Source organism: Crassostrea angulata, chromosome 2 (genome assembly GCF_025612915.1).
Source record: "Crassostrea angulata isolate pt1a10 chromosome 2, ASM2561291v2, whole genome shotgun sequence".
NCBI classification, from domain to species: Eukaryota; Metazoa; Mollusca; class Bivalvia; order Ostreida; family Ostreidae; genus Magallana; species Magallana angulata.
Window position 1 is genome coordinate 43125647 of NC_069112.1, and position 104652 is coordinate 43230298.

A 104652-nucleotide genomic window follows, 5' to 3' on the forward strand; every position below is an offset into this window, starting at 1 on the left:
CCGCACTTTCTAAAGAAAGTTCGAGTATATTGTTGTTACCCTGTTCCGTCCGTCCGTCCGTCTGTCCGTCTGTCACGTTTTATTTTCTCAAACTGCTCTTACATCTTATAAACCAGCAAACTGAACTCTTGGACTTTGATTTGGGGTATCATGTTGTTTTGTAAAAAGGTTTCAAAAATTCTCTGATAGTCCTGGGGGTCAAATAATTGGTAAAAAATGACGTTTTTTCACAAAAAACCTTCTTCCTCGAACTCCTCCTTCATTTTCAACAGTAGACAAATCATCTCTTGGAATATGTTTTAGTGTATCCTATATATGCGCAATAAGGTTTCGGAATTTTCAAATTTGTCCTGGGGTCATTTAATGGCTGAAAATGACGTGTTTTTTTTTTTACAAAAAAACTGGTTTCAAAACGTCATTTTTTTTTATCAGTAGCCAAATGATCTTCTAGAATATGATTGGGGGTGTCATATTGAAGTGTGATCAGGTTCCAGAATTTTTTTTTATTAAGGGAATCAGTGTGCAACAGGAAATGACGTTTTTTTTTGCAAAAAAAGTATGGTTCCCAGAACTCCTTTTACAACTTTTGGAGTAGCTTCGTCATCTCTTCGGATATAATTGAGGCTGTCCTATAGATGTGCAGTAAGGTTTTAAAAATTTGAATTTCATCCAGGGGGTCAAATAGAAGCAGAAAATTGACGTTTATCACTAAAAAAAACATAGATCCTAGAACTTCTCTTATGATTTAATGGATAGACACATCATATCTTGGGATATGATAGGGACTGTCCTATAGATGTGCAGTAAGGTTTTAAAAATTTAAATTTCATCCAGGGAGTCATATAGTAGCAGAAAATTGACGTGTAAATTACGTAAAATAATATCCCATATTATTTGACACGTTTTGAGATCAACATTTTCTAATTCTTTTTATGTATAAAATGGTTTACTTGCTCATTTTGAATGATTTACCAAAATTTGAATGTTAGAAGCCAAGTTATAGAAGAGATCCATAGGTGAGAAATCATTGTTATGTAAACAAAGCTCGAGTCTTATATTTGTTTACAAATAATGTAAAGTATGGAATAACCATTTCTTTGATCAAATGACTCGTGGCAAACAAGGTAAATTGACTCAATGTGTTCATAGATAATATGATAAACAGAAAAAGCAACATTTGATTGAGACTTATACCAATAAAAATAAATGTAAACCATCACAAAGCTCGAGCTATGTTAACAAAACAAAGAATTTAAAACTCTGTATCTTGCTTATAACTTATTATTTGACTTTCAATTTTTGACAAAGCTCTAAAAGTACCCATATTTACCATTTTAAACATTACCATTGGAAAAATAAAATTTTAAATTTTGAGCTCAAATTGTGTCCAAGTCCCTTTAAACTCATTATCCTATTAACTAATTTAATGATTATCTTGAATGAATTCATACATTTCATTCTGAATCAGATCTTCATTATTCGTGAAATCAGAATAAATGTCAGTATCATTAACCTGAAGAGTGTGTGCAACTATTGAAACTACATGTGGTACATGTATGAAAACCTATTATAGTGTGAATGATATATGCTCGAGAATTAAAGTATGATCACATGTATTACTTTAAATGATCTAAACGTTTTTATAGTTGATTTTTTTTTTTCACAGAAAACGTCGCCCTTCACAAACCTGCTTACCAAACAAACCCATATAGGAAAGATAATGATTCCTTTGACGCTAGCAATGCAGTCGATGGTCTTAAATCAAACCTAGCTTGGAGCGGAGGTCAATGTGCTGTATCAGCCCTTGAAAAAGAAACTGCCACCTTGTGGGTTGACCTTGGCAGTATTTACAGCATCCACCACATCACACTTTATTACAGGACGGATAACACAGATTGGGGTAAAATAAATCTATCCAAAGTCCTTTTGTGTATTTTTCTCACTGTTAATCAGTAAAACTTAAGAAAATGCAGGAAAAATGATTTAAAAAAAAAAATAATTTCATTAACAATATATTAGTTGTAAACATTGTTAATAACTAAATCCATAAAAACACATGTTTCAAGTTCATTGTTCAAAATATTATTTTTGAATTCAAAGCTACCTGATATAAGAAACTACAAAAAGAATTAACTTGCAGAAGCTCTTTGAAACTGAAACAAAAGAGATGTAATGGCAGTACTATTGATTTTAGAATATAGCAGTTACAATATAATTGTTGACAAAATAGCCCTTTTCAATTTAGTATCGTAAGTTCAAACTTAGGATTTCGTCGTTTTTCACAAAAGATCTTATGAAATTCTTACGTGTAAGTTGATAAAGGTGTATTTTAACCCCCGTTGTTTACTTGAACATCTATACTTCTATATTAAAATAATATACTTGAATGTCTGGGCTGTACCGAGAAATCGGAAGAGTACAGTCTCTTGTTTTATATATTTTAAACATCATTGGTATTTGGAGATTACCAATTTGTTTTTATCTGTTCTCAATCAAGCTCCACTAATTAATAATCAACGAAAATTTCTTTTAAAAAATCCGAAAATCATCTGAATTGTTTTTTTGCTTTACAAATCTTGCGCATGCGCATTACATTCACGTTAAATCACGGGAGGCTCTTTAGTTTATGCTTCCACAATATCACAAAATACGTGTAAATTTTCATTAAAATTTTTTCATTTGTTCTGTTCATCAAAGGAAATACGGTAGATAACTCTTACTTAGTTTGCATTTAATATAAAAAATCCCGAAAGTTCCGAATGTCAACATGGTGTGTAATTCGAAGTGAGTGAAAAAGTGTTGAATTCTTCATTAATATAAATGAGATTTTTTGATGAAAGGAACGGAACAGCCTCAAAATGGTTTGTTTTGAATAATTATTTTCAATGCAGCTTTATCAATTTTCTCCAAAATCGTTTTGGAGCGATTCTGCAGTTGTTTGCTTCATTACGGGTATATGGGAGGCATTTTAACTGTGGTAAAGGCCTGTCCCGATACATTTAGATTATTCTAACTAAGCAGAGTGTTGTGAAATTAATAGCATTATTGTAGGCTTAAAGCTTGGTTATGTAAATGTCAACAATACGGTGTGTCGATGTATCTATTTCGTAAATGTCCGGTATCATATGCAATGTCAACCAGTTCACGCACGGGTCAAAGTCTAGTGTTTTTATTTAGAATAAATGCTATGTCATCCATTAATTATTTTTTTTACCTCATCTTGAAAACAACATAGTAAATTGTCACTTGTCAATATTAAATTGATGTGTGTTCTATTTTAAGGAAACTACTTTACTTTCAAATACGTCCTTCGTGCTTAACAATTTTACATTTTTAACTTCTCCTGTTATTACTATTGGTTTAAAGCATCTATATGGTAAGAGAAATATAATTTGTGAAATTTATAGCTCTACCAACCCCAAGGCGCCACAGGTTCGGCCAAATATGCAAGAAAAGGCCAAATTTTCAAAAATCTTCTTCACTTCTCTACTTCTATTGATGTGAGGAAAAAATTGATCGCAAGGTTATTAGGTCCATTAAGTTTTCTATCAAAATTGAGAAATTCATGGTCCTGGGTCAGGGGCTCAGGCTCTAGGTTGGGGCCAATATGCCCATATAGTAAATTGTATTAAATCTCATAAAATATTCTTCTCTACTCCCATTTAAATTTGTTAAAAACTAAAGGTGTATTCATTTGCTACCTCCAGAATTGTACCTGAATATCTCCAGCACATCTCCATTGTCTTCCTGCTTTTTTTTGGGAAAGTAGACAATGTAGATCTTCCGGAGATCTCCATACTGCAAACGAGCAAATTAGGATTACGCTTGCGGCTCTCCAATTGAACAAACGAATACACTCTAAATACATGGGTATTATGTCCATGAAGCCCTCTACTAAATTAATTGCCCCTGGGAGGGTGTTGCTAAAACGCGGAACGGAAAACGGAACGGAAAGCGGAACGGAACGGAAAACGGAAAATATCATATTACGTTTATCGCTTTTAAAGGGTATAGACTGGCCAGAAACAATTTACTTCGTATCATTTATTCAAATCTAATGAATGATTATCAACATGTGGCTATCTTATTGATATTTTTATGAATGTCTATCAAATATAGCATTGTGTTCAAAGCTTTAGTTGAGTACAAAACGGAAAAAATCAAATGTAATATACGAATTGTGAAATATTAACAGGATTAAGCGAGTAAATTAGCTATAAATTGTTTACTTTTTTTTCTTGTATGGTAATGCTGGCATTTCAGCGTAACGTACGCTGTAAGTGAAAGTGTTTCATGTGATTATAAATTGGGATTATAGTCTGTTGATCCCAAAATATTCATGCAGCACAGTAGGACGATTAAAAAAAATATACACATACCTGTAAAAGATGCAATTGAAATAGATGATACTAGAAAATACCCAACAAAACTTCATTGACACATCATCATTTTTTATCGGAAAAATTCACAGGATCGAAAACAGATTTCTTACGGAGAATTATAAAGGAAAACGTTGACGTCTATTCTCTTTTTGGAAGTCACTATGAAGACCTTGCACAATTTTTCAACGTTATCATCTGGGTCTGTTGGAATGCAATACCCCGTAGACTTCTTTATTTTTAGACGTGTATTGAAACCAGCTGATGAGCTAGAGAGGATGTTCTAAACAGGGAATAATGAGAATATTTCATGCTTGTAAAAGAAAATCGCTTGAACCCTGAGGTATATATAAATATCGAGTAATTCAGCAAAATGTGAATCGAGGATATATCGGAACAGAATATAGTGGTCAATGCATGTACTGTTAAAGAGACAGTACAGCGCATCTTATATAAAAAGCGACTTGAAAAAAATTTCCGATAGGGTTCGGTATTTTTGTACTACTCATGAATGTATAAACTTTTAGAAAATTACAAAGTTCTTGAAATAAATCTAATTATTTCATTAAAATTAATAATTACGTATAACCTATCACGTATTTACATCGCGACGTGTTATGGGGTCAGCCTTACTATACTATTACGCAAGCGTATTTACTGTAAACAAAACACGTGCAGGGCTTGCGAAGATTCTCCTGTACATGTTTGTTGATAAAAATATGTCTTTTCTACTTCTCACAGGTAATAATTGTTCAAAGTTTTTAAGATAACCACAATTATTATTTTGTAAGCATGTAATTTGCGTGCTTATCATAGGAGTTGACTACAACCTTAATTCATTTTTGGGAGTTGATTTTAATCAACTCTCCTATGCAGTTACTCAGACAAACCGAAAGTGAAATAGTGTTTGGACCTCAGCACAAATCATTGCTGCTGACAAGACTTAGTTCTTGAAAATAATTGATAAATTCGATGTAATGTATGCTAAAGCATTGTTTTTCAAGGAAACTTATTTATAAATACCTTGAAAATAGTCAGTTTTTCAATGGTACGAACAATTTAAATATTTGTTGTAGTCGTATGTATTCCTACGCCAGAGTTCAATATAGTCTCGTTCAACTCGACGCTCGGCTGTCTCCGTAGATCCTTGTCGGAGATTTACGGTGTCAGCCGAGCGTTTGGTTGAACGAAGCTAGAGTTCAATATTGCTTGGATCCAAACAATTTTCGAGAAATATTTCTATTACTGATACATAGTTTGATTGAATTAATTTTATCTTTAAATATTATTTAACATGATTCATATGGGAGTTTCTCGACATTCTTGTCGAAAAAGTCCAAAAATTCATGTTATAAAAATGTGCGTAATTCAAATTAAAAACTACATGTACTTGTCATGCAAAATAATATATCATTGATTTTAAAATAAACAAAATCAACTCCCGTCAGTTCTTCAGTACTTTGATTGTTAGTGAGGCCCCTTGAGGGGTTATTTGACATACTTATGTCTGTTCATTTTAAAATGAACCGAAATTGGGAAACCATTAATAGATTTTCGAGAAAGTGATGATGTGTTCCTTTTATAGAGTCTTTTTTACCTCGTATACCATGATGATCGTAGTCGGGCGAGGATCTTGTAATGTTCAGCTCGTGTTAATTACTGTCGATCAAAATCCAAGTGGTACAAATAAACGATATAAGATTGTTCCGGTTTGTACGACTCTTAAATTTCCGGAAGCTCTTAACTACATTAATTAGGTACGTGAAAGGGGTTTTCATCTATTTCAACTGTTACAATCAACGTTATTTCTTATTTCCCAACAAAACAATAGGTGAATCTGAAGTTATTCACACGTGTTTTCAGCTGTACCGTCTCTTTAATTTTGAGGAAATAATCATTCTTAAATAAATAATCAAATATTGCTAATCTTAAAAAAAGAATTAAAAATTACATACAGTATATCATTTTCAGCATGATTAACAAATCTATCAAGTACATTGTAAATAACATTAGATAAGATTTTCCGTTTTCCGTTCCGTTCCGCTTTCCGTTCCGTTTTCCGTTCCGCGTTTTAGCAACACCCCCCCTGGGACAGGGCTTTGCTCTATAATGGGGCCTATATGACCATATAGTAAAATGTTTTAAATCTTATAAAATTGTATTCTCTACTCCCATATATATCTATTAAAAACTAAATGCATGGTTAGGGTATCCATGAAGCCTTCTACCAGGGCTCTGGATTAGGGCCAATATAGCCATATAGTGAACATTGTTAGGTTTTATGTGTTTATTCAAAACTCAACAACTAATGACGTAAGCACTACTTGTGCACAATATACAGGGTGGCACTAAATACATTATCTAACATCCCCCTTTCTTTAAAACGAAAGAAAAAAAAATGCACATTTCAATTAAAAGTTCATACTGTTTGTATGTATCTTAATTCATAATGAAGTCCTTGAATTTTGATGGTAATCTGGCAATTCTTGAGCTGCCACGCAATTTAGTTGAAGCATTCACTGCACAATTATTGTCACTTGCGGGAGATGTGATAGTCTCTCTAGAAGATCCCAATGCGGTTTGTGGTTCTGGAGCAATAGGCTGCTTCACACTCTCGTACTGGGGAGGTTCATTTGTAATCATGAGTGGATCATCCTCCGGCTTGTAGGGTAAAGGATCTGTTCTTTCTGCATCATGAGCCTCCTTGGTTGGGCGCATCTCTCTTCTGTTTCTACGGTATGACTTTCCATTTAAGTCGATGAGGTATGACCTGTTCCCGAGAGACTGGGTACATGTTCCAAACTGCCAGTATTTATCATTTGGGTGTTTCTTCATTCGAACGTTTTGTCCAATCTGTAGTTCTGGAAGGTCCTTAGTGTGTTTGTCATACTGCTGTTTTGAAAGTTGTCTCTTACGCATGATCTTTTCATGGGTATTTGTGCTGATATTTGGTTCAAGTAGAGCAGCAGCTGTTGGTAAGGAATGTCTTGTCCTCCTAGACATCAGTCTTTTGGCGGGACTACAATTCATATCCTTTGTAGGAGTGTTTCGCCAATCTAGAATTGCTTTCCAGATATCAGTCTTGCTAGAAATACACTTCTTCACTAATTTCTTCGCAATTTTTACAGCAGATTCCGCCTTGCCATTAGATTGGCTGTGATACGGTGATGAAGTAGAATGTTCAAATTCCCAATCACAAGCAAAGGTGTGAAAGTCTGCAGATTTAAACTGAGGTCCATTATCAGAAATAACGGTATCCGGAATCCCATGGCGAGCAAACTGTTGCTTGAGACAATCTATTACGGTCATTGCTGATGTGTCTGTTAGGATATCTAGCTCAAAGAAATCACTAAAATAGTCCACAGTAACTAGATAGTCTTGATTTTGGTAAGTGAAGATATCAACTCCTAACTTTGTCCATGGTATTTTTGGTACATCATGTGTGATAAGAGGCTGCTTTGATTGTTGGTCCTGCATTTTGTTGCAAGTGCTGCACTTTGATATGAAGTTGCGTAGCTCAGCTGACATATTAGGCCAAAAAACTGCATCTCTTGCCTTCCTTAAACATGCTTCAGTTCCAAGGTGACTTGAATGAATTCTACTGAGCATCTCAGGGCGAAGAACTTTTGGTATCACGACTCTGTTGCTCTTATAGATCAATCCATCCTGAGCCGATAACTCATCACGTATGTTCCAATAGTCTCTGACTGCTACTGGGACATCTTCTTGACGGTCATTCCAGCCGGTAAGTATGACAGTCTTGAGTGTTTGTAGTACTGGATCACTGTTAGTCATCTCTCTGATCTGCTGAAATCTTGCATGGCTGATCTTTGGAATCCGTTCACTTTGATTAATCTGTGAGATTTCTTGCGAAAATGCGTTGAAAATGTATTCAGTATCTGTCACAAAGGCTCTTGACAGAGTGTCTGCTATGTAAAGTTCGCTTCCCTTGGTGTATGTTACTCGTAGATTGTACTTCTGGAGACGAAGTAGCATCCTTTGAAGACGTTTTGGAGCTGCTAATAAGGATTTCTTGAAAATTGTCTCCAAGGGCTTGTGATCAGACTGGACTGTCACAAGGTCTCTGCCATAGATGTACTGATCGAAATGCTCACATGCAAACACTATTGCCAAACATTCTTTCTCAATTTGGGCATAGCGTTGTTCAGTCTGAGATAACGCTCTGGACGCATACGCAACTGGTTGCCCTTGCTGCATTAGAGTTGCTCCTAAACCAACTTCAGATGCATCACATTGAATAGTCACTTCCTCATTCACGTCATAGTACTTTAACACTGGTTCGGTGCTGACTAGTTGCTTTATTGCTTTAAATGCATTTTCTTGTTGTGACTCCCAGTGCCATAAGGTATATTTAACGGTAAGTCTGCGTAGAGGTTCACAAGTTTCAGATAAGTGTGGTAAGTATTTGGATAGGTAAGTCACAAGTCCAATAAGTCTCTGAACATCTTTAACATTCTTGGGTCGTGGCATCTCGACAACAGCTTTCACCTTATCTGGATCAGGGCACATTCCTTCAGAGGTAAGTATCTGACCCATATACTTGACAGAAGTGAGTCGCAGCTTTAACTTCTCCTTGTTGAGTTTCAGACCTACTTCACGTGCTCTTTGAAGAAGCGCTTGTAGGTGAAAATCATGATCCCTAATTGCATCTTCCATAGTCTCACCAGATCCATAGACCAAGATATCATCCATAATGACCTCTGTATGTTGAAGGCCCTCTAATACTTCATGCTGCTTTCGTTGGAACTCCTCTGGTGCTGATGAGAGTCCAAATGGTAAACGTGTCCAGCGTTATCTTCCAAATGGAGTCCAGAATGTGGTGAGTAGACTGGATTCCTTGTCCAGCTTCACGTGCCAGAAACCTTCTTTTGCATCCATCACAGTGAACACTTTGGCCTTTGATATCTTAGGTAGAATATCATCTACAGTTGGCATTTGGTAATGTGGTCTTTTAATAGCAGAGTTTAAGTCTTTGGGGTCGATGCACAGTCTCAGTTTACCAGGCTTTTTGACAGCAACCATGTTACTAATCCAATCTGTGGGTGATGACACTTTCTTGAGAACACCTCTTTTGACTAGAGATTCAATTTTTTCCTTAATTTCTCCCTTAAGAGCTTGTGGTACCCTTCTTGGCTGTCTCTGTACTGGCTTCACTGTTGGGTCAAGTTCAATGTGGTACTCGCCTTCAAACTCACCAAGTCCTTCAAATACATCCTTGAACTCATCAAGAATTTGTTCCTTGGACATTGGCTTAAATTGTGATGACGTAGCTGTCAGCTTGTGAACTACATTGACAGTCAGTAATCCAAGTTTTTCACAAGCTTCTGCCGAATGGATAGGTGTCTGGTCCATCTCGACTACATAAAAGTCAAGATTTTCTGTTTTTCCAGACTGGATCACCCGGCATTTCAAGGTTGCAATGCCAAGTGGAATGAGTTTCGATTTCCCTCCGTAGAGCTTTAGTGTCTTCTCGGTAGGTTTCAGTGGGGGGTCGCCTGTTTGCATGATTTGAGCGTACTGCCTAAAGTTTATTACGTTGCAGGTAGACCCACTATCCAATTGACAGGTAACATTAGAACTGTTTCCACTAGCACTCATGTGGATTTTTACGAACCACTGTTTTCCAGACGAAGAATTCACAGCATATAGAGAATCAGAGTCTGAGTCACTTGTGTCTTCATCTTGGATACTGTTCACAGTAGTCTGTTTACAAACTTTTGGAAAGTGATTCTTCTTCTTACATTTCCAGCATGTATGTCCGAAAGCTGGGCATTTGTCTCTGTCTCGTGGATGTGTGCCTCCACAGTACTTGCACTTAATAACCATTGCACTGTTCTTTGGCTGTACAGTCTTCTGCTGTTTCTTCCCTTGACCTTTGAATGGATGTTTTCCTCTGGGTTTATAGGCTTTGTCTCCTTTTGAACTGACGTATTTCACTTCTGCTTGTTCTGAATTGGCTGTATGACTGGTGTTGTGTTCTAACTTCTGCAGCTGTGATGAAGTTCTTTCGCTTGTCAAACACATTGTTATAGCTTTGTCCAGTGTTAAGTCGGCTTCTCTTAACATTCTGCCTCTTGATGCTGTGTCTTTGGTCCCTAACACTAGACGATCACGTATCATATCATCAGTCATGTTTCGAAATTCGCACGACTTCGCGAGTTCTCTCAGCCTGCAGATGTAGTCATTTAGTGTTTCATTGGGCAGTTGATCACTTGTATTGAAGATATATCTTTCATAGATAACATTTAAAGTGTTTTTGAAGTGCTTCTATAACTGCTGCTATATCCTGTCTCTCTTCTTCCGTGAGGTTTAAGTTCTCATAAATATGATAACAATCTTTGCCAATGACCGTTAATAATGTTGCTATCCTGATTGCATCATGTTTCTTGTCCAGGCCTGTGGCTATTTCATAATTCATCCATTGTGATTTAAAGAATTTCCAGTTCCCTTTGAGGTCTCCCTTCACATTCATAGGTAAAGGAATCGGTAATTCACTTCGCACTACAGACATTTTGAAATGTCACCAACTGCACACCGTAGTTTTTTCCCAGAATCGATCGTTCGGTATAAAAATGCAAATACTGCTATCAATACACTATTATGCAGTTGATATTGTATGTCTGATGCACACTAACATAAAATGTTGTCAAACTCTCAGACTTTTCTGATAAATAAATAAGTTCAAATCTGATTGCAAATGGCCGCCGTAGAAAACGTGCTCACCAGCGTGACAAACTTTAAAGCGAAATTTCAGTGTCGTTGGGTAAATATGCAACGTTACCACTTGAGCCTGAGGTAGATATGAAGCTCTTTCGACGAAATAATCACTCGATTGGTGTTGTCTTGCTTCTGTTTGTGGAAATTGTGGCTTCGAATACGCCAGCTTCTGACACCATGTTAGGTTTTATGTGTTTATTCAAAACTCAACAACTAATGACGTAAGCACTACTTGTGCACAATATACAGGGTGGCACTAAATACATTATCTAACAAACATGAATTAAATCTTAGAAATGTTCTTTTCACCCATCTTTGTGGGGAAAAACTGAATGCATGGTTATAATATCCACGAACTCCTCTACCTATATTTTTGTCCCCCGCCGCAACGCGGAGCGGGGACATAGAAATGCCGGGCGTCCGTCCGTCCGTGGGTCCGTATGTCCGTGGGTCCGTGCGTCCGTGTGTCGTGCGTCCGTCCGTCACACTATTTTGTAAGCGCTCTCATGCCTACAAATTTTGACGGATTTTCATTAAATTTATACCAAATGTTTATACCACTATTACCTTGGTCAAGTTCGAAAATCAGCATTGGTCGATACTTTTTGTTGGAGTTATGGGACTTTGGCCACAATAATGACTCCATTTTTTCCCAAAAATTGACCTTGTAAGCGCGCTCATGCCTACAAATTTTGACGGATTTTCATTAAATTTGTACCAAATGTTTATACCACTAATACCTTGGTCAAGTTCCTAAATCAGCCTTGGTCGATAGACTCGATACTAGTATACTGCTTGACCGGCGGGGGACCCTGGAATTCTATTCTTGTGAAAATTTGGCCCCTGGGTCAGGGGTTAGGACCTAAGGAGGAAGGGCAAAATTGCCATATAGTGTTAATGCATATAATGTTTAAAAATCTTCTCTACTTTCGAACATCTGTTATAAAAACTGACATCATTAATTATCTTTTACTAGAAAATCCTCTAAAATTTTGAATTTCATATACCCTGGAGTATGGGTTTCGACTCTAGGGAGGGGCCAAAATGGTATTATAGTGTTAATGCATACAATGTTTAAAAATTATTTTTCTACTCCCTAACACCTATAACGATAATGTATTTAATGTTCTTCACTTTAGCTGATACTGAATAAAACTGACTGCATATAAAAAAAGACAATAATGCCGTCTATTAAAATTTTAAATTGCATGTCTCCTAATGGGTGTTGCTTAAACGCGGAACCGAACGGAAAATATCATATAACGTTTATTGCTTTAAAAGGGTATAGACTGGCCAGAAACGATTTACCTTGTATCATTTATTCATATCTAATGAATAATTATCAACATGTGGCTGTCTTATTAATATTCTTGGGAATGTATATCAAAAAAGGCATTGTATTCAATTGGCTTTAGTTGAGTACAAAACGGGAAAAAATCAAATGTATACGAATTGTGAAATATTAACATGATTAAATGAGTAAATTAGCTTTAAATTTTTTACTTATTTTTCTTATATGGTTTTGCTGGCATATCAGCGTAACGTACGCAGTTAGTGAAATCGTTTAATGTGTTTTTTGAGTATCTTTATATTTCAAATATGATGTATATACTTACATCGACACTGAATTTTCGGTGTTCTATACGATCTTAAATCATACCGAAGATACAGTATCATTGCGATGGGAAAAAACCGTACGACATACGATATTCAAAATTAAAATACATTGAACATTAAAATATCCGGTACTCCTTCAATTAAGGTTGAATATTCAAAAGCTGGAACAGGAGAATTGAGTAAACTATGATGGCTTTTATTAACCTGTATATTTGTTTTTGTCTAAATACCCACAGTTTCAGTCTGCCCATGGACATGTAGGATAGGAAGGTTGTTTTAATGAAACTTGTTTATTGGCCATGTTGTTTTAGATTAACCATGAAAACGTATAAACATATTGGCCTCTTGTTTCATACTGATATATGTTTGTATTAAATATTGTGTATTGCCGCTATAAAGCCATCATTTGCGCCCTTAGTATGAAACATACACATATCAGCCATATTAACATGTTATTTAGTTAGCTTCTGCGACAAAAATATAGTGCCAGAAAGTTTGTGAAGAAAAATCTTTTTCTTTTATTGTAAGGAGAAGATATATACTTCTATATATAGATATAAAGACTTTTTTTTTTCAAAAGTACATATCAAATTGGTTATGTAAGATTGAAAATTTCATTTAGTCTTACAAAATAAATATACTCAAAACACGTGAAGACGTTTGTATTTGTAGTCAAAGCGTATTCATAGAAAATTTAACGTCACAAATTTCCAATGCAAACATAAGCTTTAATTGCTTGATTAATTGCTTGATGGATTGCTTCTTTAAAGATTACAGAAACGACGCAACGTCCAGTTTTCTTGGATTTTCGTTGTATGTGTCCAATACAACAAACAGATTACAAGGGACATTGTGTTTTAAGGATGATCATTTCAATAAAAGCACCATACCTGCAGTATTTAATACTACGTGTCCGGTACAAGGACAACATGTCATCTACTACAACGAGAGACTAAAAGGGGTTACATATCCTAGCGATTATAACAAAAATGCCGAAAATGATTTATGTGAAGTCGAGGTGTATGGTAAGGACCATTCACGTAAACCATTCTCTTATCAATACAATGATTGCACTTAAATGTATAGATAAATATTTCCAAGTTATAAATTTTAATTTTATCCATGCAATGTATTGAATCAATCATAATGACAAAGCGATAGAATAAGATATTAAATGATGAGTTTAATATGTAAACAGTTACTCAATCAAAATGTAAATTTTGTAATATTTTTCAAGTTGCAACAGGAGTTATAAATCATGATACCCATGTTTAAATTTTTCAAAGGATGTCAAATCCAACAATCCCACTTAGATCAGTGTGCTGTGTCAGATAAAATGACGTGTACATGTCCGGAATGTCAGCCTGGATTCCATGGTCATCTATGCAAAACTAGTAAATAACGTTTTTATCAATGTTCATTGTGCGTTATCTATATCATGATCATGTAGTTGATTGAAAAGTGAAAAAAACTCAAATAAAATAAAAACAAACAAAACGTAAATATATCTATAAGGTTATATTTTCAAATATATATATATATATTTTTAAGTACCATCATTTTTCTCACAGAATGTGACATTGGTCATTATGGATACAACTGTAATGATACATGTGGTCATTGTAAGGATCCGATACAGTGCTCTACTGTCAGTGGAACCTGTCTTACAGGATGTGCAGCCGGATATATTGGGCCACTGTGTAAAGAAGGTGGGTGTTTTGTTCTTTTGTATTGTTTGTTTGTTTGGTTGTTTTTTTAATGTTTTCTTTTTGTAAATCTGAAGTCGGTGTATGTAGGCATATAAGTAAATTGTTTATTGTAAATGTATATTTGATCATGAGAAAATCCTACATTTATTTTCAATAGAACAGAACAAATTTGATAATTCATTTAAGATTAATGGAAACAATAACACTGTTTTTGAACTGATCGCATGTGTTTAAAAGACATTTACTCACAAACAAGTTTTAGGTTAATGAATCAGCATCATCAGTGCCTAAATGAATACGTTTTTTTTAATCTAATATGATATCTTATTTGGTCGATAAATTTATTGTTCTGCAATGCTATAAATGTGTATATTTTGCTTTTAATGGGTAATTCATTTTAAAAACTTTTAGTGAACTCAAAGGATTCTCTTTTTTTTCCAGAATGTGACATTAGTCATTATGGATACCTGTGTAACGAGACCTGTGGGCACTGTTTGGATCCAGCTCATTGTTCTCCTGTGTATGGAACTTGCCTCACTGGATGTAGAACAGGATATTTTGGAAGTTTATGCAAAGAAGGTGAGTAGGTTTTTTGTTAAAATAACCATGTTGACATTTGAAAATATATCAATTTCTTTCACAGGTGAGTGATGTGACCCTTGGGCCTCTTGTTCTTTATGCGTTTGCGGAATAATATAACATTTCCTGAACAGCTTCAAAATTTCAAACTACAGATCAAGTTTACACTTTTGTAGCGTCTTGTTGACATATTGTCGAGAAAACTAATTTATTTTTTAATATTCTAATTTTTTTATTTTCGGGTTCAGGAGATCAGGAGCTCATTTAAATCCGCTTTTGGAGAAACTTTAGGCATTCTAAACATATCTTATTTGTCAAAAAATGGGCAAAACTCTAAATATCAATTGGAAGTATAATTCGCCTACTAAGAGTAAAGCTTCTACATGGATTGCAATTTCGAAAATAAACGAATTAGTTCTGTATATCTTATTTATCACGTTAAATGCATGTACCGTAATGCTTTCGCATTACATTAACATAGCTGACCAATGATATAACATGCCGATCATTCCTTTAAAAGGAATACTTGTTTTTCAGAATGTGACACGAGTCATTATGGATATAACTGTAATGAGACTTGTGGTCATTGTAAGGATCCAGCTCATTGTTCTCCTGTGTATGGAACCTGCCTCACTGGATGTAGAGCCGGCTTTTTTGGACGTTTATGCAAAGAGAGTAATTAGTTGTGTTATTTTTTTTTCTTTGAATAACCATGTTGACGTTTGATGTATCAATTTCTTTAAAAAAAAACTACGAAAAATGTGTATTGTCATATCTTGCATTTTGAAGAAAAAAGTTCCACTTCTTTTCTAAATATGTTTTTCTTTCCTTAACTTGTCTATCCTTTTTAATCTCATTTATCTAAATAACACGTGAACATCAATAAACTGAATTGCATGTTTATTTTACTTTCGATAGAACTAAGTGTTTTGAAATGTGGACAATTAAAAATTTAAATAGAGAATATTTCTTTTAGACACACTATAGATGTACACTGCATGTTTCACCCTTTTTACATTGTACAAACGTCCTAAATTATTGACCTAACAAAATGGTTCTTGCGATGGTGGGACAATTACAGTCGTGCATGTGATCGATTTTAAAATTATGAGAATGTTTAAGCCAATAATGAAAAATATAGGACTTTGTGATGACCATGATGAAAAATACTTTAAATGGTTATCATTAAACATATTTGCTAATAATACTTTTTATTAGGTCTTTCCACATTTCAGGTGAGAGACCTTTCGTATTTCTTATGTTTTTATTATGTTTTTTCTTCTCTTTTTTTTCCAGGGACAGCTTTTTTATTTCTAGAGATATTGAAACAATTTTTATTAACGTTATTGAGCATTTAAAGTTATGGTACCAAATGTCCCTTTCCTTGATAACTCCCGGAACTTACAAAGTTATTGCCCTTGTGTACTTAAAGCATGTTATCGCTACTCTTCTGAAACCAAAAGAGATAGACACTTGAAACTTTTACCAATGTCTTCAGTACACTTAGAGGGTTCTTCATTCTATTCATACCTAAAGGATCTGAGGCCCCATTTTGGTAGTTATTGCCCCTGAAAGTATTTCAATTTCTATAAAATCACTTTCAACTTTTTTATTATTTGGTAGAGAGACTTTGGACCACTTTGAATTGAAGCGTCTACCTTGGCCGAACAAAATGACATAAAGGTCAAGGTCATTTGAAAATCTGTTAATGAGCTTTTAGATCTCTTTTGTGAAGGATGGTACAGAAAAACTTTTCAGGGATGTAGTACATCTGTAGGACTTCTTGAGAGTTATTGCCCCTATTGAACAAAAAGCCTGTTATCTGTACAAAAAGCCTGTTATCGCTAATTCTCATAAACCTGTTATCTGTACAAAAAGCCTGTTATCGCTAATTCTCATAAACCGTTAGAGATAGAGACTTGAAACTGTTACATATGTATTAGTACTAGTTTAAAAAAACCGAAAAGGCCTAAGTACCTCTTTTAGCAGTTATCGCCCATGAAAGTTTCTTAAGTTTGTTAAAAACACTTACCACTTTTCAATCAAGAAATACGAAGACAATGGGGCTGTCTATCATATATACTAGCGGAAAAAAGAAGCTGTGCATTATAAAATTTAGTATAATTTTTCAATATCTATTGTTTGTATTTATAAAATTTAAACAATCGATAATGGTAATGTTTTTGACAATATCGGATAGTAACCGTCCGGGTGCACGGTGTGTTTCATGGTTCGTGAGGACCTGTTGTTTATTGAAGAATTTGTACGCACGAGATTTACGGGCCAATGCTGTTTGGAATAAGAACTGTAAAGAACTTGGTTAAACTTTTTTTTGTTAAGGAAATCACTTAAGTTTCAACAAAATGTACACCTATACATGTATCATGCCACGACTCAACATAAACCAACGTAATCGTGCTGTTGGGATGCTGCAAGCTGGAATGCACAAAATACTGTAGCAAGAAACGTTGGAGTACATCGGAACACCATCCAGTCATTATGGAGACGTTTTACAATCTGGCAACACTCGGGATTGACCGCGCTCTGGGCGACCTCGTGTGACGTCACGTCAACAGGACAGTCACATTAGACTTGTGCATCTGAGAAATTGTTTCCAAACAGCAAGTTTGACTGCCCGTAGCATTCCAGGGCTTCAACCAGTTACTCCAAGAACTGTGCATAATCGTCTGTGCGATTCTGTCCATTACTGAATCCAGATTTCATTTGGATAGCAGTGACGGCCGTTGTAGGGTGTATCATCGCGTTTGGGGGCGTTACCAGGACGCTTATGTTGTGCAACGTCGACAATTTGGTGGAGGTATCGTTATGGTGTGGGGTGGAATATCAGCAAGTGGAAGGACCCCATTACAAATTGTCAATGGAAATCTTACCGGCGTACGCTATCGAGATGAAATTATTCAGCGTCATATGATACCCTTCATACAGAGACATCAAAATCACATCACTCTGCAGCAAGACAACGCAAGGCCACACGTTGCACGTGTAGTCAGGGACTTGTTTGTTCAACAGAATGTCGATGTCTTGCCTTGGCCAGCTGTTTCCCCCGATTTGTCGCCGATCGAGCACGTCTGGGATGAAATGAAAAGACGTTTACGCCGTTTACCAGATCAGCCAGTGACATTGGCTGATTTAAGGCCAGGCTTTAACCAACATCTAGAACAACATCCCTCAAGCATTTCTGAACACACTTTAGTGGCATCAATGAGGCGTCGCTGTGAAGCAAGCGTGAACGCTAATGGTAGACACACGCATTATTAATTTTGTTAATTCAATTGCAAATAACAGTGACTTTCGAGTGTGCTGAAATTGACGTTATTCGGCGTTGACATTAATATGTTATGAGATGTTGTTACGAATACATGTCTAAACAGTTTTACAAAAAATAAAATATGTTCGTTGTAATTTTTAAATGTTTGTTTCATATATTAAATAATGCACAGTTTCTTTTTTCCGCTAGTATATTTTCAATGAACGTCAAACCTAACAGATTAATCTGTTCACCAACACTTAACTTGCTGATATGCGAAGTTTTACTCCATTTGATGAAACGGTATTGTTGTTACCCCTTTTTAAAAACACCACGTTTTGTCAACACGGCGCACGTTAACGTTCAAAACATGACGTTAAGATTAAACATGCACAGTTTATATTGATAAAGCCCATCTTTATATCACGCTTAGTCTCTTTTGCCCTGCACCTTACACTATTGAATGGCACTGTACCACTTAACATCTTATTTGCACACATTTGTTCGAGAATCATAAGTTAGTTCTTCGAAGTTTTCATTGTTTAATCCCTTAGTTTAAAGTAAGGAAAACTTTGAACGTCGGTTGACGTTACTTATTATTTAACCAAATATTTACGGATAATCTATTCTCTTTCGGACTGTTTGATATTCAAAATACAATTACCTACCACCACCCCCCCCACACACACACACACGCACACAAAATGTATTTCAGTTATACACATATATATTCGTTGCGCTGTGACGTCCGGCGACGTCAAGGTTTTCAGTCAATTCTAAAGAGGACTTTATGTCTTTAGTGTCTTTAGTGACTAATATCTGTTCAACAAAACAATATTACCCGTCATTATTTGGTACATAGAATACCATGACTTTACTTAGTTTGAGGTTTCAAAATTACTTGGTTTTTAGCCCAGTCTTGGAGATATTAGTTTCAACATTATATGGTTCATTATTGACCTAACACGAATTTTGATTGTGCGCCGTGACCCCATTTTTGCAGGATTAGATTGTAAATAATTGTAAGAAATAAAGACAGATATAAACTTTTTTTCTTGCAAATTGTTTGAAACTATTGCTTAATTAGGCCTACCAAATTTTGTGTTGATATGACGTAAAGTAACATGGCTATGAAAAAAGTCTTCGTATTTTTTGATTGACCTTCGTAAATCGTAGGGTCATCAAACCTCTTCAAACTAAATGTTGGCCTTTACCAGTCAATGTGACATATAGGTAAAAAGTCAAAGTTACGGATATAAATGTTTTATTAATTATATTGCAACAAAACATAAAAAAAATGAGATCGAAAGACCTCTAATTGTTCGTAAACAATAAGTATATTAGTTATTAAGGTCTTCCGTTTCCAACGGAAGACCTCATAGCGATTGTAAGGTTTTTATGTGATTGTAATGTTTCTTTTTATTAAGGTCTTCCGTTGGAACCTTATAGTGATTGTAATGGGTTTTTTTTTTATTTCTTTCTTCCTTTCTTTCTTATTTTCCCCCCTTTTTTGTCGGCAGAATTGTTCAGAGATGGCTGAATAGATTTCTCTGAAATTTTCAGGGATGATAGAGAAGGATAATATCTCGAAGCGTTTTATTTCATTTTTTTCAAAATTCATTTCCAGTCGTTCGTTTCCTGTCCCGCGTCAAAAAACCTTGTTCCCTCGAGATCTCAGAATCGGCAAGTACATGGACGTCCAAACTTTGTGGGATGATAGATATATAGTTGTAAATGTGTTTAAACTATTTTGTTTTGTTCGTCGTTACTTCCGGTCGTCACCGGAAGTACTTAAAAAAATAGTTTTTATACTGATTTATTTAATTTTCCAGAGAATTAATATTTAAGTATAAATCAATACAAATGTCATCTGTGCGATGTTAAATCAACAATACAATTATTCCATTAAGATATCCCAGTTAGCTTTTTAATAATAAATCATGTTCCTGCGAGATCAAAAAAACTACTAACTGGACTCTTGTTGCTATAGCAACAAAAAGGTCTTCCGTTCCTCATGTATTAATCTGTACAAAAAGTCCATTTCTCTTGTAAACAGAAAATGGATATAACATATCCTGTAAAGGAATTCAAAAGATATAAAAAAAAAACAAAAAGACAAAATGTCAATTTTTGAGTACTTTCTGTGACGACCGGAAGTTACGCCGGATCATTTAGAGCATACATTGTTTTGTCTTTCCTCGAAGTTTTGATGTTCAAGTTTTTGTAAGTTATAATATCTCTTTGAAAAAAAGTTTTTAATCTCGGTACCGGAAACGAACAAACGGAAGTGATTTATGAAATTAAAAGAAGATGTTTTAGTACATTTACCTACGGTACGTTTAGATTAAAACAATATTAAAACATTAAAAAATAATAAAACAATATTAAAAGAAAACTAAGTTAAAAAAAACCTTCTATTCCTTGAACGCTTCAAGTGAAAACCGAAAATGACGTACGACCAAATGAAACCCGTTAAACACATGTTCAATCAAATGTTAATTATACATATAAATTTTGTTTCTTGATCTCTCACAGTTTCTGAGATCTTGTGGGTACTTTGTTTTTTTAAAAGGAAGGCTACCTGAGATATTTGAGATATCCCACCGGAATTGTAACTTTTTATTGTTTATTTATAATGTGTATATGACCTTTTGTATTTTCATAGCTTAAATGTTACTTCCATGCTAATTAACCAAATATTTAAAAAAAATCAAAATTGGGTGTACTTCCTGTGACGACCGGACGTTACGCCGGATAAAACAAACTAATGTGAACCCATGTACATACATAGATCTATCTTCCTACAATGTTTGGTTGTTCAAATTGTTACCGTTTTTAAGATCTCGTCGAAATAAGGTTTTTTGTCTCGGGACAGGAAACGGACAAACGGAAGTGCTCAGTGTAAATTGTATTAAATATTTCTTGTATATTTGCCTTTTGTACATAATTGATAATTAAAAATACTTAAAATATCTAAGGAAAACAGTTAAACTGATAAAAAGCTTGATTTTTTTTACTCTTCCTGTGTGGACCAGAAGTGACGGAAGACCAAATGAAACCGGTTAAACACATCTTCAATCAAAGGTCTATCATTCATGAAAGTTTCATGATTTGATCATTTATAGTTTCTGAGATCTTGCGGGTACAAAATGTGTTTTAAAAAAGCTACCTGAATTAACTGAGATATCTCACCGGAAATATAATTTTTTTGCTGATATAACATCGCATAGATAACTTATGTATAGAATTATAGTTTTATGTTTATTCTATGGAAAAGAAAGTTAATGCGAACAATATTTATTTTTGAAGTGCTTCCGGTGACGACCGGAAGTTAAGACGAACAAAACAAAATAGTTTAAACACATCTACATCTATAGGTCTATCATCTCACAAAGTTTTGGTGTTAAAAACTTTACCGTTTCTGAGATCTCGAGGTGACAAGCTTTTTCAACGCGGGACAGGAAACGGAAGACCGGAAATGAATTTTGAAAAAATGAAAAAAAAAACGCCTAGAGATATTGTCATCGTCTTTCATTCCAGAAAATTTCAAAAATATCTATCCAGCCATCTCCGAGAAATCTTGTGGACAAAAAAAAGGGGGAAAAATAATAATAAAAAACCTTACAATCACTATAAGGTCTTCCGTTTGAAACGGAAGACCCTAATGATTACGAAACGAAACTTTCATGGCTGATAGACATTTGACTGAACAAGTTTTTAATTTCTTTTCTTTTGTGGACCGTGACTTCCGGTCTACACCGGAAGAGTTCAAACAAACGAACTTATTTATAAGTTAAACTGTTGTTCTTTAACAATTTTTGATTAATTGATAAACAGTAAAGTCTTGTTGTATAATGTTAAACAAATACTGACCTTCATTTTCAGTTAGCACTTCCGTTTGTCCGTTTCCTGTCCCGAGCTAAAATACCTTGACTCTTCGAGAGCTCTGAGACGATAAAGACTTGAACATCCAAACTTTGAGGGATGATTAACCTATCATAGTAGATGTGTTTAAACATTTTTGTTTTGTTTGGCGTAAATTCCGGTCATCACTGGAAGCACTTCAAATTTGTCTTTGTTTTTACATATTTGATTTATTTCCCGTAGAATAAATATATTAGTATAAACCCTTACAATGTTATTTATGCAATGTTAAATAAACAAAAAGATTCTACTTTCGGTGAGATATTTCGATTATCTCAGGAAGATTTTTAAAAATATATTTTGTACCCGCAAGATCTATGAAACTGTAAGTGATCAGGACACGAAACTTTCAATGATGATAGACATAAAGATATGTTAAAACACCGGAAGAGTTCAAATAAATACAGATACAGTGCTGCTATCCTGAAAGTTGACAAGGATAGGATAGGATAGGATGCACGATACAGGATAGACATATAAAAGTTAAGTTCTATCCTATCCTATCCTGCATCCTGTAGCCAATCAGATTCGAGTATAAATTTCAGAGTTATTTTGCGAAACGAAAATTGGCTAAACAATGTATTTTCAATGTCAATTTAATACATTTTACAAGTTAAACCATTTAAGAATAATTAGTATATCAAGAACGCGGTGCATAACATTGATGCGCGCTAAAATGTCGGCGCTACATCTTTGTCAATTCGTACGCAAGTACGGAGTTACTGCGAGAATTCGCTGCAACATTTGACAACGTCAAAAATAGATTTCTGTATTTACTTCATTCAAAGTCTGGAAAGTAATAAAAGCTTGAATTTATAAACGAACAATTCGGCATTTTAAAAGATAAACATGTATACAAGAAACAGACATTGTTTCACGTTTCATGTAATTTCTTCGATGCCCAATAACAGGGATGCATATTTCTGTCCGATATTAACCTGAACATATCGAATTAATAAATGTTAGCTAGCTATAAATGCTTGAGAATTTATACTTTAAAATTAACTCTGAGTGGTTTAACTATAAACGATATAAACTTCCTGAAGGAATTATTTATTTCCAGATCGTGTTTACATTTATCGCCGAACGAATCGCTCGAATGATGATAATTACGCTCAGTTATATGTGATAAGAAAATGATTTGATAACAATATGTGACTACACAGTTCCTCAATAAGTGCATCGAAGCTTTTTATCTGTTTTTAATGCATGAATATAATAAAATCAAAAATCGAATCGCTTACCTGTTTGTTTACGTTATTGTGTCCATCCCGCGTACGATTCAATTTTACCGTAGCACAGGTAAGTTATCCCGCTCGAAGAATATTCGGTTTTAAGATTTAATTATTCTTTTTGAGTTCTACATTAATTGATAAAATCATTTAATTCTTAAATTTCGTTTCATTTAACTTGCATTCGTATATTTGAAGGTATGGGATAGGATAGGATAGGATAGAGCTTATTTGCAGGATAGGATGCAGGATACAGGATAAAGGATAGGATAGGATAGTTTTGTCAACTTTCACGATAGCAGCACTGTATGTTAAAACACCGGAAGAGTTCAAATAAATCAAGCTGTTTATCCTTTTAACAGTTTTCATCTGATAGTTTCAGTTTCTTCGATAAATAATAATGTAAGATAGGCAAGTAAGCAAAAAATAATAAATCTAATTTCATTGAGCACTTCTGTTTGTCCGTTTTCTGTCCCGAGGCAAAAAAACTTTAATTCGACGAGATCTCAAATATGGTAACGACTTTAACTACTAAACTTTGTTGGATGATAGAACAAGGTTTGTACATGTGTTTTCACTATCTTGTTTTATCCGGCGTAACTTCCGGTCTTCACAGGAAGTTCACAAAAATTTGAGTTCTTAAAAATATTTTTATTACTTAGCATGCCAGTAACATTTAAGCAGTAGAAATACAAAAGTCATCTACTCATGGTTAAAAAAACGAAAACATTCTACTTCCAGTAAGACATCTCTTACATCTCAGGTAGCTTTCTTTTATAAAAAAAATTATACCTGAGAGATCTCAAAAACTGTAAAAGATCAAGATACAAAACTTATATGGATGATAGACATTTTATTAAAAATGTGTTCAACGAGTTTTTATTTGGTCGTCCGTCGCTTCCGGTTCTCACTCGAAGCGTTCAAGCAATAAAGGTTTTGTTTTTTTTAACGTTAGATTTTTCTAACATTTTACTCAATGTGATAAACAGTAACGTATCGTAGGTAAATGTACTAAAATATCTCCTTTTAATTTCTAAAATCACTTCCGTTTGTTCGTTTCCAGTCCCGAGACAAAAACCATTTCTGAACGAGATATTATAACTAAAAAAACTTGAACATCCAAACTTTGAGGAAAGACAAGGCAATGTATGAAAATATGTTTACTGTATGATCTGTATGATTTCTGTATGATCCTGCCTAACTTCCGGTCATCACAGAAAGTTCTCAAAAATTGTCATTTTGTCTTTTTTGTTTGTTTATTTTTGGGGAATTCCTGTACAGTATATATTATATCCATTTTCTGTTTACAAAATAAGTTATAGCAACAAGAGTCTAGTTAAGGTCTTCCGTTTTTAGCTCACCTGAGCTGAAAGCTCAAGTGAGCTATTCTGATCACATTTTGTCTGTCGTCTGTCTGTCTGTCTGTCTGTCTGTCCGTCTGTCCGTAAACTTTTCACATTTTCAACATCTTCTCAAGAACTACTTGGCCAATTTCAACCAAACTTGGCACATATCATCCTACGGCAAGGAGGATTCAAAGTTGTGAAAATTGAGGGCCACACTCGTTTTGAAGGGGAGATAATTAGAAATTAATGAAAAATTTCGAGGAATTTTCAAAAATCTTCTTCTCAAGAACCAGAAAGCCAGGAAAGCTGAAACTTGTGTGGAAGCATCCTCAGGTAGTGTAGATTCAAAGTTGTGAAATTCATGATCCCTGGGGGTAGGGTGGGGCCACAATTGGGGGTCGAAGTTTTACAAAGGAATTTATATATATAGAGTAAATCTTTAAAATCTTCTTCTCAGAACCTAATAAGCCAGGAAAGCTGAAACTTATGTGGAAGCATCCTCAGGTAATGCAGATTCAAAGTTGTGAAAATCATGATCCCTGGGGGTAGGGTGGGGCGCAATGGGGGGGGGGGTCAAAGTTTTATATAGGAATATATAGAGTAAATCTTTAAAATTCTTCTTCTCAGAAACTAATCAGCTAGGAAAGCTGAAACTTGTGTGGAAGCATCCTCAGGTAGTGTAGATTCAAAGTTGTGAAAATCATGACCCCCAGGGGTAGGGTGGGGCCACAATGGGGGGGGGGGTTGAAGTTTTACATAGGAATATGTAGAGTAAATCTTTGAAAATCTTCTTCTCAGAAACTAATCAGCCAGGAAAGCTGAAACTTATGTGGAAGCATCCTCAGGTAATGCATATTCAAAGTTGTGAAAATCATGATCCCTGGGGGTAGGGTGGGGCACAATGGGGGGTCGAAGTTTTACATAGGAATATACAGCGTAAATATTTAAAAATCTTCTATTCAGAAACTAATCAGCAGATTCAAAGTTGTGAAAACATGATCCCTGGGGGTAGGATGAGCCCACATTGGGGGTGGGGGGGTGTTAAAGTTTTACATAGGGATATATAGAGTAAATCTTTTAACATCTTCTTCTCAGAAACTAATCAGCCAGATGATTCTTTATAATTGTTAAGACTTTGGCTCCAGGACAATTCTTTGGCCTCACAAGAAGGTTCAGAGTTTAATGTAGCTTAATATCCTATATATAAACAATTGTAAGGGATCTTTTTGAGGACTGCAATACTCAACATGTGATATGACTATAAAATCATCCTGTTAGAAAAGGGACTAATTAATATAAGCATAACAATATCCAGGTGGAAAAATGGATTTTATTTATACAGGATCTACATGTATTATTGTACATTGTCCAGATTGTTTGTATTATGACTCCACTAAGCTGATTTTATCATACCTCGGGTGAGCGATGTGGACCATGGGCCTCTTGTTTAAGTTTTCCGTTTCCAACGGAAGACCTTATAGTGATTGTTATGTTTCTTTTTATTATTATTTTTTTCCCCTTTTTGTCTTGTGAATTTCTCAATTCTTATCAAATTTTCAGGAATGATTGAAAATATAAACATCTAGAGGTTTTTTGTAAAATATTTTCTAAATTCACTTCCGTTCGTCCGTTTCCTGTCCCGCAACAAAAAGCTTGTCACATCGAGATGACAGAAACGATAAAGATTTGAACATTCAAACTTTGAGGGATGATAGACCTATAGTTGCTTATAGTGATTGTAATGTTTCTTATTGAGGTCTTCCGTTTCCAACGGAAGACCTTATATTGATTGTAATGTTTCTTTTTAAGGTCTTCCGTTTCCAACGGAAGACCTTATAGTGATTGTAAGGTTTTTTATAATTTTTTTTTCCAACTTTTTTTGTCCACAAGATTTCTCATAGATAACAGTATAGATTTTTGTGAAATTTTCTAGAATGAAAGATAATGACAATTTCTCGAGGCGTTTTTTTTCATTTTGTCAAAAATCATTTCCGGTCGTCCGTTTCCTGTCCCGCGTTGAAAAAGCTTATACATTCGAGATCTCAAAAATGGTAAACACTTGAACATCCAAACTTTGTGGGATGTTAGACCTGTAGTTGTAGATGTGTTTAAACTATTTTGTTTTGTTCGTCGTAACCTCCGGTCGTCACCGGAAGTACTTCAAAAATAACTACTTTTACGCATTAAATTCCTTTTCATTAGAATAAATATTTAAGCATAAATCTACACAAAAGTAATCTTTGCGATATTATATCAACAACAAAATTCTACTTCCGGTGAGATATCTCAAATATCTCAGGTAGGTTATTTGAAACACATTTTGTACAATGAGATGTCAGAGACTATAAGATCAAAGCACAAGACTTTTATTGATGATAGACATTTGATTGACGCCTTTTTAATCTTAATTTTCAAGCTCGGGCGGGCTTCGGCGCTCTTTGACATAAAGATGATTAATGACCATTAGACAATATTTCAGTCTTTCATCTATCAGCCCTGAAAAGTTCAACATCATATCTTAAATGGTAAAAGAGGAGTTCACCGTACAAAATACAGTTAAATCCACGATATCTCAAGACAGGAAGTGACGTCATCAACAAAATAAAATTCCAACAAGGTTCAGAACAATACCTATCAGAACTGAAAATTTGACGTAAATCAGTTGAGCCGTTTCCGAGAAACTGCGTGCACAAAATCGGTAAGAAAAAAAAAAATAATAACTAGACACGATCTCGTTGCGAGCAACGAGGAGGTCTTCTGTCCGATTTTTAAAAGGAAATATGACATCATCGACTTTGATTTTCAACAAAAAAACATGATATGGAAAAAAGTGTGAAGAACTTATGCTTTTTTGTATCGCATTTTATAACATATTGCTTTTTTAAATACTTGCATTTCTCCAAATTGAGATAGAAAAGAGTAAATTTGTTTACCTCTGGCTTCTAAAAACCCTAATTAGGTAACGCAAGTGAAAATCATTATATTGTTAGGATATATAAACGTATTATACCTAATTCAGCTTAAATAACCTTTCACAAAATAGCTCTTAGTAAAACGCTATAGATTAAGGACTTTAGAGCCCTTTGATCCCCTAATTTAAGGAGCAAGTCCTTTTTTCTTAAAATCAAATGAAAGCTCATTTAATTCTGAACACATTTTGTCAACAAATGTTTGGAAATTCGTTACCGTTCTTGAGAAATATGGGAAAGAAGGTTTTAGGGGCCAATCCCTTATCTCCTTATAGGGGCCGTTGAACGAAATTTTGAAGGTTGCATATTGTTAAGAACATCATTTATAACACCTTTTCTTCTGTACTGCATTCCAAAATATTTTTCCTTTCTGAAATATGGGTGATCAAAATTTTGGACTTTTGGCCCCTAAAGACCTCTAATTACATAACACATGATAAAATCATTACATTGCTTGGATACATAACTGTGAGATGAACATATTTGCTTCTATAACATTTTACAAAATATCCCTCAGTAAAGGGTTAAACATAAAGGACTTTAGAGCCCTTTGGTTCCCTAATGTAAGGGGCCAGCCCCTTTTTCTTGATATCAAATAAAAGGTCACTTCATTCTTAACACATTTTGTTCAACAAGTGTATAGAAATTCGTTACCGTTTTGGAGATATATGAGAAAGAAGGTTTTAGGGGCCGATCCCTTATCTCCTATTAGGGGCCATTTAACAAAATTTTGAAGGTTGCATTTTGTTAAGAACATTAATTTGACCAACTCTTCTTCTGTATTGCTTTACAAAATATTTTCCCTTCTGAGATATGGGTGATCGAAATTATAGACTTGTTGCCCCTAAAAACCCTTAATTACGTAACACATGACAAAATCATTACATTGATTGGATACATAACTGTGCGATATACATATTTGCTTCTATAACATTTCACAAAATATCTCTCAGAAAAGGGCTACAGATTGAAGACTTTAGAGTCCTTTTGACCCCTTATTTGAGGGGCCAGCCCCTCTTCTTGATTTCAAAGAAAAGGTGTTGTAATTAGAAACTTTTTTTACGTTACATGTCTTAACAAAATATTTTTCAGAAAAGACATAATTAAAGAAAACAACAAAAACTTACGACGTTTTTTATCCCAGTTTTCGGGTCCAGGCGAGCTTCGGCGCCTTTAAAGCTAGATCAAAATGAAAATGAAATAACAAATCTTTTGTCTACTATCCCTGAAAGTTCAAACTCGATATCTTTTATAGTTTAGGAGAACGTAGAGGGACAACCGACCCCTCTAAAAATCGCTTACACGTAAATTTCTCAAAAACGGAGGTGACGTCATCAAATAAATCAAAAACCTTTAAGGTTTAGATCATTATCTATCAGATCTGAAAGTTTCATGGAAATCGGTCGAGCCGTTACTGAGAAATCGAGTGCACAAATATTTGTAAGAATAAACAAGAGGCCAATTGGCCTTAACGGTCACCTGAGTAGCATATATCCAATACACAAACTTGTCATGGAGTCTCATATATGCATCTAATTAATTAGGTTTCATAATGGAGTAGAAAAATTATAAATTTGTAATGACAACCACATTTAATTCAAAAAGAACTGTGAAACCTATAATTTTGGTGAAAAACTAAAAGATCTTGTCTACAAAATAATGAATTCAGTTTTCCTTTCAGGTGTGTGGGAGTAAAGAAGATAATTTTTTAACGTTATATGCATTAACATCTATACATCCATTTTGGCCCTGCCCTAGAGTCAAAACCCATACCCCAGGGGACATGAAAATTAAAATTTCAGTAGAGGACTTCCTGGTAAACATAATTATTAGTCGTTTTTTTTTATACAGATGTGTGAGAATAGAGAAGAAGATTTTTAAACATTATATGCATTAACACTTTATTGCCATAATGCCCCCCCCCCCCCCCTCATGTCCTGAACCCCTGACCCAGGGGCCATGAATTTCACAATTTAGGTAAAAGAGATTGTGGATATCATAACCATGTGTTCAGTTTTTTGCCCACATGTGTGGGAGTAGAGAAGAAGATTTTTTAAGATTTAAATCATTTTTACTATATGGCCATATTGGCCCCACCCTAGAGCATGAACACCTAACAAAGGGGTCATGAATTTCACAATTTTAGTAGAGAGCCTCATGGACATCATAATCATGCATTTAGTTTTTAACAAATATATATGGGAGTAGAGGAGAAGATTTTCTAAGATTTAATACATTTTTACTATTTGGCCATATCGGCCCCATCCTAGAGCCTGAACCCCTGACTGAGGGGTCATGAATTTTACAATTAAGGTAGAGGGCTTCATGGACATCATAACCATGCATTTAGTTTTTAAAAAATATATATGGGATTAGAGAAGAAGATTTTCTAAGATTTAATACAATTTTACTATTTGGCCATATTGGCCCCACCCTAGAGCCTGAACCCCTGACCAAGGGGTCATAAATTTCACAATTTAGGTAGAGGGCTTCATGGACATCATAATCATGCATTTAGTATTTAACAAATATATATGAGAGTAGAGAAGAAGATTTTCTAAGATTTAATACATTTTTACTATATGGCCATATTTGCCCCACCCTAGAGCCTGAACCCCTGACCGAAGGGTCATGAATTTCACAATTTAGGTTGAGGGCTAACCCGGCTTCATGGACATCATTATCAAGCATTTAGTTTTTAACAAATATATATGATAGTAGAGAAGAAGATTTTCTAAGATTTAATACATTTTTACTATTTGGCCATATTGGCCCCACCCTAGAGCCTGAACCCCTGACCCAGGGGTCATGAATTTCACAATTTAGGAAGAGGGCTTCATGGACATCATAATCATGCATTTAGTTTTTAACAAATATATATGGTAGTAGAGAAAAAGATTTTCTAAGATTTAATACATTTTTACTATATGGCCATATTGGCCCCACCCTAGAGCCAGAACCCCTGACCCAGGGGCCATAAATTTCACAATTTTGGTAGAGGGCCTCATGGACATCATAACCATGCATTCAGTTTTTTCCTCACATGTGTGGAAGTAGAGAAGAAGATTTTTGAAAATTTGGCTTTTTTTGCATATTTGGCCCCGCCCGTGGCACCCCAGGGGTGGTAGAGCCATAAATTTCACAATTTAGATTCTTCTTACCATAGAGATGCTTCACACCAAAAATGGTAACGATTGGCCTGGTAGTTTTCAAGAAGAAGTTAAAAATGTAAAATTGTTAACGCACGACGCACAACGCACGACGACGGACGAAGACCAATTGCAATAGGTCACCTGAGTGACTCAGGTGACCTAAAAAGAAAAATAACTAGACACGATCTCGTTGCGAGCAACGAGGAGGTCTTCCGTCCGATTTTGAGAAGAAAATATGACATCATCGACTTTGATTTTCGACAACAAAACATGATATGGAAGAAGGAGTGAACTACTAATCGTTTATTGTATCACTTTTTATAAGTTCTATTACATTGCTTTTTAAAAAATACTTGCATTTCTTCCAATGAAGATTAAAAAGATTAAACTTGTTGACATCTGGTCCCTAAAAACCCTAATTGGGTAACGCAAGAGAAAATCATTATATTGTTAGGATATATAAACGTAATATACCTAATCTAGCTTTAATATCCTTTCACAAGATGGCCCTCATTAAAGGGCTATAGTTAATTTTTTTCGAGCCTTTTGATCCCCTAATTTAAGTGGCCAGCCCCCTTTTTTCTTGGAATAAAATGAAAGGACATTTAATTCTGAACATATTTTGTCAACAAATGTTTAAAAATTCGTTACCGTTCTGGAGATACATGAGAAAGAAGGTTTTAGGGGCCGATTCTTTATCTCCTTAAAGGGGCCGTTTAACGAAATTTGAAGGTTACATATTGTTAAGAACATCATTTTGAACATTTTTTTTATATTGCATTTCAAAATATTTTTTCTTTCTGAGATATGGGTGATCGAAATTTTGGACTTTTGGCCCCTAAAAAACCCTTAATTACGTAACAAATAATAAAATCATGACATTGCTTGAATACATAACTGTGAGATAAACATATTTGCTTCTATAACATTTCACAAAATATCTGTCAGCAAGGGGCTAAAGAATAAGGACTTTAGAGCCCTTTGATCCCCTTATCTGAGGAGCCAGCCCCTTTTTTCTTGATATTAAATGAAAGGTCATTTAATTATGAACACATTTTGTTCAAAAAGTGTTTAAAAAACCGATACCGTTTTGGAGATATATGAGAAAGAAGGTTTTAGGGGCCGATTTCTTATCTCCTTATAGGGGCCGTTGAACGAAATTTTGAAGGTTGCATATTGTTTAGAACATTAATTTGAACAACTTTTCTTCTGAATTGCATAACAATTTTTTTTTTCCTTTCTGAGATAGGGGGACCAAAATTTTTGACTTTTGGCCCCTAAAAACCCTTAATTACGTAACACATAATGAAATCATTACATTGCTTGGATACATAACTCTGAGATAAACATATTTGCTTCTATAACCTTTCACAAAATATCTTAAAGTAAAGGGCTACAGATTAAAGACTTTAGAGCCCTTTGGTCCCCTTTTTTGAGAAGCCAGCCACTTTTTCTTGATTTGAAAGAAAAGGTCTTGTAAATAAAATCTTTTTTTACATTACATGTCTTAACAAAATATTTTTCAGAAAAAAGATAATCAAAGAAAACCAGAAAAAATTACGACGTTTTTTCCATTTCAATTTTCGGGTCCAGGCGAGCTTCGGGGCCTTTAAAGTCAGATCAAAATGAAAATAAAATTGCAATTCTACAATCTTTTGTCTACTTTCCCTGAAAGTTTGAACTCAATATCTTTTATAGTTTAGGAGAACGTAGAGGGACAAGCGACCCCTCTAAAAATCGTCAAAACGTCCATTTAAATAACATATAAGGTTTAGATCATTATCCATCAGATCTGAAAGTTTCATGAAAATCGGTCGAGCCGTTTCTGAGAAATCGCGTGCACAAAACTTGTAAGAAAAAAAGAATAACTAGACACGATCTCGTTGCGAGCAACGAGGAGGTCTTCCGTCCGATTTTTAGAAGAAAATATGACATTATCGAATTTGATTTGAGACAACAAAACATGATATGGAAAAAGGAGTGAAGCCGATCCCTTTTCTCCTTATAGGGGCCGTTTAACGAAATTTTGAAGGTTGCATATTGTTAAGAACGTTGATTTGAACAACTTTTCTTCGTTAGTGCATTGCAAAATATGTTTTCTTTCTGAGATATGGGTGATTAAAAGTTTGGACTTTTGGCCCCTAAAAACCCTTTATTACGTAACATATAATAAAATCATTACATTGCTTGGATACATACCTGTGAGATAAACATATTTGCTTCTATAACATTTCACAAAATATCCCTCAGTAAAGGGCTACAGATTAAAGACTTTAGAGCCCTTTGGTCCCCTTATTTGAGGGGCCAGCCCCTTTTTCTTGATATTAAATGAAAGGACATTTCATTTTAAACAAATTTTGTTCAACAAGTATTCAGAAATTCGTTACCATGAGATATATAAGAAAGAAGGTTTTAGGGGCCGATCCCTTATCTCCTTAAAGGTTGCATATTGTTAAGAACATTAATTTGAACAACTTTTCTTCTAGATTGCATTACAAAATATTTTTCCTCTCTGAGATGATCTGAGATGGGTGATCAAAATTTTGAACTTTTGGACCCTTAGAACCCTTAATTACGTAATACATGACATATTCATTACATTGCTTGGGTACATAACTGTGAGATACACATATTTGCTTATTTAACCTTTCACAAAATATCCCTCAGTAAAGGGCTACAGATTAAAGACTTTAGAGCCATTTGGTCCCCTTTTTTGAGGGGCCAGCCCCTTTTTCTCGATATTAAATGAAAGGACATTCCATTTTAAACAAATTTTGTTCTACAAGTGCTTAAAAATTTGTTACCATTCTGGAGATATATGAGAAAGAAAGTTTTAGGGGCCGATCCCTTATCTCCTTATAGGGGCCGTTTAACAAAATTTTGAAGGTTGCGTATTGTTAAGAACATTGATTTGAACAACTTTTCTTCTGTATTGCATTGCAAAAAATATTTTTCCTTTCTGAGATATGGGTGATCAAACTTTTGGACTTTTGGCCCCTTAAAACCCTTAATTACGTTACACATTATAAAATCATTACATTGTTTGGATACATAACTGTGAGATAAACATATTTGCTTCTATAATAGTTCACGAAATATCTCTCAGTAAAGGGCTACAGATTAAAGACTTTAGAGCCCTTTGGGCCCCTTTTTTTAGGGGCCAGCCTCTTTTTCTTAATATTAAATGAAAGGACATTTCATTTTAAACAAATTTTGTTCAACAAGTGTTTAGAAATTCGTTACCATTCTGGAGATATATAAGAAAGAAGGTTTTAGGGGCCGATCCCTTATCTCCTTATAGGGGCCGTTTAACAACATTTTGAATGTTGCATATTGTTAAGAACATTAATTTGAAGAACTTTTCTTCTGTATTGCATTACAAAAGATTTTTCCTTTCTGAGATATTGGTGATCGAAATTTTGGACTTTCGGCCCCTAGAAACCCTTAATTACGTAACACATTACAAAATCAATACATTGCTTGGATACATAACTGTGAGATAAACATATTTGCTTCTATAACCTCTCAAAAAATATCTTTCAGTAAAGGGCAACAGATTCAAGACTTTAGAGCCCTTTGGTCCCCTTATTTTAGGGGCCAGCCCCTTTTTTCATGATTTCAAAGAAAAGGTATTGTAAATAGAAACTTTTTTTACATTACATGTTATAATAAAATATTCTTTAGAAAAGAGATAATCAAAGAAAACCAGAAAAAATAACGACGTTTTTTCAATCTCAATTTTCGGGTCCAGGCGAGCTTCGAGGCCTTTCAAGTCAGATCAAAATGAAAATAAAATTGCAAATCTACAATCTTTTGTCTACTTTCCCTGAAAGTTTGAACTCAACATCTTTTATAGTTTAGGAGAACATAGAGGGACAAGCGACCCCTCTAAAAATCGCTAAAACGTCCATTTTTCAAAAACGGAAGTGACGTCATCAATATAATAGAAAACCTATCAGGTTTAGATCATTATCTATCAGATCTTAAAGTTTCATTGAAATCGGTTGAGCCGTTTCTGAGAAATCGCGTGCACAAAATTTGTAAGAAAAAAAAAATTATAATAATAACTAGATACGATCTCGTTACGAGTAACGAGTAGGTCTTCCGTTCAATTTTTAAACGATACGATTAAAATATCAATGAAATTTTCTGAATTCCACCTCAAACACTCCCATTCAGATAACGTATACGATTGTCAATATATCTTCAATTGCATAACAAAGTGTTTTGCTTTTTCACATTTTGCGTATTCAAGATTTAAGAGTTTAGTCCCCTATAATCCATAATTACGTCATCAATGGGTGTGGCAATGAGTTTTACAAACTGATATCATTATGATCAAAAACTTTGTTTTTCTAATGCATTACAAAATCTTGATTATTTTTAAGGTATGTGAAAAAGACTTTACGAGTGGCTTGGCCCCTAATTTAAGGGTCCAGCCCCTTTATCTTGAATTCAGTCAAAAGGTCTCACAAATTCTAACATTTTTGTTATAACACGTATCTAAAATTGTTTATCATTTTTGAGATACAAATGATTGAATATTTTAGGGGCCAGCCCTCTAGATCCTTAATGGGGACAGATATTGGTGTTTTGATTGATGGAATCGATTAGAATCATCAACGCAAGCATTTTCTCTTATACAAAGCTTAACAAAATATGTCTCCTTCTTTAGATATATTGTGTCAAAGTTTAAGTACTTTGGCCCCTAAAAATCCCTAATTACGTAATACATGGGCGTGGCAATGATTTTTCCTGATAGATATTGTTTTGATCAACAACTTTGCTTCTATAATACATTACGAAATCGGTATCATTTTTAAGTTATCTGAAATAGAGTTTACGAGTGTCTCGGCCCCTAATTTAAGGGGTCAGCCCCCTTTTCTTGAATTCAATCGAAAGGTCTTACAAATTCTAACATTTTTTGTTCTAAATTCTATTTAAAATTGTTTATCATTTTTGAGATACAAATGTTTGAATATTTTAGGGGCCAGCCCTCTAGATCCTTAATGGGGACAGATATTGGTGTTTTGATTGATGGAATCGATAAGAATCATCAACGCAAGCATTTTCTCTTTTACAAAGCTTAACAAAATATGTCTCCTTCTTTAGATATATTGTGTCAAAGTTTAAGTACTTTGGCCCCTAAAAATCCCTAATTACGTAATACATGGGCGTGGCAATGATATATCCCCATAGATATTGTTACGATCAACAACTTTGCTTCTATAATGCATTACAAAATTGTTATCATTTTTAAGTTATCTGAAATAGAGTTTACGAGTGTCTCGGCCCCTAATTTAAGGGGTCAGCCCCCTTTTCTTGAATTCAATCGAAAGGTCTTACAAATTCTAACATTTTTTGTTGTAAAGTCTATTTAAAATTGTTTATCATTTTTTGAGATACAAATGTTTGAGTATCTAAGGGGCCAGCCCTCTAGATCCCTAAAGGGGACAGAAATTGGTATTTTCATTGATGGAATCGATGAGAATCATCAATGCAAGCATTTTCTCTTCTACAATGCTTAACAAGATATGTCTCCTTCTCTAGATATATTGCGTCAAAGTTTCAGTACTTTGGCCCCTAAAAATCCCTAATTACGTAACAAATGGGCGTGGCAATAATTTTTCCTGATAGATATTGTGACGATCAACAACTTCGCTTCTATAAAGCATTACAAAATCTTAATCGTTTTTAAGTTATTTGTAACAGAGTTTACAGGTGTCTTGGCCCCTTAATAAAGGGGCCAGCCCCTTTTTCTTGATTTTGTTGGAAAAAACTTTTGATAATCTACTACTTTTGTTATAAATGTCTTAAAAAAATATTAACTGATAAAAAGATACAGATCAAAATGTATGAAAAATTTGATGAAAAATTCGTACTTAATTTTCGAGCCTAGGCGAGCTCAAAGGAATGGCGCCACTGGCGCCTAAAAACTACTTTGTGCACAACTAAAATCTATGGTCTACCTTTCCTGAAAATTTCATAATTATATCTCTGATAGTCTCTGAGTTTATGTCTGCACAAAATGGGTCATAAAAACTTACAAAATCGGCCGTAAATCGGAACCGGAAGTGCCGATTTCAAAATTTCAAAAAACTTCTAGAATTATGACCTCTGGCAATCATCTGTGAAAAAATGGTCGAAATCGGCCGAATAGTTTTCGAGATATCGCGTGCACAAAATTTGTGGAAAAAAAAAAATAATAATAACTAGATACGATCTCGTTACGAGTAACGAGTAGGTCTTCCGTTCAATTTTTAAACGGTACGATTAAAATATAAATGAAATTTCAAATTTCCCCCCCAACCACTCCCTTTCAGATGATGCATACGATTGTCAATATCCCTTGAAATGCTTAACAAAGAGTTTTGCGTTTTCACATACAGCACATTTAAGGTTTAAGATTTTAGTCCCCTAAAATCCCTAATTACGTTATTAATTGGTTTAGAAATTCGTTTTACAAAGTGATACGCGGGCATGTTAAGGCTTCCCGATGCGATATGTAGAAAGTCACTTGTCTGTACTTCATACGATATGACGTCATAATTAACTTTGACGTCACGATCTGCATTCCTGTCGATAGTTCTCAGGGAATGTATCTTAACGTTAAAAGTGAATTATATCAAACCAGTATAATACCGCATGTTTCCTTTATATAGATGCTGCAGTTAATTCTAGACGTACAGAAATCATTCATATTAAAAACCAGTATCAAATAATCGGCAGTTTTAAAGCTTCGTTTTAAGTAAAAGACTATTTATAAACTAGTGATTTGGAGACTCTCCCTGCTACGTGTAAACAACTGAATGAAGAAATTTTAATGCATGTAAAACCAGCTTGGCGCAGGTGAAAGATCAACACAATTTTAGAATATTTTACGTAAAATTGGTAGAGAATATAAGTACCAATGTGAATCGTGCTGCGGACACCTACGGATTTACCCCAATTTTTTGTAAATCGCTTTTGATTAGTAAAAATGTGCATTTTTTTGATGATTTTGTGGAATGTTTCAACAATATCTTCTATAAACGAAATATCTATTTCTTCCCCAAGCAAGAACTTCAAAGTTTATGACTTAACAAAGGATTTTTCTTAAAAATATGTATGATTTAATGTCATTAATCACCTGCGCCGATGCGTTTTAACTAGATCATTTGCAATATTAGGATTCGCCTGTCACGTGATTACGAAGTACATCTGACGTCACAAAAATGCATCAAATATAATGTTTAACATCGATGTCAATAAATGTAACATAGATTTAAAGAAATACTCCCGGTAAAAGTAATTTGCCATGATTCAAATAATATCGTTTTCCAGCCGTATTTTAGCATCGGGACGCCTTAACAATGCTGCGTATTGTTACGACCAACAACTTTGTTTCTATTATGCATTACATAATCTTTATCGTTTTTAAGTTATTTGTAATAGACTTTACGAGTATCTTGGCCCCTAATTTAAGGGGCCAGTCCTATTTTCTTGAGTTCATTTGAACGGTCTCACGAATACTAACATTTTTTGTTCTTACACTTATCTAGAATTGTTGTTCATTTTTTAGATACAAATGATTGAATATTTTAGGGGCCAGCCCTCTAGATCCTTAATGGGGACAGACATTGGTGTTTTGATTAATGGAATCGATTAAAATCATCAATGCAAGCATTTTCTCTTCAACAATGTTTAACAAAATATGTCTATTTTTCTAGATAAATTGTGTCAAAGTTTTAGTACTTTGGCCCCTAAAAATCCCTAATTACGTAATGAATGGGCGTAGTAACGATCTTGCCTGAGAGATATTGTTACGGTCAACAACTTTGCTTCTGTAATGCATTACAAAATCTTTATCGTTTTGAAATTATTTGTAATAGAGTTTATGAGTGTCTTGGCCCCTAATTTAAGGGGCCAGCCCCTATTTCTTGATTTTGTTGGAAAGGACTTTTAATTATCTACCACTTTTGTTATATATGTTTAAACAAAATGTCAACTCATAAAAAGATACAGATCAAAACGTATGAAAAATTTGATTCGAAATTCGTACCCAATTTTCGAGCCTATGCGAGCTCATAGAAATGGCGCCACTGGCGCTAAAAAACTACATTGTGCACAACTTTAACCTATGGTCTACCTATCCTGAAAATTTCATATTCCTATCTCTGATAGTCTCTGAGTTTATGTCTGCACAAAATGGGTCGTAAAAACTGACAAAATCGGCCGTAAATCGGAACCGGAAGTGCCGATTTCAAAATTTCAAAACACTTCTAGAATTATGACCACTGGCAATCATCTGTGAAAAAATGGTCGAAATCGGCCGAATAGTTTTCGAGATATCGCGTGCACAAAATTTTGGGAAAAAAATAATAATAATAAGAAACAGTACGAAAACTATAAGGTCTTCCGTTGGAAACGGAAGACCTTAATAAGAAACAGTACGAAAACAATAAGGTCTTCCGTTGGAAACGGAAGACCTTAATAATAGGGAAAAAGAAACCGAACAAAAACAATAAGGTCTTCCGTTGGAAACGGAAGACCTTAACTAGACACGATCTCGTTGCGAGCAACGAGGAGGTCTTCCGTCCAATTTTTAGAATATGGAATGACCTTACTCTTGATCTTCGTCAACGAAACGTATCAGGAAAATGAGGCGGGATCTAAGAGTAATGGATGAAAGACTATCTATCCCTTTGGTGTCCCTTATTTGAAGGATCAGCCCCTTTTCATTCATTTTAGTTAAAAGGTATTTTTGTGTACCGCTAATAAGTGTTTAGAAATTGGTTACCGTTTTTGAGATATCTGGGGAAAATCGTTTTGATATCCGGTCCTAAAACTTATTTTAGGATCCAGATAACAAACAATATATGGTTGTACATTGTTAAGCACATTATTTGGAGCATCTTTTGTAAAATACTGCTTTCCAGAACTTTCCTCTATTTCGAGATATTGAGGAAGTGATGGACTTCTGGCCCCTTAAAATCCCTAATTACATAACATAGGAGTAAATGATTGCCATGTATAGGTAAGAAACCTTATAATGAACATAATTGCTTCTATCACGTATCACAAAATATTTCACAGTAAAAAGTTATCATGAAAAGACTTTAGAGCCCTCTCAGCCACTTATTTGAAGGGCCAGCCCCTTTTTCTTGATTGCAAATGAAAGTTCTTGTCAATTCAAACACATTTTGTTCAACAAGTAATTACAAATTTTGTACCGTTCTCGAGATATCTTTAAAGGGTCGTTTTAGGGGCTGACCCTGTAACTCCCTTTAAGGACCGCATAACAAAGAATGAATGGTTGTACATTGTTAAGCTTAATATTTTGAGATCTTTTGTTAAATATTGCTTATTAAAATTTTCCTCCATTTTGAGATATTGAGGATCAAAGTTTTTGATTTCTGACCCCTTAAAACCCCTTATTACGTAACATAGGAGTAAATGATTGCCATATATACATGTAGGTGAATAACGTTAGAATGAACATAATTGCTTCTATAACGTATCACAAAATATTTCACAGTAAAAAGTTATCATTAAAAGACTTTAGAGCCTTCTCAGCCCCTTATTCGAAGGGCCAGCCCCTTTTTCATTATTTCAAATGAAAGCTCTTGATATTATAAATATTTTTTGTTCTACATGTTATAACAAAATACTATCGAGGAAAGAGATATTGAAAGAAAACCACGATAAATCACGACGCCTTTTTAACCGTAATTTTCGAGCTCAGGCGAGCTTCGGCGCTTTTGGTCAAAGGAAAATATATATACCACATGTCAGATCTACAACCTTTTGTCTACAATCCATGAAATTTTGAACTCAATATCTTAATTTGTTAAGGAGTTTACCCCTGTACAAGCCGACCCTCTGAAAATCGTTTAATTGTGAATAACTCAGAACTGGAAGTGACGTCATCGGTAGAAAAAATTTCCAATCAAGTTCAGTTCACTATCTATCAAACCTAAAAGTTTCGTGTAAATCGGTCGAGCAGTTTCCGAGAAATCGCGTACACAAAATTTGTAAGAAAAAAGAAAAATAATCATAAAAAGAAGAGGGAATAAGAAACCGAACGAAAACAATAAGGTCTTCCGTTGGAAACGGAAGACCGTAAAACTAATAATAGGGAAAAAGAAACCTAAGAAAAACAATAAGGTCTTCCGTTGGAAATGGAAGACCTTAATTACTTCCGGTGAGATATCTTAAATATCTGAGGTTGTATTTTTAAAACAAATATTATGACAGCGAGTTCTCATAATCTGTAAGTGACCAAGACACGAAACTTACATGGATGATAGACATTTGATAGAAAATGTGTTTAACCGCTCTCATTTTGTCAACCGTCACTTCCGGTCCACAACGGAAGAGTTCAAACAATTCAAGTCGTTTAAGAGATCTACTGTTTTTGCTTGACAATGTTAGATAAATTGATAGCCAATAAAGTCCTGTTGTGTAATGGTTAAGAAATACTAACTTTCATTTTTATCGAACACTTCCGTTTGTCCGTTTCCTGTCCCGAGACAAAAAACCTTGATTCCTAGAGATCACAAAAACGGTGACGACTTGAACAATCAAACTTTGTGGGATGATAGACCTATGAATGTACATGTGTATACACTATTTTGTTCTGTTCGTCGTAACTTCCGATTGTCACTGGAAGCACTTCAAAAATTTTGTTTTTACGCATTTTATTTGTTTAACACAGAATTGAAATATAAGTATCAAATCTGTCATATGTCATCTATCCGATGATTAATAATTAAAAAAAAATTACTTCCGGTGAGATATCTAAAATATCCCAGGTCTTTTTAAAACAAATATTATTCTCGCGATATTTATGAACTGTAAATGATAAAGACACGAAACTTGCATGGATGGTAGACATTTGACAGAAAATGTGTTTAACCGTTTTAATTTTGTCAACTGTCACTTCCGGTCCACACCAGAAGAACCCAAACAATTCAAGTTGTTTAAGAGATTTACTGTTTTTGTTTGTCTTTGTAGGATAAATTGATAGAAAATAATGTCCTGTTGTGTTAATGGTTAAGAAATACTAACTTTCATTTTCATCGAACACTTCCGTTTGTCCGTTCCCAGTCCCAAGACAAAAAATCTTGATTCCTAGAGATAAAAAAAAAACGACGACGACTTGAACAATCAAACTTTGTAGGATGATAAACTTATGTATTAACATGTGTATACACTATTTTGTTTTATCCGGTGTAACTTCCGGTCGTCACCGGAAGCACTTAAAAATTACGTTTTTACGCATTTTATTTGTTTAACACAGAATTGAAATATAAGTATCAATGCTTTTATATGTCATCTATCCGATGATTAATAAACAAAAAAATTACTTCCGGTGAGATATCTCAAATATCTCAGGTAGTCTTTTTAAAACAAATATTATTCCAGCGATATTTCATAAACTGTAAGTGACCAAGACACGAAACTTACACGGATGATAGACATTTGATAGAAGATGTGTTTAACCGTTTTTATTTTGTCAACTGTCACTTCCGGTCCACACCGGAAGAGTTCAAACAATCCAAGTTATTTAAGAGATTTACTGTTTTTTGTTTGACAATGTAAGATAATAAGAAAACAAATAAAGTCCTGTTGTGTTAATGGTTACAAAATACTAACTTTCATTTTTATCGAACACTTCTGTTTGTTCGTTTCCTTTCCCGAGAAAAAAAACCTTGATTCCAAGAGATCACAAAAACGACGACGACTTGAACATTCAAACTTTGTGGGATGATAAACCTATGTATGTACATGTGTATAAACTATTTTGTTTTATCCGACGTAACTTCCGGTCGTCACCAGAAGCACTTTAAATCACTTCCGTTTGTCCGTTTCCGGTCCAGATACAAAAAATATTGTTTCAAAGAGGTCTTAGATTTGGCAGAGACGTGAACAATCAAACTTTGAGGAAAGATTAACTAATTGTACAAATGGTTAACATTTTTTTTAGTTCGGCGTTACTTCCGGTCGTCACAGAAAGTACTTCAAAATTTTATTTCATTTTCATTCTTGTTGTTTTACATTCAAGTAACGTCTGGATAGAATATTCACAATAATTATCATATCCACTTTTTTTTCTATGTGAAAGAAGCAATGTCTTATAGTTAAATTGATACATGTATATCAAAACGGAAGACATTTTTGTTGCTTTTGCAACAAGAGTCTAGTTATAATATTTTTTCCCCTTTTTTTGTCCACAAAATTTCTCAGAGATTGATAGATTTTCTTTAAATTTTCAGGACTGATAGAGAATGATAATATCTCTTGGCGTTTTTTTAATTTTGTAAAATTTACTTCCTGTCGTCCGTTTCCTGTCCTGCGACAAAAAGCTATGGACAATGAGATCTCAAAAACGATAAAGACTTGAACATCCAGACTTTGAGGGATGATAGACCTATAGCTGTAGATGTGTTTAAACTATTTTGTTTTGTTCGTCATAACTTCCGGTCGTCATCGAAAGCACTTCAAAAATTTTGTTTTTACGCATTTTTTTTTGTTTAACACATAATTGATATATAAGTATAAACGTTTTCATATGTCATCTATCCGATGATTAATAAAAAAAAAATGCTCCCAGTTAGATATCTCAAATATCACAGGTAGTCTTTTTAAAACAAATATTACGACAGCGAGATCTCATAAACTGTAAGTGACCAAGACACGAAACTTACACGGCTGATAGACATTTGATAGAAGATGTGTTTATTTGTTTTTATTTTGTCAACCGTCACTTCCGGTCAACACCGGAACAGTTCAAACAATCCATGTTGTTTAAGAGATTTACTGTTTTCGTTTGACAATGTAAGACAAATTGACAGTCAATGAAGTCCTGTTGTATAATGGTAAAGAAATACTAACTTTCATTTTCATCGAACACTTCCGTTTGTCTGTTTCCTGTCCCGAGACAAAAAACATTGATTCCTAGAGATCTCAAAAACGGCGACGACTTGAACAATCAAACTTTGTGGGATGATAGACCTATGTATGTACATGTGTTTACACTATTTTGTTTTGTTCGGCGTAACTTCCGGTCGTCACCGGAAGCACTTCAAAAATTAGTTTTTTTTCATATTTTATTCATTTTATTTCATTACTTTCATTACTTCATTTCATAACTTTAAGTGAAAATATAAGTATACAATATTACTTATGTCATCTATATAATCTTAAATTAGCAAATAAAGTTTACTCCCTGTGAGATATCTCAAATATCTCTATGTAGCTTTTCTTTTTACAAATGTAATACCCTCGAGATTTTTGTCATTGTAAGTGATTGAGACACGAAGCTTTCATGATTGATAGAAATTTGACTGGGAAAGTGTTTAACGGGTTTAATTTTGTCAATTGTCACATCGGGTTCTTACTGGAAGGGTTCAAACAAATCATGTTTTAACAAGTTAATTGACTTTCTTGGGTGTTTCATTTAGCCTAATAAACAGTGAATGTACGAGAAATACCAGATCTTGTTTTTATTAATCACTGACGTTTGTCCGTTTCCGGTCCCGAGACAAAAAAATATTGTTTCAAAGAGATCTTAGATTTGGCAGAGACGTAAACAACCAAACTTTGAGGAAAGATTGAACTATGATTGTACAAATGGTTAACATTTTTGTATAGTTCGGTGTTACTTCCGGTCGTCACAGAAAGTAATTCAAAAATTGATTTCTGTTTCATTCTCGTTGTTTTACATGTAAGTAACGTCTGGATATATCATTCACAATAATTATCATATCCACTTTTTTTTCTATGTGAGAGAAGCAATGTCTTACAGTTAAATTGACACATGTATATCAAAACAGAAAACCTTTTTGTTGCTATAGCAACAAGAGTCTAGTTTAAGGCCTTCCGTTTCCAACGAAAGACCCTCTAGTGATTGTAATGTTTCTTATTAAGGTCTTCCGTTTCAGACGGAAGACCTTCTTGTTATTGCTTTGTTTCTGTTTCCCTTATTATTATTCTTCTTTTTTTTTCTTACGCATTTTTGTGCACGCGAGTTCTCGGGATCGGCTTGACTGATTTTAATGAAACTTTCAGAACTAACACATATTGATCTGAACCTTATTGGAAATTTTTTATATTAATGACGTCATTTCCGTTTTAGAGATATTGACGTTTTTACGATATTTAGAGGGTCGGCTTGTCCGGTGATTTTTTCCCTGAACGAAAACAGATATTTGATTCAAATTTTCAGGGTTTGTAAACCTATGATTGTGGATATGACAGAAGCATTTTCATTGTTCTGTGACAAAAAACACTGAAGCTCGCCTGAGCTTAAAAATTGAGATAAAAAGCGTCATGATTTTTTTTGTGGCTTTCTTTGAATATCTTTTTTCTCAAAAGTATTTTGTAAAGACTAGTAGAACAAAAAAACTCTAAAAAGTCAATTGCTTTCATTTGACATCATGAAAAAGGGGCTGGCCCTTTAAATGAAGGACCGAAAGGGCTCTAAAGTATTCTAATAATATCTTTTTACTGTGAAAAATATGTGTAATATTTAATAGAAGAAATTATGTTCATCGTAATGTTATGTACCTATACATGACAATAGTTTACTCCTTTGTTACGTAATTAGGGATTTTAATGGGCCAGCAGTACAAAATTTCGATCTTATATATCTGAAATTGGAGAGAAATTTTGAAAAGCAATGTTGAGCAAAAGATGCTCAAAATAATGTCGTTAACAATTTGCAACCATACTTTTTTTGTTATCCGGTCCCTAGAAGGAGTTTAGGGTCGGCCCTAAATCGATCTCTTCCAGATATCTCTAGAACAGTACATAATTTCTACATACTTGTTGAACAAAATGTGTTTGAAATGACAAGAGTTTCCTTTTCACATCAAGAAAAAGTGGCCGGCGTTTCAAATTAGGGGCCGATAGAGCTCTAAAGTATTTTAATAATAACTTTTAATTATAAAATATTTTGTAATACATTACAGAAGCAATTATGTAAATCGAAATGTTATGTACCTATACATAAAAATTGTTTACTCCTATGTTACTTAATTAGGGATTTCAAGGGGCCAGAAGTCCGACAATTTGATCTTTAATATCTCAAAAATAAAAAAAAATGAAAAGCAGTATTCAACAATATGTAACCATAACTTTTTTGTTAACCACTTCCTAAGAGGAGTTATAAAGGTCGGCCCCTAAAATGATCTTCTCCAGATATCTCTTGAACGGTACATACTTTCTAAACACTTGTTGAACAAAATGTGTTTAAAATGAAAAGAGCTTTCTTTTTACATCAAGAAAAGGGGCTGGCCCTTCAATTAGGGACCGATAAGGCACTAAAGTCTTTTCACCATAACTTTTAATTGTGAAATATTTTGTAATATATTACAGAAGCAATTATGTTAATCAAAATGTTATGTACCTATACATGAAAATTGTTTACTCCTATGTTATGTAATAAGGGATTTTAATGGATTAAAAGTCCGAACTTATTATCAACGTCCCAAAATAAAACAAAATCAATTTTAAGAAGCAATATTGAACAAAATACGGTAAAAACATGAGGTTAACAATCTGCAACCAGAACTTGTTTGTAATCTTTCCCACGATCTCTTCCAGATAAATTTAAAACGGTAACAAATTTCTAAACTTTTTACACAAAATGTATTGAAATCAAAAGACCTCTTATTTGATATGAAATCAAAAGACCTCTTATTTGATATGAAATCAAAAGACCTCTTATTTGATATGAAATAAAATGGGGTTGGTTATTCAAATTAGGGATCCAACGGGGTGTATAATCCATCATACATCGCTCTTTTAGATCACATCTGCATTTCCTGATATGTTTCATTGATGAAGATAAACGGCAAGGTCATTTCCCCTTCTAAAAATCGGACGGACGACCTCCTCGTTGCTCGCAACGAGATCGTGTCTATGTATCATTAAGGAAGACCTTATAGTGATTGTAATGTTTCTTATTATTTTTTTTTCCTTCTTTTGTCCACAAGATTTCTCAGAGATGTCTGGATGGATTTTTTGAAATTTTTAGGACTTATTGAAAATGTTAATATCTCTGGTATATTTTTTCATTTTTTCTAAATTCACTTCCTGTCGTCTGTTTCCTGTCCCGCGACAAAAAGCTATGGACAATGAGATCTCAGAAACGATAAAGACTTGAACATCCAGACTTTGAGGGATGGTAGATCTATAGTTGTAGATGTGTTTAAATTATTTTGTTTTGTTTGTCGTAACTTCCGGTCGTCACCGGAAGCTTTTCAAAAATTATGCTTTAACGCATTTAATATATTTTACGAAGAACTGAAATATAAGTATAAATGCTTACATGTGTCATCTTTCCAATGTTAACTAAACATAAAAATTCTACTTCCGGTGAGATATCTCAAATATCCCATGTAGACTTTTTACAGACAAATGATTGAACCGCGAGATCTCATAAACTGTAAGTGATCAAGACACGAAACTTACATGGATGATAGACATTGATAGAAGATTTGTTAAATCGTTTTTATTTTGTCAAACGTCACTTCCGGTTCCCAAAGGAAGAGTTCAAACAATTCAAGTTTTTTTTTTAAAGTTTTACCAGATTTCTCAAAGATGGCTGAATAGATTTTTATAAAATATTTAGGACTGATAGAGAACGATAATATCTCTCGGGATTTTTTTCATTTTTTCTAAATTCACTTCCTGTCGTCCGTTTCCTGTCCCGCGACAAAAAGCTATGGAGAATGAGATCTCAGAAACGATAAAGACTTGAACCTCCAAACTTTGAGGGATGATAGACCTATAGCTGTAGATGTGTTTAAAGTATTTTGTTTTGTTCGTCGTAACTTCCGGCCGTCACCGGAAGCACTTCAAAAATTAAGTTTTTTCGCATTTTATTTGTTTAAAACAGAATTGAAATACAAGTATACACGCTTTCATATGTCATCTATTCGATGATTAATAAACAAAAAACAATTGCTTCCGGTGAGATATCTCAAATATCTCAGGTACTCTTTCTAAAACAAATATTATTACAGCGAGATCTCAGAAAGTGTAAGACACAAAACTTACATGGCTGATAGACATTTAATAGAAGATGTGTTTAATCGCTCTTATTTTGTCAACCGTTACTTCCGGTCCACACCGGAAGAGTTCAAACAATTCAAGTTGTTTAAGAGTTTAACTGTTTTTGTTTGACAATATAAGATATGTTGATAGCCAATAAAGTCCTGTTGTGTAATGGTTAGGAAATACTAACTTTCATTTTCATTAAACACTTCCGTGTTTCCGTTTCCTGTCCCGAGACAAAAAACCTTGATTTCTAGAGATCTCAAAAACGGTGACGACTTGAACAATCAAACTTTGTAGGATGATAGACCTATGTATGTACATGTGTATACACTATTTTGTTTTGATCGGCGTAATTTCCGGTCGTCACGGGAAGCACTTCAAAAATTTGTTTTTTTTCATACTTTATTTATTTTACACAAAATGAAAATATCAGTATACAATCTTACATAGGTCATCTATATAATGTTAAATTAGGAAATAAATTCTACTTCCGGTGAGATATCTCAAATGTCTCTATGTAGCTTTCCGTTTTACAAATTTGATGTCCGCGAGATTTTTGTCACTGTAAGCGAATTAGACACGAAACTTTCATGATTGATAGAAATTTGATTTGGAATGTGTTTAACGGGTTTAATTTTGTCAACTGTCACTTCCGGTATTTACCGGAAGGGTTCAAACAAATAATGTGTTTAACAAGTTTAACTAACTTTCTTGGGTGTTTCATCTAGCCTGACAAACAGTGATGTACGCTGAGCAAATGTATGAGAAATACCAGCTTTTGTTTTTATTAATCACTAATAACTGTAAGTGATCAAGAAACGAAACTTTTACTGACTATAGACATTTGATTGATGATATGTTTAAACAGTTTCATTTTGTCTTCCGTCACTTCTGGTCCACACCGGAAGAGTTCAAACAAATCAAGCTGTTTATCCGTTTAACTGGTTTTTTTTCAAGAGTTTTAGCTAAGCTGATAAATAATAATGTTAGATAGGCAAGTAAATAAGAAATAACAAATTTAATTTTCATTGAGCACTTCCGTTTGTCCATTTTCTGTCCCAAGACAGAAAACATAATTTCGACGAGATCTAAAAAACGGTAATGACTTGAACAACCGAACTTTGTGGGATAATAGACCTATGTATGTACATGTGTGAACACTATTTTGTTTTGTCTGGCGTAACTTCCGGTCGTCACAGGAAGTACACCCAATTCTGATTTTTTAAAAATATGTTGGTTATTTAGCAAGGAAGTAACATTTTAGCTATGAAATTACAAAAGGTCACCTTCACATGGTAATAAAACATAAAGAGTTCTACTTCCGGTGAGACATCTCAAATATCTCAGGTAGCCTTCTTTTTTAAGAACAAAGTACCCTACAGATCTCAGAAAATGTGAGAGATCAAGACACAAAACTTGTATGGATAATGGCTGTTTGAATGAACATGTGTTTAACAGGTTTCATTTGGTCGTATGTCACTTCCTGTTCTTACTCGAAGCGTTCAAGCAATAGCATTTTTTTTACTTTAGAATTTTTTAAACATTTTACTCAGTGTGATGAACAGTAACGAATCGTAGGTAAATATACTAAAATATGTATTTTCAATTTCTTAATCACTTCCGTTCGTTTGTTTCCGGTCCCGATACAAAAACCTTTTTCAACGAGATATTATAACAAACCAAAATTTGAACATCCAGACTTTGAGATAAGACAAAGCAATGTATGAAGATATGTTTACTATGTTCTGTATGATCCGGCGTAACTTCCGGTCGTCACAAAAAGTACTCAAAAATTGACATTTTGTCTTTTTGTTTTTATTTCTACGGAATTCTTTTACACTATATATAATATCCATTTCTTTTTACAAGATAAATGGATTTTTTGTATAGATTAATGCATGAGGAACGGAATACCTTTTCGTTGCTATAGCAACAAGAGTCTAGTTATTATTATTTTGTCCCTTTTTTGTCCACAAGATTTCTAAGAGATGACTTAATAGATATACTTCAAGTTTTCAGGACTGATAGAGAATGGTCATATCTCTAGGCGGTTTTTTTATTTCTTGAAAATTCATTTTTTGTCGTCTGTTTCCTGTCCCGCGACAAAAAGCTTGTCACCACGAGAACTCTGAAACATCCAAACATTGAGGGATGACAAACCTATAGTTCATACATAGGTTATCAATGCATTGTTATATCAAGAACAAAAAGTAACTTCCGGTGAGATACATGTACACAGACGAATAGTCTCAGTAACAAGTCTTCTTTCAATACGCGATCCCTTCTTTTGTTTGTTAAGAATTAAATCAATTTTTTAAAAAGATAAGTATATCATTTCTTATAGATTTTTCTTCACGAGAATATCTACAAAGGAGTTTTGCCAATCACAAACAGTTTCAAGTAATGGTTAATACGAGTGCTATTTTTTAACAATTAAATTGTCAGAGAGTTCCGAATGAAATCTGATGAACGTTTCACACGGTTCTCGTACGCTTTGCCCGAAACGATTTACACGCTTTGCCCAAACGCTGCCTGCTTTGCCCGAAACGCTCAATGGTTTACACGAAATTCTTCACGATTCACACGAAACGCTAAACAGTTCACACGAAATGCTAAACGGTTTACACGAAACGTTTCTCCCACGAAAGTCGCACGCTTTTGTGGTGTGGTAGTACGTTTCAGGGTCTGTATCAACTATCTCAGGTAGGATTTTTAAAACATATTTTGTACCCTCGACATCTCAGAAACTATAAGTGATCAAAGCACGAAACTGTCATGGATGATAGACATTTTATTGAATGTGTTTAACCGGTTTCATTTTGTCTTTCGTCACTTCTGGTCCACACAGGAAGAGTTAAAACAAATCGAGCTGTTTATCAATTTAACTTTATTTATTTGATACTTGTAGTTAGCTCGATGAACAATAATGTACAAAAGGCAAGTTTACAATATGTTTATATTTTATTTATATAAGAAATATTTAATACAATTTACATTGAGCACTTCCGTTTGTCCGTTTCATGTCCCGAGACAAAAATCATTATATAGACGAGATCTCAAAAAAGGTGACGACTTGAACAACCATGTGGAATACGAGACCTATGTATGTATGTACAATGTTAACACCATTTTTTATTTTCCGGCGTAACTTCTGATCGTCACAGAAAGTACACCTTATTTTGATTTTATAAAAATAGTGTGGTTTTTATCATGGCAGTAAAATTTTAGCTGTAGAAATAAAGAAGGTCATCTACACATGGTAAAAAAAAACCACAAAAAAGTTCTACTTCCGGTAAGATCTCAAATATCTCAGGTAGCCTACTTATCTAAAAACAAAGTACCCACAAGATCTCAGAAACTGTGAGAGAACAAGACACAACACTTATATGGATATTGGACATTTGATTGAAGATGTGTTTAACGGGTTTCATTTGGTCGTGCGTAACTTCCGGTTCTCATTCAAAGCCTTCGAGCAATAGAAGTTTTCTTCTTTTTTTTTTAGCTTTTTAAATATTTTATTAAGTTTGATGAACAGAAGCGTGCCGTAGGTTAATGTACAAAAATATCTTCTTTCAATTTCTTAAATCACCTCCGTTTGTTTGTTTCCGTTCCGAGCAAAAAGAACTTTTCTCTTCAAGATATTATAACTAAAAAAAAAAATTTTTAAACTTTAAGGAAAGACAAAACGATGTATGAAGATATGTTTACTATGTTCTGTATGATCTTGCGTAACTTTCGGTCGTCACAGAAAGTAATCAAAAATTGACATTTTATCTTGTTTCCTTTGTTCATTTCTTGGGAATACCTTTACAGATTATATTATCTCCATTTTCTGTTTACAAGAGAAATAGATCTTTTATACAGATTAATACATGAGGAACGGAGGACCTTTTTGTTGCTTTAGCAACAAGAGTCTAGTTATGATTATTGAATATTTATCTATTTGGTCAATCAGAGAGGTTTTTGTTTATAGTTTTATCTTTTTTATTTCAAATGATTTTTCTTTGTAAAGAATATTCTAACCTTTGCATCGTAGTGTTCTTTTTTTGTAGTTGATGCGATTGTTCATGCACATGTTATATCTAGTCTTTGTGTTCGATATCATAGAAATGAATGCAATTCAGGATTGCACGTATTCGCAAAATATAACCTGACTTTCACCCCTTGTTTGTTTTTAAATGGTGGCTTTAGAAAAAGAGGGAAAACGAGTTATTGTTAAGAGGGAAAGATGATTTGTCAGTTTTATATATATTGAATATTCAAAATTAATTGTTTGTATCTCAATATTGATTATATATATATATATATATATATTGATGTTTACTTTGTTAAATTGAGGCATTATGCATTACAGATAACAATTCAAATGGGAGGACGATTGAGTTCTACAGTCTTGTTGGTGCCCTCGGTCTCTCGGCCATCATCATATCTTTACTCAGTATCTACATTATAATGAACAGGTGAATCCAAAAATTGAAGCTAAAAAATTATAATTTTACCATCTGTATATGCGGCCTCTATTATTTAATGATTGTACATGTAGGTAACATTTTAATTCTGTTTAATTCTCACCATTTGAAGAAGAAACCACAATAACCAATCAACAGGCCATGGTCAATCAAGAAATACTGCTGACATCGCCGTTGCTTGCCAAGGAGGAGCTGCCTTTGATGAATACATGTGTGTAGAGTTTTGGGAAGGAAATGCAACCAATCTATATGATACAATCCAATAAGCATACCAAATGGCGATCTTTTTAAAAATACATGGCTTTTTATTTGCTTGTGAAGATACCATTTGTGAAGATACCATTACATGTAAACCAAATGAATGTTATACAAACTTATTCGTAATTTCAAATAATACATTTAGGATATTATGTAATTATGGTATCTAAGGGTCGACGGTTTGAAAACCGTCTTGGCTTTTTTATAATTTCTGTTTATCTTCGATCGAAAATCGATTTTTTTCTATCTTTAGGCAAGTACTGCTACTCCGGGAAGGGTTCAAACATTAAAATTCAATCATATTGGGAAAACATTTAAAAATGTTCTACTCAATAACCACAATAGTACAGGATATGCTACTGCCTTTGATAAATGTTATTAAACACTAATGCGGCCCGACAACGAGTTCAAAGTTTGATATAGAAGCATTTAAGATAAATGCATAGAAATATCCACGAAAACATAGTAAGATCAGTTTTTATAGTATGTTAACATCATAATCTATTCATTTTCTCATATCAAGATCACAGTGACTTTCTTTTCCTTTTTTATTAGCTATTGTAACAGTTTATTTTACAAGTATCTCCTTTTTTGATATACATGGCAGCGTAAGATACTGAGATTAGTCACTTTATGCATCTTTGATCTTTGGATATGAGGTCCAAAGTAGTCTTCATTTTATTGTTTAATGAATTGTCAAATCTCTGAAAAAATATACGAGCTAACTATACAGGTAAATAGTTTCACATAATAACGATTCGAAACATAATTTTATATTTTTCTTCAGGTGAGCGGTCTGGCCTTGGGCCATCTTCTTTATTTAAAAATTTGATAATTTGAATGTCCTTGTTTAATGTTTATTTATCTGTACATTAATTATTGCCTACAGTTATGTACGGTGATATACGGGATTTAAACAAAATGCTAAGTTTGCATTTTTGGTGTATATTAACATTTATTTTATCACTTTTTTGTTATTCTAAAAAAATGTGTAAATTCTGACATATGTAATGTTGTGTGTTTAAATATTGATATACCTTATAAGCATTGAACGCGATTGTTTTATAAAATTTTGCAGTTTTTTTAAGGTTGATATTGATGTCTTATAATCTTACTGATACATAATTCATCAAATATATATTGTTTGTGTTAATAATAATTTAATTGCACATAATCTTAATTAACATAAATCTTCAGGCAGTATGTTTATCAACTCATCTTTAAAAAAAAGTTTTCTAACATCATAAAAACAATTCTGTTTTACTATACACTAAATGCTAATCTTCAATAGGCAATGAATAATTGTAAAAAGATCATTCCATATTCATATTTTGTCTAATAAATATATTATTCATCATGCTCTACAGGACTCGGGGAAAATTCGGACAAAAAAGTTTGTGAAACAAGTTATAGATGAGTATGTAGAAGAAACAGATTCTCACTCAGTATCAAATGAACGCCTAGTCAGTGCCTTCTTTTCAAGGCAACACTGCACTAATGAAGGTTTCTTTGAAACACACAGGAAAAGAACAGAACAAAAACCGAGCTTAATTGACTTAAATAACATGTTGTCAAAATTTGCGCTAGAATACCGATTTATGATAATGTCAACTACACAATGAAAAAAATACTTGTATTTTATAGTACTACAGTATACAGCACAGTACTTATACATATACAGTAATAAAAATAAAACACCCTCAAGTATACGAACGATATGCAATCATTGTCCAACTAACATTTGACGTTTTGCTATTCAAATGGCAGTAATTGAAAAGGAAAGATGTATTTAGTGGGGTCCACCTTTTTTCTTTTCTTTTTTTCTTTTGTTTAGCTTAATTTATAATGCTTAAAATGAAAGAAACTGAATTGTCCATATTTATTTTATCAGACAGTCACGAAATAAAACCAATTCACTCATTTTTTTGACACTGTTTTTTTTTTCTCCATTTTGTTGCATTTCTTATGATACTTTTGAGACTCTCATTCGGTTTGAATTGAGTTCCAGTAGACTTTAAAACAGAATATGGAGTCTTGTAGGTATTTGGGGGTAATGAGCCATCTATGAACCTATACCCAAGGGGGTCATTTCACCTTAAGTTTACACAATGTTATCTTCATTTCGGACAATAATGAAAAAAAGACTTTCTTTCATAGATTTCCTTGCATTTTAAATAACACGCTTTAAATTCATAGTTAAATCGCCAACTCTTTATCCAACGATTTGGTAGATGACCAAACATGATCTGTGTTAATGCTTAACTAACATAAACAGAAACTGTTTTTTAACATTGAAAATCAACATAGTCGGATACTATCATTTTTCATAACTCTTCATATATAACATCACTGTTATTGATACACGTGTTCATTTTTATATTTGTATGACGTATGTAGGTATTCAAATTAAATTCAGTAAGGTATCTTATCATAAATGATTCACATTAAATTTACATAGCTAAAGTACAAAATACATAAGATATCAATATAACGGATACATTTTCAAAAATTCATAAGTTCAAAGTTTAACGTATTTTTCGAATTACTGATTATGTCCATTGTTTTGTTAATATATTCAAACTGACAGTAAATATATTTAGGAAGAAAACAAGAGTGTTGAATTATGATATTCCTGGACGAAATTCTGATGTTTATACATGCATTGCTTAATTAAGGTACACTTTTTCCCACAAAAAATATCATGAAAGGAAATTAGGGATCAATCAAACCAAGTACAGAGTGGTGCCAATTATACATTTACTAATTGAATTTTTGAGGAAAAGTTATATGAAATAATTATCTTATCAAGAGCAAAACTATACAATTAGAGATTTCTAATTTCCTCGTATACAAAGTTATTTTAAGTGCCTAATTTGTATGCCGGAAATATTCTATAGGTAACAATTATTTTAAGTAACCTTCAAAATGTGCCCCGAGGTGACCTTCGAAATATTATCTGAATAAAATAATATTTTAAAGTGATTCAAACATTCAAAATTTCAATATTCTTCTTAATAAGTTTCAAATTTTTATGCACTATACCGTAGATTATTGGCCACACAATCATTTATAAAATGTCAGTCCATAATGTTTTAGCACTGGTAATTTAAAGGAAAAAGAATAGATGCTCGTTTAATTGTGTAATAATTACGTTTCCTTGTCGTTGTTTGTCGGAAGAAATAAAGGATATGTTCAGTGCGGTAATTGATAGTTTCCGCTTAATTTTTATATATTTTTTTCGTTTTCTAATGGCTGTTTAAAAGTTACATGTTTAAAGCTTAGAGCTTCAGGACATATTTTGAAAGTAGATGCTGATATTTACGATATATATGTTATCAATAAATGTTGTCATATTTCCATATGCTGTGTCACTATATCGCATAAAAATTTCATAATTCATTGCCATATCATCGCATTGCATCTAACACCCACATGAAGTCTTTCGATTCTCATTTATCATGAGATGCCATCACATAGCCAAGTACAGTCATTTCACACATATTGTTGACAATTTTATGCTATGCTATGATTTGCTTCAATAATGCATTAAAATATTGGGGTTTTTTTCTGTACAAAAAAAGAAAGCCAGCGAATGACAGGTCTTGGTAGGACCAAAGACTTTTTAATACATCTTATAACAAAGTATTAATAGGTAGCAAACAAGACAGGAAAATATGTAAGTTTTTTATACTTTTTTTTTCAAAACTATAATTCAACACAAATAACACTTCCTTTATTAGCATTTAAATAACAGATGGGTAGTATATTTTTTCACTTTTTCAATGTATCTACTTCCAAACCAACCAATCTTTGAGAAGATGTCAGTCATCGTAAAAGCTTTACCCATCTGACAAAAAAGAGTCGTTAAATTTAACTAAAAGGGGGCTAATTCGAAACCGGATTTTCATCAATAAATTAAGAAACGACATCATAGCGCGGTATGTTATCAAACATGATCATTTCAAAAACCTCCATGAACAAACAAATGCGATATTAAGGGTCAAAGGTGTCGTATTGTCGAAAAAAAAATAATATTAGGAAATCTAATAAAAAATCGGAATAATAGTAAGGTATTCCGTTCGGTAACCGATGACTTTAATTATACAATAAAAACTCAGTTTGAATGCAAATACCATTTTAAATTTATGATCAATAAATATACAGTACCAGTCGTGATTCAATTTGACTCTTTAGTTCAGTTTCGTATAAATAAGGATATGTTGATAAACTGACAGTTTTTAGTTTCCTGTTTGTAGTTAATTTCCGCGCTTGAAATCGCCTAAAATGTCTACAGTTTATACGCTAATAAAGTTTTAATGCATAAATATATATATTTATTTAGTTATTTGAGGAAGCAATTTGTTTTGTTTTAATATACAGGAGAAGTCATGATGTATTTTGACTCTTTATTTTACTTTGTTTTTGATAAGGAAGAGTTTTAATTAGGGTTGTTTTCAGTTTCCTGTTTGCAATTCATGTATGTAAAAATAAATTCATGATGTTTTTTCAAACTTAATCTTTTGGTACAAAAACAAATAACAAAGAGTTTTCGATAAAGGTTCTGGCTCTTTATTCCCAGCAAATTAAGTCAACTAGAAATACGATTTATTGCTGTTTCATCTATTATTTATATATCTAACAAATAGCCTACATCATGGTTTTGAAGCGACATGCGAAACGCAAATGTCATCATTGAATGCTCGTTGGTCCAATAACGCACCAGGTCGTTTAGTCAAATCATCAAACTGCGCAGTATTCAAATTATTAGCAAAGACTGGTGAATTACATGAGTAGGACTGACAATGTCCTAGAATAAGCATCAAATACTGAAATTCCAAAAAAACCTTAAGAAGGATTTAATTCATATATAACAGTAAGCAATTTTTGTCTTCAAGTTCTATGTGTGTGGTGCCTTTATCGATCTTTTAGGCCCTAAAACTGTACTTAGCATATCTATATATAAATATCAACAATTAACAACAAAATGCTTTCTTTGGTGATTCATATAATAAACACAGTGATCAATGCAGAACTAAATTACATAACCTGCTATTTTATTTGCAATGTCGCCACCTTCATAACCCGCATGAATCAACATTCACCAAAGCAATTCTTTTATTGTTTGAATTATCATAATTAGAATTACTTGGATAAAAGAAAACAAAGAATCTTAAGAGTGTAATGTACATAAATACTCATTATTTGTCGTCTAGCTGTTGTATGAATTAAATCATTTTTCACCCTTTGTACTAGCTGTATTTTTACATGTACATCGGAATGTTCTACGGGAGTTCTTTGAATCAAGCCTTGTGAATACTATGCACTATGTATGTGTTCCGTTTTTGTCTACAAACAATAATTGTTCACTGTATATCATATATCTTACACGAATAAATGTTATATGTATTCAATGGTGGCTATTAAATAAAAAAATGTCACGTGAAAACAGTCCTGTAACAATGAGGTACAAAATTTATTTCAATCGTTTCTCCCTTTATGAAGTTTTAAAGTTTCCCTGTATGAGGGGGTTCCTTGCACTGCAATATATGAGTTCTTGCTTGCACTTAAACAGCTTTATCTTTTAAATTAGTAAACTCTTTTTTTATGGGGCATCACGCGCAGAGAAAATTAATGTAATACGAATTGGAATTTTTCTGGTTTTTAATTTGTTTTGTTTTGTTTTGATTTAATTTTTTCTAATTTTCTTTTTTTTTCTTTTTTTTAATGGAAAGTTTTACTAATTTTTTTTAAAAAGAAGTACAAAAACTAGTTTCTTATATATAACTCAATGATTTTTTTAATAGAAAAAAAACACGAAAACCTACTTTTTTCAAAGTTTTAGTATATCATTCAATTTTTTTTATTGAAAATCAATGTAGATGACAAGCTTTAACACACAACTATTCATTAAAGAAATTTACTTTCATAAAAAAAAGACTGTTGCATTTTTACACTTAAATAATCAAAACGATGTGATGTGTGATGACGTAATTGTTTTAAAAAGACCCTTTAGCCTTTGGTCCCCCAGAACACAATAAGAAATTTCTCAGGATACTGAGCAGCAACATAAACACGTAGGTAAACATGATAAGGGAAACAAGCCACCAAATTGCCTTCAGTGATCAGCGCATACATGTACATATAGGACTGAATAGCAAACGGTTTGCAAAATTCATCTTTATGCTATCATCGTTGAAGATACTTCCCTCTCATGACTAAATAAACTGAAATACACAGACATCTATGTGTGTTTATTCCGTAACGTGTAGTACATGTACACCTTTTCATATGCTTTAGTTTTTATAGGCCAGTGATGCATTAAGTTGTCGTAAAATATGATGGTTATATCATAAATCAATTCAATATAATAAACTATATATTACCTACGATAATGTAGTAAATTATTTCGAAAAGCATAAAATCTTAACCCTCAAATTACATTACGAATGTACCGTGGAATCATTAGATTTCGTGATGGCTCAATTTTCATGGAATTCATGGGTACCTCTCATCCACGAATAAACATCCTCCACGAATTAATAAATTAGGGTAATAAAGTCACAAATCCTTTGTCGGTTTAAGGGGATTCCCGAAATTACGTCCCCATGAGCCTGTAACATTTAAGCAATCCGCGAAATTTTATGATTCCACAGTATATGAACAAGGTTATTTAACCAATAACAAATAAAATGATCAAAGGCTTCCAGCATATTCAAAATGTTGTATATTAACAAATATGCAAATAATTCAAAACCAGATAAACAGGTTTGGACTTTTATAGTTTACACTGACAAAAAAAACATGTTTCTTCACTACGATGTACTTTAAAAGTATAACCAAAATAAAATACAAAAAGATCATATTCCGCCTATACATTATATTTTTAAAATAAGGGTTTGATGCTTATGTTCCATCAATTGGATGATGATATGTTTTCCTCCAAAATATTGTTATAAGCACTCAATTTAGATATGTATACTCGTGAAAAACAGCATTTATTGAAGCAGGACTGCATGTTTTCCCTGGCAAGAGTGGACAAAGGAATATGTTGCCATTGCTTGACTTGCTCCTGAATGTTGTCAGTTTTCGAAACTAGACAAGGAACACAGCTACTAGAGTTTGGCAACTTCCTAAAAGGTTCTCATCTAGGTAATAACAATTTTCGATTTAAGTAAGAAATCTCAAATTCGTTTTGCAGTTTGTAATTTCATAGTAAGGTACTGTTCTGTTTATTGCATATCATGTGTGACTGTTTGACTATCAATATCGTGTCAGTAGGTATTTAACAAAAGCGTTGTGATCACTTCTGATGAGGATTTGTGATTATATGTACTTGTATTGTTTATAATTCTGTAATTTAAAAATCAAGCGAGCAGCTTCAACAAATATTAAAGGAATATTTATTTAAAGGAATTTTAAGTTTACTTAAAATGCTTTATATATATATATATATATATATATATATATATATATATATATATATATATATATATATATATATTGATTTTAAAAATGTTTGCACTACGAGTTATCGCACTTTTAAATGTGTATTATCAAGATGAAGAGAGTGCTCTATTTGGTCACGTAATGTTGGTGTCATCATTTGACAAATGAAATTAAACGCGGGAATTCTAGCGACTCTCATTGTTTAGATAGACGCGCTGATTCACTCTCTTTCAGGACGCCGCACGGGTAACACCTTCCAATACTGATTCCGTTCCTTCGGACCATTTCTTTAAAAATCCACCACCTTTCCAGTGTTCAATATTTTATATTATTTTCTTTATTTTTCATTTTTCATTTTTCAGGCATTTATTTTATTGTAGATTTACAGAGCGTTTTCAGACCACAAGGAATTTGTTTGACGATATTACCTAACCAATTTTCGATTTCAGTTTCTCAATACAGCCAAATTCATTCATTAATAAAATTCATAATTGTGTATAATTATTAATCACTATTCGGAAATTAATTATAGTTACATCATATTTAGATCCAATGCATAATTGTGACATAATTCAATTAAAATTCAATTGTATTATTACGTAATATAATTTTATATAATTTTATGCAATGTGTTACAATGTTATGTAACAATTAAAGTCACGCTGATGGCAAAGAGCAACATATACAATGTCTTGTTTTGTTTATATAACTTGTTTTATGTATCGAAAGATGGGAGTGATGGTCATATGTAAAGTAAACTACATAAGTTAAAGCCCCTTCATACGGAAATCAATTATGGATAAATAATATTATTATCGTTTATGTTTTTAGTTCAGGTGAACATGCAATGGATTTTTCGTTGAAAGAATGTTGATGTCGTTAAAAGTGTTAACTTCGCAAAAATATTAAAATGTAGAATTTATATTGCAAAATTATAATTTCGCTGAACCAGCATTTTCCACACATTAAAAAGGTTGATACAGTCATTTCATGGATATCTTTTACATTTTTATGCTATAGCATGTGATCTTAACGATATGCTATGATATTTCAATGCAATGCTATATAAGATTTGTATGCTATGCTATATGAGAAATTCAAACAAGGTTTTAATTATGTGGTATGCTATGCTATGGCATGCTATGAGATTATAATAAAAACGCTTTCATACACAAAAGAGTTCCACACCATTCAAAGTAAAATAATAAGAAGCCAAAATTTACCACTAATCTGCAATGTGAACATTTATTTTTTTTTCAAATAAAAACATTTAAAACCGAGTTAAAGTAAAGTTATATGCTATGCTATTGTATGCTATGGTATGATAGACGAATGAGATTCTATAAAATTGTATGCTATGGTATGAGATTCCAATGCTATGCTATGAGATTTCAATGCTATGCTATGCGATTTCAGTGCTTTGCTATGCTTTGGTGTATCTTGTAAAAGATATGCTTCAACTGAATGTAATCCCAATGTAGAATTTTTCTCAAACTTACATTTCTTTATTCTAGTGATAAATGACAATTATTTACATATATACGTATAAGATTAATAGAATCATTCATTATTATGAGTGTGGGATAGTAAAATTCCACCGAACGAGGGGCAAAATTCATCGTCTAGGACGAGGCTTTGCCGAGTTTTAGACCGTGAACCTTGGCCCCAAGGTGAAATTTCATAATCCCACACGAGTATATGGCGAATGACTATTTTCTCGCACTATTTTACATTAAAAAAAATTTCTGACATCTTTCTGTTATGACGGTCAAAAAAAGAATTCCGGTTTATCCCTCCGTGTGCTTCAAACAGTGCAAGTCAAAATGAGACAATACGACAGTTTGTTTTTTAATAAATTAAAACCACTATAAATCAATACTTATAATTAGAAATGAATAAGAATACGTGAAAGTCTATGCTTTTCTAAAAAATTTATTCGATGGGTATTGCATAGGATGTATTTAATCTTGACAGTTATTATCAATGCAGTTTTTTTTTAAATCCCGTAATCTATATTTTCAATAGTTTTTTTTTTTAACATTTTGTACAGGTTCTAAGTATTTGGAAGAAGTCCTTGCTGGTCATTTTCTTGGATTCTAAGTATATGTCTCCAATACAACAGATACATCACAGGGAACTTTGTGTTTTAAGGACAATAACTTCTTTAGAAATACAATACCTTCTGTTTTCACAACAAACTGTTTTGTTCATGGACAATATGTCTTTTACTTCAACGAGAGAATACCGGGAGTTGTCTACCCTACCGGTTATGATCGTTATGTAAGGAGTGACCTGTGTGAAGTGGAGGTCTTTGGTGAGCGTTCTTTATAATTATACCAACCTTCAATATAATTAAGTCCTTTGACAATTCATCTTGTGCAATTTTTTGTAAATAAATAACATATTGACGGTCAAAATAATTCATATTGACTGAATATAACTCAAACATTGCATATCATTTAGTCACATTTCCATGCCTAATAATTTCATTTTACTTGAACTAATTAAATATATATTCATCCTTTGTTTTTGGTTTTGTTTATTTTTGATCTTTTTTAAATCTATTTTTTTAACTTCCTTTTTGCAGATTAGAAATTTGATTAGAAACTACATTGTTAATGCAACGTTTAACACAGGCAGAGAAAACAAAAATCTTTGCGCTTATCCGTCAATCCGTATTTAGAGGTCACAATCAGAAATGTGTCGCCAGTTATCATTCCAAAATAATTTTTGTAAAACGTAAGTTCAAATAAATAACATATCTGGGTTTTTTTTTTGTTCCTGAGAGGATCACGGATTTTACATGTTTATATTTGTTAGGTCTATACTATATTGGCGATTATTAAAATGAACTCGTATTCCCTTAAATCCAATTTCTTGAATTATATTTCTATCATTCAGTAACTAGTGCAATCTAACGTATAAATAAGAGAGTAGCATTGCTATCAATTATTGTTTGATCGATGACAGTTAAACTCTTTGGACATCTACACCTACCCCCCCCCCTCCAAAAAACCTTATCAATAAAATGAAATTATCAACATCTACAGTGACAAAATGGGAAGCATAGGTGTCCCATGAAACCCACTGCACTTTCCATGCAAATCAATGAACAGTAAATGAACCGTAAAATCAATACTCAGTAAAAATCAATTAACAATATATGAGGATTTTGTAGGATTTTGTGTAATATGAAGCTTTGATTCAAAGGATGCCCAAAAGAAAGGTTTTACGGATCTAACTGCTCCATTCCCTGTTAAGACATTAATTGTCAATACTGTCATATAGAGACGGGCAGCTGTCAGGATTACAAACCTGAGTACCAATGTCATCGCTGTGAACTTGGTATGAAAGAAATTGTAAAACACATAAATTATTACGTATATACGCTTTTTATTCATTTTATCATTTTATCACTAACAGGTATTACTAAATATTTTTTTTTTTTACATAAAAACAACATTGCATTGCGTAAATACATTCATTACATGTATTAAATTTGGGTGAATTTTGTCCATACAATAGTAGCAATGTATTAAATTATTGGCTGCTTAATTTATATGTCCTTGATCCTACAATTTTCAAACGCTGGACAGCCAATTCGAATACGCCTATTATATAAAAAACAAAAAAAAAAATAAAAAAAAAACAAAAACAAAAAACAAACAAACAAAAAAATTGATAAAAACTGGGATAAGTTATTATAATTGCGTAGTAATTGAAACCCTACACATTGTATACTGTTTTTTTTTTTTAAATAACAAAACAGTGTCACTGGGTTTAGTAGCTGTATCATCAATTACAAATCGAATTTGTGGTTTTGAAGCTTATAAGTTATATAAGTGTTATTCTGAATATTCAAAATAATACATATATTAAACATGACCTATGCATATTATTTTTGATGTTCATTAAACATTACAGATGATGTTCATTATACATTACAGATGGGAGATTAAATGAGAGGAATATTGAGTTTTACAGTCTGATTGGTGCCCTCGGCCTATCTACCATCATAATAATAGTACTTATAATTTGCCAAAGAATGCAATGGTAAATACGGACATAAAAGGTTTTTTTTTTTCTTTCTAATCTGTCCCTGCTGCTTTATACATTTAAATGCGTGTACTTGATAAAAGGTTTAATATTTAATCTAATATTTAATCTAATTGACCATTTCAAGAAGAAACCACAAGAACCAGTCAACAGACGATACAACATTACGACATACCGCCACTGTTGCTAACCAAGGAGGCGCTGCCTTTGGTAGTTACATGGATCAATCACTTTTCTAGGCTGATGTGACTGATGTTTACGATTTGATTATATTTGTTATGAATCATACATATTCCATATTACATGTGTTTTTAATAATGTATAATTGTTTTTTAAATTAAAACTAAGCACTATTTAACGTAAATTTCAATCATTGACATATATATCTTTTGTTTAAATTATCAGTGATTAACGCTTAGTTTTAACTAAAATGAATTTTCAACTTCAGGCACTATTACTTCATTTCTTTGCTTTTTTATCTTTAACTTATTTATAATGTTATATGTCACTATCCATGTAATTTGCTTCTTTTGTTTATTTTTTTTTTTTTTTGTATGAGGGCGGGGGGGGGTCATTCTTTATTATTTTTTTTCTTTTGAAGATAATTGTTAAAAAAACGTTTAGTCAATGTCCGTATGTATATGGCAACATCAAATCAGTATTTTCCAATTTAATATATAGTTAGAAAATAAAATAAATGATATTTCAAAGGACTTTTAAAATGATAATACGACAAAAACATGTCTTTAAAAATGCTCGAAAAAGCGACGTCAGCTGACCGCACGGAACAGTGCGTCATCGAAAAATTGTTTTGACTGAGGTAAAACAACAATAGAAACAAATCAAACTCTGGAGGACACAGGAAAAACATCGAAAAAGTTCAAGTTTACTTATCCAAAAGTGGCGATATTTTCATGAAGTATGCGATTGTACCTTATGAACAAGCGGTGAATTAATTGTCTCACGAATAGTATATGTTTAACAATTTCATATAGTACCATGTGAGAGTTGATGATCTAAACAGTTAGGGCAGCAAATGATCAAAACTACCTAAAAGGGTATACGGATTTATAGCGAGATAATTATCCAAATTAGCTGTTGACACCATCATGTGCGACGGTTTGTGTACACGAGTATTGGAGGGTCATATGGGAAACACAGGTGATGTTTTTCTGTCTCAAGCAAGCAAGAATGAGAGAAAAACGGCGGCATTCAGCGGGAAATTCAAAATACTGTACACATTTCTATATTCCGTGAATTTTGGTGTTCTGCCGGTACACTGTAAATGTGATAAAAAAAATGATGCTACATTTTGCGTTACGCTGGTACATGTATGAATAACGTGAATACTAAAATAGACACGAGGCTATCAGTCCATCAAAGATACCGTTTTGAGTAAAGTCCTTCTCCACACGTTGATTATGGCTAGGGGGTAATTACCTGGTTATGTAAACAGTTTTTTTTAAAGACTACTACTTTCGGACACCTGTTCATGAATATAAATGTAGTAAGGAGTAGAGACAATCCTTAGGCAAAATTTCTATTTCCTTTTTTTTTTATTAATTTTTAAGAAAACAAAAATTTGCGAATGCAGACCAGGCGCAAAGTCCCCCAATCAATGGTTGTTGACTCTAGGGCGGGGCAAAAATGGATGTATAGTGTTAATGCATATAATGATTTATAATTATCTTATCTACTCCCATAAACCTGTAGGAAAAACTGAATTCAAAATTTTTTTAGACCAGGAAGTCCTCTATTAATTTTATTTTAATTCCATGTCCCCCGAGGTAAGGATTCTGAATCTACGGCGGGGCCAAAACACTCTTATAGTGTATAGGGTTGGGATTCTTAATGCAGGGTGTGACTAAAAGCTTGTCATTTAGTGTAAATGTATAGTGATAGTTTAATAAAAAGGTCTACTGACACGAAATAAAAACGGACTGCATATTTTGAAGAAAAAAACATTAAGCTGTCATATTTTGTAATAGTTCATGCCACCAAGGCTGGGAGGGGGGGGGATATTTGGATTTATTTTATTCTACTTAGAAATTTCAATGGAAGATATGATATACCCTGGTGATTCACATACATGTGTATTTAGAAAAGAGAAACAATGAAGCTGTGTATCAAAGTAAAGATATTGTGAATGTTAATTGAGGTATCTTCCCTTGCTTCTTCATAATGGAGTTTTTAATCAATAGTTAGGAAGTTGTGTGATAAAAAAACATGCAACAATTGTTTTTTTATTGCAGAAAATCTTTATATAAATAAATAGACTCATTAATAGTAAAATACTGATTGGCTAACAAAAATCACAGATAAACAGTACATGTAAAATGATTTTGGTATAAATACCAGATAGAGTGTACACAGGGCATATAGGATGATTATTCAGAAATTGGAACACAGGTGACGAGAAATTGTAAGAATTAATATTATCAGCTGTTCTCTTCTCTGTTTTTTGTTTAAGTGCCCACAGGGAGAGTTTCTGTCTGCCCCTGGATGATGAGACAGTCCCTACAAGGCAGTAAACGCCAAAATTAGATGCTGTTATGAGCACTTTGCTATTCTGTTGAAAACAGAATTCCATCAACATATTTAGACAACGACATGCAGTAGAAATTCCCATTGAGAAGTTCCTGCCCAATGAAGATGATTCTCAGAGAATAAGAAATCGGATGAGTCTTCGTTGCGCGCATACTTCTGCAAAAAATTCCCTTTTTCCAGAATGTGCGTTAAAGCACGCTAGACACCGGTTCTTGCAAGAGTCGTCAAAGGAAAGCAATGTTGTAAATATTTTAATATACATTTCAAAATTTCAAATTCTTTAAAGGTGTTAATCTGTCGTCAATCTTAATAATCAAAATAAGTTCTTTTGCAGAACGCAAAAAAACCCAACAACATAATTATTGTCCATTGTTTCACTGTCTTTAAATGTTCCCAAACAAAAGGTGCGTGTTTTTATTTTATTTTTTATAAATCAAAATTAAGAAAAATTGCCTGAGCCATACATCAAAGTTTTTTTTTCAAATGCACTAAAATGTATTTGATTATTCTCTCATACATGGCTTTATAACACGAAAGTAGTTATTTCCCTCAACAATAGTCATTGTCCGATGTTTTAATATGTTTAGCGATATTCAGATGTTCAGGCAACCAAGATGCGTCTTTTTTGTCGTATACCAGAATGATGAAAGCTTTATTTTGAAGTCTTTTTTATAATTAAGAATGAGAAAAAAAATACATCGTTTTGAAAGTCTTATATTTTAGCGTAAATAATTCATATCAATGTCATTTCATCATATATACATGTATCTACCACATTTCAATAATTCTACCTATTCGTCTATCTTCTCCTCTACTCCCATATATATTTGTTAAAAATTAAATTCATATTGTATATGTTTGTCCTACTCCGCAATGTAAACATTTCCACAACGTAATTCCAAAATCATATGTCTATGTTTTATGATATGTTTCTAGTTGGCTGTTTATTTTCAATTGAAAATTTATACGGTAAATTTATTAGTAAGCATTGAATTGCATTTTTTTATGTCATTAGAATAAAAAAATTAAAATATTCTTGTTCCAAAAATAACTTGGTAATGCACCCTAGAATATGTGTGTACTTGTATTTGTTAAGTTAATTTAAACCCATTCAGTCTATGTCGTGCAGGTATTCGCGAACAGACCATGCTATTTTACAAAGAGGCTGCATGAAAGTAGCAACCCGATGAAAACCCAGTGCAAATTTAAAATTACACCCAGGGAAGACTAAATCCATCGAACATATATCAAAATACTGACGATATTTTTTCCTCATACGTGTACCGTGTGGATAAAGAGGTATATAAGAAAACAAATAAATCACGTTGTTCCGAATAAAAAAAATACCATACGTATCCTTGTTCATGCTGAGGTTCCAAAAATATTAATAAGGGAGTTGTTTCGTTTTAAGGAAGATAACTCTAAAACAACTGATTACACTTACATTGCCTAGGATCAGCAAAAGTGTTGGTCAGTCGGTTCAAATTATTACCTCAATCTATCTGAAACTAAAACTGGCTGAGAAATATGGATGCTGCCATTCATTGTTGGCATGTCTTTTCTACAATTTTTTTTATAAAAGAAAATGATAAGCTTAAATATAGTTTTTATTATTACAACAGTATGTCACAAATCATCGTAGCGTTTCATACGTTAAATATTTTAAATACCATAGATGTATAATACAAGGTTATCTAAAACTTTCTATTCTGGTTTATAAGTGTCTGTTGTATTTCGCAGATATCGTTTGCGTCTTTAATTAGAATCGTAAAATTAAACGGTAGAGGTAATTAATGAATATAACTATCAACAAATATTTCTTTAATTAAACCAGGACAACTATCCATTTAACGTTCTTAAATACGCATTACAATCATGATATATGGCAAACCATAGCTCAATATATAAACGGCAATCAATATGAGTGGAGAATAAAAACATAAACCATGAAAAAACCAAACAAACTTGTTATGTTTTATGTTATAGAGTCAAGAGTATACAATTTATTATCTTGTGCGCTCTTCACATTCCTCTGGAGACTGATGTGCCGAACGATCTGCTACATGTATGACTATGTACATGTACATTCTTGTAACACACCAATCATTCAATCATTCGTAGACGTTAGGGTACAATTTGTGAAAGCTACAAACCATAAGGCAACACTATTCGGAACGGAAATTGCTACTTAAATATTACCAAGGTAATGATACATAGGTGGAGTGTACCTACACGTGAATGGTCTTGTAAAATAGAATAAAGTAGTCAAATTTCCTAATTAAAATGTGACGAATAACTACATGATAATGTTGTGAACAATTAAGGAAAGGTCAATCAAAAATTTACGATTGGCGAAATTATTTAATTGTTAACTCCGTTAATCTGCAATACATATTGAATCAGCGGATGTACCTCTGTTGTCTATAAAAGAAGAAAATTCATTACAAATAGCTTAAAGATATCACTGATTTAAAAGGGCTCGTTCTTGTGAACCGATCACATCGCGCTGACATCTGTGTCAACAAAATATATAGCTATAAGTTGTTGGACTTGTTTATCAATTGTTGTAAAATAAAGTTCAGGTATATATAGAAAAAGTTTGAAAAATATCATTAAATTCAAATCTATTTATATATTATAAACTGAGCTTTCTAGATAAAAACTTAATGTTAAGTTCTCAATTAGTATGTTGTAATCAATTAATAAAGCACAAATATCAACACTGTTCAAATATTTCATCTATGAAGGTAATTAACTTTAGATTTCTGGAATTTTAAACGTTTATGTTTTGTGTTATTACATATACAATTGACTTTACACTAAGCTAATTGCAAGTGTGATTATGTATATATACTACACATTTCACTGTCAAGACACGTTTGCAAAATGCCTCACAATATGTCAAGTTCTTGATAATTGCTTATATTTCTGCTAGTATACTGTAAACAAGAAAGAAATTCGCACCCGTTTTATTTTCGCCCCTTTTGCTCTCGTTGTCAGCGTGTGGATTTAAAACTGGGCGAATACCTATGTTCCAAGTTATCTCTTTAATACACAAACGTGCCTGGGCAAACTTAACACGGGGCGAAACCGTTTGCAAATCCTGAAAGGCGAAAATAACACGGGGCAAAAATAAACCTGTATTTAGTATTCATTCTGTTTTTGAGTGTATGTCTTGCGTAATTTACCACTCAGTTATGGTAGATAAGGTATCAGAATTCGACCACGTGTGATTTAGAAAAATTTGCATAAGCCCCGCCTCTTATTCAAGAAATTTCACGAGCTCTGGTATTTTGGTAATTAACAGACATCTACCAAAATGAATATGATTATTTATTGGGTTTGATAGGTTCAAGAAAGGGTTGCTGTAATTAAAACATTAACTATTTTTTATATCTTGCGAAATTATGAAATTCCTAAGTCGTCTGATGACGTGTCAAGGTTGACTACGTCACATCGACGCTTGTAGCTGTGATCAGAATAAACATGTGGACTTCAGTCATATATCTGGGAATTTAACTCATTTGCAACAAACGTGGATGGAAATCAGCATAAAATTCAACAAGATAGCATTTATTTGTACTTCCCTAAGCTATTGTTTTATAATGTTATTTAATACTGTGGGATGAAACAGAAACGAAGCAAAATTCCTCGGCTTAGATTTTGTTTACTTATTAGTCCCCTACCAGTTTCACAGTAGTGCACACACTTGATCATATATTTTGAAAATTTACATGTCTTACCATCATATTCCCATTATATCAAAAAGTGCTGTGAACTTTATAAAATAGCTACGCAATTTATATAAATAAGCGTTTATTGTGGGAACTCCCTGCAAACTGCTCGTCATACACTGTTTACCTTGAATTTAAGAATTGTTCTTACTTGAGTATTTCAAGCTCCAAGCACTTTTCGAAATGTCTAATGTTCATTCCAATGTACAAGTTAGAAACAGAAACAATTATATTCGTTAATTTTAAACACTTGCACTATGCATTTTTTCGTATTATTTCTTGTTCATCTATTTTTAGCGGTATCACGTGACAGGGTAATCCAAAGAGACTCAAAAATTGCTCACGCGATAGCTATTTATCTTATTTGTATATTAATAAAACATCACTTTCTGTAACAATTTTTGGGAATAGAATACCAAGATTGCTCAAAGGCTTACATTTTATGTGATAAATACCGCTATTTTTTATGGACGCCCTTAACAGAGCTGAGTGCGGAATGGAATGATATACACTGTGTAAACACAAAAAGGGTGCATTATATGTAACATAGATGTAAATACTTTGTGTATTCTTATAACACAAGAACAAACAATGACAAAGACATGAGTTAAAAGGCGATAAAGTTAACGTTGATGTGTAATTAGATACTAGAAAAAAAGTACTGATAAAAAAGTTGTACCTCTTAATGACAAGGTATTTTTAACACATAAAAGGGAACGACGAAATATGACCCCCCCTCTCTCTCTCTCTTTCTTGTTCATCCTTTCAGATTGTGAGGATGTGTGATTATGCATCCTGATGAACTTACATAAATCACACATCCTCACAAATGGTGGCAGCGGTGGGATGCATCTGAGCTTGCATAAATCAAAAGATTTTCTTGTGTTTGCATGTTAGAAATTTTGACTTTTGATATTTCTTATTTTTGTATGTTTCAGTACATAAACTTTCACAATGTCACATATGCCGAAATGGGTGACCGAGCTTATCGCGAAAGAGTCAAGAGTCAAGGACTGTTTAGAGGTGTGGCGTCAGGAGCAGGAGGCAATGAGAGCTGAGAGAGAGTCTGCTAGGGCTGAAAGAGGGGCAGTGAGGGCAGAGAAAGAAGCTGAGCGAGAACTTGAGAAAGTAAGGTTAGCTCATGAAAGAGAGGAGCGGCAAGCTAAGAGAGACAGAGATAAGTGGGAGGCTGAGAAAGAGATTAAGTTGAAAGAGTTAGCTCTTAAAGAAAGAGAGTTAGAAACTGGTCCCTCCCCTCAGAGTGTTCAAATTCCTAGTGTAAAGTTGCCCAAATTTGAAGAAGGTCAAGACCCTGATGTTTTTCTAAAATCATTTGAGAAAATAGCGGGCTTACAAAAGTGGGATAAATCTCAATGGGCGGTTCGTTTAGTCCCCATGCTATCGGGTAAAGCTCTTTAGGGCTATTCTAGATTGTCAGATGAGGAGAGTGATAATTACGATGCTATTAAAACTGCTATTCTGAAAAGGTATGAATTGACTTCAGAGGCTTATCGGGATAAGTTTAGGAAGTGTAGACAGTTCAGTGATGAGTCATTTAAAGATTTTGTTGTTCGTGCAGAAAGGTTCTTTCACCATTGGTGTGATAGGGAGGATATTGGGTCAGACTTTGAATTGTTGTTTGATTTGATTTTGAGAGAACAGGTGATAGGAAGTTGTTCAAATGATTTGCAATTGTGGGTTCGTGAGCATACTCCAAAGTCTATCAAAGATGTTATAACTTTGTCGGAGTCATTTCAGGTTGCACATAAAGGCAGTAATGCAGGTGGTGGACGAGGTAACGCAGGGGAAAAGCCGGGTCCCAGACCAAATAAGTTTGGTTTAGGTCAGTTCCAAAGGGGTAAGCATGTCTCGCCATCAGAGCAAAGTAAAACATGTTACAAGTGTAACCGGGTAGGACATATTGCGCCAAATTGTCCTTTGCGTAGTACATATCAGTCGAAACCTCCTTTTAATCTAAACCCAGGGAATCAAAAGTCGAAAGAGCGGTTTGGTTTGTGTCTTGGTGAAAATATGATAGTTTCTGATCAGGGTGATGGTGTTCATGAGAATAAGATGGTTGTTAAGTTGTCTGGCGTATCAGCTACTGATGAGTCTAGTCTTGAAACATGTTGTGAATCGGGTCTAGATTTGGTAAGTGGGGAAGTTGGTGAAAAAGTTGTCTCAGTTTTGAGGGACACTGGATGTTCCACTGTGTTTGTTAATAGTAAGTTGGTTTCAGATGATGAAAAAACGGGGAGAACAAAAGTAATCACTTTGGCCGATGGTACAAGGAGAACTTGCAGTGAGGCGATAGTAAGTGTGAAAACGCCATACATTTCAGGTAAGGTGCACGCGCTATGTCTTGACTCACCTTTTGCTGATGTAATTATTGGCAACAATGTAAGCATTGTAGTACCGAAAGAGGCAGCACCTTTGTCCATGATTGAGACTGCAGAAACAGTGGATGAAGAAGAATGTGGAGTTGTTCAAACTAGATCAGAGACAAGGAAACAGGAGGATGCAAAGAAACCAAAGCTGGATGATTTGAAAGAAGTGGACACAGAACATGAAGGTATGTGGTGTAATAGAGAGAAATTGATCGAGCATCAGAAAACTGACGACAGCTTGAAATAGGTGTTAGAGATGGCCCAAAATGGTCGACATGAAGGAAAGTCTTATTTCATCCTGAAAAATGATTTACTGTATAGAGTTTTTGACTCAGACTCTGGCGAAAAGGTATTCCAGATTGTTGCTCCAAAGAAACTGCGCAGTAGTATTATGTCATTAGCTCACCACACGCCACTGGCTGGACATCTTGGAAACAAGAAAACAAGAGAAAGAATTATGAGAAACTTCTTTTGGCCAGGTATGTATATAGATATATCTCGGTATTGTAAGTCATGCTCTATTTGTCAAAAGGGGACGCAAAGAGGGAGAACGCCAAAAGCGAAATTGGTGCCAATTCCAAAGATCGATGTTCCATTTTCCAGAGTAGCGATTGATTTTGTGGGCCCATTACCGATGACAGAAAAGAAAAACAGGTATATTCTGGTATGTATGGATTATGCCACTCGATTTCCAGAGGCTTTTCCGATGAAAAATCAAGACGCAGAAAGTGTGGCTAATGCGCTGATAGAAATGTTCTCAAGGGTAGGTTTTCCTAAAGAAATTTTATCAGATCAGGGGACAAATTTTATGTCATCTCTCATATCAGAACTCTGCAAAATGCTCAAGGTCCGTAAGTTGTCAACTACCCCTTATCATCCCCAAGCAAACGGGCTAGTAGAACGATTTAATGGGACTCTTAAGCAGATGTTGAAAGCATATGCAGTTGAAGAGCCATTAAAATGGGATGTTCATTTACCATATGTACTTTTTGCCTATAGAGAGGTCCCGAACGAATCAACATGGTTTACTCCATTTGAACTTCTTTATGCCAGACATGTCAGAGGCCCCCTGGACATATTAAAGGAGCAGTGGGAAGAACCGACCGAGGAACAAACGTCAGTTTTAGGTTAACTGATGGAAACCCGAGAACGGATGGAGACAGTACGTAAAATGGTTACAGATATGGAATCTCTAGCAAAGAAGAATCAGAAAAGATACTATGATAAAAACGCTAGAAACAGAAATTGTGAAGTAGGTCAAAAAGTCTTAGTTTTGTTGCCTACAAGCACTTCGGAACTATTGGCGCAGTGGAAAGGTCCGTATGAGGTGACACAAAAAGTAAGTCCTGTTGATTTCAAAGTGAGGTTGTCCAAAAGCAAAGAGACTGTTTACCATGTGAATATGCTGAAGGAATGGTTCGAGAGAGAGCCGGTCTGAAATTATGGCTTGTTTGAATGTTATTTCTAGTTTAGCCAATGACGACGTTCAGATAGCAGACGACGTGGTGTCAGATAGAGTTCCGACCCTACAACAGACAGAATCAGCAACTGACGTACAGTATTCAACAAACCTGACTGCAGAGCAAATGGATCAGATTCAGAGGTTAGTTGAAGAATTTGGTGATATTTTTACAGATGTCCCCAAGAGAACGCATTTGATGAAACATTCATTGAAAACTTCTACGGAGGTGCCAATTCAGATGAAACCATATCCGATCCCCTATGCATTACAAGACAAAGTGAAGCGTGAGTTACAGCAAATGATGGACCTTGGTATCATTGAGGAAACGGACAGTCCGTATTCAGCACCAGTCGTCCTCATAAAGAAGACAGAAAACTCGCTGAGATTCTGCGTTGACTTCCGGGAGTTGAATAAGATTACGGTATTTGATCCTAGACCAATGCCTAGAATAGATGCTATTTTGAATAAGATCAGCAAAGCTAAATTCATCAGCAAATTAGACCTCACAAAAGGATATTGGCAAGTACCATTAGACGATGACGCTAAGCGTAAAAGTGCATTTGTAACTCCATTTGGACATTTCAGTTTTACAGTTATGCCATTCGGAATGGTGAACGCACCGGCTACTTTTGTTAGACTGGTAAGCAAAGTTCTTACAGGGCTGGAGGATTTCACGGAGGCATTCATTGATGATATTGGTATCTATAGCAACACCTGGGAAGAACATCTTGAACATCTGGGGACAGTGTTCGAAGCCTTGAGAAAAGCAAACTTAGCAGCTCGACCGGCAAAATGTGAGTTTGGTTTTAATGAACTTTGTTTTCTTGGTCATACCATAGGGAGTGGGAAAATAAAACCGATGGTGTCGAAAGTAGAAGCCATACAAAGCTTTCCGATTCCAACTACAAAGAAAAAGGTAAAGTCTTTTCTAGGTATGATTGGGTTCTACCGGAAATTTATTCCAAACTTTGCCACAGTAGCACTTCCGCTTACAGACCTGACGAGAAAGAGAACGCCCAACAAGATCAAATGGACAGACGACCTTGATCACTCCTTCAAAGAGTTGAAAGGTAAGTTACTATCAGAACCAGTTCTTCGAAGTCCAGACTTTAGCAGATCATTTATTTTGCGCACAGACGCAAGCGCACACGGTGCAGGCGCAGTACTAGAACAAGAAATTGAAGATGGTAAGCATCCAATTTGTGTTTTTAAGCAAAAAGTTCAGTCCTGCTGAGAGAAATTATGTTGTGGTAGAAAAAGAGTGCATAGCTATTGTGTGGGCTGTTCAGAGTCTCAGGGTGTATTTAGAAGGTAAACCATTTGAAATTGAGACTGACCATGCACCATTGCAGTGGCACAGAGGTCAAAGCTATCTAATCAAAGATTGTTACGTTTGGAGTCTTCTTTTGCAGGAATTTGTGTTCTCGATTAGGTATATTCGTGGTACACAGAATTCAGTAGCAGACTCTTTGTCAAGAATGTGTTCGAATGATGCGATTGACTAATTATATACTATAGCTTTGTGTCTGGATAAATATGGATTTATATAAGTCATTTGTATATAGTTTGCGTTTGTTTATTTTCAATTTTAGTTTGTTGGTTTGGGTGGACTAAATGTTGTTTAGTCTTATAAGAGGGAGGTATGTAACAAACTAAAATTCGTTGTGTATAATTATAATTCCCCTTGGTTCACCTTTCCGGTTTATCCTTTGGAGAGCCCCTTGTTTTAATACTTTGACCCTTGGTTACCGTGGTAACATATCAATCCTGTGGGGAGCCCCTCGTTGATACCTTAAATAGTTGGTAAAAGTATGCACGGGTAGTACCCGGGAACATCAGCCGATAGACGTGGTCGTCATCCCGTCTAGTGCTCAGGGGCCTGTTTTAGAAAAACATCAGGTATTTAAACAACCCTTTTTTGTACGTTTTAACCACACGTGTTTAAATAGGTTTTCGGTAGTATGTTTTTCTTTTCGTTTATTTTATCAGGGTCTTTTCTGCCTTGTTTTGCTGTAAATTTCCCCGTCCTTACAGAACGTCAATACCTGTCAGGGAAGGAGGGTTCTTGGGTGCTGAAATATTTCCGGCTCCTGTATTTATGAGTAGCCGTTTCCATTTTCATGGGATAATTTATAGAGACCGCTGTTCTACAGTGAGTGAGTGAACTACGGCGGCCCTTTCGACACATCTCTAAAGCTACTTATGAATTTATACCTGAGGGTGATCCTCGCAGTTTTACCAATTTATAATCGTCAATGCAGATACGTGCTTTAACTTAACATTGTGAAAGTTTGATATTGATATAATTTGTGTCATTTGAAAACTGATATTCTGCTTATTGAGTTTATTGAAAGAAACCTCCAATCAGCGTGGACGATGCCATGGGTTATTTACATTTCCAAGGAAAACTTGCGTCTAATGAAGCCTCGATGGACCCGTGCAGCATGTGAACTTTCTACATGTACTTCAACTTAGTTCTTGTGGTTGCCGATATACCTAAACCTGACTGTAACCACGTGTTCACCTGAGGGTTCTTAAACACCACGTGCACCGGAACCGGGCTGACTATATAGACTTTTCCTTCATTTCATTATTTAATTTGTATATTTTTGTTTGTTTGGTTTTTTTCTCGTTGAATTTTCTGTTTAATTTTTTTTTATTTTGTTATTAAATATTTTGTTAAAAATTTCATACTTGTTCTGTTGATTTATGTAAGTTCATCAGGATGCATAATCACACATCCTCACACAGATATTTAAAAAGTATAAATATGTGGTAGTGTTGATTTTGCGTGTGTTTGTATATTAAATAAAAAAGATCAATATGTGTGATTAAATAAAATAAAATATGTGTTTATGTTCATGTTGTTTTAGTCAAATCATCATTTCATTCTATATTCATCTTCTTCTATTGCATGTTACTATTAATAACTAAGCGACCTGACCGACGAGACAGTTGTAAAACTATCAATGTATTTGATTGGCCTAGCCACTTTTGCGGGTCGTGCATTTTATAAAAACCAGTTAACAGGTTCTGAGAGTGACCAAACCAGTTACGACTCAGGGCGTAGGCAGAGCATATTCTAGCCACTTACTTATTACTAAATAGATACATACAGAACGCACAGTTAGTAGTTTTTATCTCCTACTAATATTTCCTCTTTTAAATGAATAAATAAATGAATATTTTTATAGTCTGCCAGATGTATAAATTATTTAGTATTCTAATTTTACTTTATAAATAATGAAAACGTAATGTTGAAGTTTACTTGTAACGTTGTATTCTATCCTCGAATATTTTATGTACTTTTTATTGAAATACGACACTGTTCCAGGTATATGCGACAGCTACATTGCCAAGATATAGTTAGCATTAGACTCAGTTCGATTCCATAAATCGGTACGATGTCCTTAGATATGCACATTATTACATTGATATTATATGTAATTCTAGAGTACTATTTTATAGCCAATTATAGCAAGTAACTGAGTATATAGTTGCTGATATCATTTTAAATCATCAAGTTCAATAACATAAACGTAATTTTTTATTACCATTATTAAAGGCTATGGGACTATGTGTTTAATTTATTTAGCAAATACATGTGAGCGTGCAAATGAAATTGTTATTTGTCATATTGTATTTTAATATTTATGCTGATTATTGTAGGGCTGATACCATATATACAATAGTCCTGGGGTCAGGCAATAACGTGAGAATAACCCACAACCGGAATTGTTTTCCTTATGAAAACACCGGCTACAAATACTCAAATCAACTAATTTCCGTTTGTTCTAGATGATGTGTGTTTGCTTTGGTATGAAAATAAATATTTTCTCTTAAAATGTGTTTTTATACTTCCTTGTATTAGTGTGTTCCTCGTACAAGTCATAGTCCATCCTTATTTATATCGATGTTAAACATAGATATGTTTAATGGTAAAACGGTGCTGTAACAAAATGGTACATATTTATATTGTCTTTAATGTTTGTTTATATTTGTCCAATAAATGTCCCTGTATTAGCGTGTTCCTTGTACAGCTTTAAATACATTTTTGATTTAACAATAAAAATAATTACTTGTTTCAAATTCGTTGTCTATATTGTATTATTAGGGTCATTACATGCACTCTAATAAGACTACACATGTTTGATTTAAAAAATAAATAAATATATAATCAGATTAACTAGCGTTATTGATACAATAAATCAGTTCTTACTGAATATAAAAATATTTTCTAATAATACGAAAGGAGCAAAAAAAGATACAATTTTATAAGAGGGAATTTGTTTGTTAAAATAGTATTTGCATATCTCAATCGCTTCTCACGTGTAAATAAATCAAACACACTAAAATCTAAATATGTTGTTTCATTCAATTACGTTTTCAATTATTATCAAAACCGTTTAATATTATTTGATTTCGATGACATCGTAAGCACACAAGTACACAAATGCATGTACGATAAATTTACTTAACTTATCCAAACCAGTATGGGGTAAGAAGAAGAAGTGTTTAAAAAAACAACATCAATGCCTCCATATAATATTACACGCTCATACACATATACAGAACAAAGAGCACACTGCTTGACGTACATACATCTGGAACATTTAACAATGAAAAATAATGCAATAGAAGTAACCAAAAAGCATTAAACTAAACAGTTTCAAAAATTGAGTGTGTGTATACATCTTCTATATAAATATAATTGGTGGTGTACAGTTGGTGAACAAAATAAAAGTCAGATCTTATAAAAATTGTGCGAGTAGTGACTTGTATCCAGACAAAAGATGTACCCTTTATATTATATTTTGCATAAAAATGATTCAAATCAACATTTCTTCTTCTTGTTTTTTTTTACTTATAAATAACAAAAAACGGAGCAAGTACTATGCACGTCTCTAATATATATTTAATTCATTTTAGAAATAAAAAAACCTTCCAAATTTGAAACTTTGGAGGACCTATCCAGATGAGTGTTTACCATTTATGCAATATTTTGCAAAATAAAAAAAAAATACCTCAATGTCACCACATTAAGTAAAATTCAATCGTATGAGTAGCTACAACTTATACCGACCGTTTCTGATGCAAAATATTGACCTAGAGAAAGTGTTGACATAAATAAGATGAATACTTTCAGGTTCTTTCTTAAGTCTTCCTTCAAAATGTATTCTCTACGGTGCACTTGCGTAAATGATGGAAGGACGGAAGTGTACAGACGCATTATTATTCCTCGATTGTTTGATCCAATGAACTTTCTAAATTCTCAAAAGAAAGATATTTAAAATTGTAGCATGGCATACAGATTAAATAAATCGTATGTACAAAAAAAAATCATATGTCGCGATTACGTTATCCTACAGAATTTAAAGCAATTTGAGCTGCATTTTTCATGTTGATCCTTTTTTTTACTAAAATGTTCATTTTCTACTAAATTGACACCAATATCATGGTTTCTAAATTTCTGTTTGCCATATTTTTTGTGGAAAACGCCGTTGAGAAACCTTATTTGGAGCAATATTAAATTATTGTTGTCCTGTACAAAAATTGATTTGCTATATATTTCATAGAAGAGAAATATTTCCTTTGACAAAAATTTATGACTTTTTCAAATCTTATTTATCATTAAAGTTTAAGTTATGTGCAGACTTATCATACTAGCAAGTTTTTGCAGCAAAATAAAATTCTACAAAAATACAGCTCCTACTGCTTTAACCATAAGAATCTGGTCTTTTAGCACCATTACATCTGGCCCAGGGGCCAGGACATCCATTATTCAGGAGTAGTAAACCTTCCTCGTCTTAACTTTGTACTTGATTTATCGGAATACTACACTTGATCAGAGAAGATTTCAAAAAATTACTGCGGTCTTTTAGAGCCCCACTCAAACACTGCAACCCCTGACCAGGAAACTATAGACGTCACAGTTTTGGATGAGGCACTCTTTCTTATCAAAACCATGTACTTATAGATCATTCGGTTAATACTCAGGAGCAGAGGAGATGATTTCCAAATACAATAATGTATTTTCATTTTATAATACTCTAAATCCCCATTTAAACGCGAGAAATTAATATCCGCGTAAAATCGCGAGAAGCATCCTTCGCGGATTTTAAAATCTCGCCATTATTTTCTGAGAGTTGAAAACTATAAGAAATAAGAAGAAAGGTTCAACGTTCGCGATTTTATATTCTCGCGATTTCATACGAACCAGCGGGATCGCGGAATTAAGTACTCACGTAATATAAGGAATTTACAGTAATTAGAGTTTCACCCTAATAGAAGAACCCTTGACCTAAAAAATCACAATTTTGGATGAGGCAATCTTCCTCATCATTATTTTGTAATTAGATCATGATTTAAATACCAAAGATCAGAGGAAAAGATTTCATGATATTTTCCCTCTATAATCATTAGATCCCGTAATATCGCCGAAACCCAAAAGGACATACATTTCACAAGTTGGTAGGAAGTTTAATGCTTTTTACGAGCATGCCAGCAGGTCGACAGCTTAATGTCCAGGATAAAAGACGTTTTTAATATGGTATTAATTTTGATGATTATAGCCCCACTCCTTGGGCCCCAGAGGGGGGGGGGGGTAGGGGCCATGCATTTCACAACGTTGTTCTCTTTCCTTCACCCACAGATGATATATGCTAAATTTGGTTGAAATTGGTCCTGCAGTTCCAGAGCTGAAATGTTCAAAAGTTTACGAAAGACGAAGGACGATCGACGACGGACAAAAAAGCAGATAGAAGAAAATGTGAAAAACAAATTCATTATAAGCTTTTTGCAAAATTTGATTTAAGGCCAACTTCATATATTGATATATTTTATTATTGAAAAGTGGACAAACACAGACATTTGTTTCTTATTTCCATCATATTTCATTGAACATGACAGTTTGAAACATGATCTTATTTTACAATAAATAAATATCTAATAACACCATATAGTTAATACAGAAACCAGAACAACAGGGCCAAAGCTGACTGAAAGGTATTGAAACAAGAAAACGTGTACTGATAAACAAGTTGTACCTCTCAATGACAAGATATTTAAAATACATAAAGGCACGAAGAAATATGAATCTCTCTCTCTCTCTCTCTCTCTCTCTCTCTCCACGTTATGAAACACTTGTGTCAATATATTTAGTGATATGATTTATATGATAAAATGAAAGGAAAATGCAAATACTCTAATGAAATAAAAGGACAATGTAAATAAATTGATCATCCTTTCAGATAATAAAAAATATAATCAAACAACGCATTTCCGTTTGTTCTTGATGTATGTTTGCATTGTTATGAAAATAAATATTTTCCTTTTGTTATTTTTTTTTTAACTTCCCTGTGTTTGTTGACTCCTTGTACAAATCATATTAATTTTTTATTTATTTCGATGTTCAACATGAATATTTTTAATGGTAAAACGGTACTGTAACAAAATGGTACATGTCAATAATTTTGTTTATATTTTTCTAATAAATTTCCCTGTATTAGATTGTTCCTTGTACAGCTTTATATATTTTCTTTGATTTAACAACACCGGAGATAAAAAAAGAGTATTGTTTTATTCATTTTGTTTTTAATTTCTATATCAACTATATAGTTTGTATTTCCTCTGTGTTTTATCTCTGATGAAAGCATAGCATCATGTTTAAAAAGTTTGAAATAGTTGTTTGCTTCGAAGCTTTCATAGAATAATACAAACCGGTAGGGGACGTGTATTGATTATGCAATACCCTCAAAATTCGTCTTCATATTGCTTTAAGTTGGTCTTTTATATAGCAATTTTTGAACTTGATATTGCGTTCATATATTATAGAGTTTTAGTTACATTTAGGAGAACACAATTGACTCGGTGTGAGAAGTACCATTCATAAGTAAAAACTAGACTTTGACCCGTGCGTGCACGGGTTGACTGCATATCGGACATTTACGAAATAGGTTCATCGACATACCTTATTATTGACATTTACATAACAAAGCTATAAGCCTACAATAATGATATTAATTTCCTTACACTTTCGTTAGTTTGAATAATCTAACTCAGGAAAGGCCCTCACCACAGTAAGAATGTATCCCATATATATACCCGTAATGTAGCAGAAAATTGCAGAATCGCTCCGGAACGATTTTGGAGAAAATTAATGAAGTTGGCTTGAAAATAACAGTCAAATTCATCACAACAAACCTTTTTGATACTGCAAATACCTTTCAACTATAAATTTTAATCTACAGAATGGAATAATTCAACACCTTTTAACCAACGTACACGTATTTTCTTTGTAAAACTTGGTCCGTAGGACATTATTCATTTTTACGATAAAACATATTCTATCTTCACCCTCCTAACAAATAAAATGTAGATTTTTTGCATGTAATCAAGTATTTTTTGTCATCATGAAGACAAAAGTAAGTACTTAGTTGAAATGTATATTTGTTATTTTATACTTTCTCTCATAAGAAATCATAAGAAAACAGAATATATAGCAAAAGTCCAATGAAAATTTAGCCGTATTTGTATTATCATTTGAATTTTCTGTGTTTATTCATTGTGGAAACATAAACTAAAGATCCCGTTAGCGTGAATGTATTGCGCAAGCGCAAGATTATAAAATCCAAAAAATACAGGTGATTTCCGGGATTTTTTGAGGAATTTTCGTTGATTATTATTTAGCGAAGCTTAACTGAGAAAAAATTAAAACAAATTGGTAATCTTCAAGTACCAAAGATGTTTAAAATATATAAAACAAAAGACAGTATTCTTCCAAATTCTCATTATTAAAGACCAAAAATTCGAGTCTATTATTTTAATATAGTAGTATAGATACTTTGAATTTGCAGAAAGTGAAAAAACAATTGACTCTCTATATTAATTCATGGGAAAAATCATTCCGATACCTATATTTACACAATGTAAAAGGACACCATTTTAGACTGTTTAATACCGTTTTTTTTTTTTGGGGGGGGGGGGGGGGGGGGGTTATTAATGTATTTTGGTTATGTCCAATATCTAAATACAAATACTATGGGGCAAACGAAGGTATATGTTCTTCTATTGGTGTGAACTACTTTTACTGTTCTGTGTACATTCCACTAGCCACAAAAGGCTGTGATGCACAATGGACACAATCAATGCTGACGTTCTTCAATCGTCTCTCGTCCCTGAACTATCAAAGATTCATCAAAATGTGTGTTGCCGCCTTCAGAATTTTGCAATTAACCCGTCTCTTGATTTTACAACTTATTTGTTATTAAAATTTCAACTGTGTCAAAGCTAACATTTTTTCCCCCAGAACCTATTATTATATATACTTCAAAGCCGAACAATTGGTAACTATCAACATATTTTGTTCACAACTCTACGTCTACATGAATAAACTATGTAAGCATTAAACGGAAAATTTGAAGAAAAAAAATCTTATCTGGTTTTAACAAAGTATAGAGCATGAAAAAAACATAAAGAGGCTGTAATTAGTAGAATCAAGAGCAGTTGTGGTGCACTGTCTAGTATCTTGTTTGCTCAACATAATTATTATCCTGAAGATTGCCTGCATTATTTACACCATTTACGTAATCATTTGTAAATATTATGAACAAAATAGGCTGTAATTAGTAGAAGAGCAATTAAGGTGCACTGTCTAGTATCATGTTTGCTCTACATATTTATTATCCTGAAGATTGCCTGCATTATTTACACCATTTACGTAATCATTTGTAAATATTATGAACAAAATAGTCTGTAATTAGTAGAGGAGCAATTAAGGTGCACTGTCTAGTATCATGTTTGCTCAACATAATTATTATCCTGAAGATTGCCTGCATTATTTACACCATTTACGTAATCATTTGTAAATATTATGAACAAAATAGGCTGTAATTAGTAGAAGAACAATTAAGGTACATTGTCTAGTATCATGTTTGCTCTTCATATTTGTTCCTTCACTTTCAACAATGTGAATAACTCCTTGATGAGTTTACTCGTAAAGTTAGTTCCTTGATCAGTCAAGATAACTTTCGGAATGCCTACCCGGCTAAAGAGTTCAATGAGAGCGTTTGCCACACTCTCAGCATCACAGCTTTTCAATGCGAATGCTTCTGGGTAACGCGTTGCGTCATCAACAATGGTGAGAATGAATCTGTTTCCGAAGATGTATTATCAATTAACAATTGTTTCGTCCATTCTTTTATCGACTCGATATATCCCATTGACCTTCAACTAAAATATACAACAGAGTCCGAGTCACCTGGTTCATATGCAAATATTTTTTCTAGAAAGAGGTAATAATGGTAACCAAACAAGAAAACCTTGTGATAAACATAATGACTTTACTGTTTTTCGTCAATTTTCATTTACTTATGTAGCAGTTTACTTCCATCATCTACATATGGATCTTTTGTATCTCGGTTAGTTTGATACGTAAGGACGTGCTTGTATCGTGAACGTTTTCAAAATAATCTTATCATATCATATCCTGTATATAAGCTCCATCCTATCTAATCCTTTCCTTTACCATCTAAGTTAAATAAAACAAAATTGAAAAACAAATGACATATTTTTTTCAAGTTATTTAGTACTCAAAATGCTTAAATAAAGTTAAAATTCGAAAAATCTCTCAATCGGATAACTTGTTAACCTGTGCAACGGTGAAGTTATATCGTAAAGGCGTTTTACACAATAACGTAAAAAAATAGGTTAGCGACTAAAATTTTGTTTTAACAAGATTAACGTATTTAAAGCAGATAAATTACTTTTGTGTATTTATGAAAATATTACTTAAACACACATTTATATGAAACTATTTTTCGTATCACAAAGTAACTGAGTGAAATTGTCGGTAATCGACCAATTTGGTATTAAATGTAATTATAATTTCTCTTAGAATCACTCCAAAAGGTCTGCTTTGTAGTTAAACCATTCGGATTTTTTAAGAATATAATTTTATTCGCATTTATAGATGAATAGTATTAATTCAGATGTTAAGTTCAGTTTAATATCGGGCAGAGTTATACGTGCCTGTTATTTGGCATCAAAGAAATTATATGAAACGTAAAAACACATGTTAACAGCGTAGGGTGCTATATTTATCTATTTATATGTCAAATTGTTTGTCTTTAAATTTTATTGTGTTTTCAACATTTTGCTGACGTTGAAGACGCAGAGAAATCTATTTTTAGTAATCATTGTGTGTCATCAAATGCTCACAATTAATCTATATTTACTTAAGAATTGCCAAACATGTAAGGTCGACATCAATGTTCTGCATTCTGTTAATATAATAGCTAAACAAGTATTCCTTTTAAAGGAATGATCGGCAATTATGATATGTAGATAGCTAGAAGCAATCAACATGATCAGTTTGATGTAAAATAATTAAAGAAATACTGGGTTGTTGTTTTTTTTTTTTTTAGAAAATATAGAATACTTTGAATCTGTACACCATAATTTTATCATTATAAACCGTCATAAAATTTAATTTTAAAATGAATTTGGGGAAATCCGTTCTAAAACTCCTCGTCTAGTTTTATATTTTTAACGTATATATTAACAGTTAATGTGTGTTCTTCTTCTTCAAAATACTGAGTAGGGCTCTTCAAAGAGCACTAAGGACGTTGTTTACTCATGGTTTGAGTTATCAAATTCGGATTGTTAAAAAGTTCAATGTCATGAGTAAAATTTTTTCTAAACACTAAACGTATTTATGAAATGAATTATTATTGACAAACTATTCGATTTTTTTTACTATCTAATGGAATTAGACTCAAAGTTTGACTTTTAGCAATAAAGAGGAAATTCGGACTAAAGTTTTCAGATTTTGTTTTTTACTGAAATATTTTTGGTAGTATTGTAATAATCAAAGTTAAGATTTTATTTGTTAGTCAACATAATTTAACATATTTTCTGTTGGTTTTATCTCACTTTTTCGCTTAGATATTCGAATGGCACACATTACAAACATATTGAAAAATGCTTAAAAACGATAAAAGACACCATATCTCAAAATTTTAATCATTGACCTCATATAACTTTTATGCCTTGAGAGTAAGGTCAATATACCTACTTTAATTCTATAAATGTTTAAGGATTATCATCATTCAGTTTTTTTTTAATTAAAATTGAATAAAAAAAGATTAGGAATTTGAAAACTGATAGAGGAAATTCGGACTGGAATATTTATAAAAATTGTGAATGAAAACTTAATGCTTTGTGTCTGTTTAGTGTCACTACCATTCATAAACTGTATTTCATTTTTAAGAGTTTAGCAATTTGTATTTTTTTCACAATTGATAAAATTTCAATCATGGTATAAAATTTTTAGGGAGTTTTCTTAAATTTTCAAAAAATATTCAATGGCCATTATCTCAAAAAGTAGATAATTGACCAACTTTTTTGAAAGTGAAAAATGGCACTAACATGATAGGTCTTTTACACAAAATAGATGGTTTTTCATTACCATCAGTGGAAATTTTTTTCATTCTGAGTAAACGTATACCTTTACACGTATACAAAGAAAAAGTTGTATTAAAATAATTAAATGTGACTGCAAAAACATTGAATGCCAACGTAACTTGCTATTGAGGTCGCATTATAACGTAACCTTGCTTGTAAATCAAGCCGTCTTCCTAACTACTATTACACAACATCAATAGATCGAGGTCAGTTCATGGAGCATCTTCTTATGATCGAGGTTAGTTCATCGAGGTCAACTGCATTACTGAATGCATCTTTTGATAGAAATTCCAACGCGTGAGACAAAATGTGCATTCTTGAATTAACAGGTCGAACTGTATTTAATGTATGTTTGCATCTCTTAAGGTAAATGAATTGAAATAAAACTGAGTAAAATGTTATATAAATACTAAACCAAAGCTTCAAGTTTTTATAAGAACTACTTATGCAAGCGGAATGTTTGCGCACGTGGAAGCATTTGCCAAATGCCTCATATGGACACAACAGTGATCGGCCGAAGCTGATCACAATAATCATTCTTAAATGTTTAAACTTATAAAACTTACTAAATTTACTTTGTAAATGCATTGTAACTTTGATTTTCATTTCGCAATATCACTCGAAAAATTCATACTCGAATCTGATTGGCTACAGGATAGGATAGAAATTAACTTTTATATTGCCATCATGCATCCTCCACCCTATCCTATCCTTTACTAGTCAACTTTCAGGATGGCAGCATTTTAGAAACAATTTCAAAACAAGACAAAGTACTGACTAATGACAAACAAGTTGATAAAACACGATTTCATTAAACATTTTGTAAGTTCTGTTCAATACAATGACTTTCTCAGCAAATACAATCTTTCGCTCAGACAAATACTGACTGACGTGTTTGATATTTATTGCCAGGCAATATAAATCAACGCATTGTCTACGGATTATTTCCCCTATTTTCCCGATTACGACAAAAAGCGCAGAGGATGCTCAATTTTCCATGGCAACTGATTCTACATATACCTCTTATTTCTGTATAGGTACTTGTTTACTCTGCTCCTTCATCTTTTCCCCTGGGACTTTTGATTTTAAATATTTTTCCTGATGACAACAGTTTTATTCGGTATAAATTGTGTAGCGGTTGGAACTCGTTATTGTTTTTCGTCATCTGTCAATAGTTGATGAAATCATCTGGCAGAGATAGTTCAGTTATCAACCCACGAACGTCTCCAAAATTAGAAAATAATATTTATAACAAAATGCTTCATTTTTGTGTACATTTTCATTAATGCTCTAAGATCTTGAATACTTGGATACTCTTAATCTGTTTCCAGTCTGATTCACAGCGTTGGTTACCTTTAGTTTTTAACTTTGTGAAGTTAAAGACTATGCTTTAAACAGATTTAAAAGATAAGATAAAGCTATCAAAGAATACCATAATCGTCATAATCGTGGAAAGCGTTACTGCACTTTGTTATAGTACATAACATAAAAAAAAACCTTTCTATTAGAAAGGAGGTCACGAGTACATTGGATCTTACTAATTTTGTCTTCCATGTTTTCAGGTACGGTTACACATAGTATGATTTGTCCGTTCTTTGTTTGACTTTCACCGTAATTGTATCCAGTCGACCCACTTGCTGGCCATGGAAAACGTGGAACACTAGATATGATCCAAAATCCCTCTGTTTCGCCAAACGCAACTGCTCCTGTAATCATGTAATTACAAAAAAAAACCCATCATGTTTAGCATACGAAAACATACATCTGAGTTCACTGATGTTATTCATGTAACAAACCTTTTGAATGGGCTCTACTTGATTTGCTTCCGGTGTTCATTGGTGGTTGATCATTGTACATCGCATATGATTGAATCCCTGATTGCTAAACAAAGCATGTTACATGAACATAAGACTAAACTCTTAAAAATGCATTGTTTATCTATCACTACGATGAACATTACTGTCGAATCCTGTGGAAAAACTAAAGAGATCATTTGACTGCTTTAAAACATTTCCATAACGAGTAATGGTGTTCCTTCCTGTGTTAAAGCCAATGATAAAGACTTTGTCTTTATAGTTATATAGTCTTTATAGTTACTGTTATACATCATATTCTGCAATTCCTGAACAGAAAAACAGTTGCATGATACTATTAATATTATTCTTACTGCTGCTTATACCGAATTTAAAGCTATTGCTTTCAATGTCTATACAGCCCCAGTTTCCATTTTATGTTGTCAAACAATGACCCTCTGTAGTACACAACTTTTGCACTCTGTATTCAGAAAATATTTGAAATGGAAAAAAAAATATTAGTAAACTTAAGCAATATAGTTCACGATTATTTCAAGGGCTTTTTAAGGTAATTAAAGACTAATTGCACGATTACGTGTATATTGTCTTTTTTAAAAGTTTAATTGTAAGTTAGCGTCTCCGAAATCTTTTCGTACCGAAGTACACGTAGTAAGAATTCTATAATGACTCAAATTTGGAAGCAGTAGTTGAACAGCTTTTTTATCCAACCATACAGACAGTTTTATTATTTTTATAAAACGGGTGCAATTCAAGCATTGTGGGGTTTTTTTTTGTTGGTAAAAATGTCTAGAAGCCAAACAGAAGAATTTTGAAACCATGATTATAAAAACTATTTCAATCACAATTAGGAAAAATCATCTGTTGGAAACGGACGATCTTTACAAACAAACAAACACGATTACATTAAGGGTAATAAAACATATTTACAAAATACTAAAGACAATTAAACCGTGTTATCTGATGGTACATAATCAGATTTATAAATATCTTTATACATGCATGCCCTTCATCGTTTACTTACATCATCCATATACAATGGTCGAAGCGTGTTATATAAAGGGTTGTTATATTCACTGGAAATGTTTAATTGACTGTGTTCGAAAGATGGTGAGTTTCTATCCATGTACAAGAAATTGGTCCCGCTTGACGAGTCGCCTGTTGTAGTTTTTGGTAATTTGTACATGATGAACCTATCAGAATTGCGAAAAAAGATAAACAAAAAGTCGATGTTTCATACATTTTAGTTTAACTTTTAAAGCAATATGAGCTGTTTTTTTTTTCAGAATTTTATTTTGCTGCAAAAACCTGCCATTGTGATAAGTCTGTCTGTAACTTAAACTTTCATGATAACTAAGATTTGTAAAAATCATTAATTTTTGTCAGGAAAAAGATTTCACTTATAAGGAATATATAGCAGATCAATTTTTGTACAGGACGAGAATAATTCAATTTTGCTCCAATTAAGGCTTCTAATGGCTTTTCCCACAAAAACAGAGCTAACAGAAATTTAAAACCTAATATACTTTTTGTCAATTTAGTAGAAAATAACATTTTCTTTAAAAAAAAATTCAACATGAAAATTGCAGCTCATAATGCTTTAATATATATATTCTATGTTGTCTACATAGAATGTGTGGGTTTTTTTTAGATAAACACGTTACATTTTTTGAGCATGTTCGACCAAGGATACTCTGACAGTTTTAAAATGTTGATATTGAGTTAATGCGCTGTTGAGAACGTGATAAAATTGCACTGAAGTCCAGTAAATGTTAAATTCATAATTGTGTGAAAGCAAGAAAAAGTTTAAGTTTAAGTTGATGCCGTATGGTACATGTTCTAAATTCACTATTGAACATTTGATTTTGATAACTCTAATCATAGATGTCAAAACCTCGAAATCAAATAATTTGTACTCTATAATACATGTACGACGAAAATAACAATATTATACTAATAATAAGGTTTTGACTCGTACCAGTTTATGAAAAAAAGACCGTATTGATACTGTTTCTTTTTTTAAATATTATTTTATTTAATATTTTACAATGATAATAATAATTAATATATTTCAGAAATTATCAGCAATGACTGTTTTATTAAAAATAGAAAGAAGCTGAACAAACTTTTATAACAACCTCTTACCAGTCAACGGATCCTCCACGTCGATTTTTGCATGTTAAAGCGCAACAAATATTGCTTTGGTATCCAAGACAAACTATCAAAAGAGTAATCTGCTTCATTGTTGAAATGCTACACTTTAATGTTTGATATATTCGTTCGTTTATATGTAGATTTATCTTCCGTATTTGATGAATGGTTTGCTTCTACGATTGGTACATTGTCGAGCTATTCACATAATGCACAAGTACCGGGTTTTTACTCAATTAATTTGTTGATAACTCAAGATTCGTTAATAGCTTAAAATATTGTTTTAAACGTTGAATGACTTATTGAGTGCATTATTGAGTGCATTATAGGAATGTAACTAAATGTTAAATTATGAAAATACCAATTCGCGTAAAATAAAAAAAAATAAAAAAAAACTACACCGGATAATATTTATTCAATTATAACCATCTTTTGTAGAAATTTGTGATTTATGGCTATAAGTGGGAAAAAAAGTTTCCTTTATTTTATGTAAAGTTTCAGGGACGAACACAACAATTTTATGATGAAAAACTATACCTAGGCTAAAAATCGGAGAACCTTAATATATTTGAAAATAGTATGAGATCAATTTATCTTGAAAGCAATTACTAGCCACTTATCAGCGACTTTGCTTGAACACACGGCATCGTTTGAATGTAGTTGTATTTCATGTTTTATTGGGTTCTTTTATCTCACCTATTACAAAAAGTAAGTAGTTATGCTTATAGGAACAAATTATGTTTAAAAAAACCTAAAAACAGTTCTTCCCGTTATATTTTCCGATTGATGTCGGATAGGAAGTTTAATTAATTAATGAAGGGAAATTTTCAAAAATAGATTAAACTGTCGTCCTTTTTTTGTTTCTAATTAACGCCAATTAACGCATAATTCAAACAAAGGATTTATCATGATATGATAGGAAGTACCGGTATAATGCAAGTGGAGCAACAATTTGTGACTAAATATAGTTTGAAAACCGTTTGAATGTCTGCAAATACCAAATATCTTAATAAGCCGTAAAATTTATGTTTCGCTTTGATCTTTTTTTTATCAATTTATTAAGAACATAATTTAGACATCTATGATAATACCTGAGACGTATGTTAGCTGCAAACAAATAAGAATCAAAGTTAGAATGGGATTCAAAGAAGAAACATTGATATTACAAACATATTGGCATGTACTATAGAAGAATGTTTCGGAAACTATTTGGATAATCATTTCATAATACATACTAGATGATAACCAGTGCAAGCGCGGGAATTTATTAACTTACACATTAATACGATACAATGCTTAATATGTTGAACCATTTTTTTGTTCATGTTCTGTATATTGTTCTCGAATATTTTTTTCTTAAACCAGTAAAATGGAAATTAGTGCGTCCCATCTCTTTTTTTTCTTTAGGACATATTGTACTATTCTATTTATTTATGTTCCAAACATGCATGATATTCATATAGGCGTAGGGTACAATATGTTCATTGTTTACAAATTAATGTATAAGGTTTACTACTAATCTGTCGTCGTATAAAAATGTATGTAAATAAACAAATGCCAGGACATAAACATCTATTTGCACATCATAAACAGTAAATATCAGAACAAAAGTATCTGGTCAACTCGCCCTGTACTTTCCGCCATGACGTTTATTAGTTAAACCGTGTTCCTGAGCACCCCGTTGTGGAGAGGTATTTCCATAAAAACTAAAATCCTATCAAATTGTTCCATTTTATTTATTCACCTTTTTGTATTAACCAAAGATGTCTGATCCAAAGTGTCTGTCAGCGGTGTATAATAAACTCGTCCTGCATTTATCGCAATGATGATAATTAGTCAACCCGCGTCGTTGGTTGTCCCCTTCTCGAAAGTTCTGCCCCATCTTCTCACCAAAGGCCGTGCTTCGCAAGCCTCCAATACATCAAAATTAAAATCACGCATTCAAAAAACGAATTGAATTATTTTTTTTTTATTCAACTTTTGTTAAATCTTAATGTCCTTGCGCACTACAAGTAAGTTCCCCGTAAATATATTCACTCTTTACGTAATCATTCAATATTATTACATTGTAAGTATATATTTTGATGCAAACACCCACTGATTTGGATCCGCCCAACAGTGTCACCACCTTACGCTTATATTTGCTACTTCGGGATAGTTCATCGAAAATGAAAGTAGGTTTTTGATAAATTTCAGACTAGTTACTTATCTGGTATAATTCAATTAAAGCTTATGGACATAATCCCATACTAGTCAGGATATCAAGTGTATAAGCAGTTACAATATTGCAGGCGTTTCGAAATTTATTGGCAAAAGGTCTGAATTCATAAGTAAAGATATTACAAGGTTTCGAGGGCGACAATACCAGGATATATGTCCCTAGGTGACAGGAAAGCCCTATAATAGTGTTATGTTGCCCAGTGCCGAAGCGATGTAATATATGTTACACAAGGTTAGGTTTAGAAAAAGCTAAGAAAGTCACCCAGCGGAATATTAATTTTCAGTTCAAAAGTGAATACTGTATATGTCGAAATACAATATATACATACTGTCCAAATCAATCATAACATACGGGTGTAGCGATATACTATTTATAATTTAATCTTCAACAACTCTGCAATTATAACTTTACAAAGATTGCCCTCTGAAATTCCCTGTCCCCTGTCATTATAAATGTACATCCTCTCAAATCTTACTTATACAATCTGGGGAATAAATACAAATATGCAAACTTCGGACCGTGGCTGCAGACGATACCCGTGGAAAGTCAGCGTGACTGACGATGCGCAGTTTGACCTGCAAACTGATCAGTTTCATAACTATACTCTGTCCCAAGATATCCTGGATTTACAATTGGCTTAATTGCTTGATATTTATAAATACCTCAAGATTCAAACGATGTTCATTAAAAAGTATGAACAAATTCCAAGATTTCTCAGTCGAAACGCCCCTGTTGGCTTATCAGGTTTTAAAACAATGCTAAAAATGTGATGTTTTCGTGAATTTTTCCGAGTGAAAGATGATAATGTGTCAATGAAACTTTCATAGAAAATATCCCTTTGAACTATTTCAATTGCACTTCTTTCACAGGTATGTGTATTTTTATTAAAGCTGATATAAATTCATAAATACGCATTATTTCCTTTTTATCTCCGACTACTGCCATATTAGTTGTCGATTTCTATTGTTCTGCTCATCGCTACACAACCCCTATATAAGGCCGAGAGCCCTCGTCATGCTTCACGGCATTTAGGGCTTTCATACACCCGAACACATTACCTTGAACGAAAAGACTTGTAAAAACGCGTTCTGAAAAAAAAACATATTATGACAACCACTTCACTGGCAAGATATATCCAATAAACGACGAAACAAGACAGAGTGAAATCCAGGCGCAGATACTTCAAAAATTCCTCGAGTATTGTAGACCGTTTTCTTGTGTATGTTATAGCATAGCACATGCGCAAACCACACACTGTGGCAGATCGAGCTCGAGCAATGTCAATGATCGCATGGATTTTATAAACGGGGAGTTTTTGTAGGAACGGATGGAAACGTTGTTACTTTCTTGGATTTACTATCATTTAGCTACTGTGTTGGATGTAGTGCCGCTGGGGTTTTCAAAAAGATGCAGACGTTATGCACTCTGTATGAACGACACACGTGTTCGATGTGCATGCGAAGTAAGACAGCACTGTCTGTGCAAAATAATACGGATACCTTAGACATCCTTTCAAAGAATAAATATATTTTGTATTTCAATTATTGTTGTTTTCTTTATTCTTTATTACTACATTTTGCTACAATAAGTTGTTCATGCATTTAGAAGTCAGTTCAACGTGAATGCCTCGATAGGAAAGCAACCGGCCGTAACTTTCTCAACCGGTATATATACCCCAGTGGCAGTAGATAAGCGATCGAAACTAATATGGCGACCAAATGCTTTTATGAATTCATGTCAGCTTTAAGGATCGTCCAAATGTGCTGCATAAATAACTTGGGAAAGACTATAATTCGAATTTCTCAAACACGAACTGTCTAATTACCTCCCAGAATTCAGATATGCACAAGTGCATTTGAAGTTAAGGACTAATACCATTTTAATCGAAACGGTTTACGAACGTATTTACAACTGCATTTTATTTAAACATGTTCGTATTTTAGAAATTTACGTCGCTGGCACGTGCTTTAACTTCGGAAGGCTGTTTTCTTAAGTTTAATGTTTTCAGCACGCTCATGCATGAGTTTATTAGGGTCTTCCGTTTCCAACGGAAGACCCTCTTGTTATTCTTCGGTTTCTTTTTATTATTAGGGTCTTCCGTTTTCAACGGAAGACCCTCTTGTTATTCTTCGGTTTCTTTCTATTATTATTATTATTAGGGTCTTCCGTTTTCCAACGGAAGACCCTTTTGTTTTTCTTCGGTTTCTTTTTATTATTATTATACTTTTTCTTTTTTTTCTGACTCCTTTTTTGCTTCATAACTCAAAAAGTTTTCAACCGATTTCAATGAAACTTCCAGAGATTTTAGCAAGTTATCGTCCCTCCAAGATGTTAAAGTTTTATAGACAACGTCACTTCCGTTTTGACGTTACGTCATTTTTTAAATTTTAAAAAAGTCATTTTGTCCGGGAGTTTTCTCAAAAACGCTTTAAGATAGAGGCTTGAAATTTTCAATGGTTATGATTTGGTCGATTTACCTCTGTAATGAGGCTATATAATAAAAATCCGTCACTTCCGGTCGAAACTGGAAGCGAATCAAATTTTTCGAAAAATTGAATTTTTTGATCAAATAAAAAACGTACACGTATTTTGTAGAGCTTTTTAAGCTGAATCTAATGCTGAAAACCGTTAAAAATTAGGAGGATGCATTACAGAGATATCGGGGTTTAAAAACTGATTTTCCCGGAAATTTTGATGCCGCGTTCTTGGTTTCAAAAATAGTGCAAAATTCACACTGAAAGTAACTTCTACTGTAACAATTCGTACTGATCATAAAACTTTATAAAAATCATAAAGTTATATGCATTTTGTATAGTTTGCAAAGCTAAATACAAAACTTAAATTCGTTTTAAAATCGGATACTGCATTGCAGAGATATCGGGGTTTAAATATTGATTTTTCCGGAAATGTTGATTCCTCGTTATTGGTTTGAAAAATAGTGCAAAATTCACACTAAAAGTAACTCCTGCTGAAAAGATTTCGTACAGGTCATAAAACCGAACTCCTTTTTTATATAGTTAATCAGAGTGTTTATTGAAATAATTTCGTTAATTCGGTCGATAATTACGTTGTTAGTTTTTATTAGTCTTATTAGTTTTAATCGAAATAATTATCGTACGATTGACCATGTCAACTCGCCATGTTTTGACTGCGAACAACAGCTGATAAGCGGTTTGTTAGAAGAAAGGCCTGCAAGACGGCGATAGTGGATATTTCAGCTCAACTAACGTATGACAGATTAAAAAGGTATGTTTCAATACAGGACATGTCGTATTGACTTTTTCTTTTCAAAGTGTTTATGCACTTTTCAATCTAATCCGACATTCCTCTGACTCTAACCTCCGCTTTTGGCGTGCGTAACAATATAAAAGCGGGCATTTGAGTCAGAGAAATCTCGGGATATTATCTGTCCAATGTATTTTCATGTGTATGTTTTGCTCACTACTCTTTTGAATTTCTATTTATTATTATGTATGTCTTATTTTGTATTGAACAACACACCACACACTGTAAAACAGTGCAATTAAAAGGGGTAGGGGGTCCAAAGGCACACAAGAGTAGAATGTTGTAATTAGAGTGCATGTTTGCATGATGACAACTTTACCCTAAATATTTGAATATAGCAGATCTTTACCATATCACCTCCGCTTAATTAATGAATTAAAGAACTCAGACAGGCCTGTGCTTAATTAAATAAATATATTTGACATGGTAAATATTCAGTCTAATTAAAATTAGAACTTTTTTCTGGCTCTTCGTTATATATGATTATCGCCTATGAAAGAGCATGTAAAACAGAGTGCAAGATGAAAAGATCTTTAAGTTCAGATTATAGGTTAATGTTCCCTGATATCTATAAAACATTCTTCTCAAGATTTGATTATTTCACAGAACCATTGTAAATTCTTTGAGATTAGTTTATCTTTTATATATATTGAATTTTATTGATTCATTTTAGGTAAACTTTACATGCAGAACACATCTACATTGCAAACAATTTTTACAGTAAGACAAATGTATGTAATAATTTTTACTACATGTGCCTCAGATCTCTCTCTCTCTCTCTCTCATGCTTTTAATCTTGGCAAAGCATCACAGAGCAACATCATTTTGTGCATATCTCTATCTAGGAAAAGAAATCAACAATGCTTTAAATTTCAAAATGAGCATGTATTATCGTGCAATCCATCATTTTTTCATTGTGCAACTAAAATCCATCGTAGCAAACCACAAGATTATGGAGAGAATCGATGTGAATCACACATGGGTCACCGACGATGCTAAAATCCAAAGCTTTGTTAAATTGTTTATGGAATTTTATACATACTAAACATAATATTGTTTTTAAAACCTGTCATTAATAAGAAAAGAGGAAAAAATCCTCGCTAAATTTATTTGCAAAAAAAACCCCAGTAGAATTCATTTTAAAAAAATGGCATAGCAGAAAATTATACTTTGAGGCTGTTCGGATAAAATACTGTAAGTCGTTTTAATTCCACTGTGTTAAAATTTCATGATTTTTACTAAAGTATCAATTGCGATGGTTTTAATTTCACATTGCTTAAAAATTCAATTGATCAAAATAGAAGCATTTAAATTTCATAATATTTGGTTGAAGTGTTCAAACTAATGCTTCTTAGGAAAATCAAAAAAAAAAGGGGGAGGGTATACATGTAAGGGTATTTCTAAGTGATGTGATGCTTTTGTCATGATAATATCGTATATGTATGTAGTTTTGAATAAGGTTTCTTATTTAGGGAGGTTGAACAACAGTTGACCTCTAAAAGATTAGGTAATTTAAAGATGCTTTATATATGGAGAGCCCTATAAATCTGTGTTAAACAGAAGAAAGTGGAAATGCTGGGTTCACTTAAATGGCCATATTTTTCTTAATCCTTAATGGAATTGGCAAAATGAGGTATGCTTTTTCTCAGAATAGCATTAGCTTTGTAAGTTTGAGACAAGATGACTTTTCAGAGAATGTTAGTGTAAGTTTCAAGACTACATGGTATTTTCAGATTTCTGATTTAACTGTAATTTTGAGTGGATTTTGTACCAAAAGTAGTCTATTTTGGGAAAATGGATGATTTTGTTGGTTATATATGTCATTACATGATTTATTACCTATAATATACAAAGGAAGTAAATCCCTTTTAAATGTGTAGAATGACCACCACTAGAGTAAATTGGCTTAGAAAGTAGGTATTTCCTATCCTGATGACAATTAATAGGCTTAAGTTAATTACTGAGATAAGAATTAATACTGTAAAAGAGTTTTGATCAATTGAATTATTTAAATTATAAATTTGCAGCAATTTTGCTGTCTGATTTCATGAAATAACATTAAGCAACCTGACTTATATAATTCATTTTTTTTAAAACAGCATATTTTTCTTTCAAATAAAATTCACATGTAGACAAATGCAGTTATCAAAGTATACAATATGTCAAAAAACTCAAGTTTTTGCTCCTTCCTATCCAAAAGTGATATTTTAGATATATTTACAGAATTGAAAAAGCCACCCCCGCTTTCCAATTGTCTCCATTACCATTACATGTTGGATATGTAAATGTACATTTGACCTTGAAATAACATCTGCTATAATAATTACTCTCGAAATGATCAAGAAACAAGATATTTTTACCCTTTTATTGTATATATGCATCAAAAATGTAGGAAAACATGTAAAATTTGAACGTTTATCATGGAATTCTCATCCATCTCCAGGTACCCGGTTGTGTTTGAATTTCATTTTAGTTAAGAGCAGACATCACACTTGTAGGTCTTACTATTTTAGCAAAGTTAAAAGGAGACTAGAAACCTGAATAAATAAGATATTCACTAAATATGATTATAAGCTTACTGTTTCATGAAAACAAGAAATCACATGTATGGCGGCATGTCTTTTTGTGAAAAAAAATGTTGCATTTCATCCATTTATCAAGAAAAGATCAATTTTCAATATCAGTGATGGTTGTTTTCAAATATGTGTGAGAAATGACTCAAGGGAATTGCCACAAGTTTCATAATATTAGGTTAAAGTGTTCAAACTAATGCTTCTTAGGAAAATCAAAAAATAGGGGGAGGGTATACATGTAAGGGGATTTCTAAGTGATGTGATGCTTTTGTCATGATAATATCATGTATATGTATGTAGTTTTGAAAAAGGTTTCTTATTTAGGGAGGTTGAACAACAGTTGACCCCTATAAGATTAGGTAAAGATGCTTTATTTATGGACAGCCCTATGAATCTGTGTTAAATAGAGGAAAGTGGAAATGCTGGGTTCACTTAAATGGCCATATTTTTCTTAATCCTTAATGGAATTGGCAAAATGAGGTATACTTTTTCTCAGAATAGGATAAGCTTTGTAAGTTTAAGACAAGATGACTTTTCAGAGAATGTTAGTGTAAGTTAAAGGTAGCAAGGGACAGTTTCGGATAAAGTACCCGTCAATAATTTTGTAAAATTGAGAGTTGCTGTACTTGAAGGCTTATGAGTGTTGCTAAAATTCATGAATTGATTTTTAATGATTATCATTATTTAGGTAGAGGGATGTCTCTTGTTGAAATTGATATTCTATATGTAGGCCCCATATGTTAGGTACATGAGATTCAGAAGTAAAATGCGAAACCTGCGGCTATGACTGTTGTGTTGACTTTAGACTGTGAAAATGCAAGTTACAGAGGTAAATAACACGAAAAGTAGGTGGATGGGGCATTATAAACTATACACCGGTAAGTTTCTGACATGTGATGGTGCAACATGCACATGGTACGGAAGATCAACCCTTTGCAGGGAATTGGCTGGGGGAGGTCTAAAAAGCTGAAAAATCATGAAAAATTAGCAAAATATGGAAGGGTCAAAATCTCATAAAAACCAGTATGTAGAAAATTTTACAGGTTTTGACTAGTAATTTTCTTCAGAAATTGGTGATTGGCCTTATAAAGAGTGAATTAAAGGTATTTGTGCTGAATGGGAACTGAGGAAATTCTAGTTACAGGGTTCCGAAGACACACGTCCCCAGGCTACAATGAAATGTATCGAAAAAACTGTCCTGTGCCATCTAATGTCACCTATCGGGATATGTCATACTCATTACACTGTATGGTCAGTGTATTTTTTCCAGAAATACTATGCATATGTTAATGTAAACACAGCTATTATTAGTACCGGTACATGTATGATTAACACAGCTTATTGATTTTTTTTAATTTCAGCTATTGGTAGCCACATGGATTTTACCTGTTGATTCTTTTCAGCTCTTGAAGTTAACCTGTCACCTCTACCCACATGCATATTCCTTAATGTGTTCTACAGACTATTTACCAGTAATTCAAATTATATCAGATAATTCATGAACAGTTACTGTAATGGAACTTTAAGAAAGCATCATGCCTTGTTGTGGTTTGTGTTTGATAAGAAATTATAACAAACAAAATTAAGGCTGTTTAAAGTAATTTACAATTTTAGCTGTGAAAATTTGTTTTTCAATAAAAGTATGCAATTATGTTTCCTTTATTTTGTTTTTAGCTCACCTGAGCCAAAGGCTCAAGTGAGCTTTTCTGATCACAATTTGTTTGTTGTCTGTGATTGTCGTCGTTGTTGTAAACTTTTCACATTTTCATCTTCTTCTCAAGAACCACTGGGCAGATTTCAACCAAATTTGGCACAAAGCACCACTAGGTGAAGTGGATTTAAGTTTGTTCAAATGAAGGGCCACGCCCTCTTTAAAGGGGAGGTAATTGAGAATTATTGAAAATGTGTTGGTATTTTTCAAAAATCTTCTTCTCAAAAACTATTCGGCCTGAAAAGCTTAAACTTGTGTGGAGGCATCCTCAGGTAGAGTAGATTCAAGTTTCTTCAAATCATAGTCCCCGGGGGTAGGGAGGGGCCACAAGAGGGGGATCAAGTTTTACATAGGAATATATAGAGAAAATCTTTAAAAATCTTCTTCTAAAAAACTATTAGGCCAGAAAAGCTCAAATTAAAGTGGAAACATCCTCAGGTAATGTTGATTCAATTTTGTTCAAATCATAGTCCCTGGTGGTATGGTGGGGCCACAATGGGGGAATGAATTTTTACATAGGAATATCTAGAGAAAATTCTTAAGAATCTTTTTCTCAGAAACTAATCAGCCAGGAAAGCTGAAACTTATGTGAAAGCATCCTGAGGTAGTGTAGATACAAAGTTGTGAAAATCATGATCCCCAGGGGTAGGGTGGGGCCACAATGGGGGTCAAAGTTTAACATATGAATATATAGAGTAAATCTTTAAAAATCCTTTTCTCAGAAACTAATCAGCCAGATGATTCTTTATAATTGTTAAGACTTTGGCCCCAGAACAGTTCTTTGGCCTCACAAGAAGGTTCAGAGTTTGATGTGGGTTTATATCCCATATATAAACTATTGTTAAGGATCTTTTTGAGAACTGCAATACTCAACATGTGATATGACTATAAAATCATCCTGTTAGAAAAGGGACTTATGATTATAAACATAAGAATATCCAGGGGGAAAAATGTATTTTATTTACACAGTATCTACATGTGTTATTGTACATTGTAAAGACAGTTTGTATTGTGACTCCATTAAGCTGATTTTATCATACCTATTGTTCCTCATGTAAGCGATGTGGCCCAGTTGCCTCTTGTTTTAGTTTTTCATGTTTTTCAATATTAAAAATTAAACATATGTAACTTAAGGTAATTTTCATGATGAGTACAAAACTAAAATCCGTTTTTAAATCGGACGATGCATAACAGATATGGGGGTTTAAAAATTGATTTTTCGGAAATTTGATTCTGCGTTTTTGGTTTCAACAGAAGCGTAAAGTTCAAAGTTAAATTAACTCGTACCAAAAATAACTCGATTTTTGATAAGTACTTTGACACATTCGGATTTTTTTTTGATAAGTCGTTCATAGAATGGTTAAGGTTTTTGTAAATTCGTACATAGTATCGTTCGTATTTTGTTAAGTCGTACAAAGAATTATTCGATTTTTTTATCTTTAGTTTAAGTTGCTCTTGTTATTGATTTAAACACTCTGCTTCTTGCAGGAACATCAAGCTTTACTCTTGACATTAACGGAAGACCCACTCGTTGCTTTGCAACGAGCTTTGCTCTAGTTCTTTTTATTTTTTTTTTCTGACTCCTTTTCGGCTTTATAACTCAGAAAATTTACAACGGATTTTGATGAAATTTTCAGAGGTGGTGTGCAACTATAATACCTCAAAGTTTGTGAAGTTTCTTTGAAAACGTCACTTCTGTTTTTACGTTACGTCATTTTTAAAATTTTCAAAAAGTCATTTTGTCCGCGGCGTTTCTCAAAATTGCTTTAAGATAGAGGCTTGAAATTTTCAATGGTTATAATTTAATCGATTTACCTCTGTAATAAGGCTGGAAATGAAAATCTGTCACTGCCGGTCGAAACCGGAAGGGAATCAAATTTTTCGAAAAAATGAATTTTCTGATCAAATCAAAAATGAATACGTGTTTTATAGAGCTTATTTAGCTGAATCTAACACTGAAAGCCGTTTTAAAATCAGACGATGCATTACAGAGATATACGAGTTCAAAAAATGATTTTTCCGGAAATTTTGATTCCGCGTTTTTGGTTAAGAAATTAGTATCAAGTTCTTGGTTAAATTAGCTTGTACCTAAAAATTAATTGTTAAGTCGTACTGTAACACATTCGGATTTTTTTTGGTTAAGTCGTTCTTATATCGGTAAGGTTTTTGTTAAGTCGTACGTAAATTCATTCGGATTTTGTTAAGTCGTACCAGGAATAATTCGATTTTTTCATCTTTTTATTTAAGGTACTCTTGTTATTGGTTTAAGAGCTTTGCTTCTTACAGGAACTTCCAGCTTTACTTCCGACATTAAGGGAAGACCCACTCTTTGCTTTGCAACGAGCTTTGCTCTAGTTATTATTATACTTTTTCTTTTTTTTCTGACTCCTTCTCGGCTTTATTACTCAAAAAGTTTCCAACCGATTTTGATGAAACTTTCAGAGATAATGTGACATTATTATCCCTCAAAGATTTTAAAGTTTTCTTGACAACGTCACTTCCGTTTTTACGTTACGTCATTTTTAAAATTTTCAAAAAGTCATTTTGTCCGCGGCGTTTCTCAAATTTGCTTTAAGATAGAGACTAGAAATTTTCAATGCTTATGATTTGGTCGATTTACCTCTGTAATAAGGCTCGAAATGAAAATTTGTCACTTCCGGTCGAAACCGGAAGTGAAACAAATTTTTCGAAAAAATGAATTTTCTGATCAAATCAAAAACGAATATGTGTTTTGTAGAGCTTATTAAGTTGAATCTAACACTGAAAGCCGTTTTAAAATCGGACAATGCATTACAGAGATATTGGGGTTTAAAAATTGATTTTTCCGGAAATTTTGATTCCGCGTCCTTTGTTTAAAAAATAGCATAATGTTAATAGTAAAGTTAACTCGTACCAAAAATAATTGTTAAGTCGTACTTAAACACATTCGGATTTTTTTTTGTTAAGTTGTTCTTAAAATTAAAAAGGTTTTTGTTAATTCGTACCAGTAATAATTCGGATTTTGTTAAGTCGTACCAGGAATAATTCGATTTTTTTAATCTTTTTATTTTAGTTACTCTTGTTATTGGTTTAAGAGCTCTGCTTCTTACAGGAGCTTCCAGCTTTACTTCCGGTATTAACGGAAGACCCACTCGTTGCTTTGCAACGAGCTTTGCTCTAGTTATTATTATTCTTTTTCTTTTCTTCTGACTCCTTTTTTGCCTCATAACTCAAAAGGTTTTTAACCGATTTTGATGAAATTTTCAGAGATTTTTGCAAGTTGGCGTCCCTCAAAAATGTAAAAGTTTTAAAGAGAACGTCACCTCCGTTTTGACGTGACGTCATTTTTAAAAATTTCAAAAAGTCATTTTGTCCCGGACTTTTCTCAAAAACGCTTTAAGATAGAGGCTTGAAATTTTGAATGGTTATGATTTGATCGATTTACCTTTGTAATAAGGCTGGAAATGAAAATCTATCACTTCCGGTCGAAACCGGAAGTAAAACAAATTTTTCGAAAAAATGAATTTTCTGATTTAATCAAAAATGTATATACGTTTTGTAGAGCTTATTAAGCTGAATCTAACACTGAAAGCCGTTTTAAAATCGGACAATGCATTACAGAGATATCGGGGTTTAAAAATTGATTTTTCCGGAAATTTTGATTCCGCGTCCTTGGTTTAAAAAATAGCGTAATGTTCAAAGTAAAATTAACTCGTACCAAAAATAATTGTTAAGTCGTACAGTAACACATTCGGATTTTTTTTGTTAAGTCGTTCTTGAAATCGGAAAGGTTTTTGTTAAGTCGTACCTAAAATCATTCGTATTTTGTTAAGTCGTACCAGGAATAATTCGATTTTTTCATCTTTTTATTTTAGTTACTCTTGTTATTGGTTTAAGAGCTCTGCTTCTTACAGGAACTTCCAGCTTTACTTCCGACATTAACGGAAGACCCACTCGTTGCTTTGCAACGAGCTTTGCTCTAGTTACTTTCATTGTTTTACCAACTTTTTTCAAATATTTTTAAAATCAGCTAAAGTATCTCTGAATTTAAAACGGATCGCAGACGTTGTCCTGACATTTTAGTTTTCAAAGAAATGTTTACGTTTGTCTTGCAACTGGCTGTGTGCATTTCGAACCCAAT

General features: G+C 33.2%; 2 protein-coding genes, 2 long non-coding RNA genes and 1 pseudogene across 4 annotated transcripts; 4 read left to right on the forward strand and 1 right to left on the reverse strand.

Annotated features, from left to right (window-relative positions):
- Positions 1 to 1105: 1105 nt before the first annotated feature.
- Positions 1106 to 13812, forward strand: LOC128174365 (uncharacterized). The gene is made up of 3 exons (XM_052839933.1): positions 1106 to 1124; positions 1667 to 1900; positions 13505 to 13812. The coding sequence occupies exons 1-3, from the start codon at positions 1106 to 1108 to the stop codon at positions 13810 to 13812; spliced, it is 561 nt and encodes a 186-aa protein (XP_052695893.1).
- A 1090-nt stretch (positions 13813 to 14902) lies between these two features.
- On the forward strand, positions 14903 to 64427 carry LOC128174366 (uncharacterized; annotated as a pseudogene).
- A 6996-nt stretch (positions 64428 to 71423) lies between these two features.
- On the forward strand, positions 71424 to 73585 carry LOC128174367 (uncharacterized). Its single transcript, XM_052839934.1, has 3 exons — positions 71424 to 71704; positions 71900 to 73041; positions 73215 to 73585. Exons 1-3 carry the CDS (start codon positions 71424 to 71426, stop codon positions 73241 to 73243), a joined length of 1452 nt encoding a protein of 483 aa, XP_052695894.1. The 3' UTR covers positions 73244 to 73585.
- Positions 73586 to 87567: 13982 nt separating this feature from the next.
- LOC128172523 (uncharacterized) lies at positions 87568 to 90839 on the reverse strand. Its single transcript, XR_008242291.1, has 4 exons — positions 90737 to 90839; positions 89616 to 89784; positions 88577 to 88661; positions 87568 to 88486 (listed from the first exon to the last, which is right to left on the reverse strand). It is a non-coding gene; the product is annotated as an uncharacterized LOC128172523 (long non-coding RNA).
- A 5071-nt stretch (positions 90840 to 95910) lies between these two features.
- On the forward strand, positions 95911 to 100473 carry LOC128172520 (uncharacterized). The gene is made up of 2 exons (XR_008242287.1): positions 95911 to 96209; positions 100183 to 100473. It is a non-coding gene; the product is annotated as an uncharacterized LOC128172520 (long non-coding RNA).
- Positions 100474 to 104652: the final 4179 nt, after the last annotated feature.

Coding starts and splice junctions, on each gene's coding strand:
- LOC128174365 (XM_052839933.1), top strand. Junction 1,901..13,504: donor GACGGATAACACAGATTGGG/GTAAAATAAATC, acceptor GCTTCTTTAAAG/ATTACAGAAACGACGCAACG.
- LOC128174367 (XM_052839934.1), top strand. CDS start 71,424: ATGTCACATATGCCGAAATGGGTGACCGAGCTTATCGCGAAAGAGTCA. Junction 71,705..71,899: donor TTAGCTCTTAAAGAAAGAGA/GTTAGAAACTGG, acceptor GGGCTATTCTAG/ATTGTCAGATGAGGAGAGTG. Junction 73,042..73,214: donor AGTGGACACAGAACATGAAG/GTATGTGGTGTA, acceptor AAGGTATTCCAG/ATTGTTGCTCCAAAGAAACT.